The following is a 144179-nucleotide window of genomic DNA, read 5'->3' on the forward strand; positions in this document are numbered from 1 at the left end:
CATGAGCAGATGTCTAACAATTGGCAGCGTGCTGGGCATAATTGTTCTTGGGTCAAGGTTTGGAGTGACCTGGGGTTGGCAGGAGCTCAGCTCTTCTTGCTCACACCTGCTGTCACATTTCTCTGGAATGTGTGTGGCGCTACTCTGTTCAGCATGGCAGCTGCAGGTAGCTAGTCAACGCTTACAACGTGCCTCACACTGCATGTCAAGAAGATGATTTTTTTGGATATACTAGGTTAAACAAAATATCTAATAACATAAAAAATATGCAATAAGATACAGTGTTACAAATATTTGTTTCTTTTATCAATTAAAAATGTGGCTACCAGGAAATTTTAAATCAAATACTTGGTTTGCATTATTTTCCACTGTCTAGCACTGGTTCGGAGCTCCCTTCTGGTCCTGATTCCTTGATTGGGAAGAGGGTAGGGTCAGTGGAAATGCCCTCCTTGGGGCCTATGCCAGTCTGTGTTCCCAGTAGCTGGAAAAGCTAGGAGAGCAGCGTGGAACAAAACTGAGCATGGGTTTGAGTAAGTAAGGACATCAACCACTGCACCATCAGACAGTCATACAGATGCCGTGCACAAGTTAGCTATTTCTGCATAACACATGACCCCAAAACTTAGTCACCTAAAACAACACCCATTTGATATTATTTGTATACCTGGAGGGCAGCAGGACCAGCCTGCTATCTGGACCTTACTGTGATGATTTTGGCTAGGCCTCTTCATAAGCCTCTGATTTAATTGGCCTGTGAGCGGGCATATAAATTAGTAATTTTTAAGACGTTTCTAGGTAATTATAAGGCAGCCAGGATGAAGGACCATTGGTTCAGACCCTAAAACAGAAGTTCTCAAACTTGGATGTGCATCAGATCTCCCGGGGCATGGGCTTATTAAAACACAGATTGCTAGAGCCGGGGATTTAGCTCAGTGGTTCCGCTGCCTGCCTCATAAGTGAAAGGTCCCGAGTTCGATCCCTGATACCAAAAACAAAACAAAGCAAAACAAACCATAGATTGCTAGATTCCACCCTTAGAGTTTCTGATTTAGAAGGTTTGGATTGAATCCCAAGAATTTGCATTCTTTTAGAAGTTTCCAGGTAATGCTAAATACTGGGTTGGGGACCAGACTTTGAGAACCATTGCACTAGGCAATGAAGAAAGAAGCTTCCTGCAAGACATAATGGGAAGTAAAACATCCATCCAGGCTGAAAGGAAAGGAAGTGAGAGATTAGATTCACGAGGCCACACTCTCTACTTCCCGGAGGAAGTAGCAAGGGCAAGTGAGCTGCAGAAATCCCCAGAGAAGATTTGGGTGACCTGAGAGAACTGGAGGTGGAGTCTAGCCTCCCATGACTGGGGAGACTGCTGGTCTCTGAGAGACGCCTGCTTGGCATGGACCCACATTCAAGGTGGAATCAAAGTGGACAATTAACAAACACTGGGAAGGACCTGGAGAGGAGGTGACCCTGAATCATGCAAGAAAAGTCTCAGTGGCTTACAATACTCCTCTTTCAGGGCAGAACGCTTCCTGTGAAACTTTAGGCTCCGGGCTGGGAATGGTGGTGGGACCACTACCATTGCAAACATATTTCAGCAGAAAAATCCACGAATCAAGCCTGGGGAGATCATTGTAGATCTGCAGCTTCTCAGTGGAAAGAAATCAGCAAAAGCAGCAGCAGACAGCACAGCAAGCCAGAGTCAGGAGAAAGCCGAGCAAGTGAGGCACCTCAAACCCAGAATTTAGGGGTGATGTAAGAGCGAGGTCAGCCCTCATGCCTGTCAGTCTTGGCACATAGACAGGCGGGATGCGCGGCCCCACTGAGATCCCACAGACTCAGTAGTCTGCCCACAACACTGCTGGGATTCTCACCCGTTCCCTGCAACCTTCTCAGGAAAGGACATCCTTTGAGCTGAGAGAAAGTGTTCTGTTAACTTTATTTCCTGGGAAAGGATGGGTTTAAACTAGAGATGACTAAATAATCTTGCATCAGCAACTTTCCTACACCAGGAAGGGAATTTCAGACCCAGATGACAAGAATCATGAAACAAACAACCTTGTTCGTCTTGCATCAGAGGATCATCCTACAACCAGGCCCTCCTATCTTTGAGTTCCATCTCCACAGATTCAGCTAACCTCTGATCAAAGGTATTTGGGAAAAATTCTTTCTGAACTGAATTTGCACAGACCACCTGTTTTATGATTCTCTAAATAATACCATCTAGCAACTATACACATAGCATTTACATTAGGCATTATAAGTGATCTAGAGATGACCTAAAGTATATGGGAGGGTGTGCACAGGTTCCGTGTAAATATATGGCATTTTCCGATGAAGGACTTGAGTATTTTTGGATTTTAGTATCAATGGGGTCCTGGAACCAATCCCCCAGCTGTACTGAGGGACAAGCATGTATATTTCAGGTGGTATGTATAAGTGCTCCTGGGTATTTCACGGTTGTCATAAGTTATATCAAAAGGTTTGACAGATGGAAATGAGACCAGAAAGGCTTTGAGCCTTCTAAGGCTCCAGTGGGAGGGGGGCTTGGCGGGAGGGTTGGCGGTTTGGGCTTAAGACTGGTTAGGGAGGCAGCTGTGGTTCTGTTCATGCAGCTGGCTGAACCAGCAGTGTGCAAGCAGACCTGGATCCATGCAGGCCAGCTGCACTCAGTAACTGCATGGCTACTTGGTGCAGCATTTTCTTTGGAGAAGGAGGGGTCTTGGGACAGGGACAGTTTCTCTGGATCATGCCATACTCAGGGGAAGGCCTAGAGTCATTGGCTGAACTCACCCTATCTTAGTTACTTTTCTGTTGCCAGAACAAAATACTCAACACTCACAACTTCAAGGCAGAGAGGTTTACTTTGGCTCACAGTTTTAGTGCATGATCAGCTGATGCCAAAGCAGAAACAGGATGGCAGAGGGGCCTGGTGGAGGGACAGGTGCTCAACTCATGGGAGCCAGGAAGCAGAGAGAGGAAGGCCCGGGGTGGGGTGGGGGAGAACACACCCTTCCAGGCCACCTTCCAGTGACCCACCTCAAAGAGGCTCCACCTCCTCTCAGCACATTCAGCTATGATTCATCTACTGATGAGTCCAGCATCCCCCTGATCCAATCACTTCCCACACAGGTGAGAGGCCAAGAGGTACATGCTTGGATGTTGGATGTCATCCTTGTTGAGACTTTGGTGGGCAGGGCAGGGGGTGCTGGTCCTCTTGTCAGAAAAGTCTGGTGGTCAGGGGGGCAAAATGTGGTTCCCCAGTTAATTCAGGGTGTGACAGTCAAGAGACACTTTCCTTTTCCCAAAATCTTATATAATTCTCTTAATTCAGCTCTCCCCATATGATCCCTCCCTTTCTCTAAATTTCCACGCATTGAACGCGTTTCCTCTACAAGAGAGGTGACATTGGACCAGCCAAGTCCTTGAATGCTGGCAAAGGGTTGGTGTTTATCCTGCAGGCATTGGGAATCATGGAAGCTTCTGCACTGAGCACTGCCATGTCCCTGTACCCCAATACCCGGGATGGTGATGGGTCACATAAATTTATGCTCAATGCGCTTTGCAATAAATTATCCAAGCAATGCTTGAGGTATAGCTGGGACAGTTTTCATTATATCAGTGCACTGTCAATCTCCAACCTAACAGGTTTAGCACTGCTGAAAAATCCAAGTCCAAATTTTCCTTGGAGATGTAAGGCAAACTCTTAGCTACAAACCCTGTAAAAATAAAGAGAAAGTTAAACGCTTCCAATGTACAATGGCACAGGAAAAACATTTCCATTCCAAAAGGTAGAAATAGGGCAACAGAAAGGAACAGGACCAAAACAAAACTGAAAGCCAGCAGAGTGAACATTAGGTCCTGTAGTTCCACGTCCAGCACCTGGAGCAATCTGTGGCAAGAGGTGAACTTCAAAGGGCTTGGGCAGCCCTGCCCCTGCACATTGCCAATGGTAGGTGTAGGCCTCATGCCTCTCTCTTGGGCTGGCTCTGCTTGCTCCTTGTAGCTTTCCTCAGACTGTCCGTGTTCCTGGTTTTCCCAGCATCCTGGGGTCTCCACCACACTTCTGGCTTCACTCTCACAGCTTCACACACTGCCCTCTCAGGGGCACACTGCCTGGCATCCCAGGCCTTCTTCTGAAATCTGAGCAGAAGCCTCCCTGACCTCACAACTCTTGCATTCTGCATTGGAGTAAAACCAGCACCATGTCGATGACACCAAGGTCTGTCGCCAACTAGAGCAGTAGCTAAGCCCTTTGCATCTTAGAATGGTTTGCGTTTACTCATTTCTACTGCATTTTGCTCATCGATTTATTCAGTAAGATTAGTTGCTTTTGAGCTTAACTCTGAACCCTGAGATATGTAGAATAAGCAGTCAAGCAGGGTTTAATATTGACCCCTACCAAACGCACATCTGTTGGCTTGCCTTTGGTTATTTTTCCACAACAATCTTCAAGGTTGATTAATTTTAACAGAATTTGAAGATTGCAAAAGACATAAAAATGAAGCTTAAGATAATAATGTTTCCACGTAGGGGTAGGCAAAGACTTTCTGAACAGAACCCCAGTGGCACAAGAAATAATACCAAGAATCGACAAATGGGATCCTATCAAATTAAAAAGCTCTGCACAGCAATGGAAACAACCAACAGAGTGAAAAGACAACCCATAGAATGGGGAAAAAATTTTGTCAGCTATTCCACAGACAGAGGTCGAACATCAGGAATATATAAAGAACTAAAAAAAGAAAAAAAGACTCCCCAAAATAAAAGACCCAATCAAAAAATGGGCAACTGAAAAGAATGGATAGTTATCAGTAGAAGTTTAAATGGCCAATAAATACATGAAAAAATGCTTATCATCACCGGGCATCAGGGAAATGCAAATTAAAACTACACTGAGATACGATCTTATCCCAGAAAGAATAGATATCATCAAAAGATCTAATAATAACGCATTCTGCCAAGGATGTGGGGAAAAAGAAACTTCTACATTGTTTGTGGGAACCACTGTGGAAATGAGTGTGGAGATTTCTCAAAAACCTAAAAATAGAAATTCCATTTGACCCAGCTATCTGCCTTCTAGATATCTTTCCAAAAGAGTTGAGCATCATATTACAGTGATACGTGCATATTCATGTTTATAGCAGCTCAATGTACAATAGCTAGATCTTGGAAACTGTATATCTCCATCAGCAGATGAATGGATAAGAAAAATATGGTATTTATACACAATGGAATACTATGCTGCCATAAAGATGAACTTGAGGCATCTGTAAGTAAATGAGGCAGTTGAGAACATAATGTTAAGTGAAGTAAATCAGATGCACAAGCTCAAATGTTGCATGGTTTCTCTTACATGAAAATAAAAAATATACGCAACTAAAGAGCAAAATAGAAGAGTGATAAATAGGAAATAGGGAGAAGTTAAAATAATTCTCCAACTTATGTATTCTGTTGTTTTAAAAATATTTTATGTAGAGCCAGGCATTTAGCTCAGTGGTTCTGCTGCCTGCTGCAAGCTCAAGGTCTTGAGTTCAATCCCCGGTACCGAAAAAAAATATTTTGTGTATATGGTAGTTTTACTTATACTACTAGTTTATCTTGGTTGAAAAGAGAATTTTGTGTTATTATCTGTTTCTTTTTTTATAAGAATCTTTTTGGTCTTATACTCTGAGTACTTTGAAGATAACGATACCTTGTGTATTGACTGTTGTTATTCTCTTTATTATTTGGTTATAAAATTTTGTTCCATTTTTTCATAAAATAAAAAAGTTTTTAAAAAGATAATAGTGTCTTCCTTCACCCTGTGTCTGGTCTCTGAGACTCTGTGGGGTTAGAAATGGAATGATCAAATATTTTCTCCTAAAGCAGAAAGGGGGAACTTTGCCCTGTGTCCGATCTGGATTCAGATCCTAGTTCTACTACTTATTCAGTGTCTGATCGTCATTATTGACGAAACATCTTTTCACTCCCATTTTTTTCTTGAAAAATGAGGAGAGTAATTCTCTGCCCGTGTCTGGCTTACAGAGGTGTTGTGAGGATGGAAAGACATTGATGTATATAAAATGTTGAGGGCTGTGCTTTGTCAAATAGTGACGGCTCAGTAAATGGAGACAGTTACTGAATGCCATCAAGCAGTGACAGCTCTGGTGACTAGGGCTCCACTCTGGAAGCACTCTGTTCAGATTTTCAACCCAAATACCACAAAGATCACGGGCCCTATGTCTGGTAAGGCTGGGGGTAAACACCCTTTAAGTGTGAGGCCACTTTAAGGATAAAACTCCTGAAAGAGTGAATCACTTTTTTCTTGGGAGCTCTCTAGCTACAGAGATATTTAGAATCGAGCTTACAGAAGGAGGTTTTGTTTGTTTTGTATTTTCAATACTGACAGAGAGTAAGGAAAGTGCAGAATTGGAAGCAAAGGACAAGAGGGTCCCTCCCTCAGAAAGACCCTGTGCTTAGTTTAGTGTGCTGCTATCACTGTCCTAAAATTCTTAGTATCAAGTAAAGGGCCTCATATATTTTATTTTGCCTTGAATCCTGCAAATTTCAAGTAGCCAGTCTTGCCTAAGCATAAGAGTGGGAAATGGAAGGGACACGGTGCTGGGCTGACTGTCAAGGAGGGTCACCTTAGACCCGTAAGCCATTCTTACTCCTCAGCCCTTAAAAGTCCTCTTGAGCAGAGGCAGGACTTACGTGTGTATGGGACTGACTTTAAGGAGGGACCCTAATAGAACTATAGATGCTTCCCCATGAGCACCTGTTACACTGTTGTTTATGACATCTGTTGCCCTTAACCACAGGACATCTGGACTCGTTATGATTTTTCTGTGTATGAGAATAATATAAATCACCTGGTTTTTCTATCTTATCATCTGATTGCATCTGTAGGAACTACCTTTCTCTTGTCCTGTATGTTTCTAGCGGGATGCCAATCATGGCACAACCGTCCCTAAAGGCATGAGCACGTGACCCACACAGGGCCAGTCACAGTGCTACATTTTCCTCCACGCCTGCACCTGCACTGGATCTAGAGCGGCACTTTAGGAGCTAACAAAATAGATGCTACCTCCATCCTCCTTTGATTGCATTGAAATGGAAATTTCAGGTCCCCAAGAGACAGACTAATCAGACTATTCCACACTTCCTCAAGCCCCTGTAGTTACAGTGCAAGACTTTACTGGCTGCTCCTGTTCCCTCTGTGAATGTGGCATTTGTCAGTTGCTGTGATGACCTGGTGCTGGTGACCCTGCAGCTGGTGTAGTTTACTTGGTGACAAGGTCAGACAACAAAGGTTCTGTGGACATGACCAGAAAACTACCTCAAAAGGTCAGAACTTTATGGCCCCTTTTATTGCCTCACTGGGGGCAAATTAATTTATTTAGTATAAACTTCATGTACATGATCTGGGACAGTGATGGTTGGTTGTCACTGATGTTTCACAGAAATGTCTAAAAGGAGGGGAGATGTAACTCGCAGACAGAATTTGATAGAAGATCCTTTAGATATGGAACCAAAAACCAATTTAGCAGGGCTTTTCCTTTCCTTTTCTTTTCTTTCCTTTTCTTTTCTTTCTTTTTCTATTTAAGACAGCCTTGTTGACATATAGTTTATATACCATGAAACTAACTTATATATAATTCAATGATGTACAGTAAGTCACAGATTCATGAAACCATCGCTACAATACAATTTAGGACATTTCCATCTCCGCAGAAAAATCTTCTGTGTGTACCTGCATCTGTTCTCCATTCCCACCCCCACCCGTGGCCCAGGAAAGCAGTAATCTGCTTTCTGACTCTATAGCTTTTTCCTTTTGAGGACTCTTTACATAAGTGGGGTTATATGACATGTGATCTTTTTGTTTAGCTTCTTTCACTTAGTATAATGTGAGGTCATCTATGTGTAACATGTATCAGTAGTCAGTCCCTTTCTATTGCAAAAAAAGTGCACCATTGTTTGGCTAGACCACATTTTGTTTATCCATTCATCCATTGATGGGCATTTGGCTTGTATCCGCCTTTTGGCAATTACGAGTAATGCTTCTGTGAATATTTGCAAATAAGTCTTCTTGTGGCTCTTAGACAATGGATGCTGTGGAATTCTTCCTCATCACAGAGAAGCAAGCTCTTTTCTGAAATAGTACAGAGGCTTTGGTGAACCTTACTTGAGAACAATGGACAGTGTTAAACGTCATGTGTTTCCCTTGAGGAGGTAAAATGTTTTATGGGGGGTGTCGGGTACAGACTTCCTGCCTTTTCCTTTTGTGGGCGAGTTGGTCCCTCCTGGATTTATTTATGTGAATGTTAGGAAAAATCTCTTTTCTCACTGGGATTACTGCGGTGAGAAAATGAAGCTACCTGTGTACTTATGTGGAGGGAGACTGACATCAGAAATCATTCATTCATTCAACAACATTATTGAGTGTCTTCCTCATTCTGGGCACTGTTCTAGGTATTAGAGTTACAGCTATGAAAGAATGGACAAAGCATTCCCATGCTCACAGTGCTTACTCCAGGTTGGGGGAGATAGGACATGAACAATGAGAAAAACACAAGGTGTGAGGGAAGGGCAGTGGGAGTTTCTGGGAGAGGACAGAGTTTGTCATTTTAAGGAGAAAGGTCAGAGGAAGTCAGGTTGAGAAGGTGACAGGTGAACGACCCTGTAGTCCAGGTCTTGTGTCTCTTATCTGAAAGGCTTGGAACCAAAAGCGCTTTTTGGATTTTGGAATATCCATGTGTTCATAATGAGATCTCTTGGGAATGGAATCCCTGCCTAAACATGGAATTCACTTTTGTCTTCTATGTGTCTCATGTTTGTAGCCCAAAGGTGATTTTATACATTTTTACTGCGCTTGTGCTCTGACTGTAAAAAGTCACACGAGGTTCATGTGGAATTTTCCACTTGAGAGGTCATTTCAGGCTCAAAAAGTTTTGGATTTTGGAGCATTTCAGATTCTGCATTTTGGATTAAGGATGCTCAGCCTGTATCATCCAATACTGCCCAGCAAATTAACATACTTGTCTACCTAAAAGAGCATATGTTTATCATCTCACAGTTTGTGTGGTTAGGATTCTGGGCATGGCCTACCTGGCTCTTCTGCTTTGGGGTCTCCCATGTCTGTAATCAAGGTGTTGGTTGGGGTGTGGGTGGCAGTCTCAGCTCAAGGATCCATGGGGCAAGGATCGCTTCCACACTCATGTGGCTGTTGGCAGAATTTTTGGCCCTCTGGGTCTGTTGGATTGAGGGCTTCAGTTCCTGGCGAGGCACCCTCATCTCTTTGCCATGTGCATCTCTCCAACATATAATTTGCTTCCCCAAAGCTAGCAAGGGAGAGAGTCAGCTATCAGGGCAGAAATCACTGCTTGTGTAACCTAATCACAGAGGTGATGTCCTTTTCCCTCTAACACTTAATGGGGGATTACATGCGGGTGCCAGGACCAGCAGGGCAGGAGGTCCCAGTATTGAGGTGTGCATTCCTGGTGGTCTGTGGTGGTTCTGGTGTAAACAATAGTGTTTCCACTCATACAAAAGTGTATCTTAGGACCGGGGATTTAGCTCGGTGGTTCCGCTGCTGATCTCAAAAGTGCAAGGTCCCAAGTTTGATCCCTGGTACCAAAAAAAAAAGTGTATTTTATACACTTAGGACTGTGCCTAATACTTGCTGATGAAAATAAACAGCTGAATTATTGATTTATGTGTTGACCATATTATAATTTTTATTGCTACAGTGTACTTATTCTATTTATTTAAAAACCTTACTATAAAACAGGTTCCCTATGCAACCTCATACATCTCATGCTTATTCTCTCTCTGTCTCTCTCTCTTTTTCAGTACTGGGGATTGAACTGGGGAGCTTTGCATTGAGCTACATCTCCACCCCCCTTTTTTTTTTTTATTTTGAGACAGGATCTTACTAAGCCACTAAATCGGCCAGGCTAGGCTTGAATTTGTGATCCTCCTGTCTCAGGCTCCTAGAGATTATTACCACATCTCTGGATTGGATCAAGAGGCCACACCCAGTGATTCTAGACTGTCTAGATTAGAGTTCTCACAATGACAAAATCAGCTGATAAAGCATTTCACAGAATGTGTCCCCATGATGAAGGGGCAAATATCTCTGTGCGTATGTCAAGGATGACTCCAAGGGTTCTGATGTCAGCAATTTGAACCAGGAAGATAATGGGAGAGGTAGTTTAGGAGGGTAGGATGTAGGTCAAGAAGTTAGTTTTGGATACGTGTGTGAGGCTTGTTGTGTATGGATAGTGATGGCTAATGGATATAGGGTTTCTTTTAGGGGATGGCAATATTGTTCTAAATGAAAATTGGAGTGCTAGTTACTCAACTCTGAACACACTAAAACCCACTCAACTTATACACTTTGAAAGAGTGATTTTTATGGTATATAAATTATATCTCAATAAAACTACTTAAAAATGTGAAAAAAAAAAAAGAAGTTAGTTTTGGAATTCATATCTGTCATGACAGAAGTCAGACATTCTTTCTGCAAAGAGCCAGGCAGTAAGTGTTCTAGGTTGTGCAAGAGATAAGGTTCTATCACCACCACTCTGCCACTGTGGCATGAAAGCTGCCAGAAGAAACAGGTGTTCCAAGAAAGCTGTATTTACACAGGCAGATGGGAGGCTGTGTTCAGCCACAGTTGCCAACCTCCATCCTGAAATCTTCAGGTAAGAAACGGAGCTGTGGATTAAATGAGGGGGTCTGAGCATTCAGAGAAGGCATCTGTGTTGGGAGTGCATTGTAAGGATTTCTGTGGGTGGACTGAAGAAGAAATGAGAGGTGCAGAGGCATAACGTGGTCTGAACACCTGAATCCAGTTTCAGCTGAAGCTCAGGTACAGAATCAATGGTGCAGATCCTGGCGGGGTGGCCACATGCTCAGCCGCAGCTCCATTTCCACAGGAGGAAGGATGTGGCAGTGTGGTGGGCATCTGTGCTTTCTGCTCCATATGAGGCTCTAGGCAGCTGGCCAGAGCAGAAGGAAGGAAAGAGACCCACTTTCCGTGCGAATTTGGTGGGTGTTCCAGTCAGAAGTGGACCCCGCACCATCACCTGGGGACTGGTCATTGAGGGGAGGCCAGTGGCACATGGCAGGTGTGCACCTCCTCCCCAACTTTATACAAGGAGATCCTGTTCCTTCATCTCCTCTGCTCCCCAAACTCGAAAGTACATGCCATGTACTGATGAAGAAATGAAGGCTCAGGGCGCTGGTCAGTGACAGGCGGGTTCTCTATTCAAACTCAGGTCTCTGAGACTCTACAGTCTTTCTGCTGTGTCCCACCTTGGACAGGGTTTGACTGCCTGGTCCTTCTCATACTTCCTATGGTAGTGGGCTGAGCCCTTGGTGTGTGCAGGGGAAATGTATCCGTTCTAGAAGCTCAGTGCTCAAACTGGAGTCAGCAGACCAGCAACACTAATATCTGTGTTAGTCAGCTTTCAGTCACTGTAACAAAATACCTAAGGTAACTAACTTATAAAGAGAAAAGGCCCATCAACAGATGATAGATAAAGAAAATGTGAAATATATACACAACAGAGCATTATTCAGCCATAGAGAAAATTGTATAACTTGCAGAAAAATGGATGGATCTGGAGATTATCATGTTAAGAGAAATAAGTCAGACTCAGAAAGACAAATACAGCTCTAAGATGTGGAATCTAAAAAAGATGACAAGAAAGCAGAAAGGATAGTATTATTAGAGAAGAAGAAGGGAATAAGGGGAAAGGGGAGTGGGGTGTAAGCACAGATAATGGGGGGGATGGATATGAGCAAAATATATGCTTTGAAACCCCCCAAGATTTGAAACTGGGGGGAGGGTGGAGCCAGGGGTATTGTGAGTATGTGAAAATGAGCAAAGTATGTTATGTGTGTGTACACATCTGCCAAAGTGAAGCCAACTAACTGTATAACCAATAAAAAAGAGTGGAAAAAGGGAAAGACACTAAATAATTATGAAGGTTAAAAAAAGAAGTTAATTCATATGGGTCCAGAAGGCAGGTTGTACTGCATATTCTCTTTCTAAAGTCCATGTAATCTGAAACACAAGCAAAGCATTAGACAACAAAAAGAAACACTAAATAGATTACTTGGAATAGAAGATTCCTTTCTGTAAATTCTGTAGAACTTTATGCTAGCAGCCCTCTGCCTGTAAATTTCTTGGATGGAAGAGAGTTGGTGAAATGATCTATAGATGCCTCTTTTATATATATTTTTTATTGAATTTTTTTCAATACTCGCTTTGTTCTGACAAACACTAAACAAATGCCTATAAATTTACAATAGCTTTAAAACTAAAGCAAAATAATTTATAAAGGCAGAAGAAAAAAGTGAATATATATGTATATATATATTCAGACATATGTACTAGATATACTTTTAAGTAAATAAAAGATTATTAAATGCACACAACCACAACAACAGAGGAAAGGGTTATCTTGGCTTATAGTTTCAGAGGGTTTAGTGCCTAATTGGTTGGCCTCAGTGCTTTGGGCCTGTAGAGAGGCAGCACACAAAGGCAGGAATGTGTGTAGAGCAAAACCACTACCTCATGGCCAGGGAGCAAAAAAAAAAGGAAGGAGGAGGAGCTGGGGTCCCACAATCCCTTAAGGGAAGACACTCAATGGCCTAAGGACCTCCCACCAGACCCCACCCATTCTAGGTGCCACCCCCTACCCACGGCACTGTCCTAGGGAATGAAGTCTTTAATACACAGGTCTCTGGGAGACATTCAGCACGCAGCTCTAGTGGCATCACTTAGAGCTCATCAGGACACTCCAGCCCTGCCCCAGGACTTCCCCGCCAGAAACTTCCCTTGGACAGCGTCCCCCGTGAGGGCGCACAGTGGCCCTCACCTTTCAGCCAGCCTCAGAATCATCGGCAGGATTTGTTGAGATGCAGCTTGCCAGTCCCCACCTGAGTTCCTGATCTAGTCAGTGTGGATGGGGCCCGAGACTCTGCATTTCTAGCAAGGTCCCAGGTGATGATGTTCCAGCCACTGGCCCAGGAACAGTGCTTTGAGAACTGCTGGATCACAGTGCACAGGAGTCAGGGCTAGGTAAGATGAAATCCCTGTCTTGAACTTGCTCACAGCCTCAGCTCGTCCTCCCTGCCTCTGGGAGAGACTTCCCATCACACCTGAAACTTTTCTCGTCGCGAGTTCTAGTTCAGCAGAATTTATATGCTCCCCCTTGAGACCCCCACCGGGAATCTCATGTTTATGCCTGCCCTGGTGCGCTCTTCTGAGTCTGCAGTTAAAACCCCACTTAACTGCAGCAGACAGAGGGAACAGGTGGTCACCAGCTTCCTGCTAATAACCCTTCACATGTTTGCAGCCCGTTATTAAATCGCCCTCAGATTTTCCTTCTTGAAAACTAAATCATCAGCTACCCTTTTTCTGAAGCATGGGGTGGAGAAGGTTAGGCTGACTGTAGCTGCCAGCGTCAGTCAGGGGCATGCGGAGTGGAAATTCGTGAGCCAGTGTGGGGGCTGGAGGGAGCATGGGGTGGGGGGTTTAGGAGTTTCAAAGGTTAGACCGCCAGACTCCTTCCTCTAGGCAAGACCGCGAGCAGAGATGCCAGCAGACAGTGTGCACGATGAAGAGAGGCCTCGCAGGAGGCGGGGACCCACGAGCGGCCAGGCCGTGCCAGGTGAGTCCAACATCTCCTGGGCTCACTCTGGGCCCACCCCCACCCCGGAGCCACCTCCTACCCCGGCCCCTCGTAGCCAATAGAATTTCACTCACGGGGTAGCCCGGCTGGTGGGGAGCAACCTTCTAGGGTTTGAACACCACAGAGATGATGTCCCGGCTTAGTAAGGTCAAGGACATTCTCCGGACCACCTGCTCTGGCATCTCCTGGGAAGCTTGTTAGGAACTGCAGATCCGCAGACTCCACCCCTACACCTACTGCATCAGAATCCCTGGACGGAGAGTCTGAAAAATAGGGAATTCAACGGGATAGTCACCCCCCTCCTGTGCACAGTACATTTTGAGAATGATTGTGTTTGGATCTGTTGTGGTTCTCTTTTCTCAATCTTGACCATGAACGAGGAGGGTTCCAGGTAAAGAAAGCACGAGTGCAGCTACTAGTAATAATAGTGACTTGTCTGTGTGGTGTGTTTATATTTGGAAAATAAAAATGTAATAGCTAGTATTTATTGAGTACCTCCATGGTGGTGTCACAGTGCTCCAGGGTAAATATAGATTGATTATGTACATCGATCAGGTTGACTCCTAAATTCCATGAAGCAGTGGCTGATATGTCCCATCCACTGAGGAGGAAGGGAGGCTGAGGATCATGAAGAAATATGTCCAAGGTCCCACAGTAGGGCGCGGTATGCAACTCACACCCAGGCTGGCTGAGCCCAGGAGTTCAACCGCCCTGTTACTCCTTCTTAACAAGCTCTTCCCTTCCAAATATAAAGCAAAATAAAACAAGGCACTATGGCCACCTTTAAATGTATGCATTAGGGTAAAGAAAGAGATCCATTCCTGGTGAGTGTTTCAAATGCATTCTTCTCTGTGCTGTATCTTACACCAGCCCTGGCAGGCCACATGGTAGAGCCATTCAGCAGATGAGGAAAACTGAGGCCTGCAGAGATGACTGCTTGGTTGAGGTCCCATAGCTCTTAGGCAGGCGAGGCAGGCCAGATCTCCCACTACAAAACCACACTGGCCCTGGTGAGGATGGAGTCGGAAGGGTTTGGTCTCTGGAAACTCCTATTTGACAGGTGGCCGCCCTCCCTAATTCAAACTAGCTATTTAGCCTAGAGGTTTATCTTACTTCCCTAACATCAGAAATACTGCCCAGGGTCACAGGAACAGCTAAAACAGGAATGGAATGACATGTTTGGGAATCTTATAATTAAAACTGACTTAGGAGACAAATGCCATCAGTCAGCATGGCAGAAATAGAAAGTCACCTAAACAGAATTGTGGTGTCCATGTGGGTGCCAGGGACTACTTTACCATCCAGGGACTTTTAAATTATACTAGGTATTCTGAGGTCTATGGTTTGCATTCCCACCTTTTAACTCTCTCTAGAGTCCCAAAGAGACTCGTGTGTGTGTGTGTGTGTGTGTGTGTGTGTTTCTGGTGAGGTGAGGTGAGGCAGCTACATCCTTTCAGAGGCTAGAGATGGGCTTGACCCTACAAGTGCCCAGAGGAGGGGACTGAAACTACTTTCCCTGATCGTCAGCTCTTAGTGCCATTCTGCTCTGGGAGGCGCCCAATTCCAGAACCATCTCTTCTACCCACTGGACATCTCTGCTGGATGTTCCTCTGCATGATGTCTTTGCCTCTTGGCATCTTTGTCTTAGGGAACAATGCCCCACCCCAGCCTGGAGGGCTCGTGGCTCCCGGTGTCTAGACATGTCTGGTGCCTCCAAGCTCCCTCAAGCCAGCTGCTGAGTCCTCTGGACACAACAGGCATGCAACCAGAAGTTCTCCATAAAGTTTGATATAAAGTCTCTCTTCCTTTGATGTACAGACTAAAAGAATATAAACTTAAGACCATTTTTTTCTGCCACGGGTAGCAAATCTACTCTCGGCAAAAACCAATCTAATGTTTAGGGAAGCTGTGAAGTGGTGAGATATGGAGAGAGGGCTTTATGACTCCAACTAATTCCAGCCACGTCTTTAGGATTCACTCTTGGACCTAGCAGTTAATGAGCCCATACATTCTCTTTTGCTTAAGCTGGATTAAATTGGGTTTCTTTAAGGGACCTTAGGAAATACATATCTGAGACTCAACATATTCAAACACAAAACTGCGCCTCCTGTCATTGCACAGGGTCAGAGGAGACAAAGCAGACACGGGCACCTGGGCTCACACCACCCACAGGGCAGATTGCAGGTTTGCTGAGTTCTGCCACAGGAAAATTATTTTTAGGACATGTCAGTAAGAGGCATAAGGAGGTTTATTAGGCAGAATTTTGAAAGTACACACTCAGAAATAGATCGCTGGCCCTTATGAGAGGGAGGGCCCTATGGTCAGGGATTGGGGTTTTCATATGGGCTTAGGGGTATCCCTAAAATGATGCCTTAGCCACTTTCTCATTGATGGGACAAAAATACTCAACACCCACAACTTAAAGGAGGAAAGGTTTATTTTGGCTCACAGTTTTCAGAGGTTTCAGTCCATGTTTCTCCCAGGGAGAAGGGCAGGGTGCAGGGGTCTGGCATGGAGGAAAGCTGCTCATCCGGGGGCAGCCAGGAAGCAGGGGTGGGGGACAGGAAGACACCTTCCAGGTTACACTCCCGGCGATGACCCACCTCCAACCGGGCTGGGGCTCCTCACAGCACGTTCAGCCACTGAACTCACTCATGAGTGGGTGAAGCCCCTGAAGAGGCAGCAACCCACAATCCAGTCACCTTCCAGAAATGGGGCATTCTAGGTCTACCCTCTAACAGGGAGCTAAGATGTGTACTCCAGTGCCTGTCGGGTTTACCCACTCCGTGGGCTGTGTTCAACAGTAGAGCACTTAACAGTGTGCTTCCCGAGGACTGGGCTTAGTAGGAGGAAGTATTTACAGGTGAAAGGCCCAGGCCTCCAGTCCAGTGCAGAGGCATATTATATTTAAAGCCTGTAGGATTTTTTTTCTGGAAGGTAAAAAAAGCTTGAGTAACTTCTTGTTGTCCTGAAGCTGAAGGACAAAATGTACGATTTTACTATTACAATCGTCTTTGTCTTCTTTGTACCTCTCTTTATTCCTTCTATCTTCCCTCCTCCCCGCCCCACCAAACCTGCCCTCTTACACCTCCTCTGCCTTCTGTAGCCTCACCTCTGCTCACTCCTTAGTGCACTTACCTGCACTACCCACCTTAGTGTCCAGACCTGCATCATTTCTTACCTGGATGGGTGCAACAGTCCCTCACTGGCCTCCCTGCCTCCGGTTTGTGTACTCCATGCAAAAAAGACAGCCAGAGTGACAGAGGTGCACCTGCCCTGCTCTTTGTGGGGGGAGGGGGCAGGAGGCTGCCTGATGCCTGGCACTTCCTATCTGTTGAACTTGCCTGCCTGAGAATTAGTCCCGCTCTCCCCTCAAGCTAAGAGAACTGCTTCCTTCAGAGGTCTTAATCCTTCCTGAGCCAGGAGGCCCTGAGTGGTCTGTTGAAGCCTATAGATCCCAGAATAATGTTTTTAAAATCACAGACTAGAACATACAGGATGATAATGAAATGAGGGTTGCTTGGATATACAGGTATCAAAACATTTCAGCAAAAATTTAAATCTCATAATATATGTACTTCTTTATTAATGCAGTAAATAAAAGAGCTAGCAGTGGGCCTAGTAACTATTCTAATTTTCAAGCAGTAAGACTATAAATGAAATTTCAACTTATTTGCAACAACTGTAATGTGATGTGGACCTACATGTTTTCTATTGGTGACAAAGGCGGGGTTGGGGGATACTAATATTGCTTCAATTTGTTGCCTGTATTTGTAATGGAAGGAAATACCACATTTTGGGAGGAGGCTAGTGGCGATGGAGATGTAACTTTTTTCCTGAGTTCATGGATACCACAGTTCATAGATCTATCCATGGGCTCCCCCAAATTAACCACCACTGGCCTCTAGAAGAATCTCCCCATCTTGGCTTCTTTGGTACCTACTCAGCTGAATGACAGGTCCCCCAGAAGCCTTTTCTGGCCCTTATTACACTAGGTGGGGCTCTGCTTCTGCAGCCCTCGGGCACCCTGGGTCTCCCTTTGTCACACAGGTCACATGAGATTCCATGTATTCGTCTGTCTCCTGGAGTGGGTGCTCCTCCACCCAGGTCTGCAGAGGCGCCAGCTGCCTTGTCCAAACTGGCCTTGCCAGTGTCTAGGTGATACCTTAAAGCCAGACTGCATGGCCCTGTGAAGAGCAGGGAGACAATGGAAGAGCAATGGGACCCTGGAACCGGTCTGAGTGACCTCTGACACTGCCCTGATGACGGTCTGGAGCTAATTCTCCGGGCACTTTCTCACCTAGGATGCTACAGCCAGGAAGAGCTGGGCCTTGATTGCTAAGCAGACTTGTCTTTGTATCCTGTGCTTCAAGCAACTCATTTTGCCTCCCACCTTCCAACTTCAGCTCCCTCACCTGCAGAGAATCCCAGTTTAGCTCCTAGATCATAATAGCCACTTGTCTTGAGAGTTGGAACTATCCCATTATTACCAGTCCACTCAGCAAGCATTATTTAAACACCTATCGTTCTAGGCCCATTTGATAACACTGGAGGAGGTAGGTGCTAGTGTCCCTGAGGTTAAAGAACCTCTTCCCTCAGGAGAAGGTGCTTAGATCCTCAGACATTTTCAGGTCTTAAGAGATTAAGGTACCAAACTGACCCTAAGGGGTTCATGGCCCTTCCCCTAAATCTGGCATTAGGGGGCAGCTCCACGCAGTGGCCAGAAGGAAGTTTCAGGCTGAGGTTCCCTGGTTTGAATCCCAGCATCTGTAAGCTGTGTGCAGCCTGGGCAAATTACTTCACCTCTATATGCCTCTGTTCTCATCTGAAATGGGTTGGTACCTCATGATTATCAGAGAATGGAAAGAATGACTTTCTGTAAAGGGCTGAAAACAGCACATCTTATAAAAGGTTAACTATTATGGTTCATGGAAACACCTAGCAAACTCCTCCACCTCCCTGGGGTCCCCACAACCACCATCCACTCCGGTGAATCCACTTCCCACCAAGCGCCCCTTCCCAGCAATGCTAGAGAAACACTGAGGATAAACATGGTGAGGTGGTTAGGGTTGAAAGGCCAGGGTCTGCCACCAGCAGTCCTGCCTTGGCAGAAGGGCTTTCCCTTTCTGCACCTCACGCTCTGCTCTGCAATTTGGGGATAACCTGCACCCCCCCATGGAGTGAACAGTCAATAGCAGCAACAAAAGCTTTTGCTGAGGGGTAGTCTGCTCAGGCTCTGTCTAGAGATACTGGAGTGACCAAGGCACAGGAGAATGGCGTGATAATGCCAGTGAGCTGCTGGGCTCATGCCTGTCCCATTGTAAGTGCTTAACATGTTACATGCTGTGCTGCAAATTAAATATACCATACTCAAAAATGTATACATGTGCTAGATTTTCACCCAGAAGAAAGGTACATATATACAATACATGCTTTATCACCTCCGCATTCATTTTCTCTTTTGTTTCCTACAGGGCAGACACTCTGTCCCATTTTTACTGATGAAAATACAAGAGGTGGTGGGAGGTTAAAATTACACCTGATAAAGCTGGTGACTAGCAACCGGAGACAGCGGGGCATTTGAAAAGGCAATGTTCCCATTCCTCCGTGGAGAGCCGCACCAGGCTCGCTGGCCTTGGGCTGGCAGGCCCTGGGCTGGGAGATTTGGAGATTTGGTGGAGGCCTTGGGGTTCAGGGCGTCCCAGCCAAGCAGCACGGGGAGGTGGACACGCCCCAGGGTGCACGCTGCAGGCCAGGCGCGAGCCCGGTTGCCCGCAGGCAGAGGCGCGCACGAGTCCGGGTACGCCGCTGGGTGGCGCTGCGGGGCCGCCCCGCGCTAGACCTGTTGCGTCCGGGGCGCAACTGGAGCAGGTTTAGGGTCAAGGGGCGCTCGGCTCTCTCCACGCCCTTTGCTGCACCGGGCTGCAGCGACTCTCTCCGGCGCCCCAGGCCCCCCTTAACTCGGGTTTCCCATTCGCTTAGCTCCGTCGACTTCACCGCAACCTTTCTAGGCGCGTCGGGTGGGGCAGGAATAAAGTTTTTCCAAGCGGACTGGGGAGAGGGCCGCAGGCGGAGGACCCTCCCGGCTCAGACCCGATGCTGGGCTGCGCTGTGCCCCTCGGCTGCACGGCCGGCCCAGGGCCCGGCTCTCGGGAGGCGCCGCGCGGGTGCCCGCGGCCCGGCTGACCCGTGCACCTACCCCGCCCGCCCGCCCGCCCGCGCCCGGGGCCCCGGCCCCTCCCCCGCCCCCGCGCCCGCCCGGCGTGTCCGGCCTCGCCTGCGCCCGGGGTCGCTGCAGCTCCCGCGGCTGCCCCGGGCTTCCCTGCCCAGGCGCCCCAGCCTCATTCCGGCCCGGGCAGCGCCTCAGGGCCGGGGGCGCGGGACAGCGAGGGAGGCCGAGGCAGGGGCCCCGGGCGCGAGAGCTCTGCCAAGCGGGGAGGCGGCCCCGGCGCCTGGAGCCCGGACGCGGGCGAAGGCAAGGACGGGGCGGCCGGCGGAGGGGCGGGCGCGGCGCATCAGCCACGCCAGTCACGTCTGGGGCCACCCGGCCGCCTCTTTTCTCCTTTCCCCGGCTCTCCCCTCCCGTTGGCGAGGGCAGAGTGGCGGCGGCGGCGCCATGCCCGGGCCGGAGTGAGCGCGGGCGAAAATGGCGTACATCCAGGTAGGGCCGCGGCGGGCGCGGGCCGGGCTCCCACAAACTTGCCCGGAGAAAAAGGGTGCGGAGCGGCAACCTGTGCCGCGGCGGCGCTGCGCCCCAGGAGGAGAGGCAGGGACCCTGGGGCCCCGGGAAGGACGGCCGTGTGGGCTCTGCACGCGCCCCCGCCTCTCCGCAGGGAAGGGGCGAGGCGGACTTTTCTGGCCCCTGCCCGCCCCTCCCTCTTTCTCTCCCCGGCCTTCCCCGGCACCCCACCCCAGGGGAGGGGCCCAGCCGGGGCGCGCCAGCCGCGGCCCACCAGCTGCCGTTGCCGTGGTGACAGCTCGGGCTAACGGGCCAGCGGAGCGAGCTGGAGGCAGCTGTTCCGGCCAGGAGGGACAAGGACGACGGCGTCCCTCCCGGGCCCTGAGTGTCGAGGGTGGGGGACGCGCAGAGGCCGGAGCGCACTGGTGAGGGTAGGAGCGGGTTACTTTAGCCCGTTGCATTGGGGTCTGGGAGTTGTGGACTCCTTCTTCGCCTTGAAGAAGCTCCCCCTAGAATCCTTGGGCTGAAATTATTTCCGAGACCTGTTTTTTTGAGGGGCTTGTTTGTTCATGGGCTGGGCTGCTTGGCTAAAAGACCTTTTTGGCTGCTAGGAGGGAAGCGGCGACAGGTCAGCGTCAAGGTCACACATCCAGACCCGCAGTCACATCCACTGAGCTGCTTGTTCCTGGGGCTGGCACCTCTGAGCCCGAAGCCAACAGGCTCCTGCGGACAGGGGCTCACAGCCTGTGCCCCCAGTCTCAGCGGGGGGACTGCTGACCCCCTAGTTCTCGGGCTCGCACATCCCTTCATGTTGTCCTCAGACTCAGCCCTCCAGGACTCTATGGTCTGTCACCTGGTGGAGGCTCCCCCACACCTCTCGTGGCTTACTGGATTGGCTCCCTTTTCCTGGAATCCCTAAGTCCTCATTTCAGGTTCGGTGAAGGTCACATGTACTGTGCACCTGGCTGTGACCCGGATGTTACTGGGGCACCATTCAGCAGTCATCAGACAAATAACCACCAACTGTGCATCTGGACTAGGTGTACAGTGGCACAGTCTCTGCCCCTCTGCATGAATGCGCCATCTAGTGAGACACGGACCTTGCACCCTGTTTCTGTGATCCTTAGTGACGGCTTGCAGCACGGAGAAATTAAGTGACTTGCCCAAGTCCAGAGTCTCTTAAGGGTCAGGTGGGATCTAAACTGCAGCATGGTGAAGGGGGCTCTGGGGCATGTGTTCAGCATCTCTGTAAGGCTGGCCAGTGATATTGCTGAACTTTCTCTGTAAAGTGCCAGATAATAAATACTTTTCTCTGAGACTCACAGAGGCTCTGCCTGTCACAATTCAACTTTGAGTGTACTGCTGAAGCAGCCATGGATGATAGTAAATGAATGGGCGTGGCTGTGTTCTAATAAAACTTTATTCCTAGGGCCTGGGGTACAGCTCAGTGACAGAGCATTTGCGGAGCATGGATCCTCAGTACTGAAATTTGAATTTTATATACTTTGCACAAGTCGAGAAATAATAGTCATTTTATTGTTCCCAACCGTTTAAAAACCTACCTACATTCTTAGCTCAAGGGCTGTGTAGAAACAGGCTTGGAGCTGGATTTGGGCTGAGCATGCAGCTACTGTTAGGGTATCTGGGCTCTCCGTTCTCCCGCTTCCTGGCCTCCATCAGTTCTCCTGTGAGGGGCGAAGTTAGGAGGGCCTCAGCAGACCTGGGGACCTTGGGGCATCTGCCTGGACCCCTTCCTTGCTCTCTCTTTGCTCCCAGACACTCATCTTGTGCCTGGGCCCTGACAAAGTCGCACATCTTCCGGGGCCCCTGTGGTGGGCCTGTCTCTGCCTGTTGTGGTTTTATAGGTGGTTCTCTTTGGATTGTCCTGTACCTCCAAAACACTCCCCTACATTGAGAGCACGGGAACGGGTTGTTGTAGACAAGTGCCACTTTATTCCGAACTTGAAGCCCTGTCTCAGGCGAGCGCCACGAAGGCGTAGCTCTTTGCTGACTGCACTGCAGTATCTGCCGGGACAGTGCCTGGTGCCTGCTAGCGTCCAGTGGGCCTCGACAGCCACCTTGTTCTCCTGCGCCACAGAAGGGCTGTGTTTACTTTGCAGCTGTACGGCGGCCAAGCGTTTCCTGGTCGGACTCCACTCTCATCCCAGCAGCCTCCCTTTATGGAGAGGCACGCTCCCCTACCAAAGAGAAGACGAAACAGGCTCAGAGAGGCGCCTGACTCGTCAGCGCATATGATGGGTGGGTGAGGTGAGACCAGGACTAGGACTTCTCTGCTTGGCTCTGTGTGTCCTTCAGCACCTGCAGACCTTGTGCAGTGTATGGGTTGAGTTTGGTTTGGAGGAGTTTGGGATTAGCGTCTTTGTCTCCCAAGCTGCAGTTACTCCTTTACCACCTCAAGGGTTGTGAATTTTTCACCAGCCACATATCACTTGCAATATTTTTACTATAAATGGACTTTTTAAAAACTTGAAATCACATGAAAAGAGTAAACTTTATGGCAGTAACAGGAAACCAGATCACATGTTGTATGCAGAAGGCAATTGGGAAAATAAACACAAGGGGAACAGAGCCATGTTATTAACCTTGGGCTGGGTAGCGTTGTGTCCAAGCTGGGGTCTGCTTGTTTTGTTTCAAAGGAAGTGTGGGGTCAAGGGTGAGGGATGAGACCAAACTGACACTTTCTCTTTCTTGCAAGAGAAATAACTGAGAAAGACAATGAACATGGTCCCCTTGATTTCAAAGTTCTGAGTTTGGGTCCCAACTGGGTTCATCTCTGGGATGAACACAGAACTCTTAACCTACCTGACTCTCTTGCCCAAGGGGAAAGCCATCTATCTGGAAGAAGAACATGGGGATGAGGGGGTGGGGCCAAAAGAGGGGGGGACTCCCCCTCCCCCTGAGGACCAGCTCATGGCTTCCTGGCTGATTCCCCCCGTTAGTAGGTGGTCATATGCAACTCCCCACCGTCACCATTGGAGCGGAATTGGAAGGTAGGGCTTCCGGGAGGGCGGGGGAGCCCAGTGACAGCCACGCTGTGCTTGTTAGCTAATCAGGTCCTGTTGGGTTGGCTTCATGGCTATTTCTGTATAGGAAGGTTTACGATTCCCCTGAAGTGTGGCTGCATTGGATAGCATGACTATCTATCCACCCGCTCTGATTCATAACAGCATACGGTGCAAATCAGATCGAAATGCTAAAGTTGCCCATTCATTCGGTGTTGGTTAACCAGAAGGCTACCAGCAGCCCTGAGAATAGCAATACCTTGTTAGCAAGTCAGCTCCCTCCTCAGGATGGTAAGTGGAAGGATGCAGGGTGCTTCTGTTTGTTTGTTTTCCTTTTCAAGTTGCTGGAATATTGCTAAACTGGTCTTGTCTCTCTCTCTCTGTAACCCCTTCACCCCTTTCTGCCCCCTGGCTTCATCGTGGATCTCTAAAAGGGCAGTTGGAACCACTAAACGAGGTGGGTTAATTTAATGATGTGTGTGCTCTGGTTTCTAATCAAGAAATGTTTGCCTTTCATGTTGGAGGCTTATGTGGGGCTGTGGGGATATTGAGTCTAAATCGATCACCAGATGATAAGGGCACAGTTTTATCTCTCTTTGTAGAAAGGAGATCCCAGTGAAAGGACACGAATTGGTGAGACAGGTGGCCCCCTAGTCATTCCGTTAACTCTCTCCGTACACTTTCCCTGAGATGACTATTTTTAAATATTTTTTCTTTGCTTGCAAGAAGAGAGTAATATTCATTGTGTTTCAAGAACATATTGTCTGGCCCTGATGTATAAAACACCCAAATGTCAAGAAAGACGTTTGCATAAACTACAAAAGAAAATACCTGCAAATGTTTTGCTTGCTCTGAATGGCTGCGAGTTGATGTTTGCCAATCTGTGCCTGCGGTTGGTAAATAGGAACGGAAACATTTTGTTCTGAATGCTAGCGGTGGAGACAGAATTCCCGAACGTCTTTGTTTCTCTCAGGACTGGGCTGCTTGTAATTTGGGGTGTCGTTTCTCCTCTTCCTCCTCTTCCTCCTCTCCACCCTCCCTGCCTCCCTCCCTCCACCCGCTCCCCTGACCCCCTCCCCGCATGGCCTCAGGGTTTTCTTTCTAGAATCTCTGACCTGCTGCTGTGCAGATGGACCTGCCGGCATTGCTGTCAGAAGTGCTACGAGTCCAGCTGTTGCCAGTCCAGCGAGGATGAAGTTGAAATTCTGGGACCTTTCCCGGCCCAGACTCCTCCCTGGCTGTGAGTAAAACTGCTTTGAAGTCAACATCACAAGCCTCTCTCTGTCTGTCTGTCTGTCTGTCTGTCTGTCTCTGTCTCAGGTTTTAGGGGTGTGAGAGGGAAGGCTGAGTTCCCATGGACATCTTGGCTGGAGATGGGGGTGTTTCTGACCCCTTGTTTTATTTGCCAAGCTGGCGAGACCAGCTGGCAGGGCGGGGGCTGGAGGTGTCTTTAGTTCGGCTGGTTTTAGTGGGGCCTCAGTCACATTGAGTGTCATTCCAAGTGGGAAAAGGGATTAGTGCATGTTGCATTCTTCAAAGGATGACCACATTCTTCTGCGTTTCCATTCCAGTCTGTGTGCCAAGTTGTCTTAACACCTGGCCCAGGGCTGGCACCTAGTAGATGCTCAGTAAATATGAGTTGCAGGCACGGGTGGCTAGATTGAACAAGCAAGGGCCCTTTTGCTAGTTTGATGGAGAACTTGAAACAGGGGGAAGAAGGAAAGCCCCTCCAAGCCCCAGCCTGTACTCCAGCACTGTTTATGTTCTCTCTGGTATCTTTCATTTTATTTCTAATCCTCTCTCCTCCCTCGCCTGCATACAGCATCTCCATCTGCCAGTTGCTTGGATATTTTGGGAACACAGTTTTGAAGCTGCTTGGCTTCTGGTCCATCTCTCCATGGCTGGAGAGGCAGGGAGGCCAGGGCTGGGAAAGGCCTGTCAGGTACAGCCCCTCAGGGTACAGCTGTGGGGGGGCAGAAAGAGCAGAGCCTGGGCACCCAGTCGGAGCCCCTGGACGGCCACCCGGTACTGTCTCAGCTAAGCCCTTGGGCTGAGATCCCTAAAGCATTCAGGTTCTATTTCTTCTATGGTTTTCTAGTTCTCTGACCTTGGGCAGGTTGTTTGGTCGCTCTGTGCTTTGATTCCCCATCTGTAAAATGGGACCCTAAAAGAATACTGTTTATCTCATAGGGTTGTGTGTGGGGGGGTGAGTTTGCCTATGGGAAGCTACCTAGGAATGTTTGACACCTTGTTGTTGATCATAAATGTAAGGGTCCTTTCACCTTGTTTTGGTCTCAGTTTTCTCATCTGGGAAGTGGCAATAGTAAAAGAGTTTCTAGGGCCGTAATTAAGAGTAGAAGAGATCTGGACATAAGGATCGTAGCACTCTAGTGAGAGCCCTGGGAGTGCTCATTGCTGTCATTTATGGGTGTTACCAGTGTCCCTAAGCCAGAGGTGGTGAACTTTTTAGAGCTTTCCATGATACAAACAGCCTGCTGTGATGCACGTACCATAGGTTTGCCACCACTGCCCTCAGCTGATGGAAGGCAATGCTAAGGAACCCTTCCGTGACCACAGGTTGTAGCCTGAATTGCACAGGTGTGCATAGACCTGGGATTTGGGTGAAAGCAACTCAGTAGCTGAGATCATTCCCACTTTCCTTTGGCCTGTGTGGCAGCGTGTGGCTCAGTCTACCTGGTGTCACAAGAATGCCAAGTCTGCAGGCAAGCAGCTTTGTCTTATTCCTTAAAAAGCAGAAGTAGCACACACCCATAATCCTAGCACTTGGGAGGGTGAGGCCGGATAATCATGAGTTTGAGGCTAGCCTGGATGGACGACATAGCAAGTTCGAAGCCAGCCTGGACTACATAGTAAGACCGTACAAACTAGACTAAGCTAGGTGTGGTAATGCATATCTGTAATACCAGGCACTCAGGAGGCAGAGGCAGGCAGATCTCATGTGCAAGGACAGCCTGAGCAGGTAGTGAGACCCTGTCTCAAACTAAAAATAAAAAGGCCTGGGGATGTGACTCAGTACTTGCTAGTTTCCATACTCATTACTGAAAACAAAACAGAACTACAAAACCAACTAACCTCTGGGCTGAAATTGATCCCGTAAGGGCTGCTCATCCAGCTATCAAGTCACTCTCAGTTTCTTGGGTAGTTATTTCCTGAGTGCACACTGTGTGGTAGGCACCTTGGTTTATACAACGCTGCATAGGGTCCCATTACCATGTTCAGGGGCTTTAAGTTCTGTGTAGGAGGAGTTTAGGCCAGTGTGGAAACCCCTTTGTCCCAGAGTTGTCGTTCACACCCTGCACGCTGCGTATGACGACCCAGCACAAGGCCTTGTTTGTTAGGGGAAAGTCCAGGGACAATGGCTTTCGGGCATGGCTGGCTCCAGGGGCTCGTGCGCTGTCGCCTCTTGTTTCTGTCCCTGTTTCTCCTGTGTCTTTTTTTTTTTTTTTTTTTTGGTACTGAGGATCAAACTCTGATCCTTGTGCTTGTGAGGCAGGTAGTGGATCCACTTGGCTCCTTGGCCCTTCTCCTGTGTCTTCTGAATGGGCCTCATTCTCAAGCTGCTGTCTCCGTATGTAGCACTGTATTAGACTCATGTTCTCTAATCTTCATAGCAAAAGGCCCCAGAGGCAACCAGGACTCCCACCAGCCTGCCTTGCCTCCCTCGTGTGCCAGTCTCTGTCACCTGGGGAATGGCCCTGGAGTTCTTCTGGGTTGCCCGGGGAAGGGGTGGTCCCCAGCTAGAGCCAAGGGCTGGGCCAAGGAGACCTGGGCCTGGCCGACTCATGCTGGCAGGGCTGGGCAGTAGGGCTTTCGCCTTGCTGGCCGTGTGCTGTAGCCGTGGGACACAGAGGTGAGGTTGATCTCTGTAGCACAGGACCCAGATGGTAAGCAGAGAGGTGGGGCAGAGCCGGCGGCAGGAAGAGTGGCTCACTGGGGTCACAGCCAGGTCCCACCGGCCCCAGATACCCAGTGTCGAGGGCTCCAAGTGCACAGCCTGATGCCACGCTGAGTTTGGAGGACAGCTGTGCTTGGCCTTGACCCTTTGTGGAAGCAGGGGAACAAGGGGTTGAGGCCTTTGGGCATACACTTATTTTGGTTTTGCCACAGCAGAGAAGAGATAGGAGCTTTCTTACCAGAGCCATCATACCAGACAGCTCCAAATGGCACCAATCACACGGTGGGCTTTGTGAATGGCACCATCTTGAGTTGTGCAGTCCACAGTGTGAACTGCTGTACATGACCTCCATACTCTTTAGGTCTGCCTCAAACCCGGAGCAGCACTTAATTCATTTTTGACATTCGGCATCACTCAGAATGGTAAGAGAAATCTGTAAAGGAGAGAAGGGTTAAATCATGGAGAGAGTGAATTTGGAGCTTGTGCTTTCTGCAGATTTATTGACTAAGTGGGCAGTTTCCTGTTATCAAACAGGCAGGGAGGAGAAATGTCAAGTGTATGGGCTTTGCAGTGCTGTGCCTACTGTGACGACTGAGCCGTGAACTAGGGGGCATGCGTCTGTGGAGTGGCATGTGGCCGGTGGGCTGGCCTGTGTGTGCCCTTTGCCGGCTGGCTGGGGCTGGGGCAGTGCGCATCAGGAGCACTGCGTGTCTCACTGGCAGTGTGGGGTGGACCCAGGACCGAGAGCATACTGGGCCAGCGCTGTCCCACTGCGCTACACCCTTCGCCATCTTATTTTTATTTTTGTGACAGGGGCTTGCTAAGGTGCTCAGGCTGGCCTTGAACTTGCAGTCCTCCGGGCTCAGGCTCCAGAGTAACTGGATCACAGGTGTGCCCCACCACGCCCAGTTAACTGGCTCCTTTTGGGTGAAGGCCGAAGGACCGGAAGGACCGTTGTTAAAGAGTGAGTGAGGGCCAGCTGTTTATTTGTAGGAGCGAGCCCGTATTGAGCCCTAGTGTGTGCACGCTTTTAGAGCCCATGGCGGGAGTTGCTGTCCCTGCTGCAGTGTCACTGCCACGGCACAGTGGTGCAGGTCAGCTGTCCCTGCCTCCCCAGCCCACCCCGGGTTGCCACTCCCTCTGCAAGGGCTCGCGAGAGCCGGCTCTGGGTCGATTGAAGGGTGAAATGAGATGATGTGTATGGGGCGTTTAGCACGGTGCCTGGCGACTTGCAGGTGCGCTGTGCCCGATGCCTTTGATCCTAACAAGTGTGCAAACCATCATCCAGAAGTGCATCCCGGGCCAGGCGTCAAGTCAAGTGGTGCACGCCTGTAATCCCAGCACTCTGGGAGGCTGAGGGAGGAAGATCACAAGTTCAAGCCCGGCCGGGGCTACTAGCAAGATCCCATTTCTAAGTTAAAAAAAAAAAAAGAGTGGGCACGTAGCTCAGGGCCGAGGCCTTCGGTTCAGTCCCCGGCCACAAAAGAAAGTGTGCGCCGTGTGTGAGGGATGACAAGACGAGCTCTCAGATAATTGTGGCAGCATGAATTGGCTCAGAACCACGAGGAGGGTGCATTCGTTCATTCGGTGAGAAGATGCAGGGCATCGTGCGCAAAGGCACCGCGCAGGCCGGGCAGGCCGTGGGAGCTGGGCAGATGACAGGGTGTGCAGGAGGGAGGGGAGGAAAGGGGGAGCTGACGGGGACAGGTCGGGACCCTCTGAGGCAGAGACCTGAGTGACGAGAAGGAACCAGACAGATGGAGGGGCCGGAAGGGCGCCTGGGCAGAGGGGACAGCATGGTGCAGGGTGGTGGAGGCAGGGCGGGGCGGCCCGGCACCTGACAGCGTCGGTGACATTTAAGCTCATCCTGGAAGGCTGGTGGGACTCTCGGCAGGGTTGGCTGCCACAGAGTCAGCCTGGTAGCTAGGAAGCGGGTCACATGGGACAGGTGCCCCAGAGGCCATGATGTTTGGGTTCTGCCTTCTTTGAGAGGTGCTGCTGCTCTTTGCTTTCTGTTTTCCCTCCCTTCTTCCCTTCATGTGCTCTCTCTCTCTCCTTCCCTCCTTCCCTCCTTCCCTCCTTCTCTCCCTCCCTCCCTCCCTCCCTCCCTACCTCCCTCCCTCCTTCCTTCCTTCCTTCCAAGACAAGGTCTTGCTAAGCTTTTAACAGGCTGGGCTTGAACTTGGAACCTTCTGGCTCAGCCTCCCAGAGTGCTGGGATTGCAGGTGTGCCCACCATGCTCGGTAGCTGCTCCTCCCTTTCAGGGAGAGAATGGTCAGTTGGGTCCCATGCCTGGCCCCCACTCCCCTGCACCTTCTCAGGCCAGGAGCAGATAGCAAGCAAACGTTCCATTCTCTCTTACGGTGGCTCCAGGCTTGTCCTGGCCATGACCTGCTGTCACTTTGAAAGCACAACAGACCAGTGTCATTTCATGCACAGGATGCATCTGAAGACCTCACAGAAGGCAAAACTTGCACTTTTCAAGCTGAGTTTCCCACAGGCTCAAATGTCAAGTTGAGGGGACACAGTCTGGCAACCGTAAATCTGCAGCCACTGCAGCTCCAGCGCGTTAGCGGCAGCATCTCATGCCTGCATCACCCCTTCCCTTCCCCAGCATCCCTGCCGGGCGCGATGAGAATTTGGAGGACCTGAAAGCCGCCCCTGTTGTATATCAGTGGCAACACCAAGCACTGTTCTAGCTATTTTTTTTTTCCAGTGGTACTGGGGCTTGAACCCAGGGCCTTCCCACTGAGCTGTACTCCCAGTCCTTCTTATTTTTAAAGACAGAGTCTCACTAAGTTGTCCAGGATGGGCTCAAACTTGCAGTCCTCCTGCCTCAGCCTCCCAGAACACTGGGATTACAGGCCTGCTTCACCTCGCCCAGCTTTGTTCTAGCATTTTATATTTGATAACTCATTTGGTATGGACAGAAGTACAGGTGGGGAAACGGAGGCAGAGAGAAGGGAAGGACTTGCCCGGGGTTCCCCAGTCGGAGTTCCAGCCCAAAGACTATGCTCTTAACTACTTCCGTGTGTCATCTCCTCCCTTGTCTGCTTCCCCTCCCCAGCCTCTCGGCATCTCTTGTCTTCTCTGGGGGTCCACTGAGTCCCAGCCACTGCTGCTGCTAATTCACAGCTGTTTCCCTACATCAAGTTTCTGTTCTTAAATCATTGATTCCCAGGGTCATTTTGTAGCTGTCTCCCTGGCACTCAAAGAGCCCTTGAGTGACATTATTTTTTTGTTGTTTTGTTTTTTTTGCGGAACCAGGGGTCGAACTTGGGACCTTGCACTTGCCAGGCAGGTGCGGCACCACTGAGCTACATCCCCTGCTCGAGTGACCTTATTATAGAACATTTTTAAAAGATGTGAAATTATGGACACGATCACTCCACGCAGAAGTTTGGATGCATATCAACAGCCAAGGTTCATTCCAGACTGGAGACTGACAGGCCTCCCCTTGGCTACCGTGGCACCCCCAAGTGCAACAGCCCAACTGTGCCCACACCTCCCTCCAGGAGGTCACGCAGGTCCTGGGCTGACCACTCGAAACCCGGAAATCTTCCTTTGTACCCCTGTATGTTTTGTGCAGAAGGCTGACATTTTTGAGTTTAAGGATGCGGCACTACTGCAAATTTACATTGTTCCAAGTTGCACCAGGGCCCTGAGAGCTTGGTGTCGCGGATCTTACAGCACGGGGTCCAGTCCCTGTGCACCGCCGCTGCATGTTCGCTCTGCTTGCCTTCAGCCCCTGGTCGCCAAGGTGTAGGGAGCCGATGGAGGGGCAGGGACCGTGGTAGGGACGCGGATATATCCCTTGGGATCCCTTGCCTGCCACTGAGACTGTCCCTCCCACCGCAGGATAGCCAGCCGGAGCGGTGACAAGGACGGCGACTCTGTCCACACGGCCAGCGACGTCCCGCTCACTCCGCGGACCAGCTCCCCGGATGGGAGGCGCTCATCCTCAGACACATCCAAGTCCACGTACAGCCTGACCCGGAGGATTTCCAGTGAGTGTGTGCTGGGACGGTCTGGGCCTGGTGGGCTCTCCCAGACTTCATCAGCGTCTCCCAGCAGGGATGTGAAGGGCAGGGTTGGTGGGCGCCGGAGATGAAGTGGGGGAACAGTCCAGGACACAGGTGACAAAGAGACAGTGGCCATGACAGAGGGTTGTGTCCAACCACGTGATTTCTGCTGAGGTCAGTCAAAAGTGATCCTTTTGATTGATTTATGCCTTTATGGATCACAAGTTTAATTGGCTAAATGGGCAGACACTGTCATGTGTGTTATTTCAGAGCCTGCTACCTTGTTATACACTAGAGCCCCTGGGCGTGTCCTTGCTGGGCACAGAGGGTTGGGTAGAGATAAGACACTACCCTCATGCAGGGACGGATGGCAGCTGATGTTCTGTGTGGAGAGGTACGAGGTGGCGCGGTGACTGTGCCAGCTGGAAAGTTTAAGTCCCATCCACAGGCACCAGGTGGCTGCCACTCCAGCCTAGCCATGGGTGGCTGTATGGGATTATGGGCCCAGTGTTGTCTGATCTTTCCAAAGAGAAACTGGCAATCTGGAATTGTAAATGAAAATTCCTTACCTTTCAACCTAAACAAAATATATATGTGAGTCCAATTTGGCCACCTACTTTGCTGAGTTGTGTGGCATATGTGTTTGACCAAATGGCAGGATTTGAGCGGGGAGGCGAGAGGATGCGGACCAGGGACTCCAGCCTCTGTCACACCACAGAAGTGTTTGCTGGCTCACTGAGCTGATGTCTGAGATTCACTTAGCGGGGGGGAAGTGCTTCAGATCCATGAGACTCATCCACTCAGGTGGAGATGCTCAGTATCTAAGTTTCCCTAAGCAGATGGGGAAGGAAGGAGGAAAATTCTGGGGCCTCAGGTAGGGGGACTGAGGGGATGTTGGTCTTCTTGAGGTCTTGTTCTTTCTGTGAAATGAGAGGTCCATCCTATACCTGCACCATCCCGTCACGCGCAGTCAGTCACACGCAGCTGTTGGCACTTAAGTGGTGTTGGGCCAGGTGGAGAGATGGTGTGTAGAGCACACACTGGACTTAGGAAAAAGAGAATTTAAAGTATCTCACTAAAATGTTTTTTTTTTATTGCCTATCAAGATGATAATACTTTGGATGTACAGATTGAGTATCCCTTACGCTTGAGACTAGAAACATTTTAGATTTTGGATTTTAGAATATTTGCATATGCACCCTAAAATATCTTGGGCACAAGACCCACATCTAAACATGAAAGTCATCTGTGTTTCGGACCTTCTGTGCACAGCCTGAAAGTATATAATATTTTGAATGCACCTGTATTTTGGCTGCCACCTGCCACACGAGGTTGGGGTGGCTTTTTCCCTGGGGCATCAGTATCAGCACTCAAAAAAGTCTTGGATTTGGGAGCATTTTGTATTTTTGGATTAAGGACATTCAACTTAGTAGGTCAAATAAAATCAACTATTTACATTAAATCGCACCTATTTTTTTTGCACATTTTACAAGTTGTGAGTTGGGGAACGTTTTAAGTTACCTATGTGGCTTGCATTGCTGGTGTGCGTTGTATTTCTGTGGGTGGTACTGCTCTAGATGATTTCCGTCTTGTTCCTGGCTCTGAACACAGGTGGTTTTTTCATCTCATGTTTATCAGTGCACCTCTTATATATCAGGCAAGTCTCATGACGTCAGCTGGCAAGACAGATGTTTGGGCAATGAACAATAATGCCTCGAGCTCATTGTCAGAATAGGGGAGGAGCAAAGACTAGAGTGATGGGTGCTGGCTGGTGAAGAGGGAGAGGCAGCCTTTGAGCCATGAGGTTCGAATAGGACCCTTAAGAGGTGCAGTTATTGCCATTTATTGAGTTCTTGCTCTGTGCACATTCTGTGCCAGGTCCTTTCCATGCGTTGGCTGGGTGAATCCTCACCACTGACTTTGAAGCAGGTGTCATTACTATTTTACAGAACGGGGAAACTGAGATCCAGAGAAGTCTACATCATGTGCTTGGAGTCACAGGGCTCATGAATAAGTAGCTGAGTTGGAATTTGACCCAGGCACATGGCCTTGAGGTCCAGCCCTTCGCAGTGGAGGCAGCACAAGGTGATGGTGACAGCCAGACAAGCCAGGCTTGACACATGCTACCTCTACTTCTAAGGGTGAGACCTTTGGAAGTGACTTGAAGTTTTTCTCTCCCTGTCTGCACAGTGGGGATAACAGGAATCACCTCATGATCAAAGGAGTTGTGAAATTGGACAGCTGAGGACATGAAGTCCATTTAGAACAGTGGATGATGGTGACAGCGATGGTAATGCAGACACACAAATCAGAGTGCAGTCAGCTCGCTGTATCCATGGTTCTGCATCCTCCAGTTCAACCAATAGTGATCAGAAATACTCCAGGGAAAAAATGCTTCTGCCCTGAAAATGTACAGATGTATTTCTTGTCACTATTCTCTACATGATAGAATAGAACAAGTAATTACAAAGCATTGGCATGGCATTAGAGATTACAAGTAATCTAGAGATGATTTAAAGTGTATGGGAGGATGTGTGCACATTATATGTAAATACTGTGCCATCGTATATAAAGCGCCTGGGCATCCTCCTATTTTTGGTGTCCATGGGGGTCCTGGAATCAACCCCATGGATTTAGGGGTGACTGGTTCCCAGTGGACAGGGAAGAAGAGGATTTTGCAGCAGAGGAACCATGAGTACCTGTCGGGGTTGCCGATGTCACCGTATGGCCTAGGGAGTGATGCTCACCACTGTTTCTGCCTCTGTTTAGGTCTTGAGTCTCGACGGCCCAGCTCCCCGCTCATCGATATCAAACCTATCGAGTTTGGCATCCTCAGTGCCAAGAAGGAGCCAATCCAGCCCTCGGTACTCCGGCGGACCTACACCCCGGATGACTACTTCAGGAAGTTCGAGCCCCAGCTCTACTCCCTCGACTCCAGCAGCGATGACGTGGACTCTCTGACTGATGAGGAGATCCTGTCCAAGTACCAACTGGGCATGCTCCACTTCAGCACGCAGTATGACCTGCTGCACAATCACCTCACTGTCAGGGTCATCGAGGCCCGGGACCTGCCGCCCCCCATCGCCCAAGACGGCTCACGCCAGGACATGGCGCACTCCAACCCCTACGTCAAGATCTGCCTGCTGCCCGACCAGAAGAACTCTAAGCAGACGGGGGTCAAGCGCAAGACCCAGAAGCCTGTGTTTGAGGAGCGCTACACCTTCGAGATCCCCTTCCTAGAAGCCCAGAGGAGGACCCTGCTCCTGACCGTGGTGGACTTTGATAAGTTCTCACGCCACTGTGTCATTGGCAAAGTGTCCGTGCCTTTGTGCGAAGTGGACCTGGTAAAGGGCGGGCACTGGTGGAAGGCGCTGATTCCCAGCTCACAGGTAAGGCTGGCTTTGAGGTGTCTCCTCCTGCAGGCTTTACTGCGGAATGGTCGTTTTTATTTCATTTTACTATTTAAAAAGTTTTTTTTGAATTATAAAACTTTTTTATACTAAAATGATTTTTGGCTCATAAGAAGTTGCAAAAATAGCAGAGTCCTCGTGTCTTCTTCATCCCCCAAGGATGACATCTTACACCCCAAAGTACATTAGCCACACCAGGAAGTAGACATTGGAAACTAGGCTGGGCCTGGTTCAGATTTCACTGGTTTTCATGTGCACTGCTGGCTGTGTGTGTGTGTGTGTGTGTGTGTGTGTGTACATGCACGTGTTTCTGTGAAATCATATCACATATATACATTCATGTAACCGCCACCACTCCGGGAGCTGTTCTGTCACAGACATTGAGTTATTTAATCAGGAGAATGATTGTACAGGGTATAAAGCTGTCAGTCATTTTGACTTTCAGCAGCTGATTTGGCAGAAAGTGAGGGCAGGAGGACCGGGGGATGCGTGGATGTTCCTCAGGCAGATTGTTAGATCGGCCCTCCTTCCCCTGTGAGCCCAGGGCAGTGCCAGCGGCTGCTGGGGAAGTCACCCTGGGCCTGGCTGTGTCCCCAGTGGGCTACCTGCTGTGGGCACTGGGGGGAAAGCTTCAGCCGTAAGAAGGCCCTCTGGCCTGGCACATGGTGAGCAGTCCCCTGTGACGCAGGCAGGTTATTTTACACGGGCACACTAGGTACAAGTCAAAGGTGTGTCTCTTGGTCCGGGATTTATGACCCAGTGCCACATGTAGGGGCACAATTTCTTGTTTGTTTTTTTTCTTAGAGCCAGAGATGGAACCAGGGCTTTATATTTGCTAAACACATGCTATACAACTGAGTGCCGGGTACAGGTTTTGTTCATTTATTTTTAATTTTTAAATTTTTTATTAGTACCTGTTTGCAGGTTTTAAACATGAGGCCCAAAAGGGACGGTTTCACTAGAAGACAGTGTGTGTGGTGTGCGTGTGTGTGTGTGTGTGTGTGTGTGTGTGTGTGTGTGAGAGAGAGAGAGAGACAGATCTTCAAAGATATCTATCCCTCTCTTGGATTGAATTCTCTGAAGACTCTGAGGCAAAGGACATCATTTATCAGCAAGGTGACACCAGTAGGATGCAGCAGGACGGAGCCGGAAAGTCACGCAAAGGCTGTGCAGTAGAGTTGGCTCTCACGGCGGTGGGCGGTGATGGTCCTTAAGCCTGAGAGCACGGGCCGGCGGCGGGTGAGGGAGCCAGGCTGTTTGTTTGCATAGACACCCTCTCCTCCCATCAGGGCATAAGGCTGCTAGGAGTCAGAGATGAAGTCCCTGCCCCTTCCGGCCCGCGTCCCTGGCAGATATGAAATGGTGCATGAGGTGCTGCTGGATGCCAGCCCGTGTGTGCTGAAGCAGGGTGGGAGAGGGGCGGGCGGCAGGTGTTGGCAGGATCCGCCATTGTCCCAGCCCCCACTGCCTTCCTTCCAGTCACTCCAGCCAGAGAGGTCGCCTGCTTTCTGTGCCTCTTCCGGGATATCTGACCCCACTGGCCCTTTAAGGAAGGACCTGTCTCAGCCTTCTAAAATCTTATGGCGTAAAGGACACAGTAACTTACAGCTTGCAAGGTTCTGTTCTTCCTTGCAGGAGATGCAAAGATTCTGATGTCCATACATCTGGCCTGCTTTACGTCTTCGCTTGGATGGTACCTTCTTAGCAAAGCCTTCCCGGCACACTGCTGCAATTAGGTTTCCTCTCTCCCTTACTTCTTCTCTTCCCACCTCCCTCCCCTCCTTCCCAGGCCTGGTGCAGACACAGGGGTGGGAGATGGAGAAACCTAGGGGAGGGGAACTTTACCTCCATGCAGCTGGTAAGAGACCCCTTCCCAGGGGAGCCGTGTGGTGACATTGCCACCAGCAGCCTCGGGCCCAGCCACCCCGCCACGTCCTGACTGTGCGCTGAGGCCCTCTGCTTCCTCCCAGGTGGAGTGGAGGTGTGACCCCACTGTCGGGGTGTGAAGCCAGGTGTTCACACCCTCACCTTGTCAGAGGGCCTGGTGGTTGGTAAGCCTGTGACATTGGCAGTTCTGGTTGTTAGGGGGGCACATGGTCTGTCCTGCGCCTCTTCAGAGCAAGGCTGCAGTCTGTCGTGTCCCTGAGTGCTACGTGGTAATAACACTTGGTGAATATCAAACTGGGAAGGCAAGGAGTAGAAAGGTTCCTGACTGCTCCTGACACTGTGCCTTTGTGAGTGTCCCCAGAGAGCCACCTTCTCATTCCTCTGTGCGACAGTGAGAGCCTTCACCATAGGCCAAATCTTCCAGTGCATCAACCTTGGACTCCTAAGCCTCTAGGATGTGAGAAATACATTTCTGTTATTTATCAGCCATCCAGTATATAGTATTTTTATGATGGGATCCCAAATGAGGAAGACAAGGGGGAAATGTACTGATATCTGCAGTACTTTGAAGCGCCTTTGAAAAAGACCTCTGGAGAGATGGATAGATAAGTATGCAATAATGCAAAAATAGCATATTTAAAAATAAGTAAAATTATGAGTAGCAATAACTGCACAATGTAGAATCTGGGTGATACAGCTAAGGGTGTTCACTAAGGTTCTTTCAGCTTTTCTGTATTTGAAAATGTTCATAAGAAACTGTTGGGAGCAAAAGACAAGGGGAGACAGGGCACCCATTAAGTGTAATTGCTACCTTTGGGCAAGAGGTGATGACAGTCTGTATCCAGTGTGGGGTAGCGGTGACAAGTGGCCAGCTTTGGAATGCATCGCTGGTCCCCGTTGAACCCCACTTTGGGGGGCTGCAAACAGAAGGGGAGTTTCCACTACTGCAGCCGTTCTCTGTAACAAGCGTCAGTATCCCCCTAAGAGTGGAGACCATAGGTTCCCAGACCTCAGCCTCACTGGCTTAGGTGTCCTGAGCCTCGGGTATACATGTGTCTGCACTTTAGCCGGGGTGTGGGGAGGAGCTCAGGTCAGGACTCTGGACTTCATGCCGAGAGCACTGGGGATGCTTGAGGGCAGAGGGGTTTGGCTGTTGAACAGGCGTGGGTCTGGAGCTTGGCCTTGGCACTCAAGGGTTGGACTGGTGGTGGCGGAATGAGGTGACACAGCTGGTGTGGGCCTGAGCTGGGCAAATGCCTGCCATACAGTGGACACCCAGTGACCGGCTGCCATTGGGATGGCATGGAACAGAGCCGTGTGGGAAGGAGCATACTCAAGTTAGCGTGCTCTTCAAAGTTCATGGCAACAATTCTGGGTCATGTCTGGGTATAGAAACTTTTTGTTGCTGTTGGTATGGGGATGGAACCCAGGGCCTGCACGCTGAGTTCCAAACCCAGCCCTTTTTAAATCTTTTATTTTGAGACAGGGCCCCCTGTGTTTGTAAAGTCCCCATTCTGGGCTGGAACTTGTGCTCTTCCTGCCTGAGCTTCCCAAAGTGCTGGGATTATAGACATACACCACAGTGCCCAGCTTGGGTATAGAGTCTTGTATGACAAAACCTGATTGACTGCTGAGGAGGAATGTTTGATTTGGTCCCCCAAAGAAGAAAATACGTTCAGTCAAAAGTGGTATTTGTGCACTGGAGGGCTGGATATTTATGTTTCTGAAGATTGCTTTCACCTGAAATTGCTCTGGCCGAAGGAAACCTTTAGATATTGGGTGTCCAGGACTCTGGGCCCCGTGGCTTAGGAAGTGGAGTCTGTATGTATTGTTTCTGACCCAGCCATCTTCTTGGGTGACCGGCGACCCATAGGACTGACATCTGTCATCCTAGCTTGGGCTTCCCTACAAACAAACCTCATGACAACAGTTTCAATGCACGTGTTTTCTCAGAGGGGACAGAATGGCGAAACAGAAGGGAAGGGGAAAAGGAAAGGAAAGGGTGTGTTATTTCAAAGGCGCCCTGTCCTGTCGGGGAGCCGCAGAAGTTCATCCTCCAGGGAGCCCGGGTCAGCGGGCTGGAGAGGGGAGGGAGCAGGGTATGTGTCCACTGGCTCCCACCACACATGGTTTCCAGGGTGCTCCCAGGAGCCTCAGTGCCCTGGGCACCTCCAGCTTGCTTGTGGATGGGAGTAGAGAGGACACTGGTGGCCTGGAGAAGCTGGGCGGACACCTGCAGCCTCACCACACTCACTGCACTGTGTGTATTCTGCACCCTCACTGGGGCTCAGGATGCAGATCCACCCTGATCCTCCTGCAGAGGTGCTCACACTGCGAGGCCTCTCCGGGCAGCCATCCCTCTCAGCTTGCAAGCTGAGGCCAAAGGGGAGGGAGGAAGGGCAGCAAAATCCATAGCTCTCTCCACTCAGCCAATGTCTCCCTCTCCCCTGAATCTTTTCCCTTTGGAGTCTGGGAACAGTGAACGTGTGGACACTGCAGAACCAGGTCTTGGCTTCCTATAGCTCCTGGGGAGGTATTGGGTCCCAGTTGTTGATGGCTTTTTACCTCTCCCTGATCCTCAGCTTTGGGCCCAGTGGCCAGACTATGATCAACAGGAAATGTCCTCACTCAGTACCCTGCCTGTGTTCAGGGACAGGCTTGCCAGAGTAACTACTCCATGTGCATCAACTGGTGCTGTCATTTTTCTCAAGATCTTTAAAATTGTGGAGGGATTCATAAGGTGCTGTGTTTAATAAATGTCATTTACCTAAATCATTAGTTGTTTTTGTTTTCGGTGCTGGGGATGGAACCAGGGCCTTCCATGCTAGGCAAGTGCTCTTCCACTAAGCTACATCCCCATCCCCTTTTTAAAATTTTATTTTGAGACAGGGTCTTGCCAAGTTGCCTACGATGACCTTGAACTTGCAATCTTCCCGCCTTAGCCTCCCAAGTAGCTAAGAGTACAGATGTGTACCACCATGCCTGGCTTAGCACATTCTCTTTTAGATTGGACTGACCTGGTTAAGTGTGAACTTGGATCCGGCGCTTCCCCCATTAACTAGGGATGAGGATCTTGCTGCATGGGGAGGTGAGGGGTGTACAGTGACAGTGCTAATGATGACTGGCTTTTACATAGCACTCTCTCTGTTTCAGGTGCTCTGCCAGGGGCTTTCTTTGTACAGACTGAGTATCCATTGTTTGAAATACATGTTTCATATACACCTTATAAGGCAGGATATGTGGCTCAGTGGTAGAGTGGTTGCTTAGCATGTGTCTTAGTTACTTTTTCTCCAGCTGACACAAAATACCTGACACCTAAAGTTAAAGGACAAAAGGTTTATTTTGGCTCACAGTTTGTAGAGGTTTCAGTCCATAATCAGCTGGCTCCAAGGCAGGATGGCATGGCAGAGGGGCATCACAGAGGAGAAACAATTCATGGTGGGCAGAAGATAACAAAGCAGTAAAGTAGCAAAAGAGCAGTGATGACAGCAGCCCTCTTTCTGTCCCTTATATTCTATGCAGGCTGCATGCCCTTAGGGCTGGCCTTCCCATTATCCATGCCCAGAACTATGTCAAACCCATCGGTGGACTGATTTAGTAATCACACACCTTTGATCCAAGCATCAGACACTGTATATCCAGGCATTTCTGAAAAGCCCTGTGACCCCATGAAGTTTTGGGGGTACATCTAGACACAAGCCATCACAACATGTAAGTGCCCCTGGGTTCCATTTTCAGTAGCACAAAGAAGAAAAAAAAAACACACCAAAAAGCCTTCTGTGATATACCTTATACATAACCTGAAGATAATTATTTGTAATATTTTTAGTGTACTTGCCATTTGATTGCTACTAATAATTTGAGTAAAAGTGTTTTAGATTTGGGGACATTTTGAATTTTTAGATATATCAACTCTTATTGTCATCCTATTTTATAGATGAGGAAACTGAGGCCTGCATGAAGTAAGTGGCCATGGCCACAGTGTTGGAATTTGAACCCAGGGCATCCCCCTGCAGAGGCTGTGCCCCCCCTTCCCCTGTAACACCTTGTGATAGACCAGGTCAGGCAGGCAGAACCCTGGCAAACAGTGTACCTGAGGACATGGTGACTGGGGGCCCAAGTACCCAGCGGCTGCAGGGAAGGAGCTGGGGATGGAGGACCCCAAGAAGAGGAGAGGAGCTTGGGGAGCAAATGAAGTTCAGATTGGGAGGAACTGGCCTTGGAACGGATTTGGGTCTTAGCATATGCAGTGTGATAAAAATACAGTGAGTGTTTAAGTTTGTTTTTTAAATTTAGTATAGTAAACACATTGTCTTTAATCCCCCTCAAAATATCTTCCCTTGCTTCAAACACACTCATCCCACTATTCTTGCCACTTTCTGAAGCAGCTCTGGAAGTCCTCTTTCATGAGTTCTTTAGTTGCGTTGTCATGGCTGCCTCAATGTTCTGAACAGATTAAAAATGTTTTCCTTTCATGGTCATTTTGACTTTGCAGAAGAGTCAGAACATGTACAATGCTAGATCTGGTGAATAAGATCGATGAAGACACATTGAAATGTTTTTTTTGTTTTTTTTTAATTAAATTCTTTTATTGGTACATTGTAGGTATACAACACAATTACATTTCTCGTTGGGAATTGTACCTTTACATAATGCACCTTGGTTCTTATTTTTTCCCCATTCCTAGCCCTCCCTTCACACCCTCCACCCTTCCCTATTTACAAAGACTTTATTTCCATTTTTTCCATTTCTCATCATTTTTCCTTTCCCTTCTTTCCTTTCCCCTGCCCCTCCCACTACCCCTACCCCTTTGGACCTTTTCTTCCTATTTTACATGATTGATTATTCATTCTAATCATTGGTACATTTTAGGTGTACAATATAATGACATTCATCATTGGAAATTTGTACCTTTACATGGTCTCTCTTGGTTCTTATTTTTCACCCTTGCCCAGTCCTCCCTTCAACCTCTCCATTCCTCCCTATTTACAAAGATTTTGTTCCTATTTTTCCATTTTCTCATATTAATCCCATTCCCTTCTATCCTTTCCCCTAGCCCTCCCACTTCCTTCCCCTTTGCCCCTTTTCTTCCTATTTCACATTACCTATTATACATTTAGTCCTTATTTACACTTTTAGTTTCTCACACCAGAGAAACTATTTGGTATTTATTCATGTGTGTCCTATTTATTTCACTTAAGAGTATCACCTCAATGTGCATCCACTTAGCTATAAATGTCTCTAATTTCTCATTTTTTATGGCTGAGTAGTACTCCATTTTATAAAAAAACCACATTTTCTTTATCCAGGCTCCAGTTGATGGGCATTTGGGCTGTTTCCAAGTTTTAGCTATTACAAACTGTGCTGCTATGAACATGGGCACACATATATCACTGTGGTATGATTCTTTTAATTCTTTGGGGAAGATCCCCAGCAGTGGAATAGCAGGGTCAAATGGGACTTCCAGTCCTAGTTCTTTGAGGTATCTCCATACTGATTTCCACAGTGCTTGCACCAGTCTACACTCCCACCAGCAGTGGAGCAGGGTTCCTCTTTCCCCACAGCCCCGCCAGCATTTGTTATTGGTTGATTTCATGATAGCAGCCATTCTTTCTGGAGTGAAGTGGAATCTCAGCGTTGTTTTCATTTGCATCTCTCGAATGACCAGTGATGTTGAACATTTTTTCATGTATTTATTTGCTATTTCTACTTCTTTGTCTGAGAAATGTCTGTTCATTTCAGATGCCCATTTTTGGATTGGGTCTTTAAATTTGGGAGGTCTGATCTTTTTAAGTTCTTTATAGATTTGAGATAGTAGACCTTTGTCTGAGGACGAGCAGGTGAAGATTTTTCCCCACATTGTGGGTTGTCTCTTCACACTGCTGGTGGTTTATCTTGCTGTGCAGAAGCCTTTTAATAAGAAGAGATCCCACTTGTTGATTGTTTGTGCTAGTTCACGGGCAACTGAGGTTTTGTTCATAAAATCTTTTCCTACACCGATGTCTTCAAGTGTTCTACCAAACCTCTGTTCCAACTGGTTCAGGGTTTCTATTTTAATATTTAAATCTTTAATCCATTTTGATTTGAGTTTAGTGCATGGTGAGAGATACAGGTCTAGTTTTAATCTTTGGCAAGTTGAAGCCCAATTTTTCCAGCACCATTTATTAAAGAGGCTATCTTTCCTCCAGTGAGGGTGTTTGGCTCCTTTATCGAAGATGAGATGGTTGAGTGTGTCTGGAGATGTTTCTGCATCTTCTAATCTGTTCCACTGGTCCTCAAGTCTGTTTCTTTGCCAGTACCATGCAGTTTTTATCGCAGTAGCTTTGTAGTATAGTTTCAAGTTGGGGATTGTGATACCCCCTGCCATGTCCCTGTTACCTAGAATTGCTTTTGCTATTCTGGGTCTCTTCTTGTTCCAAATGAATTTTTGGATTGTTTTCTCAAGGTCCATGAAGTATGCTGCTGGGATCTCAATTGGAATTGCATTAAATTTATATAGCAGTTTTGGAAGTATGGCCATTTTCGCTATATTAATCCTTCCTACCCAGGAGCAGGGGTTGTCTTTCCATTTTCTGATATCATCTTCAATCTCTCTTTTCAGAGTGCCATAGTTTTCAGAGAAGAGGTCTTTGATTTCTTTCGTTAGGTTGATTCCTAGGTATTTCAGTTTTTTGGATGCTATTGTGAAAGGAATTATTTGCCCTATTTCTCTCTCAGTGAGTCTGTCATTTGTGTAGAGGAAAGCTATTGATTTTTGTGTGTTGATCTTGTAACCAGCTACTTGATTGAATTTGGTTATTAAGTCTAGAAGACTTTTGGTGTAGTTCTTGGAGTCTTGTATATAGAGTATCATGTCATCTGCAAATAATGACAGTTTGACTTCTTCATTACCTATCTTTATTCCTTTTATTTCTTTCTCTTGTCTAATTGTCGTGGCTAATGTTTCCAGAACTATATTGAACAAGAGTGATGATAGTGGACATCCTTGTCTTGTTCCTGATTGTAGTGTGAAGGATTTCAGTTTTTGACCATTTAGTATGATATTGGCTGTTGGTTTTTCATAGATGGCTTCTATCAGTTTGAGGCAGAGAGCATCTATTCCAATTTTTTGTAGGGTTTTTATCATAAATGCAAGTTGGATTTTGTCAAATGCTTTTTCTGCGTCTATGGAGATAATCATATGGTTTTTGTCCTTGGCTCTATTGATATAGTGTATTACATTGATTGATTTTCGTATATTGAACCATCCCTGCCTCCCTGGGATGAATCCCACTTGATCAAGGTGTATGATCTTCTTGATGATCTTCTGCATTCTGTTTGCCAGTATCTCATTAAGGATTTTTGCATCTATGTTCATCAGTGAGATTGGCCTGTAGTTCTCTTTTTCAGTTGGGTCTTTCTCTGCTTTGGGGATCAAGGTGATGCTTGCTTCCAGGAATGAATTTGGGAGTATTGCTTCCCTTTCAATTTCATTGAAGAGTTTAAACAGTAGTGGCAGCAGTTCCTCTCTAAATGTCTTGTAGAATTCAGCAATGAAGCCATCAGGGCCCGGGCCTTTCTTAGTTGATAAGTTTTTAATTACATTTTCAATTTCATTGGTTGATATTGGGTTGTTCAGAATTTTTAGATCTTCTTCGTTCAACTTTGGTAATTCATATATATCTAGGAATCTGTCCATTTCTTCTGTGTTTTCCATCTTATTGGTATATAGGTTCTGGAAGTAGGTATTGATGATCCTCTGGATTTCTGCTGGGTCTGTTGTAATTTCACCCTTTTCATTCCTAAATGCATGGATTTGGGCCTTTTCTTTCCTTTTTCTGACAAGGTTGGCCAAAGGTTTGTCAATTTTGTTGATTCTTTCAAAGAACCAACTCTTGGCTTCATTGATTTTTTTTCATCGTTCTCTTAGTCTCCATTGCATTGATTTCTCCTCTGATCTTTATAATTTCCTCCCTTGTATGAGCTTTGGGGTTGTCTTGCTCTTCTTTTTCTAGAAGCTTGAGGTTCAGCATCAGGTTGTTTAATTGGGCTCGTTCTGTTTTCCTAATGTGGGCACTCATTGCTATGAATTTCCCTCGTAAGACTGCTTTCATTGTGTCCCATAGATTCCGATATATTGTATTGTCATTGTCATTTAATTGAAGGAACTGTCTGATTTCTTCTTGAATTTCCTCTGTGACCCATTGGTTATTCAGAAGTGTGTTGTTCAATTTCCACGTGTTTATGAAGTTTTTTGAGTTTCTTTTGCTCTGGATCTCCAATTTCATCACACTATGGTCTGATAATATACAGGGGATAACTTCAATTCCTTTGCACTTACTTAAACATGTTCTATGTGTGAGTATGTGGTCTATTTTGGAGAATGACCCATGTGCAGCTGAGAAGAATATGTATTCTGATTTTGTGGGATGGAAGATTCTGTAAACATCTGTTAAGTTCATTTGTTCAAGAGTTCGATTGAGTTCTAGTATTTCATTACTTATTTTTAGTGTAATTGATCTATCTATTTGTGACAGTGGGGTATTGAGGTCCCCACTACAATTGTATTAGTGCATATGTGACTTTTCATGTCCGTTAGTATTTGTTTTATATAGTTGGGTGCACTAGTGTTCTGTGCATAGATATTTATGATTGTCATCTCTTCCTCTTGGATTCTTCCCTTTACAAGGATGTAGTGTCCTTCTTCGTCTCTCTTAATCAGTGTTGGTTTGAAATCTACTTGATCTGCAAAGAGGATAGCTACTCCTGCTTTTGTTCGGGTTCCTATCACATGGAGTATTGTTTTCCACCCTTTAACTTTCAGTCTATGAGTTTCCTTTCGAATTAAGTGTGTTTCTTGTATGCAGCATATTGTTGGATTTTGCTTCTTGACCCATTCTGCCAGTCTATTTCTTTTGATTGGTGAATTGAGACCATTAACGTTGATGGTTATAACTGAAACGTATTGACTTGTCATTGCCATGACTTTTTCTTTTTGTTGGGTTCTCCCCCTTTACATTTAATTTCTTGTCATGCCAGATGGGTTCATTCTGCTTTGCTTCCTGGGGTTGTGATCCTCAATGTCTGTTCCTAGGCTATTGTGTAAAATTCTTTGGAGTGCTGGTTTGGTATTCACGAAGTTCCTAAGGTGCTCTTTGTCATGAAAGTATCTTATTTCTCCATCCATTTTGAAAGATAGTTTTGCAGGGTACATCAATCTGGGTTGGAGGCTGTTTTCTTTTAGGGCTTGGAATATGTCACTCCAAGCTCTTCTTGCCTTGATGGTTTGTGTTGAGAAGTCTGCTGTGATTCTGATGGGCTTTCCTTTGTATGTGATTTGTTTCTTTTCTCTGACTGCTTGGAGAACTTTGTTCTTCTGTTGAGTTTCTGGAATCTTAACAATTATATGCCTATGTGTAGATTTTTTTTGATCAAGGCTATTTGGATTCCTATATGCCTCACTTACCTGTATGTCAAGCTCTTTTCCCCTGCTTGGGAAGTTTTCTGCCATTATTTCTGTGAAGAGATTTTTTTATGTCATCTGCACTCTCTCTTGTTTCTTCATTGAGCCCAATCAGTCTTATGTTATTCTTCTTTGCATCATCTAGCAGCTGCTGGATTGATTTCTCGTGTTCCCTTATAATTTTGAAGCAATTTTTCTTTTCCTGGTCACTAATTGCAATCTTATCTTCTATATCTGAAATTCTGTCCTCACGTTGGCTCATTCTGCTGTGTAGCCTTTCAATGGAGTTTTTCATGTCCTGGAAATCTATTTGCATCTGTTTTATGGATTCCATTTGTTTCTTATGTTGGGATTCCATCATGTTGCTGAGCTCTTCTCTAGATTTATTAATCATGTCTTGCACTAGGGGCACAATTTCTCCTGTTATCTGAGAAATTATTTCTGATTTCATTTTTTCCAGATCCCCTTTTGTTGCCAGTTCAGTGGTCCAGGTGGTTGAGTATCAGCGTGTTCCATCTCATTTCCCTTTGGGGTTGCTGTAGGTGAGATCTGGAAGTCTGGTTTTGAGATTTATTTACGTGTTTTCTCATTTCGACTGTGGCAGAGGCCTGTTAGCACCTGCATGGATTACCTCCTCTGAGCTGGGAGAGGTGGGACGGGCCGGGAGCAGTGGTAGTGATGGTGACCCAAAAGTCCTTTCCTGTGGGTTGGGAGCAGCCGGAGGGATGGTGGCCGGGAAGCCCCTTCTGGACCAGGAACAGTGGGATGGCAGCTCAGAAGCCCCTCCCTCTGGGCCGGGAGCGGTGGGAGGGATGGTGGCCCGGAAGCCCCTTCCTCGGGGCCGGGAGTGGCGAGACAGAAGGTTGCCCAAAAGCCCTTTCCTCTGGGCTGGGAGCAGCAGGAGGGATGGTGACTGGGAAGCCCCTTCCTCTGGACCAGGAGCAGCGGGACTCAGTACCTTGGTCTGGTGATCTGGTGTCCTCTGCGTCTTTGTAGTGTGGAACCAGGTGGCTGCCTGTCTGCACTGGGGTGATTCGGCGTGTTCTGCATGACTCGGGACCTTGGTAGGGCGTGGGCAGACCTGCCTGTCTGCAGCGGGGTGATTCCGCATCTTCCACGTGACTTGGGACCTTGGTAGGGCGTGCACAGACCTGCCTGTCTGCAGCAGGCTCCATTGTAATGTTTTTACTTGACAGAAGTTGCTATCGGTGGGCTGGGGATTTAGCTCAGTGGTTTCACTGCCTGCTGCGCAAGTGCAAGGACCCGAGTTCGATCTCCAGTACCAAAAAAAACAAAAACAAAAACATTATGGTCTCAAAGAAATTGCTATCAGTGCTTTGAATCAGTTCAGGGCATGAGACAGCCATGAAAAGATACTAGCAAAAAAGGACTTCCAGAACTGCTTCAGAAAGTGGCAAGAATGATAGGATAAGTGTGTTTGAACAAAGATTTTCAAACAAGGATTATTATTTTTTTTTTTTGGCGGTACCAGGGATTGAACTTAGGACTTGGTGCTTGCCCAGGAAGGCATGGCACCACTGAGCTGATGTAACCCCTCAAACAAGGATTATTGTGAGGGGGGTTAATAACAATATGTCTTTCACTGTGATAATTTTGCTTAAATTCTTTTATTGGTACATTTTAGGTATGCAATACATTTACATTTATTATTGGGTGCTTCTACCTGTACATGATTTATCTTGATTCTTATTTTTTCCCCATTACCTGTGCACCCTTCAACCCTCCACCCCTCCACCTTTCCCTATTTACGTACTTCGTTTCCATTTTTTTTTTCTTTTCTCATAATTTTTCCTTTCCATTCCTTCCTTTCCCCATCTCCTCCCACCACCCCTACCCCTTTGGACCTTTTCCTGTTTCAAAGTATCAATTATTAGTTATTAATCCTTTTAATCCTTATTTACATTCTCAGTTTCTCACACTAGAGAAACTATTTGGTATTTACACATGTGTGTCCTATTTATTTCACTTAAGAGTATTGCCTCAATGTGCATCCACTTAGCTATAAATGTCTCTAATTTCTCATTTTTTATGGCTGAGTAGTACTCCATTTTATTAAAAACCCACATTTTCTTTATGCAGTCTCCAGTTGATGGGCACTTGGGCTGTTTCCAAGTTTTAGCTATTACAAACTGTGCTGCTATGAACACAGGTGCACATATATCACTGTGGTATGATTCTTTTAATTCTTTGGGGAAGATCCCCAGCAGTGGAATAGCTGGGTCAAATGGGACTTCCAGTCCTAGTTCTTTGAGGAATCTCCATACTGATTTCCACAGTGGTTGCACCACTCTGCACTCCCACCAGCAGTGGAGCAGGGTTCCTTTCTCCCCACAACCCCGCCAGCATTTGTTATTGGTTGATTTCTTGGTAGCAGCCATTCTTTCTGGGGTGAGGTGGAATCTCAGTGTTGTTTTCATCTGCATCTCTCAAATGACCAGTGATGTTGAACATTTTTTCATACGTTTATTTGCTTCTTTTACTTCTTTGACTGAGAAATGTCTGTTCATTTCAGATGCCCATTTTGGAATTGGGTCTTTGAATTTGGGAGGGGGTCTGATTTTTTTTTTAGTTCCTTATATATTCTAGATAGTAGCCCTTTGTCTGAGTTACAGCTGCTAACAATTTTTTTGCCACATTGTAGGTTGTCTGTTAGCTCTGTTGGTGGTTTCTCTTGCAGTGCAGAAGCTTTGTAATAAGATGAGATCCCAGTTGTTGATTCTTTGTGCTAGTTCCCGTGCTACTGAGGTTTTGTTCATAAAGTCTTTTCCTATGCCAATATCTTCAAGAGTTCTACCTAACTTATCTTCCAGCAAGTTTAGTGTTTCTGTCTTAATAGTTAGATCTTTAATCCACTTTTATCTTAGTTTAGTGCATGGTGATAGATATGGGTCTAGTTTTAATCTCTGACAGGTTGAAATACAGTTTTTCCAACACCATTTATTAAATAGGCTATCTTTCCTCCAATGAGGGTTGTTGGCTCCTTTGTCAAAGATGAGGTGGATGAGTATGTCTGGAGTTGTTTTTGCATCTTCTAATCTATTCCACTGATCCTCTGGTCTGTTTCTTTGCCAGTACCATGCTGTTTTTATCACAGTAGCTTTGTAGTATAGCTTCAAGTTGGGGATTGTGATACCCCCAGCCATGTCTCTGTTGCCCAGAATTGCTTTTGCTATGCTGTGATAATTTTTAAATTTTTATTTAAACTTTAGTGTATTTTTTGGTCATACCACCATCGTACTTTGAGATTAACCATGTACTACTTTGAGCCAGATAATAGAGAGAAGGGATTTTGGAATTATTTTTAAAGACTATTTATTTTTTAGGGCAGTTTTAGTCACAGAAATAGTGGGAGAAGGCCCTGGGATTTAGCTCAGTGGTTCCTTCGCTTGCTTTGCAAGCACAAGGACCTGAGTTCGATCCCTGGTACAAAAAAAAAAAAAAAGAAAAGAAAAGAAATATTGGGAGGTATGTTCAGAGGTCACCCTGTGGCCCCACATAGGTACAGCTTCCCCGTGTACCTGCATCCCTCACCAGAATGGTACATTTTGGGCAGTTGCTGAACCTGTATTGACATCATCATTGTCCCAAATGGGTAGTTTACACTCTTGGCATCAGATGTTGTGTGGTTTTTGGCAAATTATGATGACATCTATCCACCTTGATAATTCTATACAGAGTAGTTTCACTGAAACTTTTTTTAAAAACAAAGATAATTTGAGATGCTTAGAGTTATGTGCTGCTGGCACCTGGTCCCTGGAGACTGCTCAAAGTGACAGGTGCCCCCAGCCCACCTTGTCAGCTGCAGAAACCAGCCTGGTAAACACAGACACCTAACCGCACTTTGGATTTTGAGGTCACTCCCCATTTGAAACTGTCACAGGCAAGATCCTGGAGAAGGCAGATGTCAGTGTTTTAAAGAAGGTCCCTTATTAACTAGCTCTGAGCTGCCATTTCTCAGAATCCTGGCCTTTGTGTATGAGTTAAAATTACTTTCTGCCCAGGTTCTTGAGGGTGCAGTAATTTACCCCAGGTTAGAACCTTACAAAGCAGCCATGAATTAGAAGTTTCTTTTTAAGTAGTCCTTGCTGTTTTCCTCATTCTTAAGTAGAAACTGATTTTCTAGTTTAGACTTCAACATGAGCTTTTGATTCCTGGTTAGAACATAAAGTAAAAGGGGAATCAGAGGTGACTTGGACCAGTCAACTTCCCTATTTTATAGATGAGAAAACTGTATAGCGAGGTTGAGAGACTTACCACACAGCTTTCCATGCCCTAGAGTTAGTTTACCTGACTTCCAGGCAGGCGGTCTTACCATGTGCCCACTGCCTTGCCCAACAAGGATGTGCTCTAGTGCCTAAGAGCACAGGGCTGGATCCATCCAGACTGGGTTTGAGTCCTGGCTCTACTGCCCGTTAGAGGTGTGGGCTCAGGTGGATCGCTTTTCATCTCTAAGCCTCAGTTTCCTTATCTGTCAAAGGTGTATGTTAAATTTTTGGGAATTTTGTAAACCTGGTGTGGTCACATCGGTAGCTTGAAATCAGTGTATAAATAAATAAGTGCCACAAGTCCCTTTTCCCTGGAGAGTTCAGCATTTCCCATCATGGCACTTATCCTAGCAGGACTTACCTGGAGGGTTGTTGTGGGCAGTTGGAGATCTAGCCGTGTAATGTGTTGAGAACAGAGTCTGGCCCATGAACACAGTGCCACCAAACTGTGACCAAAAACACAGCCTAGCAGTCCCATAATACTCAGGTCAGAGCCAGCCCAACCGCTTCTAGCAGTGTGACATTGAGTGGTCCCTCAGCGTCATCAGTAAGTGCTGGCTCACCCTGAATGCTTTCTAGGGACCTGGCTCTGTCCTGAGGACTTTCTACTTAAGTTTGAAAACCACTCAGGGACTGCCATTATCCTATTATTATTTTAGAGTTAAGAAACTGAGGTACAGAAAATTTGAGTCACTTGCCCAAGACCATGAAGTTGGTGAATGCATTCAGTCTGGTATCATCTCTTCAACCTTCACCCATCCACCAAGGCTCAGCTTAACTTTTTGGGAAAATGGCAGGAATAACAACCCCAACTTGTAGTCAGGGTGTCAGCTGATGATTCAGGTGGTCCCAGGGAGCAAGGCCTCAATTAACATGGACTTAGTACTGGTAACAGTTAAGTAAATGTCCCTGGCAGTCATTAGTGTGATGATTGCACTCAAATCTTCCCGGCCATGAGATTGACACTTAGTTGGACCAAGAAGAAAACCTAACACTTGACAGACAAGCCTTTCATCAGCTCCGGCGGGTTGGGAAGATGGGGTCCTGAGTTCGCAGTGTTCGGCAAGTTGGGTGGCTCAGGTGTCTGTTGTTGAGCTCCGGAGGGATCACAGGGGACTCTGGTTAGACAGAGAGAAGCTGAGGTTTACCTTGGGCTGTCAGCATTGGTTGAGCAGATATGTATGACAGGTCTGAGGCTACAAACATGAGAGGGCCTAGTCCCTGCCCTTGACTGTCATGATGTAATGAATAGCAAGTGTTTGTCAAGTGCTTCCTGTTCCTGATACTGTGGACCACCTTATTTTTTTATACATGGTCCCATGGAATACTCACAAAAGCCTGTGAGATAGGTGATCTCCATTTTGCAGGGGAGGAAACTGAGGTCCTGGTCAGTGTGTGACTTGTGTGGATTATTCAGAGAACAAATGGCAGGTCCAGGACTTAAACTTAGCATGATTCCTGAGCTCAGTACTTCCTTGTTAGCTGTAGTAGCCTTTGAGAAACATTCATGGCCACCCACATCTATGACACAGAGAGAAAATTGATGGGAGCTGGGAGAGAAAAGGTCTTTTCATTTGAAACAGTAGCACAACTGTCTCTGCTCAACTTAAGGAAAATGGTGAATAAAGTGGTAATAAATCCAGTTCTTCAGTGCTGATCTCTAGTCATTTATATATATTCACCCATTTAATGCTCACAGCTGCCTAAGAGGTACTCTTGTTGTCTCTATTGTGCAGATAAGAAGACTGAGGTCAGGAAGTTAGGAAATGTGCCCACAGGCAGCCGGTTGGGAAAGGACAGAGCCAGGGTTTATGTTGGGCTCTCTGGAAGGAAAAGAAGGACTGAATCATCAAGGTTCCTACAAATGCTCTTGAGCAGATCTTTGTGGATCTTCATGTATTTCTCTCTAGTAGCAACATGTATCGGTTAGCTTTCCTGTTGCCAGGACAAATACTCAACACCCACAACTTAAAGGAGGAGAGGTTTCATTTGGCTCATGGTTTCAGAGGGTCTAGTCCGTGGTTGGCTGGCCCCAAGCAGAACATCATGGCAGATGGGTGTGGGGAAGCAAAGATGCTAGTTCATGGTGGCTGGAAAGCAGATTAGGGAAACAATGCCAGAGAGGAAGGCATTGGGGACCAGATAAAGTACCCGAGATCACAAATCTTTAACTCACCCAGTTATACCCAGAAATGTCCTTTACTATTCTCAGCAGCTCTCAGGCCAATCAGATTGGCCACCTTAACTGTCACACCACATTTAAAAAGCTAGAAAGAAACAGGTGAAATTAATTTGAACACTATTTTATTGAATCAGTACATCTAAAATGTTGTCATTCTTACATGTCATCAATATTTGAAAAGTGTAAGCATGAAATGGGCCACCTTTTATTGTACTGAACTGTCAAACCCATCACCTGTTCTGCACCTCCAGCACACTCAAGGTTCCCAGCTGTACTCCTGGAGCACAACCACAGGAGGCTGGTGGATCCTGTATAGGTGACGCAGCTCTAGAAGGATAAGAGTAATCCAATTGGCTCTGTGGACTCTAAGTCTCCCTCCCTCCCTCCCTCCTTCCCTCCCTCCCTCCCTCCCACCAAGTCTCACCCCCAGGAGATGGGAATCCAGTGGGTTCTCACTTGGGCTGGGTGTCCAAAGCTGGTGTTACCAGATGTTTCTAGAAGATGTGGCCTTGGCTGATTTGGACTTGTACTCCAGCCTTTACTGGCTTCAAGATGGGTGGAAAGCCAGTGTAGGGAGGAAGAAGCAGAGGGAGAAGTGAGGTGGAAGGGCTAGTTCCAGAAGTTTCTGGCCAGCCGGTGGCTGTGTTGGCATCCTTGGCTCTGTGGTCTCTTTGAACTGGTTTTGGAAAGGAGTCAGGGCCAGTGGGAATCAGTGTGGAAATGAAGGTCAGGTCAGCTCCACGTCACTGGAGGCAGGGCTTTACGCTCCTGTGAGGCAATAGCCAGGGGACAGCTCTGAGCTCCCTCAATGGCACCTTGATGTCCTTGAGAGCCTACAGCACAAGTCCCCTTCACTGCCAAGCCCACCGAGGCTCTAATTACCCTGGATAGTCCAGGTGTTCGTGTGGCCTGCACTTACACCCTGTGAGACAGGAGGCTGGTTTCTGGGTGGTGACAGAGGTCACAGAGACGTGCTGCACGTCTGTGTCTGTGTGAGGCACACAGAGGCCAGCTGCCTTGCAGTCCCTTGCAGGGTAGGTCCTGCCTCCTTTGTGTGAAATATCAGGACTTTCGGTCACCAGGGACACAACCCCAGGTGAGGCTCCCTTTATAGCAGTTAGTGGGAGAACTGTCCCTTCAGGTCACAGCCCCAGGAGCTTCAGGGTGGATCCAGAGGCCCAAACTCTGTCATCAGGAATATGGATACTCTACATGGTAGACATTAGGATACATGGTCTGCAGCCAGCAATCAGCCCAACACCCTGAATCAGTGTGCTGTGGCTGCACAGTAAAGTCACCACAGACGTGAAAGCGCCCCCATGTATGGTCTCATGCTTTCCAGAGTAACTTAGCCAGGTCCTCTGCTCAGTGTCACCAGGTCAAATCGAGGTGTCATCTGGGGCATGAGGCTTCTTCCAGGATAGCTGGTTGTTGGCATGATTCAGTCTTGCATAGCTGTTGGAGTGAGTCCTCAGCTTCTGGAGGCTCCTGCTAGTCCCTACCCCATGGACCTCTTGATACATGACAGTTAGCTGCTTCGAGACTGATCTGAACCTAACCTGGAGAGATCTGCTGCCGCTCACCAGATCAAGTCTGCCCCACCCAGGATGACATCCCTTTCCGTGAACTCCATTAACTGGTGAGGGACCTTAATTATAAATGAAAACCTTTTCCCTTTACTGTATAATGTCATCCAGTCATGAGAATTCCGACACTCACTGCCCTGAGTTAGTGCAGATCCCAAAGGGTAAAGCTCAGTTCCACAGAGTGCCCCTGCTTCAGAGGCCAGTCGAGTCCCAGGTTGTTGACCAGACTATACATGGAAGGTTCCTGTGGCCCATCCTCGGATTCAGTAACTTGTTAGAAAGGGTCACTGAGTTCAGGAAGGCACTTCACTTGTGGTTATCGCTTCATTATAAACAGTCCAACTCAGGCTGGATGTGGTGGGCTACACTGTAACTTCAGCATTTGGCAGGCTGAGGCAGGAAGATTGCATTTGAGGCCAGCCTGGATTACACAGTGAGGCTGTGTGTGTGTGTGTATGTGTGTATAAAGACACACTGAGGAACCATCAAATGGTGTGGGGCAGGGAGGTGTGGTGGAGTTCCCATCCCTCTCTAAGCATACCACCCTCCACTACCTTGATGTAATCACCAAACCAGAAGCTTTCAAACTCTGTTACTTAGGGGGTTATGGAGATTCCATTATGTCAGCACGGTTGGTTAAATTGTTGGCCATTGGCCACTGAACTCAATCTCCAGCCCCCTTCCCCTCCCTGGAAGCTAGAGAGTGGGACTGAAGGTTCCAACATGGCCTTCCTGGTGACCAGCCCCATCTTTAAGCCATCTAGGGGTCCCCAGCCACCGGTCACCTCTTTGGCATACAAAAGACACCTCTATCACCCCAAAGATCTCAAGGATCTCGAACTATGTGCCAGGAACCTGGTGCAGACACCAGTGTCTTATCCACATCCCGGCTCTGCCACCTGCCTGCTGTGCGATGTCAGACATGTCTCAGGTTACTCAGGGACAGTGAGGGTAACAACAGTGCCTCCTTGCAGAGTTGTTGTGAGGATTAAAAGGAAAGCATGTGGTGTATCCCAAGTAGTGCTGGCTGTCATCAGTACACCATTGTCACCAAGGGCGTCGTGACGAGATGAGATAATGCATGCAGCATGCTCAGCTGCTGTTTTCTGCTAAAGTTAGGGTTCGTTTACATGTCGAGCATGTTTCCCATATACTGGCTTCAGCTTGTCTCCCGGGGATAAAGTGTGAAGTGAAGGGCTTGCCGTCCACGCTGATGGGCACAGTTAGAAACTAGAATCATAAACTGTGCCCCACTCTGCTAGTCATGTTTTTGTTATTGTGACAAAATATCTGAGAAGGTCAACTTAGAGAAGGAAAGGTTTATTTTGACTTATAATTTCAGAGGTTTCAGTCCACAGTTAGCTGCTTTCCATCGCTTTAGGCCTATGGCAAGGCAAAAACATCATGGTGGAAGGGTAGGGTAGAGGGAAGCTGCTTACCTCACGGCAGCCAGGAAGTGGAGAGAGAGCAAGGGGGAGGGACCAGAGGGAGTGCTCAGAGTCACGCCCCTAGTGACCCGCTGCCTCCAGTTGGGTCCGCCTCCCACAGCCTGTTGACGGCACGCTCCCGATCCAGTCACCATTTGTGGGCCCCACCTCTGAACGTTGCTACACTGGGGATCAAGATCTCAGTGCATGAGTCTTTGGGGAGACTTCTTATTTAAATTATAGCATGCTGGCACCTCCTTGGGGTGGGTTTCCTGGGGCCTGTTCGTGGCGCTGTGCCCAGTGCCTCACCAGGGCCTGGCCCAGGGTGGAGGTTCTGTTCATGAAATGAATGGCCAAACAGTACTCACTGTAAGGAGTAAGGAGCACATGACAAGGGCACCTTGCATGTGGGCTGGGAATGGGAGGGAGGTTGGGTGGTCTAGAATATTCCATTTGCTTGGTACATAATGTGCTCCTGTGGGGAATCATCAGTAGGAGATCGAGGGCAGCAGATGCTGGGGAACGAAGATCCTCATAGACCAGGTGGTAGATCATAGGCATTATCTTGAGGGACCTGGGAGCCATTAAAAGAGAAAAGGTAAAGGAGACACTTGGTCAGATTCGAGTTTTCAGTTGTTCCTGGAGTGCTGCACGGGCTGGATTTCGAGCAAGGTTCGACGTCCCTTCTGACGTCATGCGTGGGAGCATTCCGTGCCGTGGGGCTGTCCTTGCCCTCTAAGCCGTTAAGGGTCATCCTTGACCTCTCACTATGAGGAGCGGCCCCTCCCCTAATTGTCACAACCCAGAGCACATGTCCCCTGGGGCACAGGCACACCTGTGAGGACAGAGACAAAGTGAAACCTAACGGGGCGGGTGACACACCCGGGTGCGCCGTAGAGCAGGTGAGGTGGGCTTAGAGTGGAGCAGTTGTGGGAACTGGAAGTGACGTGAGAGAGGAAGGCGGGGTGAAGTCTCTAAGATCCCTCTCGGTTTTCCCGGTTGAGAGGCTCGCTGGTCGGAGGTGCCAGACAGCAAAGCGGGAGAAGCGAGCGAAGGTGGGTGGGCGTGGTGATAATTTGTTCAGTCTGGAGCGCAGAGTGTGGCGGCTGACAGTGGAGCATCCCCATGGAGCCCCACCGGACTAAAGTCAGGATGCCTGAGCGATCACGAGTGGCGCGTGGCTTGAAAGACCCATTGCCTTGCGGCTGTCGCAGCACATCGTGGTGGGAACGTATGACCGAGCAGATCTGCTCACCCAGGGGTCAGGGAGCAAAAGACAGAACGAGAAAGAGGCCAGGGTTCGACATTGCCCTTCAAGCGCATGCTCTCAGTGACCCAGACACCTGCCTCGGGGCCCCACCTCCCAAAGTGTCCACCACTTCCCTATAGTGCAAACTGGGGGCCAAGCCTTAAACACGTGGGCCTTGGGGAACATTCCAGATCCAAACTCTACCTGCCTTAAAACCCCTGGTCTTCCTTTATAGCTCAGCGTCACATTTGCTCAGGAGGCTTGGGAAGGTCAGTTTCTGTAGCACCTCTGTTCTTCACAGTACATAACACCATGCTAATTAAGTGATTGCACAATTGGCACCGGAGTTACTCATGAATTATTTACTATCAGGAATTCCATTACAGGGACCTTGACTGTCCTGGTCACTGCTGCATCCTTTGTCCTGACCTGGTCACTCAGTAAATGGATAATTATTGAGCACCTAGTATGTGCTGCCTGTGTGCATGACATGGGGTAGCTTCTCTGTAAACACCTGTTGGCGGTAGCAGGGCTGCATTTGAGCTGGGACAGGAGTTAGTGAGGGGCACAGCAGAGGAGCTTTCTGTGCAGAAATTGAAAGGGGGGATGGCAGCAAAGTTTAGGGGTGGTTGCTCCTGGCTTGAAGACCCTCCCTTTGCTTCTCCTGCTTCCCTGTAAGTCCTCATCCCTCCCAGCTGGCGCTGGTTCAGCTCCAACCAGGGTGTTCCCACTATGTGTTCTTTACTGTGGGCACTGGGTTGCTGGAGACCAGGCTAAACATCTGGCATGGTTTTGGGTTTGGGCTGAGTGGTGCATCTTCTAGAGCCATCATCTCTGCTGAACTGGACTCTGCAACGAGACACTCGGGGGAAGCTGAGTTTGGGTAAAATCAGTCTCACTCTTTCGAGATGCTGGAGTGGACCTGAAGAAGGTTAATCACATCTGGATGGCCACTGAGTCTGGGACATAAACTCTCAGACATCAAAAGACTGAGTGGCTCTCCAGGCTTTCCTGGAAGGCTTAGCTTCACACGCAAGAGATAAGTAAGCAGTTCATTGCACCAGCATCTGCTAAGGGCCTGTTACAGACCAGGTACACTGGAAGGTGGAGAGAAGTGATGTAAGACCACTGCCCTCAAAGAGCTCACAGCCTTTTGAGCCAGTAAGACAGGAAGAAAGGTGACCACTACCTCAGAATGAAGACAGGCTTCCCTCCCCCCCAAACTAAGCCAACGCAGTCAAGAACTTACATTTGGAAAGCCAGATTTTAGTTTTAGAAGGAAATAAAGGAGAATATCTTTATGGCCTTGGCATCCTATGCATCTCTTCCAGTGGTCATAAAATGAAGTAAGAACCATAGAGGGGAAAGATAGATGCATTTACCATGTTTAAGTGATGAGCTGTTTCCCAGAAAACATGGTAAAGAAAGCAAAAAGACAACCTGAGAATGTATTTGCTCTGCATCTGTATCAGTTTGCTCGGGCTATAGTACTATATACAGGTGGTCTAGGAAACAGAAATTCACTGCCCCACGGTGCCGGAGGGGTCTGCAGGCTGTGCGTCCCTGGAAGTCACTAGGGAAGGGTCGGTTCCGTGCCTCTCTTCTCCCTTCTGGTGGCCTGCTGGCGATCCTTGGTGACCCTTGGCTTGTAGACCTCCTGTCTCCTTCACATGCTGTTCACTCTTTGCATGTCTGTGGCCAAATGTCCCCTATTTATAGGGACTTTGATCATTTTGGTGTAGGACTTACCCTATTCCAGTGTGACTTTGTCCTAATTCTCTCTATAGGACCCCATTTCTAAATCACATTCCGAGATACTGAGAGTTCAAACTTTGTAACTGAATATGGATATTTGGGGAGACACAATTCAACCAACACATAACGATATATAACTGCTGAATAATTAACATCCACAGTATATAAGACCCTTTTGTAAATGAATAAGAGAATGATAAATACCCAATAGAAAAATAAGCAAAAAGAAATGAACAGGATTTTCATAGAAGAGAAAGCATGAGTAACTGATAACCATGAAAAGGTACTCACCCTCTTTAGCAATCGGGAAAATACAAACTAGGTCCACAGTAAGATATCCACTGGACCGGAATAATTTAAAAACCTGACAATAATAGACAAATATAATCTAAGGTGAAATCTATATTGTCAGGAACATTGTAGGCATATAGAAAGCATTAAACCTACACAGAAAGTTAGAAAATTAGTGTTTCTGAACAAAAAAGGAAATGCAATCGTTCCCCCTTATCCACCGTTTATCTTTCCATGGTTTTAGTGGACTAAAATATTCAAGGGAAAATTCCAGAAATAATTCATGAGTTTTAAATAACTTCTATTCTAGTGTTTTATTATCATTGTTTCACTAGTAATACTGTTGAACTCTTATGGTGCCTAAATTATAAATTAAACTTTACCATAAATATGCATGTATAGGAAAAATATAGCATGCACAGGATTCAATACTGTTCGTGATTTCAGGCATCCACTGAGGGTCTTGGGATGTGTCCCCCACTTAGGAAGAGCAGGAAACCCCTGTCAATTAAAGCATGAGTGTCTAACCGTTTGGCTTGGCTGACCTGCGTTGCATAAAGAGGAATTACCTTGGGCACGTGTAAAATATGTAATATAGTTAATGCATATAAGTAAAACTTCCTTTTTTATCTTTTATTATAATATAAGTCAACATAAACATGAAGCTAGTGTGATATTTGAGCTTGTTTTTGTGAAACTGATGCATCAATGTCTGGTTCAGTGGAAATGGTTACAGTTCCTAGTTCTCAAGGTGTTGATCACATTTTTTATCTAATTTTACTCTCCATGTGCTTCATCTCTGAAAGTAGTTGTTCACGACTGTAATACTGCACCATGGACTCCGCTGTGCAGCATCCCATTGCAGTTTGGACTCAACTGCACAATTGAGCCATGACAAATATCGCTAAAAATCAGTAATAAGTGTTGAAAGGTTACAACCCACAGGCTGTGGGTTGAGTATGTTTGAATTAAATTGTTACATGATTAGATATTCAGTCAGAGAAATGCAAATAAGATTTATGTTACTACTTTACACCTTTATATTGGGAGTTATACCCATCTCGTGTTGATTTGTTAAGATGGTATCACCCAGTGCCAGTCATGTCATGGGAGACTTTCGTGTCCCGTCTGTTGGTGGCCATGAAGGTTGGACAGCCCCATTAGCAATCAGTCTGACAATTCGTATCGAGTGGCCCAAAAAAGATCTTGCTATTCCTTGAGCCAGCAATCCTACCTCTGGGTGTTAGGAGAAACATATTGTAATCTAAAAGAAGAAAAGAAACCCAAGCCCACTTGAGGTCGATAAAAATAACCTCAGTATCTGGCAGTAGGAAAATGGTTATAATCCATTACAGTCTTTCAGCCTCAAGGAATATTACATGTCGACATTAAAGGTGATTCTTAGGATGTCTAAGTCAAAACAGAAAATGGGAGTGTTCAAGTTTATAAGAAGCAGAAGTAAAAAGGATCATGATGCCATATGTATATGTGCCAGTTCCACATATTGAATGTGTTTATTATGTATTGCAAACATATGCTAATAAAACATTTTTTAAGAAAAAAGGGGATCTTAGAATTCGCCTGTTATCAATTCAGCTAAGCAAATATGCTGGCGTGTTGACAGAGGTGGTCAGGGGAGCGTTTGATGAGATGTGTAAAATGCTGAGATTGTGGTTGGATTTTGCTTTTTCAAAAACCCAGTCCTATTGTAAGGTTGTTTGTGCAGTAAATTAAGAGACAAAAAGCTTCGCCCAGCCTGTGAGAAAAAACAAAAGCAGAGAGGAGCCTGAGCAGCTGTGTTTGGGCATCATCAGAAGTTGTGTGCACACATCTGAAGCCCTCTGCTAGGTGAGAGTGAGCAAAAGTGCCATTCAGAGCACTTCAACGGGAGCCTGCCAGTAGGAGAGTCAGCCTCTTGTTTTCTCCAGAAAATGTCTTTTGTCCCAGATGGTTTTCTTTGATTTCCTTTTTATTGATTCGAACTTAACTGTATTCAGAGGCTGCCGGGAGAGGATTTTTGCCTGGGTGGAACTGAGCAGGATTTGCACAAGCCAGCTGCTGGGGGCTTGCAGGGCGGCATCTTGATTTGTTTGAGTAATTTACAGACGATCTATTTTCGTTCTCCCTGGCCCACCCCACGTGGTTCCACCAAATTAAGCTCATCAAGCTCCTGTAAAAAAGGAAACGCGCCTTGTTTATTTGTGACATTGCCTCAGAAGAGGAGAAGGGAGCAGAGACTCTGGTCACCTGGCTCCTTCTCTCCTCTCAGCTTCAAGGCTGGCTAGGGCAGGTGACAGAATGTCACACTGACACCCGCCCTGGGACCACGGTGTGGCAGCTGCTCAGCCACATGCCGGGAGGGCCAACTTGTGGATGAGGCCTCTCCATTCATTTCGATCCTTCCTGACCCCTGTAGACAGGCAGCTTTGAACTGGGTGAGTCTGCCTTCGGGGTCGTTTTGGGGCATCGCAGTTGTGGGGTGTCACCCCCCACAGGACAACCCTCCACAACAAAGAATAAGATTCCAGATGGCAGCAGTGAGGACACGAGCAAATCCTGTGGCAAGACTGAAGATTTTATTCTAAAAGTAATGGAGGGTTTTAAACAAGGAAATGAGAAGATGGCTTGGTTCTGTTTTCTCTTACAAGCCTAGAGTAAGCAGGCCCACATTATTTCAGCTCTGACAGTCCAACCTTTTCAGATTAAATTTGAGTAAGATAGAGGAGACTTCATAGAACTGGTGATTCTCTCCCCACCCCATCACACAAGCATCCAGGATCCCTGGGACTGCTAAGCTTACCTCCTGGGAGGACTGGAAAGGCCTAAGGAAGCAGAGGAAAGAAAGAAACCTTCCTGGGCCGTGGCTTGCACCTGCTGCTTTGACCTCTTTGGGGCTGCAGGTGACATAAGACCAGCTCAGTCGTGGCAGTGAATGGACTTTCCTGATATCTATTGGAGAAGAGTTTGAAGTCTGGTTCTTATTAACAATTTGTTCAGCCAGAATCATGTCCAGGAGAAGACTCTAAATCAGCTCAAGACTCAGGCTTGTTTAGTGTTCCCTAACCAAGGTACTGTTGATATTTTGGGGAAGATCATCTTGGCTTCGTGGGAAGAAGGGCTAGGCCTGTGGTTGGCAGGAGATTTAACAGAGTCCCTGGCCTCCACCCACTAGGTGCCAGCCGTACCCTCTCCCTTTCTCAGTTGTGAGTATCTGAACTGCCTCCAGACATGGCCAGATATCTCTGAGGGTCGTGGGGGGAAGGTCAGCATTGGCCCAGGTTGGCGCAGGTTTAACTGCCAGTACTTAACGGGTATGTGCGAAGATCACTGTTTCTTCCGTATCTTTCTTGGGGCCCGAAGATTGGGGAGCTCCTCGTTGAGACGGCCTTCCTGTCTGCTCTCACATTCAAAGGTCCTTCTCCATTGGTTGCTGGTCAGCTTTTAGATGTAGCATTGGGTATTTTTAAAGAAAGGAATTAAGAGGACACTGGCTCCAGGAATCTTCCAGGGACGTTTTTGCCCCGAGATTGTTAGAGATGCAGGATTGTGGGTTTCTTTTGTTTTTATTTTTTAGTGTTAGGGCTAGAACTGTGGCCCCACTGATTCAAGCCTTCAACTCAGAGCTGCAGTTTCTTTTTCTTTCTTTTTTTTTTTTTGGTCCTGGGGATCGAACTCGGGTCCTTGAGCTTGCTTAGCAGGTGGCGAAACCACTGAGATAAATCCCCGGCTAGAGCTGCAATTTCTGATGTCTGAGTGGCTGCTGCAGTTCCTTCATTCTGCACGTCTTGGGGCAGAGGGCCAGCATTGAGTGGGGGACTCATTTTCTCCAGTGCTTGGTTAGGATAACGACCTTGAGCTCCCCCATCCTGAAAATTACGGAGTTTCCTTCCCAGTGTCCTTCAAGATACCACCAGTTCTCAGCTGTAAATCTCAGCAACATTCTGATTTCTCAATGATTCCTTCAGGGTTATTTCTGAAATAACCAAATTCTTGCTCCAGAAGACATTTTGCCTTTTAGTTGAAGTGGAGAAGGAGAACCTCACCTGCTTCTAGAGCCCCAGGGCACACACTCGTTCTGCCTAAGGCAGAGCTGTGATTATCTCCCACTCATCAACACAGCAACAACCTGGGAGTGCTGAGGAGTAAGGTGGGGCGGTTGGGAGGATCCTCATATACAGTGGACCCTCAAGTTACAACCGCCCTGACATATGAACAACTTGGGTTCATTAGGTTAATGGAAGATTCATCTGCCTCTTGTTATCTATATCGTGTACCCAGGTAAACATCCAGATCTCAGCTGCATTGACTCACAGCCAACTGGAGTTACAACCAGCCCTTAGGAACCAATCAAGTTCATAAGTCAAGGGTCCACTGTGTTTTAAAAATCTACAAGGGGTGATTGAAAAGTATGGTAACTATTTAAATTTTGTTAAATGTATTACAGTAAAAGCCACATTGCCACTAAGCCCTCTCAAAACACTCCCCCTCCCTTCAAGCACACTGTTCCCATTGTTCTTGCCACTTTCTGAAGCAGTTCTGGACGTCCTCTTTCATGAGTGTCTTTACCAAGTGACTTCTAGCTTTTCAAAATGAACCCAAAAAGTAAACATTTTGAAGCGGCCATGATAGTGCAACTGAAGACCCTCATGAAAGAGGACGTCCAGAGCTGCTTCAGAAAGTGGCAAGAACGATGGGATAAGTGTGTTCAAAGGGAGGGGGAGTGTTTTGAGAAGGAGTCGTAGCAATGTGTCTTTTACTGTAATAATTTCTTAAAACTTACACACTATTTCTTAATCACGCGTCATCCTAAGATATTAACTGTCTTTGGTTATGTTGTTACTAATAACACGTTATGCACTCAGAGCCTGAGGTAAGAGAATCGCTGCGAGTTTGAGGCCAGCCTGGACTACATAGTGAGTTCAAGGCCAGCCCGAACTACATAGCAAGACCCTGTCTCAACAAACAAACCAACAAACAGCAGCAAGTTTCTTGATACTTTCTGTTATGAAACTGAGAAATTCAGGGCCAGAGCATCAGAGAGGGGTTGGGGTTGCAGACAGTGCCCCCTGGTTCTGTTCCATCCACATGGCTGCCCTTCCCTGCAGTATTGCCCTGCACTGGGACAAACTGAAATCCCACTGATCTTTCCAGGCTTAGCTCAAATGCCTCTTTCTCCACGAAGACTTTCCTGATTACACCCCTGCCAAGAATGGGTTGTGTTTGGTTAGTCCTGGGTCTGTTTATATGGCCTGTTACCACTAGACCCTATAATTTTTTAAGAGGTGAAATTCACATAAATCCAATCTTTTTAGTATATGTGCTGCAAAGCAAACGCAAGTCTTTTTATAATTGAGTGGTATGAGTGCACTCTCCACAGTGTGTAAATGTCACCATTTCTGTCACCCGCAGGAGAGCCCTGTACCCAGTAAACAGTCACTCTGCATCCCCCTCCTCCCAGATCCTGACCACACTAACCTCCTCTTTCGTCTGTGGACTTACTATTCTGGATATCTCATATATGGAATCATGCTGTACGTGCTCCGCTATGTCTGGCTTCCCTCATTTAGTGAGTTTGTGAGGTTCGTGTACATGCAGCATGTACCAGTGCTCATTCCTTTCCATTGTGCAGACTCACTGTGTTTTGTGTTTCCATTTGGTGATGGACATTGGGCTGTTTCCACTTTTGGACTGTTGTGAATTGTGCTGCTGTGAACAGTTGTGTACAAGTTCATGTGTAGCACATGTTTTCTGTTCTCTTGGGTCTGTGCCTAGGAATGGCACTGCTGGTTAGGCTTTTGAGGACCTGCCACAGTGGCAGTACAGTTTTCCATTTCCACTAGCAATGTACAGAGTTCCGATTTCTATACATTCTCACCAACAATCTGCTTTCTGATTTTGTGGATTCATTTGTTTGTTTTTCATCATAGCCATCCTGGTGGATGTGCAACCCCTGGAATTTTGATTTGCTTTATATCTTCCCTGCTCTAGCTCAATAGACTGACCTGCTTGAAGTTTATGACTGCGCCTTAATCACTGGCAATATGGTGTCAAATTTAATGTACAGGCTGAACGTGAGTCTGGTCTTTTTTATTTTTGATATGATCTTGAGCATGTCATACAGCTTCTCTGAGCCTGATTCCTTCATTTGTAAAATGGGAGCCTGTAGATTGTCAAAGGGAGAAAGTGAGAATCAACCAGGAAGCCTGGGACCACGCTTGATGGTGGTAATTTTTCAGTAATGGTTTGCTGTAGTGATCATGACCATGACATCTCTAATGCTGAGGATCCAGCACTAGATTGTTGTTGATTGAGCGTTTTTTAAATGAATCAACAAGCTTTTTGATATTGCTCAATTAGCCCTGTTTTTATTTTTCACCAACTGTTCCCCTGACTCCAGACAGCAGCCTTACAAATTGATCACTCCCGTCATCAGGGAGAGAGAAAGATCAATGCGAATGCTTGCCTAGCAGAATACACCATGAAAGCTGTCATGCGCGTCTGGGATGGAGATAGGATGAGCAGAGAGAGCACCAAGCTTGCATTCTACAAAGGGAGGAAGGAATGAAAGAGCTTTGGTTTATTTGAGATGAGAAACACAAACACTTAGAAAGCAGATGAGTCCACGAAGCTCTCTCCTCCACTGGAGTATATATTCTTTGAGGGCAGAAACTGTGTCTCTTGCACAGATGTATCTACCCCTGGCACATAGTAGGTCGGCAGTCAGTTTAACAGACAAAGCTATTGTATTTGCCATGTGGTGTACACATCTTTTTTTTTTTTTTTTTTTTTTTGGTACCGGGGATTGAACTTGGGACCTTGTACTTGCGAGGCAGGCGACGGCACCACTGAGCTAAATTCCCGGCCCTGCACATCTTGATATAAGTGTGTGGGGATGTCTCCAAATACAGCTAGTGGGTCAAAGGACAACTGACTTCTTGTTATAAAAAAGACATCTAGAGCTGGACATGGTGGTGCATGCCTGTACTGCCAGCGCTCTGTGCAAGTTTGAACCTAGTCTGAGCAACTTAGCAAGACCTTGTGTCAGAAATAAAAAGGGCTGAGGGCTGGGGATTTAGCTCAGTGGTTCCACTGCCTGCCTCGCAAGCGCAAGGACCCAAGTTCAATCCCCGGTACCAAAAAAAAAAAAGGAAATACAAAGGGCTGGTGGTGTAGTTTAGTGTGAAGGCCCAGGGTCCCATCCTTAGTACCACACGCATGCATGCACACACACACAACCAACAACAGCCACAAAAACCACCTCTAACCCCCTTTCCTTTCTCATGCCCTGTAACTATCTGCTGTCCTTCAGTCTTAGTCTCTTGTCCTTTTTTTTTTTTTTTTTTTTTTTTGTACCAGGGATCAAACTCAGGACCTTGTGCTTTTGAGGCAGGCAGCAGAACCACTGAGCTAAATCCCCAGCCCAGTACTCTTGTCTTTTTGAGCTGGGTGATTGTTGTAGGGCTGTCCTGTGCCTGGTAGGAGGTGGAGCAGCATCCCTGGCCTCTATGCACTAATCGATGCCTGTAGCAACCCCACCCAGTTGTTGTGACTCACAGTGTCTTCAGACTTTGCCCAGGGTCCTCTGGGAGCAAAATCCCTCCCAGTTGACCCAGAAGCACCTTGTGAGCTGGTCTATATATGTGAGCTATATGCTGGTCCATATAGGTAAGCTAATTCCTTGCCAAGCTGTTTCTCAGGTGGCCAATCACTAAATAAAATACCCTCAGTGACATTAGATTTCTAGGATGCGTGTTTGTATCCTGTGTATGCAGCTCAACTGACTGCATTACAGTCTACCCCCATCCCCACCCTGCAAAGCTGCATCATGAGAAGCTGGTATACTTTCAAAGAAGGGAAGTGTCACTCTGATTTGCAACCTGGGAGGAGCAAAGTCCAGGAGAAACCAGATGGCTCCTCCACGGCCTGAGCTCCTGCAGAATTCCCACCTTGCTTGCCTAAGGATAAATGTGCCTTCAGGGGCAGACCTAAGGAAGCTGCCTCTTCTAGGTCCCTGAGAACCAGCAGGTAATCTCTAGCAACTGTGTAAGGGGATCTAAACTTGTTTTATTTGCTCAGACACTGAGTTGACCGTCCCTGTCTTGAAAATCATATGCTCAGGGCCGGGTGGCAGGAACCCAAAGGGGCAGAGGTAGGCAGATGGAGCATAGTGATACAAAGAGGCAGGTCTCATCTAATGGGTACTACCTGATGATAAAGGAAAAATACTCCGTGATACCTGTTAAAGCACAGTGAGTCAGACTTTATTCAGGACCATGACGATAGACAGAGGGCCACGGTGACGGGATTTTATGCAGGGGGAGTGACATTGGGTTCAACCCCAGCGAGATCAGATATCATCTGACTTCACATATGAAGGGTGACTGGGTATGAAGGGTGGGAAGTCCTTGTTAAATGAACTTAGAAGTGTTCTTTACTAAAGCTTGGTTTTGCAAAGCAATGCAGAGATGGACTGAGGAGAAATTTCCGGAGCCTGAGTAAAGTTTGACCAACCAAAGTACCCTTGTCACTTTGCAGTGAGAACATGAGCCCAGTATTACCGAACCTTCCTGGTTTCATGCAAGGCAAGAAATACAGATTAAAAAAAAAAAAAAAACGGCAAAATATCTTGTTCCTTGACTTACATAATAATTAGCAAGTAATTATCTGTTTAAACGTGATACGGCCCAAACAACACACCCATAGGCAGCCAAGTTTCCAACCTTGAGTTAACGTGCAAGGTTGTTTCTTGTTTGCTTGGGCCCTAACTTGCTCTGTACAGGAATCTTCTGGTTTCATGTTCATCCTGTCAATAAATGTTTATTGAGTATATGTGATGTGTCAAGCACTGTTCGAGAGCTGCCACTTGGCATTAATTAGCTGCTGTGGATGACACCAAAAGGCATAGAGGGGACCAAGTGATGATGGATGGGATGGATGGATGGATGGATGGATGAACGGATGGATGGCTGAGTGGGTAGATGGATAGGTGGGGATGGATGGATGGGGGTGGATGTGTAGGTAGGAGGATGGGGGATGGGTGGGTAGCTGGGTGAGTGAAGGGATGGTTGGATGATAGGTCTTACCTTTAAGATACTGAAATGCTAGATGAAATAATGTGATGTCTAGAAATTATGGCAGAATAATATGTGAAGTTGAACGAAGGAATAGGTGAATTGAGAATGATAATAAGATAATTTTTGAAGCTGAGTGATGGGAGGTGTATGGAGGTTCCTTATACTTTTCTATCTTCTAAGATGACTGGAAGTTTTCCAAGCTAGGAATGTTTGTTTTAATGTCCTTATAACCTACAGATATATTCTGATATATTCTGATCTATAGGCAAAAGGACTTCATGTCTGTGACTTAAATAATGTTTAGCAAAAATGTTTTACAAGTAGTAGAATAGTTAAAACATTTGGAAGAATTTTTTGCTCATTATTACAACTTGATGATGAGGATATGGATATCGGTTATGTTAGCCTATTAATTTGAAATGGTTGAAATTTTCTGCAATTTTTTAAAGGAAGAAGTCAAAGCTCCTGTTTTGTAGCCACTTTGATGGTATGGAGTCAAACCCTTACGTGCTTATGTGGATCTTCCACACGTGTGATGGCGCTGACATTGAGAGTATGGGTACTGTTCAGCAAGGGAGGTCACATGATGAACGTTGCCATGGTGAAACAAGAAGCGTAGCCCCTGCTGTGGGCTACAGGTTGAGAACAGCTTCTCACCCAGTAGCTTCTCTGCAGGGTGTCCTGCCTCCCAGGACCTGTCTTCAGGTATCCTCCTGGGAGGCCAAATAATACAGATGTTAGGGTATCTGGATTTAGCTTCCCTGGATCCAAAGGCCAACTCTACCGCTTTCTAGTCATGTGGCTTTGGACATGTTATTTAAGCCCTCTGAACCTCAGTTTCCTCATTATTAAATGAGATTAATATGAATACTGTACCTCATGGACTATGAAGATTAAATTACTTATTGCATATAAAGTGCTTAGCATAGTACATGGCATTTTACATTTTTAAATTGTCAATGCTTTTGCAGCTATTGTTGTTGCTGCTGCTTCTGCTAAGCTTTTTGAGAGCAGAAAAAACTTTCTGAGCTAGACTGAAGAAAATAATTTGAGGCAGAAGCTAAAAGAGGTCAAAGAAAGAAGCACCCTGTCAACTGATCCACCTACAGCAACTCATTGTGAGCTACTGGAGTCAATTTCCTGCATGGTGGGTGCAAAGGAATAAAAGAAGAAAACAAATTTCTGACCATTTGCTTTCTCTACAGAATGAAGTGGAGCTAGGAGAACTGCTTCTGTCCCTGAATTATCTCCCAAGCGCTGGGAGGCTGAATGTTGACATCATTCGAGCCAAGCAACTTCTGCAAACAGATGTGAGCCAAGGCTCAGGTACCGTGCAAACTCCTCCTTCCCCCAGTTCTTTAAGGGGACATCAGTGTTTTGGGGGACCCGACTTTTCTGCACCCAGGATGCTACTGATAAGGCTCCATGAGGAGGAGAGCATCCAGAGTTCAAGGAGGAAAATAAATGATCATATATCTCTTGGGATGCAGCAGGTAAACGATGTCATCTCAAGAACCCATTTGGATCAGGGAGTTGACTGTGACCAGGTACAGTCACTACTGAACTCTAGATCTCCTTTGAACTCTTGAAGCCTCAAAGAAGTGACTTGTCTTTCCAAACACTATGCCTGCAGTAGAGACACCATGCTGCAGGTGGTGGTGGTGTGCCACAACTGCTCATTCTAATCAGCAAGCAGGTGAACATAGCCTGAGGGTTTTTCCCAGTTCATTGCACAAGTACCATAAATCTTTATAACTCCTAGCACTGAAAAGACTGTTGTGTTTCCCATCTATTTTATAGCAAACCACTTCAAATATTACTTGTAATGAAATGGAGCAGATTCCATACTATCTGTATGTAGCTTCTCCCATGACAGCAAAAGATCTTATTGTGAAAACCACTGCGGTCACTGGGATTCTTCAGCTCAGTGATGGAAACACTGTCTTCTCTAAGGACAATAGCCAAAATAAATTACATTTGCAATAAGGTGACTGCTGAATCTAGAAGAGGCCTTGCACGCTCAAAAGCCACATTATAAAACACATTTCAAGGGTTCCAATGGAAAGAATGGTATAAAGGCTGGAGAGGTTCAGACTCATCACAGTAAGAGTCAGTAAGATAAAGTGAATAAGGCTTCTGGAGCCAAATTGCCTGCAATCACACCTCAGTTTGGTTCAGTTCAGTTTACTATTCGCAAAGGATGTGGCCTTGGGAAGTTCCTATATGCCTCAATTTCCACATCTCAAAAAGTGACATAAAATCTGTATATATCTCACTGCATTGCTTAAACAAATATTAAGTCAGTAATGCACAAAACTATAAAGTGATACAAAGATGATAATTATAATTCAGCCATCTCTGCTTTCCTATATATGGGTCCTAGGTTCACTTTGATGATAATGGGCTCCCACAGACCAGAAAGTCAGGTCAGGGTCGGAGCCTGGTTCTGCCTCCACCAGCCAGATCTTAAGCAAATCATTTTTCATCCTCAGTTTTCTCATCTACAAAATTATCTTGATACCCGAAACATGGGAGGAATTCAATAAATAATAGATAACTTGGGGTAGGGAGAAAGAAGAGATGAGCACATAAGGAGATGGATAGGAAAATGATGCATACATAATAAAACAGATGGGTAAACAAGAGAATAAATAAATGAGACAGAAGGAAGACACTTGGACTGATGAATGGGGGAGTGAATGGATAAATAGATTAAGGGCTCAATGGATTGATGGTAAAATAGATGAAAGGATAGATGGGTGGTTGGGTTGTCACGTAGAAGGGAACGTGGGTGGGTGGATGGCAGACTGAACAGATAAAAGGATGCTGAAATGATGAGAAAGGTGACCTGACAAATGGATGGGAAGGTGGATAAAAGAGATGGATGAACTGAGAGATGGATGAAAAGTTGGAATGATGACTGGATGATGGAATAATGTATGAGGAAAAAGATGGATGGATGGATTAGGTTGACATGTCATGATCTCCAATATTCTGTGATGCTGTGTCCTATTCTCAGACCCATTTGTGAAAATCCAGCTGGTGCATGGTCTCAAGCTTGTGAAAACCAAGAAGACATCCTTCTTAAGAGGTACAATCGACCCTTTCTACAATGAATCCTTCAGCTTCAAAGTCCCTCAAGAAGAACTGGAAAATGCCAGCCTAGTGTTCACAGGTATGGAGCATCCTAGACCCTGGTGAACCCCAAGTAAGGCCTTTCAACTGACTGCCCTAGTGACAGAAGGCATCTAGAAAGAGTTATGTTTAAGAACTTGATATCTGATGTTCAGGTTTGAATTCACTTACTGTCTATGAATTTTGGCAAGACTTATAGATCCATAGAATAATCCTGTTCTGGTACTAGATTTCCTGGACTTGCCACATGGTAACTGATATCTGTGGAAAGTTACTTAATGCCTCTGAGCCTAAGTTTCCTCATTCATAAAATGCACACAATAGAAGTTTGCTGTGAAGAGTTAAATGACTTACAGATATGTAACCACCTGGTACATAAGAGCTACTCATTGTATATTAGCTTAGATGATGGTGGTGGTGATGATGAGGAGGAGAATGATTCAAGATGCTTAAGTAGAGGTATCTTGTACTATTGTCTGGTAGAATTTAGTCTCTTTTTCCGGAGTGTAATTTAATCTCTTGTTTCCAGGATGTATTAGTTATCTGTTGTGGCATAGTAAATCACTGTAAATGTAGCTTCAATCAGCAAGCATTTATTATCTCACAGTCCCTGTAGCTCAGAGATGCAGGCCTACCTTACCTGGTTCTGGCTGAGTTTCTCAGGCAGGGCTGCACTCATATCTGAAGGCCCAGCCAGGGAAGATTTGTTTTCAAATTCTCCACCAGCTGTTTAAGATTAGATCCCTGCCGACCATGGGACTGGAGGCCCAGTTCCTTCCTGGTTGTTGCCCAGTGGCCTCCATGCCCACGTGGACTTTCCCGTAGGGCAACTCGTAGCACGGCAGATGGCACCCATCACAGTGGTCAAGAAAGGGAGCAAGAGAGGGCAAGAAAGAATCGTTTTTGCCCTGCTTGATTCATTGGAGCAGCTCACTAGGTTCCACCCACACTCAGAGGGAAGGGATTTCTTTAGGGTGTGAATAGTGGTGGTGGGAATCAGTGGGAGCCACCTTAGGAACTGTGCACAGAGTGGGGTTACACTTAGTAGAAGTAATGGTTATTGTTTCCCATGTCCTGATCACGGTAGGCACTTCCCCAGCTCGTGGCTAAGATTCACCACAACCCACCCTGTCAGGTCAGTGTCATTGTCCTCCAGTTACAGGCCTAGGGACTGAGGCTTGAATCCCAGCAGCCTACCAAGGTCTCAGGCTAGGAGAGTCAAGTTCTGTCTTGCCAGTTCCAAGGTCAGGGGTCTGCATTTCCTCAAGCATCAGGGAGTGCTGGCATTGGGGATTCATCATTACCCTTGGGGAGTTCAACTGGAGTCCCCAGGTTCCCCCGAGATGAAAAACCCTTGCATGTGAGGCTTCTCTGCATGAGCTCCTCGTTTCTTAGCACCACAATTGCACAGGGCCCTCCTTGGAGACCCTCCAAGGCAGGTTGGTCCTGGACTGTCTCGGGGCTGTCACCTGGAGAGCCTGCGTCCCATCAAGAACACCTGTCTTGTGCAGATGTAAAGGTCACACTGGTGCAGTCCGCGACAGCTGCTGTCCAGATGGAGTCACAGGCAGACAGGGCTGCGCTTGCCAAAGTTTTAGGCCCAGACAGAAGACAGGGACTTCTGGGAACCCTTAAATGGCAGGTAGTGAGAATATTACCAAACCAAAACAGATCAAGCACAAAATACTTATGCCTAAGTGCCCCCTGGGAAGAAAGGACTTCCTGTTGTATGCTTAGATGAGGAGGGGACCTCGGAGGGCACTGCGAGCCCAGATAGGAACTCCTGACACTTTCATACTTTACCTACTTTCCCCAGAATTCTTTTTTTAATTAAATTTATTAGTGCAATTTAGATACACGTAGGGATCCCATCATGGGGAATTTGTAGCTGTACATGATGTATCTTGATTCATCTTTTTTCCCCGTTCCTCTCTCCTCCCTTCAACCCCTCTTTCCCTCCTTATTTACAAAATCTTTATTTCCATTTTATCCTTCTTTTTTCATTTTTTTCTTTTCTCTTCCTTCCATTACCCCTCCTCTCTCCCTCGTTCCCCTTCCTATTTGAACATATTCTTCCTATTTCACAATCTCTACTATACATTTTGGTCCTTATTTACACTTTCAGTTTCTTGGTATATTCCCAGAAAAATTAAAAGCATCCTACCACCGCAACATATGCACACCCATGTTTATAGCAGCACAGTGTGTAACAGCTAAATCTTGGAAACAGCCCAGATGCCCATCGATTGATGAATAGATAAAAAAGATGTGATTTTTTTATACAGTAGAGTACTACTCAGCCATAATGAAGGATAAACTTGAGACATTTCCAGCTAAATGGATGCACCTTGAGACCACACTCTTAAGTGAAATAAGTTGGACACACATGTAAATATCACATTTACTCAAAATTCTATGGCAAAAGCAGCACACAGTCGTTATAATGAGAGACACAGCAGAAAAGTGGACAAGAACAGAAGATCTGAAAAGCAGAGGGGTGAGGTGCATGGGCTGGCTTTGCCACCTGCCCACCTTGGTAGCCTTGGGCAAGATCTGTGTTAGGTTTTCTCGGTGGTGACATGAGAATAACAGAATGATTGCAGGTTCCATGAGGTCTCCACACATATGGTGCTGCACACTGGGCCTGGCCCAGAGGAAGCAATCTCATAGCTGTTACTGAATAGAAATTTTGCTCCTTTCCTCACCCTGCTTCCAGTTTCTTCTCCTTGAAGGCACCACCTTTAACGTGCTGGTGTATCATTCCTGGAGTGCGAACATTATCTTTCAAAAAGTCATTCATGAATTGAGCAAGTGCATCTTAAACAGCTTCTCTGGGCCAGATGTGGTTTCCAAGTGCTAGGAACACACAGAGAACCAGACAGATCATTTCCCTGACCCAATGGGTGCTGGGACCATTCCAGGGATGTCATGCTGACTCTCGCTGTTGTCTAATTAACAGTGATAGTGTCCCATCCATCCCTCTGGGCCAAGACAGAAGTAAGACAAGTGCATTTCACTCTTTGTTTTTAATAACTCTTCAATACTGTGGCCTGGTGTACTGTGATAAAAACAGATGATCCCTTGTGTGTGTGGGGGTTGTAAGTTGCTATCTCTACTTGGTGAATTAAAAGTTGCCATGACAAAAATAGAGCAATAAATCCGGATCAAATCGCTGAAACAAAAAGGGAAATATCACTGACTCTTCTTAGTGTTATTTCCCTTTACCCACATATCCCAGAAGAGACTGTAAACTCCCAAATATGTATCCTGGAATAAATGTGTTAGAGCAGTATTTGATCACAGAGATCAAAAGTTTCAGAGATTTCAATCATTCTTTACCCTTAATACAAATACTAGGAATTTAGCCATATGGAAACAATTAAGGGTATGGACAAAGATTTAGGTACAAAGATGAATAAAGTAGGGTTGTTTTGTAATATGGAAAACTGAAATCTATTCATTCACATACTCAGCAGCAGGAGACCGGTTGAGTAAAACCCTAGTGCATCTATTCAGTATATTAATCATTGGTAAGTGATTAAGTGGAGAAAAATGTTTGTAATACATCATTTAATAAAAATATAATACGTCATATTAAAAATATTAAATGAAAAATTGCAGAAGTAAACAAAGCACATTCTTATAACTTTTACATAGTACTTTGTTATAACTGTTTTATTTTATTATTGATTATTGTTGTTAACCTCTTATTATGCTTAACTTGTAAGTGAAGCTTTATCATATGTATGTAGATAGGAAAAAGCATACATAGGGTTGGTATTATTCCCAGTTTCAAGCATACACTGGGGTCTTTGGCTGTATCCCTGCAGATAAGGGGGGGGCCACTGTATATATACCCTTATACGGACCTCTGCAGTGCTCCGATAGTTCCAGTGCTCAGTTGGGGTTCAGAAGCACAGCTGTGAGTGGGAATCCCAGCTGGTTGGCATTTAACTTAAAGGATGCTGGCTGGAATAATAAAGGAAATGAGGCTGGGCTGGTACAGATCTAGGCAAAGCTGAGAGTCCCCTGAATGCAAACCCATAAGGTTCTCCTTGCTTTACTTGTCAGCAGCGGGAAAGAGCTGTCACCTCCAGGCTGAGGATCCAAAACCCAGCCCATTCTTCTGTTTCCAAACACTGCCTAACAAAAGTCAGGTTGATGTGCAATTTAAGCATTTGCAAGAATCCCTGGGAAAAGCCTGTAATTAGCTGCTGGGCCCAGCTTTCTGAGCGGTTCCCTTTCTGTGTGGGAGGAGGACTCTTCTGCAGTTTCCAATCAGGTGAAGCCAAAGTCTAAGAAAGAAAGGAAAGGAAAATTGTTTTTTAGTCCCTGAGATAGCCACATGCAGTCCAGAGGCCTTCTGGGAGATTCAGAAAGGTTTCCTGAAAGCAAAGTGGGGTTGGCCACTGGGGTGCTTGGCCATTATTGGAAGTCAGAAAAAAGAAAGGGAAGGAAGGACGGAAGGAGAGAAGGAGGGAGGGACGGACGGAGGGAGGGAGGAAGGGAGGGCAGGCAACTCAATGGCAGTTCTTCAAAAGATTAGAAGTAGAATTGCTATATAATCAAGCAACTCCATTTCTAGGTATATGCCAAAAGATAATGAAAAGCAGAGACTTGTTTTTATTCCCTAGTATTCACAGTAGCATTGTTCACAATAGCTAAAATATAGAAACAAACCAAATGTCCAAAGATGGATGAATAGAAACAAATAAAGCTGGTGTGTCCACGTACAAAGAAATAATAATCAGCCTGCATAAGGAAGGAAAGTCTGACACCTTCTACAACTTGGAAAAGTACGAAGTGAGATGAGCCAGTCAGAAAGGACAAACGTTGAATGATTCCGTGCGTAGGAGGGGCCCGCTTACGTGAGGTGGCTAGCGTAGTTAGAATCATAGGGAGCAGGATGGAGGCCCTCGGGCTGAGAGTCGGTGTGTAGGGACTTGACTGTTTTATGGGCACAGAGTTTCAGTTTGGGAAGATAGAGAAGGTTCTGAAGGTAGATGGTGGTGAACGGTTGCATAATAGCGTGAACTAAATTGTGCACCTAAAAGTTGTTAAAGTGGTGCATTTTGTGTCTACTTTACTACAAGGAAAGAAAAAAGGAAAAGGAAGGGAATGCAATTTGAGCTGCTCAGAACTGAAGAAAGTCAAAGAAGTGCTAGATGCTGACACAGGACGCTGGCGGCTCTTCTCGCTGAGAAAGGATGCTGCTCCTTCACTGCTGCTGCCAGCGAGCGGAGCACAGTGTACAGGGGCTGAGCCTGGGCTAGTTCACACTTGCTGCTCCTTGCTCTGTGATCTTGGCACTTTGCTTGGCCTCTCTTTGCCTCAGCTTCCTCATCTGTGAACTTGGTGTATGATACGTATAAAAGTCCAGATGAGTTAATGTGGGTTAAGGCTTAGAATAGCTTTGGGCTGCAAGTAAGTGCTTTAAGCAGTAGCTGTTATTGTTACTTGGAGGACAAATACTGTAATTACTTGTGCAGCCAGATGCCAGCCTGAGGCTTGCCTGAAAGAAGCCCAGTCGCCTTCCTGTCCCTGTCCTTCCCCTGTCCTTCCCAGGGTTAGCAGAGATGCTGTCTTGGTTGGAGATGAAATTCGGGGGGAAATCCCTGTGCTATTTGGGAACAAATGTCATGTCATTTGCTTTCAGCCTCTGCCTCTCTCGGTTTCCCCTAAGTGCCTGGTTTCCCCTGGCTGCCTGTCCTGTGAAAGGCGCTCGAAACTCTCGCTCCTCTGGTGAACTTAGTCAAAAGGCACTTGGTTCAGGAACATCCCTGGGACCTGGGGGAGAAGGCAAGGGCGTCGCTGCCTGCAGGATCCTGTTGTGGGCCGAAGGGGCTGGGATTCATCTCCCTGGCCAGGAGTGGAGCGGGTGTCAGTCCCTAGGAATAATTGTTGTTGGAGCTCCTACTATGTACCTGACTAGATGCTATGTATTCAAAAGAGAGCCAGGCTGGACATGATGCTGGCTGCCTGCAGTCCCAGCACTCAGAGGCTGAGGGAGGAAGGTGACAAATTGGAACCCAGCTGGAGCAATTTAACAATTTAGTGAGACCTTGTCTCAAAATAAAAATTTTAAAAATGAACTGGGGATGTAGTTCAGGGTGAAGGTCCTAGGTTCAAGTCCCCATATTGCAGAAAAAGAGAAAAAGAACAGATATTCATGATCCATGTTCTCATTGTGCTTAGTATGGTAAGGAGACAGATGGACACAGATCAATTGCTACACTAGTTAACCTTCCATCCTCAAGTTGATCTCAGAGCCATGGAGAAGAGACACATTACGTGCAGTGTCTGACCTGGGCTGGGGGTGAGGGGAGGTAACACATGAATTGGGAACCAAAGGATGAGGAGGCATTAATCAGCAGAGGGGTCCTGGGGGTAAGAGGTCAGGCAGGACTCCTGCTCCAGAAAAGAAATCCAGAGGAGGCCGATTTCACCCTTCAAGAGTGGGAATGGCAGGCTCCTGGTCTTGGCAGGGAAGACCTACACCCTGCCGCCCCTCTGCCTTGCTCATCTCTCAGGGCAGCTGCTGCCAGATGACCTGGGCATGGGCTTCAGCGGGGATCCACTAGGAGTGACCAGCGTGGGCAGACTCGGAGTGCTGGAGAAGGGAAACCAGGCAAAGTCCGACACTCCTCCCTCTGCCAAGCCTTGGTGTCAAATGTGGTGTCTCAAACTCTCCCATGCATAGACAGCTCCAGGGACTGGGTAGAGTGCAGATTCTGACCCAGGAGGTCAGAGCAGGGGCACATTTTCAACAGTTCCCAGGGGATGTGCATGCTGTAGGTCTGCAGACCACATCTGGAAGACTCAGGAAGTGCATCATGGTGAGTGATGATCTTCCCATGCGTTGTTAAAAAGAGTCAAACTCACCAGCACAAGTCCCTGCCCCTGCCTAACATCCAAGTCCCTAAAGCTGTCTGCATATTAGCATTGCTTAGGCACTGCTATAGTTCAAATGAAGCCCCTTAATGCAAACGTAATCCCTAAGTTCATACATTAATGGTTAGAGGTGGGACCTTTGGGAGGCAATTGGAATTAGATGAAGCCATAAAGCTGGGGCCCCCATGATGCCATTGGGGGCTTTATAAGAAAAGGACCAGAGACGCAAGCTAGTACTGTGTACGCGCTCTGTGGAACCATGGGTACCCTCTGCTGTGCTATGTTGCAGCAAGAAGGCCCTCACCAGATGCAGGCAGTGTCCTCTTAGACTTTCCACCCTCCGGTACCCTGAGCAAAACAAACCTGTATTCCTAAATTCCTCAGCCTCACGTATTCTGTCACAACAACAACAGCAAAAATGGCTAAGGCAAGGACTTTAAAAAAACAAAAAACTGGTCCGGGGATTTAGCTCAGTGGTTTCTCCACCTGCTGTGCAAACGCAAGGACCCGAGTTTGATACCCGGTACCAAAAAAAACAAAAAACAAAACACAAAAAACTGTCTTGATTTCTGGGTCCCATCCCACGGTAGTTAAAACAACCGGGGCATCTGCTTTTCCATTTTGCTTTTGGGGCATCTGTATTTTTCAAAGCTCTCAGGAGGCTCCCTTGCACAGGCTGGGTTGGCCAGCCTTGGCCCAGACTGTTCTGCCTCGCTCTCCACCTTCTGTCTGTCTGGAAGCCTCCCAGGCCCCACTGTGAGTGAGTGCCAAGGCACCTGCTCTATTTTCCATAATTGCTTGGGTTTCTGCAGCTGCAGCAGCAAATTGGTTAATTGAATCTGCTGGGGCGATGAGATGGAGGGAAGGCGAGACGGAAGCGGACGGGAGATCTGGAGGGTGGGGCTGCCGCCCTCTTGTCTCGAAAGACCCTGGGCCCAAGAGCAGCAGTGGACATGCTTGAGAAGGGCTGGGGTTTGGGAAGCAGGATGGTGGGAAGCTGAGGGCATCTGGCCAGGGTGAGGGGACGAAGCCAGGGTGAGAGGAGCACAGCGCTTCTGTGGTAGAGAGATGCTCTAGGCTCGTTCTGGGGCACAGATATCTCGCCAAAGCCCTGGCCTTGCTCAGCCCACCTGCCACCCCTCCTGTCTGCAGCCTCTGCCTTCTGCCCTTCTTGCTCATCTCAGTGGGCACCAACCCTAGCTGCCTCCCAGAGAAAGGGTTCGACATTATGCAGAATGTGGATTGGAATGGGCTACAGTTTGACTCACATGTCACCTCTGCCGCCTAGCAGGCATGTGATATAGGACAGTGGTACCCTTTTCTGAACCTTAGGCCCCTCCTCTGATAAGAGCATCCAATCTCAATGGTTTATATCATAAGCTTTAGATTACACCATGTACGTAGAGTTCAGTAAATACCAGATACCTGCTGCTGCTGCTGCTGCTGCTGTGGATAGACCCTGCCAAAGAGGAGCAGATCCTGGAAGTACTCAGTCTTAGGTTCGAATCTTGGCCTCACCACCAATTCGCTATGTGACCTTAAGCAAGAGACTCCACCTCTCTGAGACCCAGCTTTCTCTTGTGGACAATGTAGCAAATCATTTCCGTTATGGGAATTAAGGGCAAATCAGCTTGTGGATCCATCCAGCCCAGAAGTGGCCACTTGAAAAATGCGGTCTGTTGTTTTAATCATCACAGTGTGTGAGTTGAAATGCTGGCACTTTGGAGGTAACAGTTCAGCCCAGCTGCCTGTGATTGTCTCTCCAGCGTCTCCAGCACCTAATCACCATCACCCCAAAGCTGCCAGCTGGTACAGTGTCCAAGAGCCAAGGACTGACACTGTATTTGTGCCAAGCCAAGTGCAGAGCCAGACCAATTTTCACTCCCTGCAGTGCCCCAGGATTGGCAGCGTGGGAGATGGGTCAGAGCTAGGTCTGATGTAGGCAGCAAGGGCTGGCTCCACACGCGGATCTGGTCATAGGAAGCGAGTGGCAGCGTGGGGAGGCCGAAGCCCCCACTGCCTAGCCAGAAGACCATGCGAGTGTGCTCCTGGAACCAGAGTGTGAGGACAGTTACAGAGAGGAGGAGCTTGAGAAGGGACCCCATAAACCTATGTGTGGACTCCTGAGTTTTTCTCCAGGGTGCACACAAGTGGATGTCACCCCAAATGCTGTAACAAAGGTTTTGACAGCCAATTTGTAGGATAGATCCTCACCCCATGTCCTGAGCTGGTCCCTTGGGGTCCCATTAGGGGGCAGACTGAAAAGCACTGCCTAGGCATTGAAAATTGAGCTGGCATTGGTATAACAGCACACAGAAGGCAGGGTAGTCTGTGATCCGGACCCCTCACCTCATCAATTGCTTAAAAAAAAATCAACATTCAATAGGACTTTAGATCCTGAGTCTCATAATGTTCAAAATGGCCAAGGATCAATCCAAAATGACTTAATCTATGAGGAACCAGAAAAATCTGACAGATTCTTAGAGAAAATATGATGTACAGATGCCAACTAAAAGAGAGCCCCGATGATGGAATTATCAAAGACTTTAAAGTAGCAATGATAACCATGCTCCAGGAAATAAAGGTGAACCCTCTTGTGAAAAATGGTAAGGTAGAAAATGTCAGCAGATCAACAAGAAGGCGGAATTTTTTTAATGGAAACTTTAGAATGGGAGAAGTCCAATCAATAATTAAAATAAAATATTCACTGGATGTCCTCAGTAGCAAAATGGAGATGACAGGAAGGAGTGAGCCCAAAGACAGATCAAGAGAAATCATGTTGTGTGAACCACAGTAAAAGATCTGGGGAGAAGAGGAACCAAGCGGGGAAAGATCTATGAAGAAATATCAAGAAGTCTCACCTTCGAGTCATGTGAATATCGGAAGAGAAGAGGTAGGGGGGGCATTGATATAGGGGCTGGCAGCTTATGCTAGAAGACCCCTAAGCTTCTTACCAAGTTTCTGGGTCCCAGCTCAGGTACCTACCATTGCCCTTCCCTTTCCACAGAGCACGAGCAGCTCATGAGGGACTATGTGGGACTGTGACCAGGGCCATCCAGACCTGGCTTCTGTGCATTGAAGAGCAAGTTGCTTTACCTCTCTGAGCAGTGGAGATGGTTAACATGCCATGAACCTTCCTATGCATTCATTATCTCATTAAATCCTTCAACAAATATGTAAGGGATGATTTATTCTTCTGGCCTTTTTTCATTTGGAGAAACTGAGGCTCATGAAGGAGAAAGGCAGTGAGTTTAACCAACTTCACAGTGTGGGAAAACAGTGCCCACAAGCTGCTCCTACTGCAGATGCCAGTTGCAAGATTAAATTCAGGGGAGATCCTCAGGACCCCTCCCTTCACCACTTGGCTACAAGTTCAAAGTTCCCATGACCACCCTTAGGTCAATTATTTGCTAGAAGGTCTCCCAGAACCCAGGAAAGCACTGTTGTGACTACAGTTTTATTATGGCAATAGGATACAAATTCTCTCAGCCCAGAGGTACATAGAACAGAAACCAGGAGGGTTCTAATCCTTGGACTTCCAGTCATCCTCTCCCCATGGAGTCATGGACAGTGCTACCTCCCCCGGTCACCGTTTGTGACAGCAGACACAGAGTACGTTCATTGGTGTGCAGAGTTTTCTTGGCGCCTGATCCTATCCTACATAGTTGTCTGACCTCCCATCTCTAGCTCCTCCCAGAGGTCTAGTTAATACCTCTTCTTCAGCTTCTCCAGAGGACAGAACTCATGCTGTGTGGCCCTGCAGGTCCTACATCACAAGTCACACTGCCAGGCTGTCCCACAGCCAAAGCCCCGAGGCAGGCTTTCTTCTTAGGACCTGCCAGGGGCTGAGAGAGCCCAGGGCAAAGGCCAGAATTCTCTCTGGGTAAGACTAATTCTCCACTCTGCAGCAAGTAACTGTAACTTGTACAGAGTCATCCACCTGGTGAGTGGTTGAGCTGCAATTCCAACGAAAGCTGGTTGGTTCCAAAGCCCTCCTCACTGTGCTGTGCATAACACATCTACAGACACGGGATTTCATTATATTGTAGGTTCTGATTTGGTGAGTCTGGGGTGGCATCTGGGCTTCTGGATTTCTACTGAGTTTCTAATGTGCTCTGAGGCTCAGTGCGAATAGCAACATGACCCTTCCTCTGTTCTCCCACATGACCCCAGTAAAGCCAGAGCAGGCAGGCACGTGAATTTGGAGAACCAGCAGGGGCAGATCACTAGGACCTGTAGAGAAAGAAGTTTATTTTTCTCTCAGTTCATTGAGAAGTGTTTGGAGGTTTTGACTGGCAAGGTGATACGACCCAGATAATGTTTGAAAAATGTCATTCCAGCTGTTGACTGGGGGTTGCAGGGAAGCTGGTGGGAGGAGAATCATCTGCAAGGTCACCATGTTGGTCCTAGAGAGAGGCAGTGGTGGCTTGGCCCAGGGAGGTGGCAGAGGGATTCAGAGAAGCAACTATGTGGAGCATAATATTGGAGGTAGAGTCAGTGGAACTTGTAAGGGGGTAGATGTCAATCACCATTCCTTGTCTTCGCTGAATTACTGAACTCCACTGAGTTGGAATTTCCTCTCTAGCTCCTGCTTCCCACCTCACGGGCTGTTGTGGGGATCGAAGGGAACGATGTATGAGCATTCTTGGCACAGGCATGGTGCATCGCGAAGGCTCAGTGGTTGGGAAGTTGAACTTGGAGCTGGGTAGAGTCCAGAACTCCCACCAGGTGGTCAGCAATGGAAGCACAGATCTGTTACCTTCGGGCTGTCCCGGCAGGGCCCAGAACCCACAGTGGCACCTCCACCTCAACTTCTCTTCTCCAGCTCCTCAAGGCCACCAGAGTCCACCCAGGTGGGAAAGCTTGGCTGGATACTAAATATCCTTTTGGGTTCCAAAGGAAGCCTTTGAACACCAGACAGCTGTCAAGGCCCCGGGGATTTTCTTTCCCTCTGGATGGCTGCTTTATGATTTGGGTCTCCTTGGATGAAGGCTCATTCCAGGTTCTCTCCCACAGTGGGGAACACCACCAGGGAGCTGAGGATTTGTCCAGCCACATGTGGCCCTGCAGATGCTGGTTGTGAGCTTGCTTTATGCCTCGGTGCTGGCAGAAGCCAGCTCAGGCTCAGCAGCCACAGCCAGCACCTGGGGGAGGTTTGCACATGGAATAAGGTCAGAAACCAGGAGTGCCCTGTCCAGACATCCCTCCCTCCATCTGTCTCCTTGTCTTGATGTCACCAGCGCAGAGCTGCCAGGTGGCGGCAGAAAGCTTCACTTTTTGGATAGCACAGCCAGGCGGAGGAGTGTGGCTCAGTGGAAGGGTGCTTGCCTAGCATGCACAAGACCTTGATGTTAAACAGGGAAAAATAAAATGAAAATACCAGGGCCTGCTGGGCTCAGGCTGTAGTGTCACCTGTCTGCCAGCATTTCCAGGAAGCCTTTGGCTATAGCACAATGAGCTTCGGCTTAGCAATCAGAGGCCAGGCCCCCCGAGCTTAGCTGCTGTGTCATTTTGAGCAGAACCCTTGCTTCCCTTCAGCCCTCTATTTTTCATCTATCAGATGCAAGTAGAGTCTATCTCAGGGGATGTTCATCCAGTATTGACCATAATAATAGCAAACACATATATAGAGCTTCCTACGTGCCAGGCACTGCTCCAAGGGTTTCATATGAATTAGCTCATTTCATCGTCTTAGCAACACTGACAGAAGAATCATTATTATTACCATTTTGTGGATGAGGAAACTGGGCAATGACAGGGAAAGTGTCCACACTTGTCCAAGGTCTTGGAGCCAGAATTCAAACCCAGGTCACCTGGACCCCAGTGCAGGCACTCAGTCACCAGGTTCTACTGCCTCAAGCACGTTTCTGGTCCCCGCTCTGTTGAGCCAGTGCATTAGTTGCTGAAAAAAGGGCAGTGCCTTTCACAGCACTGGCATTGAAGTCAGGTGTACCCGAATGAACCACAGTCAGCGTTCCTTAGGGTCACCTGCACACCCCTGTTTGCTGTGGCACAGTGTACAAGAGCCAAGACCTGGTCCCAGCATAGGGGCCCATCAGCAGGTGAATGGGTAAGGGAAGCATGGCGTGTGTACATGATGGAGATGGTTCAGCCATAAAGGAAATCGGCATTTTTGTCATCTGCAGAAAGAAGGATGGATCTGGAGATCATCATCCTAAACAAACTAAGCCAGACGGAGAAGGACAAATATCACTCATTTTTCCTAATATGTAGAATCTAAAAAAGATGACAGGAGGGGCCAGGATTTAGCTCAGTGGCACCGAGCCTGCCTCTCCCAAGTGCAAGGTCCTGAGTTTGGTCCCTGTACCAAAAAAAAAAAAAAAGGATGACAAGAAAGTAGAAGGGAGAATATTATTAGACAAGAAGAAAGGAATAAAGGAGTAGAAGAGGAGGTGTAAGGGTAGGGAATAGGGAATTTGAGTATGGTAAAAAATACTCACATTAAAATCCCCAAAAATATGTGAAGGGGGGGCGGTAGGACAAGGGGGCTGATGGGGGAAGTGATTAAAGTATGCTATGTGCATGTACAAATCTGCCAAAATGAAACCTATTAATCTGTATCACTAATGTATGCAATATTTAAAATGTAGGAAAAATTAAAATACAGAAATTGAAGATTTTTTAAAAATGAAAAATTTTAAATGATGAACACCTAAAAAATGATAGAGTGAAACATCAGAGAGTGCCTGGAAAATGTCTTTAAATTGAGTAATAGATGCTAAAAAAGAGCCACTTGTGCAAAAGAGAAAAACAAGAGGAAGGAAGAGGAACATTCTAGGAAGAGGAAATGGCAGCGCAAAGGCCCTGGGGCAGGAATGAGCTTATTTTGCTAACAGAAGGCCAGAGTGCCTGGGATACAGTGAATGAAGGGAGTGAACTGCGAAGTGAGGTCGGAGCAGTGAGTCAGGTGGGGACTGCAGTGAGAGGGTGAGTATTTGTCAGACGCCTACTGTGTGCCCACGGCTGGTAGGCACCGGAGAGCAGCTGTGACTCCAGGCTCCACGAGGGGATGGATGAAATGACACGCACGCGAGGACTGAGCCGTGGCAGATGCCGCGTGGGTGTGATTTTCTCTCTTTTCCAGTTTGTAAGTCGACGTGAAAATGACTCCTCTGGGTTTCTGCCTCCCCCAGCCCCTGCATTTCAGCAACACAAAATGCAGTTGCTTCCGAAGGCAGTCACTGTCGAGACGGCTTTAGGTGAGGGCATTGTCTACCGGGCACGACAAAGCAGATGGCGGTGAGGGATAGTGTGGCTGGTGAGCCAGAGTCTGGCTCTCCTGTCTTCAGAGCAGGTGACCCACGCTGGCCGGGCGGGCTTTGAGGCCTCACTGCTGGTCACCCCTGTAATACAGAACAGGCTCAGGGAGCAGGGCAGTACCCGAGGAGCTGGCTGCCGGAGTTCTCATTAGGTGGGACTCCATTCGCTGAAGTTACTGGGGCTGTGGATGGTTGGTGGGTGAGGTCTTCTTCCATCCTTGTCCAAGGCCACCTTTGGCCTCTTGGTGGTCTCTTTGGGAAGGAGAGGCCAGGACACTTAACCTGTGACTGCACAACCTTGTGAGAGCGCTTGGCCTCATTGTAGGAAGCCTTCCTAAAATACAGTGGGCCCCTAAGTCATCAGGTGATTTAGTGTGGCTTGGACGAGAAGGCAGAAGAGGGGTCTGGGGAGGGGCGCCTAACTCCAGGGCAAGAACTCAGTGGGTTTGTCCCCTCAGTAGTGATAGCCAACGGTTATTAAAAGCTTAATATCCTCCAGGCTCTGTCCCGAGCACCATGCACGCCTTATCTCAGTTGATCTTCACAACCACCAGATAATGCAGGCTCTGGTATTATCCCATTTTACATGGAAGGAAATAAGCTCAGAGAACTCAACTTGCTACAAAGTTAAAAGTCATCGCATTAGTCGGGTAAGGCTAGCTACAGTAACAGATCAGATTCCAGGATATTGACTCAATGGGAAGCTTTATTCCCTGCTTGCAAAATGTCCTTTGTAGGTTCGATCCTGAGTGACCAGCTAAGCCATGGTTAAGCTATCCTGGATCCTCCATCTTGTCAGGTTTCAGAGAGTTTTGCCTCCAGCTCGTGGATGGGTCGGGGAGAGAGAAGTAGACAGAGAGGGAGAGCTCTGAGAGTAGCATGGAAGACTTCATGGAAGAGGCTTGGAATTAAGGTGGGAGCTGGGAGAGGGAGCCCAGCGATGTGTTCATGGAGAACGGTGAACAGGCTTTGGGGACCACACTGCCATCTCTGCCAAGCAAGCAAAGAGCAGAGCCAGCCTGTGCCCCAAACAAGCTTCTTCTGCTGCCTCCCTGTGCACCTTTTGTCTCCAAGTTCATGATCAGGTTCAACAGCGGGAAAATCTCATCCCACCAAATTCCAGGTTGGCAGTAGCTGGAATATCTCTTGGCTGGCAAGTCCTGGGCACCTGCTGATTGATGAAAGCTGTTCTCAACTTCCGATGATTTAGCCGCCCAGGGAATATTCGGCAATGTCTGGAGGCATTTTTATTTGTCCAGAGTGAGGGGACACTACTGGCATCTGGTGGGGAGAAGCCAGGTGCTGCTAACACTCCACAACGCACAGCAGCCCTCAACACAGAATGACCCGGCTGCACAGGCCGAGTGCTGTGCTGGGCGACCCTGGGCTCAGAACCGTGGGATTGTGTGGTTTCCTGGAGTTGTGAGACGGTCCGCTCACTACTGTCCCTGCCTGCTGGAGGCTCGTTTGCTCTCCGGCCGCATTTCCACCTCTCCCCAGGCCCAGTGGTTTCTCTTTAGTGACCTGAGTGGGGAGAATTTGGGCAGAGCATGCTGAGTGCTCCTCTGTGCAGACTTTCAGCCAGCTTCCCCTGCTCCACCGCTCCACCGTGGAGACTCAAGCCCTGCCCCTGCCGGCTGCTGCGGTGGCCCAGGCAAGCGTGGTGTGGCCCTGTGAGGAGGGGTGGCTGCTTAGCAAGGCGAGGGGGGCTTTTTAAATCAGCCTGTGCTCCTCCCCAGCTTACGGTTTCTGGGTGTGTCGCAGGCAGGCGGTGACGTGAAGGGGTCGACAGGGGAGGGAGACGGACTGGCGGCTTTTCAATACTGCTATTTTAAAAGATGTGTATGTGCATACTACGTTTGTGTATCTACATATGCATAGGCATACATGTATACCTATTTAGATTTTAATATAGTGCATATTTATAAATATATTAGTAACCAACATATTGATAAATATTAATGGATTGACATTAATGAATATTTATATGAATGGTATTCACATAAAATTAAGGATCATTTATATATTTTAAAAGCTGTGTACACATGTATAGCACAAGCACAAAAGGAGAGTAGAAAAAAAAATAGAAGTCTCTAATTTTCTCTACATAAAGGCAACCATTGATAACAATTTATTATAGCCTCCTTCCAGAATCGATGCTCTCATATGTATGTGTCTGTGTGTTTGTATGTATTCTGTTAGCATCATATATGTATGTATTATATATATGTTATATACACACAGTTTCCTATAAATTACTCTTTTCTCTTACTATACCCTGCACATTCTTCTGTATTATCATGTACTTGTTCAATTAGAAGTACTCTGATGAACCAGGTCCTATGGATAGAACAGTGAACACACTGGACAAAACTTATAGTTCCTTCATGTCAGTGCTTGAGTGAATGTGGAAATTCAGGCAATAAACAGGGCAGGTCACTGACTTTGCTGCTTACGGATGATGTTGAATGCAGAAGAGAAAACAGAAGAGGGGAAGTGACCCTGAGGGATGGGAGGAGGGTGACAGTTTTTTAAAGGGGGGCCAGTGAAGGCCTAATGGAGGAGTTGATTCTGGTGTGTGTGTGTGTGTGTGTGAAAGAACACCCTTGCACACATCTTTGCTGACATGTCCAAATGTTCTGTGAACCGAATTCCTGGCAGCCCGACATCTCTGTTAAGGCATATGTGTTTATCGATTTTGATAGCCATGGTCAAGATTTGCTATCTAAAAAATTTTGTTTTACCCCTTTGTGTCTCCTTGACGCAGGTAACCAGTGCCCAGATGAACAGTCAGGCCATTCTCAGAAATTCCTTCCTTCCCTACTGCTACCCCTTCCCCAAGAGAACCACTACTGGGACTTGTTTCGCCATACATTCATTTTGCCTCTTTCTGACCTTTCTGCAAATGGAGTCATACCACTTCTTTTTTTTCTTTTGTTCAACAGTATTTTTGTGAATTTTTTCATATCACTGTATGTAGTTGTAGATTTTTCCATTCACATTTTTGAGATAATATGTTAGTGTATAACTCTACCACAGTGTATATGTCCAATTTTAAAAGCAGAGTGATTTTACCTGGACATGGTGGTGCACGCCTGTAATCCTAGCACTCAGGCAGCTGAGGCAGGAGGATTGCCGTGAGTTCGAGGTCAGCCTGGGCTATATATAGCAAGACCCTGTCTCAAAAAACCAAACCAAAACAAAAGTAGAGTAATTTGTAAATTCCTTCAAAGCATATTTAGGGATTCTGGCTGTGACAAAAGGCAAGGTCAAGAGTTAGGACTTTGGGGAGGCCATCAGACCCGAACTCCAGCCCCAGCATTACCACTGTACCTCAGGCTGGGGCCCATCTGAGCATCCATTTTTTGCTAGGCTTTGATGCCTTGTCTTCCACTAGGGTTCAAGACAAATGCCGCAGCGACCCACATTATAGGTTAGAGGATCGGGTCCACCTGGATCCAGGAACAATTAAGCAGGACAAGCACTGGCCGAAAGGTGGAGGCTCGAATTCCTTCCTCCAGCTCTCATTCTCTTGGAAGATGCGGCCTGGCCAACCCCTGCAAGCCTGCAGTGTATGCACCTGAGGTCTGGGGTCAGCACTCCGTGCCTGTCCTGCTGCCACTTTATAGGCTGAGTGTGAGCAGGGCAGCCTTGTGGGTCCCACCTGAGGGCCCGCAGCCACTTTTGGACAGTTCTACTCTTTGCATTTACATCCCCAGCCTCAGTCTCATTATCTGGAAAACAGAAGAATAGCTCATCTCTCCTAGGTTTTGTCAGAATGGAATGAGCTCTTGCAGGCTCAGGGCTGCAGGGGCTCAGAGCATTGGTTTCTGTCCTTTGAATCATGTTGCTGTCACTCCGAACAAGTCTGAGAATGCTCTTTTGCCACTACCTCCAGCCTGCAGTACATTAAAAGAAAACAAATAACTACGGCAGAACTCCTCATCACTGAAGTGAGACATATTTTGTAACAGCTTGGGTCATGGGAAGTGAAACAATTGTATAGATCAAGCTCAGCAGTGCCTTTTTAAAAAAATCAGAAATGAGGCTGATTTCTTTGCGTGATTTGAGTACCCAAGTTAATGTTTACGTGAGGACACTTAGCCTAGGTCAGTGGGTCTGAAATCTGGCTATACATCAGGCCACCTGGGGAAACTTTTTAAAAGTATAGGTGCCTGGGAGCCAGAGATCTTGGCAGTTGACCATGTCTGTCTCTTCTCCCACAATAATAGTTTTAAAAGCTCCCCAGTGAGTATAATGTGCAGCTGAACTGAGAGTCAGTGCCAGAGGTTTCCTAAGCAGCTTGCAAGGTTCTCTCCCCAGAGCATCTGAGCAGGGCTGGGTGGGCATGGGAATTTGCATTTTGAACAGATTTCCAGTGCTGCTGGTGCTGCAGGTCTGGGAACCACATTTTAAGAACCGCCACTGTAGCAAACTACAGCCCATAGGCCAAAGCTGGTCCACTCCTTGTTTTGTAAATAAAGTTTTATTAGAACACAGCCATGGACATTTGTGGCTGCTTTATGCTACAATGGCAAAGTTGAGTAATTACAACAGAGACCTGAGGTGCCTCTCAAAGCCTGGTCATTTCTGAAAAGATGTGCCCATCTTTTGGCTTACAGTAACACCTCTGGGTCCTTTTAATCCTTTAAGCACTCCTTCCAGGGGAGAAATGACTGTGTGATTTGAACACTGAGTGTACATGGAGAGGCCCGGGCCTCCTTCTAGCTAGGGTGAAGCTGTTGAAGGATCCCTACCCTCCTCTTCTCTCTGGGACAATTCTGTCCATTGCAGGTGGCACTCTTGTGACTCCTTCAATGAGCCATTGGTCAAGTTCCAGCCTGCAGCAACAAGGCCTGCACAGCTTCTGTCAGAGAGCCTTAATCTAGTGAGACCAAATAGGGTCAGGCCCCTGTCCACAGTTCAGTGGGACCACCAGCCAACTGAGATTTTGATTCTGCACCAACCCAGACTATACATTTAACCTCCACAAAAGTCCTCCACCCTGCACCAATGGACAGAATCTTTCAGGGGTAGAGCTGGGTACTAAAGATATGGTTCAATATCCCCATAGGGTTCCTCAGCTGCTCCGCATCCAGCTTGGAAGGCAATTTGCAGTGAGCATCTCCCCCAAAGCCACACCAAGATCTCTGAAACGAATGTGCAAAGACGATCCTCGCTCAGATATATACAGTTTGGTGGTTCATGTAACAACAAGCACATTGCTTTATAGTCACAACTTTAAATGCTTCCTCTGAGATGGTGTACTTCACACCTAGATCTGAAAGTGATTCTTCAACCCATATGTTGTCTTAAACTCAGGCTCCAGGTGGCCCAGTCCCCACACGAGAGTGAAGAAGTGACCCAGAGGCCCCAAAAGAGTTTTTTTGTTTGTTGGGGGGTGTTTTGGGTACCAGGGATCGAACTCAAGACCTCGGATTTGTGAGGCCGGCGATGTGCCACTGAGCTAGATCCCCAGACCCCCAAAAGAATTTTAAAAGAAATTTTAATCCTGACTTCCATCTCTTAAGGAAGGAGAAAGAGATCTAATTCATAAGTCACATCTACTTCACAGTGACTTCTGAGCCACTTCTCAGTGAAAGCCCCTTACTCCACTCCCTAGTTTTCTCTCCCCTGATCTGTTCTGGATTTCTTCAGTGGTGGGTTCCCAAATGCTCTCTAGCTCAGTTGAAGTGACTTTCTCCCGCTCCCTCCCCAGATCGCCCAGCTGGCTCCTTTCCACTGAGATCTGCATAGCAGCCCCTCCCCAGCTCAGCGGCCTTCCCTTGGTGGGTGACAGGAGGGAGATTCGGTACTAACACAAAGAAATCATGCTTTTCCTATACTGTAGGGTTTTTCCACGTTGTCACGGTAGGATACTGCGCTACATCCATCCCTGTACCCCTAGAGGGCAGTAGCACCCCCCATAAAAAAGTAATAATAAAAACTATCTGCAGACATGGCTAGATTTAGGGGGCAAAATTGGCCCCGATTGAGAACCATTATATTAAAGAGTTTAATGATACGGCATAATCCACATATCTGGGCAAAGAGGCCCTTGACTTCGGCCCTCATGCATGAGATGTGTGTGTTCCGTGGAGCGAGGAGTCTGAGCGTCACGGAGTCTCCCTCTCCTTTCTAGGTCACCTCCACCTGCTGAACTCCCAGGATGTCCTGCCCAGAGAGCCCAAGCTGTCTCCCAGCCTTGCCCAGGGCTCTCCAGTTCTGTCCTCAGGAAGGTGGGCTGTGATGCCAGGGTGTGCCCTCTCGGCCCGAGATGAGAGTGGAAGGGACATAGTGATGGTGCTGAACTTGTCGGGTGTTGTGTGAATTGAATGGTGTATTGAGTAGGGGCCGGTGAGCAACTGTGTCCTGGATCAGAGCTATTACTGTATTTTCATATCCGTAGTTCCTGTATCTACTGCCACCCATTCAGAGGCCCGGGTGCTGGTCCCTGGAGAGATGGAGTGAAGATCTCCAACAGGGTGCCTCTGTGAGGGATTTCATCAACTGGCCGCGCTGAGGACCTAACTCCTTTTCCAACCCCACCCGCCGTGATCTCTGACTTCCAGTAGTTCGACAGTGCTCAGTGCTACAAAATCAAACTCATACAACCATTCTGTTTTTCACTTTCAATAAAGTACAAGAGATATTCAGTACCTCATTATGAAATAGGCATTGCGTTGGAGGATTTTGCCCACCTGTATGCTAATGTGAGTGTCCTGAGCACACTGAGATAAGCTAGGCTGAGCTGCACTGTTTGGAAGCTGGGGTATATAAAATGCCTTTTTGATGGGTGGTATTTTCAATTTACGGTGGGTGTATTGAGACATAAACTCATTGTCAGTTGAGGAGCATCTGTCTGTCTCTTCTCCTAATCTTCTCCTTGTCACATGAGAGGATCAAGGGGGTGAAGGGTGATACTTCTCTTTTTGAGATAAGAAAAGGAAAAATGATGCCCACCTTTGAATTTCAGCTCCTACTGGGCCACAAGAGGACTAGGTGACCTTGGACACTCAACTTTTTAACCCCTCTGAGCCTCAAATTTCACATCTGCAAAATGGGATTATAGAGATGTGGTGTGGATTAAGTCCCACAAAGTACATAAAGTGTTTTTCTCAGTGCAGAGTAGATTTTTAATTATTTTAATGCATTTGTCTAAATTGTCATTATCACTGTTGGAAGGAAAAACATGGAGAAAAAATTTCTGTCCAAGCAGCTGGTATGAATCACAAAATGAGCTAAGAAAGCTTAAAAAACATCACCCTTAAGTCGTGGATGGAACTTTTTAGAATCCAAGAAATGTCATAGCTGAAAGGGGCCTCAAAAACCATATGTGCCCACCCATTGTATAAATGGGGAAACTGAGGCCCAGGAAAGGGCCAAGATCTACCTTGTCGTAAAGAAAATTTAAAACCACAGTTTCTAGGTTCCAGAAAGGAGGGGAAAACCAAACGCAAAAAGGAATTGGGTAGCTGGAGGGAGTGCTGCACAAGTTGCAGAGAGCAGGGACTGCCCGTGCTGGGGCGCTGCCGAGCTGGCCTGTGGAGAGGAGAGGAGGGGAGGCAGCCGAGAAGTGTCGGCCTGCGGGGTCCCCGCCAGCAGTTAAGTTGTGAATGTCTGAAGAAGTATGGGGGCCCCTCTACAGTGAGGAGTTAGGAGGGAAAATGAAACAGCCAGGATGGACTTGCTAACTTAGTGCACTTTTTTTTTTCCAGAAATGAGTGAACAGCTTGACCCAGCACCTCAGAGTTGGCTCTCTGGGTACAGTGTTGAGGTGCTGTGGTTCCACCCGTGATCTAGGGGTGTCCCCGCACTGTGGTGCCGGGCTCACAGCTGCATGGGGGTTTCAGCGAGAGCCTGGAGCCCAGAAGTGACTCCATCCTTTCCTTGAACCAAGCTTGCAAAATGAGGAGCTGTCGAGTCTGCTCCTGTTAGTAAAGTGAAAAATTTTTTCTTTTAATTTGCAGTGTTTATCACACCCACACTCAGAGTCATCCAGCTTCCCTTCCAGAACTGTCTGCCTTGGCAAATGAAATTAGTAACCCAAAGAGTTTAGCTCTTCCAGGGAAGAACAAATCCATTTTTACAGCAAATATCAACACGGGAAAGCCTTGGCTTGCCCCTGATTTTGGGGGCTCCTTTGTTTGTCCGAAAGCAGTGAGTCAACCCCCTTCACCTCTCTGGACCTTGATCTTCCCAGCTATACAGTGGGCCAGTGAGAGCAGCCACCTTGAAGCAGTGGGTTTTCAACCAGTTGACAATGTTGGGAGATACTTTGGGCTGTCATCGTGTGTGTGTGTGTATGTGACTGGCATTTAGTGGTCAGAGGCCAGAAGTGCTGCTGCTAAATACCCTAAATGTTTATGACAGTGCCTCATGTCACAGAACGAACTGGCCCACATTGTCTGTAGTACTCGGTGAGAAAATCTGCTCTGGAGGCTCGTATGGAAATGCAGTGTACTGATGATCCCTGAGACACAGAACACACACTCGTAGGAGGCACTTAATAAACCAGTGGTCCTCCCCCTACACCTTCAAAGCCTGATCCTGCTACCTGATAGGTGCCTCTTATGCTTTTGCCTTAGCCAGTAGTATTTCCCTAACCCGAGTTGCCATGGTGACTGGCACCACAAAACTATGTAAGATTCACTGGTAGCCCGTTAGAGAAAAGTTGGATCTAAAATTCCAGCAAGTGAAATAGGCAGGGTGTGTCTGTGCACTGTCTAAGGAAGGGAACTGGATTTCTGTGTCCTCATCTCTCTGTGAAGGGTGATTCTCTGAGCCTGCAGCCTTGTAATCTCTCTTGAGAACCAGTGAGATCAGGGCGAGAACGCAGTGTGACCAGGCAGTAGAGCAAGTTCCTGTGGAAGCTGATTATTTTATAATCAGTGGAAGAGGGGCACTAACAGGGCTTTGTGTAAATTTTTCTCTTACTGCTTTCCCCCTTAAACTTTTAAAAACGCTTAAACATCTTAACTGTGTTGATACCAAACTTCTCATATTTCCTTTGGCCCATTCAGTGGAACATTGAGCTTTCTTATGGATTCAAAGTCATAATTATAAAAATAAATTATTGCACAGTGAATGTCCTTCAGCTCTACAAAGGAATTGTTTGCTTCTTCCCCAAATGGCACCATTCTACTGTATTTTTTTGAGTTTTTGCATCTATCTGATAGTCACCATCTACTACGTTAAGTTATTCCTGGTGGGAAACCAGATGACCACGTATTCTAGTCCATTTTCCATTGTTATAATAAAAAACAGAAGGTTTGATACTTTGTAAAGAAAAAAGATTTATTAAGCCGATAGTTTTGGGAGTCTGGAAGTCCAAGGTTGGGTGGCCCATTTGTTTGACGTCTAGTGAAGTCTGCATGGTGGATGGCATCATGGCTGGAATGCATGCAGGAGGGATCACATGGTGAGACAAAGAGAGATTCAGAGTCAGGCTCCTCTTTATAACAACTCACTCTCGCAGGAACTAACTAGAGTCCCATGAGGACTACCTTAATCCCTTCTGAGGACAGCACCTCCAATGACCTAAATGCCTCCCATTAGGCTCTGCCTTTTAAAGGTTCTACCATCTTCACACGACCACACTGAGGACCAAGCTTTCAACACATGAGCATTTGAGGGGCAAACCACATCAAAATCCTAGCACTGAGTCTGTTTGAATTCTGTCTAAATCCATGAAAAGTAAATAGGTTCTCAGAGAAACCCTGAGATCCTGAGAATTCCTCTTCATGGATTTTGTGCATCAACTTTGTGATATTTATTATGACTGTTTAGATGAGCTTTTTTTTTTCAACCATTTTCTGAGGTTATACAGATGGTTGGGAAGTTGATTCTGGAAGACTAGGGTACAGTTAGAGTATATAAATCATCTAGTAATAGATTAATGTCTACTTTCAAATAGCAATCAGTAGGGATTTGGGGAATGACTTAGAATAAAATTTTCAGTTATGAATGTTTCTAAAGAGAAGGACTTTGGGGATCTAGTTACAAGGAATTGGCTTTCTTCCCAGGTTAATTTGCTTTAAGTACTGTGAGTTTTATCACCCACTAGCCATATGACTTGGTTTCCTTAGCCGTAAAGGGAGCAGAGGGAGGAATCTGGCCCCTGTCTCTCAGCCCCTTTCTGGAGTCTATATCTTTAATCTTTTTTTTTTTTTTTGGTACCGGGGACCAAACTCGGGTCCTTGTGCTTGCAAGGCAGGCAGCAGAACCACTGAGCTAAATCCCCAGCCCTATATGTTTAATCTTTATTCTCTATTTTCTCCAACAATGTACTTCTTAGAATTTACAGGGATGGCAAATCTTGATATTCTCCTAGGCAACTTTTATTATAGAATTCATTACTTTTAGTCAGCTTTAGCTTACAATTTGCATTTTAAATTTTTGGCTTTTTCAAAAACTGTTAGAAGAGTGCCATAACTTTATCAAGTTATTTGTAAGTGCTGAGGCCTGCCAATTAACTCAGATGGTCATAGCAGTGGCGGCTTCGCTTCTCATCAGAAAGGCTGAATCACTCATGAGCTCCTGCCTCTCAAGGGCCAGATGATTCAGAGCCAAGTTACTTTGCAAACTGGGATAAGGAGCGTAGGATATTAGACTTCCTTTTCACTGTCTTTCCTTCTGGTGATATAGATGTGGATTCTCTAATAGCACCTTTTTTGTTGTTTGTTTTCTTTCCAAAATAATTTGTACTTGTTTTAAGAAGTTCAAACTGTACATACTTATGTAACACAGAAAGTGGAAATTTCTCTCTAGAGAAAGTCACTTTTGACAGTTTGGTGACTTGATGTTCCTCCAGATAATTTTTCTTTATATATGTTAACATTTCATTTATGGAAAGGATTGTGTTTATATGTACTCTCTTGCAACTTGCTTTTGTTTCCTGGCAATACATTTTGAAGATTTTTCCATTTAATATATGTAGGTCCATCTCATGTTAACATATGGCATGGATTTCCTTGGTGTTATGACAGCAGAAACTACCTAATTAGTCCTCTCTACACTGAGTGAGTATAGTTGCCTCCTAAAGCAGATCCTAAGATGACAACTTGAATCCAAACGAGCTATTAGGGAGAAGACTGTAGGAAGCAGCAATAAGGGAAAGGAGAAGTGAGGTAAGGATGGGAGGCAAACCATTGAAGGACATTTGATGAGTGGGGTCTGCAGTCCTAGGGGGCCCCCAAATCACCCTCCAGTTCAGTGCTTCACTGGAGGGACCCACAGAACTCCACAAAGCTTTTACACTTACAGTCACTGCTTATTATGACAAGAGGATCCAGGCTGTAAGCAGCCAAGTGAGAAGTTGCTGCTATGGTCTGAATGTTAATTCCTCCCCAAAATTCATATGCCAAACCCTAACCCCCCGTGTGATGGCATTAACACTGGGGGCTGTCGGGTAATGATGGGTCACACGGGCTCCACTCTCATGACTGGGATCAGTCGCCCTTACAAAAGTAGCCACGCACTGCTGCATTCTCCCTTCCACAATGTGAGGCCACGGCAAAAACAGGCCATCTGTGAAGCAGAGAGCAGGCCCTGACCAGACACTAGATATGCTGGCACCTTGAGCTTAGACTTCTCAGCCTCTAGGAGTGGCTCAGCAATCCATTTCTGTGGTTTCTAAACCACCAAGTTTATAGTAAATTGGTGTAGCAGCCCGAACAGACTAAGGCATCAGGGCTGAATGCAGGAGAGAACAGGCATGAACTTCTGCTTGTCTTCTCCCACAAGACTTAAGTGACCTATGCTCAATTCCCCCAGCATCGACAGGTGGCAGTCCACTCAGAACAGTACCAACCAGGGAAGCTCACCAGTGCCATGCTGACGGGGATCTGTGATGGGGTCATTCACATAGCCATGGCTGAGCACCTAAGTGGTTGACCACAGTCTGTAGCCTCTTTAGAGTCAAGCTGATATTGAGTGGCCTAAGGCACTACCCCAAGTCAGACCGCTGACAGACAGTTGGGCATGGTGCAGGCAGAGTACCCTGGGCGACCAAGGAAGGACATGCTCAGCAGAAGCTGCCAGTAGCCTGCAGCATGGGCCGAGGGGATAGGTGGAGCATGAACAGCTTCAGCTATACTTCCTCGTGGAGATTTTGTCATTTCCAGTTTTTCTTTCTTACGAATAATGCAGCAGAACAGAGGTCAACAAAATTTTCTGTAAAGAACCAGATAGTAAATATTTAAGGGCTCAAGGGCCACATGATCTCTCTTGAAATGACTCTGTGGTCTAAATGTTTGTGGAAGTCCTTGCTCCCAAAGTAAAGATATGCCCTCAGGATTGGGACTAGTGCCCTTATAAAAGGAGTCCCCAGAGATGACACATTGAGAAGACATCATGTGTGAGGAAGAAGGATCTCACCAGAAACCAAATTTGCCAGTGACCTGAACTTGGATCTCATAACCTCTAGAACTACAAGAAATAAATCTCTCTTGTGTGTAAACCACCCAGTTTATGGCATTTTGTTACAGCAGCCTAAACAGACCAAGACATTAACCTTGCCTGAAAGCACAAGAGCAGCATTATGTAAGCAAATGGGTTTGGTTGTGTTCTAATAAAACTTTATTTACAAAACAAGGGGCAGATGAGATTTGGCTTGGAGGTTCTACTGTGCCATCTCCTGTTATCTAAAATATCTGTGTGTCCATTTGTCCATTAGTGCAGATAGATCTATGGGCATGTCCCTAGAAGTGGATGCTCTGGATCGCAAGGTAGGACATTTTTATTTTGAAAAGATAACCCAAAAGTGGAATGCCCTTGGTCTTCCACCAGCCACACATGAGAGTGTTTGAGATTTCCTTTCTTAAAACCCCTTTCCCAAGAGTACAAAACCTATGTGAGGAACACTGTTATTTATTGTCATTCTTGAGCTTTGGATAGAACATTTTGCCCCAGAGAAGAAAACCAATTGGAACCCGGAAAGGTCTCATAATAGTGTATCTTGTTTTAGATTTGAGCCCCACAGGGAAGGGGACTCTGGTAACTTGTTCTCATTTGGTAAGAGCAAACCTTACCCACTAGGCATGGTTCCAAAAGACCCTGAGTATTACCTATTTTTTTAAAAGTGTTTTTTTCCCCAAATGTATAAGAGAATACTTTAGCAATGTCCTTTATTAAACTAAGATTCCATTCCTAATGCCTTCCTTCTGTTGTAAGGGATTTTCATGTAAATGAGATCCACTTGTGCATTCTGAGTGTATTATTGAATGTACAAAAAACATACATGCTCCAGTTTTTCTCCACTAGGCTGACAAATACTGGACACCTTTGATAGAGATGAAACAGTGTTTTACTTGCCCTAGTTTACTAGGTCTTTTTGATTTTAGACGTTGGATGGGTTCTTATTTTTGTTTTTCCACTTTTCTTTTTTTCCCCTGTTTTCATCATTTGGAATTCTTGGTGTGAATCCCACAGAGGAGAACAGAGGCTTGTTAGTGTTCAAGTTCTGTTTTAGGCTGCATATTTTAGCTGTTTTATTTGATAATCAGCATCCCTCCTGGGATCCAGCCTGTCTTTGCTCTGCTCATGCTGAGTGAATCTTTGATATTTCCCATTCTCTAGCCCTTCATTTATAACACAGGCACAGCCTTCTTTCCCATTAGTGAAATGGCATGCCTGGACTATCCACGTGCAGATAAAGAATTGGGCAGAACTTGGCTAGGAAGATAAATCAAGCTAACCATCTCATTAGGCTGGAAAGACACAAATTGAGCTCGTGTTGGAATTTAACAAAGAAGACTTTCAAGAAGACATGTAACAACATGGGGTGAGAGAAATTGCCCTAACCATTTCTCCCAGCAAATGGAGACAGAGGAAATGTGTGTAACACAGGAAACATGACGTCTCTTTTATGAAAGGTCAACTGACAAAAATTCAGAATCAAAATGGCAGCATAATACTTACTGAGCACTTACCACTCGCTAGGTACGGTGTGCTGAGAGCTCCACATACATTGTTTCATCACTTCTCACAAGAAGTACTTGTGAGATAAAGTACTTCTAAGAATCCTCTTCAACCAGTGAGGAAACTGAGGTTCAGAAAGATTACCTGGCTTGCTCAGAGTCTTAGAGCCCAGCCAAATGACAGGGCCAAAATTCATCTCAGAATGTTTGGCCCTGTAGCTTAATCCTATCGGTCCTCACCTGGGATGAGCTGCCCGCCGGGAGACATTTGGCCACGTCTGGAGACATTCTGAGCTGTCACAGCTGGAGGTGGGACCTGCTACTGGTGTCTAGCAGTAGAGCTCAGTGATGGTGCTAAACATCCTGTAGCTCACAGGAGAGGCTTCTACAGCAAAGGATTACTCGGCCCAGAATGTCATCTGTGCTGCCACTGAGAAACTCTGCTTACCCACCAACAGCTCGAGGTTCCACTAGAGTTGTCCATCCAGGGCTCTGTAGTCAGAGTGCTAGGCACCGGGGCATAAGTTTATACTGTGTATTGAAGATGGCACAGCTTCTTGGCAAGAGGAACAGCTGAAGCAAAGGCTGGGAGTTAGAGACGCAGCTGACATGGTAAGGGCCAGCAATAGACCTGTGCGGTTGTGACAGACTCACAAGAGGATGAGATGAGGGAATCAGGGAATTCTCATGAAAAGAAAGAGAATTCCCAAAGCAGTGGTCCCATCTTTGCCGTAGAGGAAAATGTAGACTAATGGCCTCTGTCTTGTCCCTGTTCCATTTCCCTCTTTCCTGTCCCCTCTTCCTCTCTGGCTCCCTAGTGTTTGGCCACAACATGAAGAGCAGCAACGACTTCATTGGCAGAATCGTCATTGGTCAGTACTCCTCCGGGCCCTCGGAGTCCAACCACTGGCGACGGATGCTCAATACCCACCGCACAGCTGTGGAGCAGTGGCACAGCCTGAGGTCCCGAGCCGAGTGTGACCGTGTGTCTCCTGCTTCCCTGGAGGTGACCTGAGGGCCTCGAGAAAGGCAGCTTTCATGTGTGAAAGACAGAAAAAAATGTGTCACATACCTATTATATCCATACCTGCATACACACTCTACACACACACACACACTCACACACACACTCACACACCCTAAATCCTCTCAGAACTGAGAGGATGCTGACTTTTCATCACAGAATAGCCACTCTGGTCAAGGGAGGCCTGAGAACTTTCCAGAAGCCCTATCCCTATATATCACGAGGCAAGTGGGCTCTGCCGTGGGACTTACTAGCAATGCCTGCTCTTGTTCATACCCCATTCCAAAATGCACTCTCTACCCCCAGGCCAGAGAAAGGGCCTGCCAAAGGGAGCCAGCCGCCATCAAGACTAAATTTACTACAAGAGTGGCTAGTGTTTGGGTGGCCCACCTCCCAAAACATGTACCCACTGGGCAACTTCTGAACTGGCAACTTCTCCCTGGGGTTCTTCTAACCTGATACCTTTCTCCAAAGGTGTAAGTATCTTTGTCTTCTCCTTAGTACATGTAAGAAATAGGTTATACTATTTGGAGAAACCAAATGGGAACAACAAAGAAATAATCCAGTGTAAGAAAGGTCTCCTGACTTAACCAATTTGTCCTTGTGTTAGCTTATTCCAGGGGATGCCCTGTGGGTATGTATGTATACGTTCTTGTCTGTGTGTGGGGTGTGTGTGTGTGTGTGTGTGTGCGCGCGCGTGCGTCCTCACAGGTGAACACATGTGTGCCTACATGTCCTCTTGGAGAGAAAGTGGTGGCTGGCACCTCCACCCTGATTACTCCTGTCTTCTGCCTCTCCCATCACAGTGTCCTGCTGTCTGTCAATGCCCCCACTTGGGGTAACGGTACTGTGTCTGTGTCGAGTAAGTAGGATATGATAGAGCAAAGGCAGCATTTTTTGAACTGAATCATGGTTATTGTGACTCACCAAGAACTTGATACCTGGATCACAATGGCCACCACACCCCATCTGTGATGACCTCCTTCTTTATCATGCTCTGAGGGTCCTTCTGTGTTTGTGCGTGAACCAAAGTCATATCTCATGTGCTAAGAAATTATTTTGTATTTAGAATAGATCTCTCTCCTTCCTTGTTGGATGCTTCTGTGTCTTTTCCACAGCATATTGTCTGGTGTCATGGGGAGCTATTTATTGAAATTAAAGATTATTTATTTGTGCCATGCATTTGAGTCATCTTTTTTGCTTGTGAACGTGGGACATAGAGTAAAGGAGGGTGTTCTGGTTACTATGGCTCCATAACTAGCCCCGAAGCTCAAAGCAGTGATGTTTATTATGCTCATAGATTTTGTGGGTCAAGAATTTAGACCAGAACCCAACTGGGATGGCTTCTCTCTGCTCCCAGTACCTAATAGCGTAATACCAACACCCTCAACTGGAACACTGCAGGGCTGGGACATGGAAACCTCAGGAAGTCCATTCCCTCCTGGGTCTGGTCATGCTGGTGAACATCAGCTCCCCAATGCAGGCCTCCTCACATGGTCTCTCTGTGGAAGAGCTCCGCCTTCCTCACAGTGCTGCTGCGGGGTTTCAAGGACAGACACCCCGAAAGCAAGAGAGCCAGGTGAAGCTGTCTCCTGTTTTATCCTCAGAAGTCACACAGAACTACTCGTGTCATATTCCTTTAGCCAGAGAAGTCACAAGCCCCTGCTCAGTTTAAAGGGAGGGGACACAGGGAGTATAAGCAGAGGAGAGATAGCTACATCTTACGAAGAGCTCATGGGCAGCACGGTATGTGGTGCAGCCATCTTTGGAAAGATGCCACAGTAGAGCATTAGACAGCTTGTTCTGGACATTATTGGTAACAGTAGGGTGTGGTCCTGGGAGGAAGAGCAGTTGAAATGCTTCAGTATATTCATGTGAAGGCTGAAAGGAGAACCCATACAAAGAGTGGATAAGAGGTCAGTGTGGTGCTGCACGCCTGTAACCTCAGCACCGGAGGGGCTGAGGGAGGAGGATCATGAGTTCAAGGCCAACTTGAGCTGCATAGCAAGTTCAAAGCCAGTCTGGACTACGTGAGACCCTATCCTAGAGAGAGGAGACAAGGACTTATATTAGATCTTTTCAGTTGCAAGCAATAGAAAATTAATGCAAACTAGTTTAAGCAATAGAAGATGTTCTAGCTTCAGCATAGCTGGATCTGGGGGCTCCAATAAAGCCATCGAGGCTTGTTTCCCATTCTTCATCTTGGGCAGAATCTCCCCATTTAATGAACGTCACGGTTACCCGCAGGCCAATAGTCCTGGATCACATTCCCAAGGTCTGTCTTAAACTGCCACTTCCTGATTTCCCAAGACTAGAATAACAGCTCCTTCCTGGCCTCCTCACAGCAAGAAGCGGATATTCCTATGTAACTCTTACTCTGACAACACACATCCCACTGTGTCCGGGCACCATCGGATTTCATCCTCACAGCCTGTTGATACTGGAGCTGCTGCTGTCCCCACCCTCCAGGTGATCATACAAAAGCTCCCCAACATTAAGTAGCAAGGTGCATGTGGCACTGAAGCTGGCAAATAAGACTGCCAAGGATTTGCCACGTGTCTGCCTGACTCCGCCAGCTATTCCAGTTTGTTCTTCTCCATAAAACTGCCCGCTCATTCTGCACAAGACCCGTGAGTTATTCAGCTTTTTACTTGCAATGCACTGCTCAGGACTTGACCCAGGTAAATCCCACATGGGCTCAGATGACATCATCCTCCTGGCCACATGGAGGGAGCATTGCAAAGAGGAACCTCGGGGTGCCTGCTACTCTGGAGGGGGAGTCAGCAGCAAAATCAGGGTTAGTTAAGTTCTTGGAAGAGAAAAGAGGAGAAAGTATTTCTCTATAGAGTGACTTTTACTGAGGTGGAACAAAACATAAAAGCACAAGAGAACAAACACAATGAGAGAGGACACTTATATCACAGGCATTTGGCACTAGAGATGGGGTCATTGTTGATTCGGCTCAAGGGCTGCAGAGCCAAAGAAGCCTCAGTGCAATCCTGTGCCTGCCACTCTTGTTTGACTGACATAAGCCACATAACTCCTCTAGGCCTCGGTTTCTTCATTGTCTTAATTAGAGCCCTGCAAAGCCAGTCCCCAGAGGACTTGGGTTCAGACAATTTGTTGGGGAGATGACCCCACGAAGCATAAGTAGAATCAAAAATGAGGGAAAAGAGAAAAGCAGTTGAAGTCCATATTTGTTGACACTAGGCAGCTGGGCCTTAGTCATGCTGGGCCCATGGTGAAAATACTTGAGAATTATCAATATGGCGAAGCTGGAGGATTTAACTGCTCACCCTTGCCCCTCGTGCCCTGTGTGTTGCTCCTGGAGGTTGTGAATGTTTAGCACTTCAGGACTGTGCAGTGTGGGCTGAGCCAGGCGCGCATGGGCTTGAGCTGAGCTGTGTATATGCATGGCCCAGCCCATTGCAGCTATGGGGGAGCCCAGAGGGACCAAGAGGTGAGAAGTGGGCCTGCCCAGCGTCTGTGGCCCTCTTTAGGAATAAGAAGGGGGCTGCCTGAACACCCTGTGAAGTGCTGAACCTCTGCAACCTGCAGGGGAGACATCGCTGTTCTATTTTTACAAATAGGAAAGCTAGGGTTTGCTGAGATTAAGTGAGGAGAAGGCAGCAGAGCTAGAATGCCAGCCAAGGCTTGCTGGAGGAATGCCTGGTATGGGCTGAATGGTGTCCCCCTCCCTCCAAAAAAGATTTGCTGGGGTCCTTTCTAGTCCTGTATCTCAGAATGTGACCTTAGTCAGAGAGAGAATCAAGTTGAAGTGAAGTCATTAGGGTGGGCTTTCATTCAGTATGGCTAATGTCCTTATCTAAGGGGAAATTTGGACACAGAGACAGGCACATATAGAAGGAAGAAGATGTGAAGAGAGGGGGAAAATGCCACCTGCAAGCCAAGGAGAGAATTGTGGAACTGGCTGTCACAGCCCAGAAGGAACCTGCCCTCACTCAGCCTCCAGCTCCACAGCTGGGAGACAATGGGTCTCTGTTGTTTAAGCTGCCCAGTCTTTGTTAAAGCAGCCCTAGCAAACTACAGTCAGCCTCCGTGCCCACAGATTCAACCAACTGTGGATTGACAGTATTTTTTAATTGCATATATACTAAACCGATTTTTGTCATTCCCTAAACAATGCAGTGTAACAGCTGTTTACATTGTACTGGGTACTATAAGTCTAGAAAAGATTTAAACTGTACAAGGGAGTGTGCAGTAGGTTACATGGAGACCCTACAGCATTTTATCTATGGGACTTGAGAAAGCATGGATTTGGGCGTCTGGGGGGAGCGGCCCTGGAACTTTGGATACCTGTAATTCAGAGCAGGTGTGGCCAGTGGCTCTGAAAACAAGTGACAGCTCTGTAGGATGGATGTGAGGATGTGCTGGGGTGGTGCTGCCGAGTCTGTGGACACGGTGGCTGTGATCACCGGGCACCCGTCAGGCGGCGTTTGCCGGGTGCGCAGCGGGAACAGTGGTAGAAGATCAGAGGCATCTCTGTCTCCGGGAATAGTCTCTCAGGAGCCGAGAGGATGTGTTGAAAGGTGAAGCGAGGGCTGAGTTTCTATAGAAACCAGACCCAAGTTGCTCCATCGTGGGCCACCCACTCATCTCCATTAGCATCTTCTCCTCCTCAGGTAGAAGGTGGGAAAAGAGATACATAGGCCGCTTAAAACACCCCCTTTCGTGGGTGGAGACCCAACTTCAAAGAAAAATGGTGGTTGGAAGCAGTGCTGGAGAGGGTTTTTTCTTTTCTTTTCTTTTCTTTTTTTGGTACCAGGGATCCAATTGGGGAGCTTGCTCTTGTGAGGCAGGCAGTGGAACCACTGAGCTAAATCCCCAGCCCCAGTGCTAGAGAGTTTTAAAAGCCACTTTCATTTCCCAGGACTGCCTGAGCCCTTTCAGGGTGTGGATGAGAAGGCATGCCCTGAGAGGCTAAGGCGGGGGGTGTTAGTATGAGCACAGCCTGGGCAACTTAAGGAGAACTCGGGTCAAAATTTAGAAGAATAAAAAAGGGCTGGGGATGTAGCTCAGAGTTGAGACCCTGGATTCAATCCCCAATACCCCCCCCAAAAAATCCCAACAAACTTGCCTCTTTCTCCTCCACAGCATCTCTGAGCTCAGGTCTATGCCACAGCACCTCAGGAGCTCAGCCCACACCCCAGGACTTGATAGAGCCTACTGCCCTCTGTCCAGCCCCAAGGATGGTGATTGGAAGGAGGGGTACCAGGAAGCCAGGGGCAACTATTTTGGACACTGGTATTCCCAGCGAGCTGGGAATCGCTTCAGGAAAGAAGGATTCCTTTCCTTTCTATGTGGCATGTCTTCCTCTGCTCATGGAATATCTACCATGTTTTGTTCAAAAATGCCACTTAGAAAGAACTCTGGAATGATTAGTAGAGAGATACTAAAAACTTAGACCTCAAAAAAACACTGGAAGGCAGTGTTCAAGTTGGCAGCAGTTAACCGTTGGGTAGGGTGTTTGTCAGCTTTCCATCATTATAATGAAATACCTGAGGCAGGCTACTTATGAAGAAAAGAGGTTTATTTAGCTCACAGGTTTGAGGATCAACATTGAAAGCCAGCTGGCCTCACCTGCTGAGGTAGCAGATGGCATCCCATTCATGGCGGGAGCATGTATGGGAGCAACCAGTCACATTGTAAACCAGGAAACAGGGTAGAGCTTCAGGCTTGCTCCTCTCATGACCCCCCAGAGGGTCCCAGGTGAACCACGTTAATCCCTTGAGGGCAGTGTCTCCAGTGAGCCAGGGTCTCCCCACTAGGATCCACCCCTTAAGGGTCTATCACCTCTGACCCCCTGAGGACCAAGTTTTCAATGTATGGACCTTTTAGGGACTCTCAGGCTACATCCAAACCATAAAGGCTCGTTATTTTACTTGTTATTTTTGTACCTTCCTATCCAGCATTTTTGAAGGTCCAGATTGAGCTGATGGTCACTAACATATCATGTACCAAACATTTTTCTAAGCACATGTACAAGGGAGGTATTTGATTTGTTCCCATTTTTCAGATAAAAAACCCTGAGGCTTAAAGAGATTAAATAATCAGTGTGATAACATAGCAGCAAGTCTGGAATCTGAACATGAATATATCTAACTTGAAAGACACGAGATAAATTAGTGTCTATCACATCTTTTCTGATGGTGATGACAGAGTGGGGGCTGTGCTTAATTGGTAAATTAATACGATTTTTTAAAAGCTAAGAAATTAAGAGAATAGGTAGATGGATATAGAGCTAGGTGACAAATGATTAGAGATACATAGATAGACGATAGATAGATAGATAGATAGATAGATAGATAGATAGATAGATGATAGATAGATAGATAGATCTTCATTGAATTCCTAGTCTGCCATGAACACTGTGTGTGGGGATAGGGGATAATTGTATCAAATGCAACTTTATTGAGAAGGCAGAAAATATATATTGTGTTAGAAAGAGAACATTACAGCCTCCAAATGACAGCTATACCTGTTAAATGAAGAAATTGTCCACACTCTGGCCCATAAGCTTGAAGTTGAGGTCAGGAGTTGGCAAACTATGCCCCATGAACCAAATCCTGCCCACTGCCTGTTTTTGTAAATAAAGTTTTATTGAAACACTGCCAGGCCCATTCCGTGTCTCTGGCAGAGTTGAATAGTTGTATTAGACTCCATCACCTGCAAAGCCTAAAATATTTATCGTTTGGCTCTTTTTTTGTTTTTGGTCTGGCTCTTTAGAGAACAAGGTTCCCTACCCCTGTCTAGAGAAATAGTTCATAAGCTTTTATGTATACACAGCCCACTGAGGATTAAGCAAAATGCAGATTCTGATTCAACAGGTCTAGGGTGGGGCCTGGGATTTTGCATTTCTAATAAGCTCTGAGTACCACACTCGGAGCAAGTTATACATATTTTATGTTTCCTTCCAGAGAGGGGACATGAACTGACACAAACACCTTTAGACGTCACTGCCAAATCAAAGAATTCTCTACTTCTCAGAAGGTTTTTCAGTGGCCTGCTTTGGACTACCCTCCTTCTTCCACCTAGGATGTCCATACTTGGAGGACATTGCTATAGTTTGAATGTTTGTCCCTTCCAAAACTGTTGAAATTTAATTGTCACTGTGATGGTGCCGGGCGTTGGGACCATTAAGAGGTGTGTAGGTCCTTCATCAGGAACGGCTTGTGCTGCCGTCTCTGTAGTGAGCGCCTCTCTTCCTCCCTCTGCTCTGCTCTTCCTCTCTCTCCCACCCTCTCCCCACCTGCCCTGTGATGCTGCAGCAGGAAGATGCAGGCACCTTGATGGTGACCTTTCCAGCCTCCAGATTCTGCTCGCTATAAATTAGCCCGTCTCCGGGATGCTGTTTGGGGAGCACAAAATGGACTGAGACAGATGCGTTTGATTTCCAGGCAGCTCCCAGCCACAGGGCAGCAGGGGCCTCTGAAGTTCAGCTCACAGGATGATTGAGAGGCAGTGAGGAGAAAATAGCCCAACTTTCTTCCATGCAGTGTGTTTATTTTGAATCAACTTTTAACAATAACAGTTTTGGGGGAAGATTTATAGCAAACATTATGCCTGCACATGACTTACGCATGCTATTTATGAATAAATAAACCTACAAATATTTCAAGGCAACATATATCCAAGGTGCTACAGGCTGGAGCCAGGCCTGGGCTGGGCACACACCCTGAGTCAGCCCTTGGTCCAGTACCAACTCCAGTATTCAGCTCCAGTGCCAGCAGGGCAAAGCAGGCTAAGTGGCCGCCAGGTAAATTGTTCCTCAGGAGCACAACATCCGGTGTTCCAGAGAGCAAAAGAGCGACTTGGAAACTAAACTGACACATTCCAGTCCTCCCTGTGAATGTCAGCGACACAGGCATCAGAGCACCTGGCTGAGCATTTTTGAAGAGCAAAAGGAAATGCAGGGTGGGGAGAATGCAGGTAATGCCAGGGAAAGTCTTACACTAGATCCACGACAATAGCACAACATGCCGTCATTTCCTGAGCACTACTGCTTGCCAACACCTATGGTCATGGTATGAACAAATGACTTCATGTGATCTCTGTGAGGCAGGTAGTTTTTACCCCCCTCCCCGTTTTATAGAGGAAGAAACTGAGGCACAGAGAAGCAAAGTGACTTGTCTCTGGCATACAAAATGGAAGAAGGATTCTGATTTTTAGAAATATTAATTCTCGAGAAATCCAGTACGATCCCAACAGAAATACCAGTGGATTTTAAAGGATGTAAGTAGGAGCTAACGACACACAGCGGAGTGGAACAACGAGGCCCTTCAGGGGGATCTTGATGGGTCCTGGAGGTGGCCCTGCTGGGAGCCGAGACAGAGGGCCAGCTGGGCACAAGTGGTGGCAGTTGCCATTCTGTGCGGGCCACTCAGTGTTGACCCTTCTCCAGATGCAGCCTTAACCCTAGGGGACCTCGAGAAACCCCTACACCTACACGGCGAGGCCAGTGGAGGACACCTCAGTGAACGCCAGCTTGCAGACTTCGCTTTTCTCAGCTCTGCGTAATTGTTCTGCTGTAAAAATGAAGTCTTACCTGATCTTCAGATTTTGTGTAGCAAGCAGAAATCTGGACTTGTACCTAAAATCTCCTGATAAAATCATCAAAAAATGTTACCTGACAACATTTTTTTAAAATTCTTTTATTGGAACCTGACAACATTTTAAAAAATTTTACAACACTGCATGAACTTTACAAATCACACACATGACCAGGAAACCCCTTCACAAAATGCTAATATTTCTACTTTTTGAAGAAACCAAGAAGCTTTATGTCCTGGAGGGGGCTGGAACTTGAACCTTCTTTTTTTGGTACTGGGGATCAAACCCAGGGCCTTCACCCTGAACTACATTCCCGGAACTTTTTTTATTTTTTCTTTTGAGACAGGGTCTTGCTAAGAGTCTAAGTAGCCCCAGCTGGTCTTGGACTTGCAGTTCTTCTGCCTCAGCCTCCCAGAGTGCTGGGATTACAGCTACCACACCCAGCTCGAACCTCTTTATTATCTTACAGAGGAAGAAACTGGGTCTCAGAGAAGACGGACATGGTGGCCCAAGGCCGGGTGGCTCTGGGTTCTTGAGGGCAGGCCCAGGCCTCTTTGCTCTCAGCTGTCACTCTGAGCTGTCTCCAGTGGAGCAGAGAGGAAGGAGGAAAAGAAGGAGGGAGGAGGAGGGGAACAGGGCTCACCCTCTGTCTCAGCTCCCAGCAGGGCCACCTCCAGGACCCATCAAGATTCCCCTGGAGGCCTTGTTGTTCCACTCCAGCTGGGAAGCGGCTTTCTGGGCGCACCCTGAGCTCCCAGTGGGGGCTGTGGGCCTCAGTAGCCTCACTGATGCTCCTCTACCCAGGCCTTTCCACAGATGTCATCAGTAAGCGCGGGCCAGAGCTGGGAGGAGTCTGGGGGGCCCCAGGCACTCGAGGGCCCGCCGATAAGGCCTGGCTGAAAGCCTGCCTGCCCAGAGCAGAGTCGGGGGCCAAGCTGAGCCTCTGTTTTTGCAGTACTCAGGATTGGGCCCAGGGCCTTTGCACTGAGCTACATCCCCAACCCTTTTTGTATTTTTTATTTTGAGACAGGGTTTCAGTAATTCATGGGGTTGCCCGGGCTAGGCTTGAATTTATAATCCTCCTGCCTCAGCTTCCCAGAGTGCTGGGATTACAGGACTACGCCTTCCCACCTGGCTATGTGCTGAGCCTCTCGCTAGCTTCCCCCACCACACTCCTACGTCCAGACGCCTCAAGTCCTGACCTTAAACCCCAGTTGTGCAGTTTACAAGGTGTGTGACCTGGGCATGTTTCCTACTCTCTTCTCCAGGCCGTCATTTCTTCTAGAAAGTGGGATCCTCAGGCCCCTCTTGAGACTACTGTGCTAGGGAGATGAGATAACGATGAAAATGCTTGGCACAGTGCTTGGCACCACTGGAAGGTCTGGAAATGGTATTTTGTTAGGGATTTTGGCATCTGGGTCCCCACTCCCATCTTGGTTGTGACAGCTGTTCCCAGGGAACTCTCAGACCTGCTGCTGTGCCACCCAAGGCAGGGTGTGCAGGGAGGGACACAGTTGTCTCTCTAGCGCCCTCCTTGGTGGCCTTGCCCTGTGGATTTTGTGGGATGTCCCCAGGGTTGTGCTGACTCTGAGGAACCTCCATCTGGATGGGAAGAGTCCCAAACCCTGCAGTTTCCCTACAGCGGAGGCTTTTGCCTGAGCCTCTCCCAGGCTCCTTGTAGACATTGTTTAAAAGCTACAACAATATCCACAGCAGCAATTAAGTCTTACACAGCCCTTTCTGTGTGCCAGGCAGAGTTCCATGCACTTTAAACATATACGTTTGTTTAATCCTCACAATCCCCCTATGGCAGAGACCTCACTTATTTTTCTCCATTAAAGTGAAATTAACTTTGAAGCCCCTAGATAGAAGGTCTCATAGAGCCAGTTGTTGGCCTGGTGGAGCATGATTGCAAGATAAAACATTAGTAAATACATGCCGACATGTCCTTCTGTAGTATAAATATGTTCCAAATACTGCATGGGACATCCTTATACTAAAAATTATTTGTTTGGCTGGGGATTTAGCTCAGTGGTTCATTTGCCTGCCTCGCAAGTTCAAGGTCCTGAGTTTGATCCCCAGTACCAAAAAGAAAATTATTTGTTGTTTATCTGAAATTCAAGTTTAACTGAGCATCCTTTCTTGTTGCGGTTTGTTTTGTTTTGCTTTGCTTTTGTGTTGAGTCTGGCAGGGCTTCTCATAGGGATGAAGGGAGGCTTGGTTCCTTAAGGAAGCATCAGGGTCTTCCGTTCTGTCCAAACTCTGAGTGTATTAGTCAGCTCAGCTACCACAGCGAGATACCATAGACTGGGGGCTGAGCCGACAGACACTTATTTTGCACAGACTGGAAGCTAAGTCCAAGATCAAGGTGCTGCAGATTTGGTTCCTGGGGAGTCCTCTTCCTGGGTTGCATACGGCCTCACTTGGCAGGCAGCACAAGTTGGTCTCCCTTCCTCTTCTTCCAGGGGCATTCGTCCTATCGTGAGGGCCCATGCTGGTAACCTCATCCAAGCCTGGGCGTGTCCAGGGCCCAGGAGGGGAACTGGCCCCAGAGCTCCCACCTCCTCTGCTGGCTGGGTCCCAGAGCCGATCTGAGGAGGTGGCAGAGAGTGGCTCATTTGTGGGTGGCTGGATGCGGGCCAGGGGAGCGAGCAGCCAGATTGAGTAGGAAGGTGACAGTTTATTCTTTTAAAAGAGAAAGAAAGTGGAGAGGAAGAGCCCTGGATTCCACTGGAGTGTTTTCTCCCCATAACAAGCTCAAAGCTCCCAAAGGCTTTAACTCCCACCAGCTTGGAGACCCCTGGGCCTTGCTGCTGCTGATTGATGTGAAAGACTGTGTAGCTTGGCCTCTTGGTGTCCAGAGCAATGAGCCTCTCTGTGCAGCTCTTCGCGGGTTCCTTCTGCCCTTCAGTCTCCCTGCTCCCCTACTCCCCCTCAGCCTGCTCCAGTCTTATCTCTAACTCTTCTAATTCCCAGCAATGCTGAGCCATTTCCAATTCTCCACATACCCCCAGACCTTTGCACATACTGTGCCCTCCACCTGCAATGCTTCCTCTGACTCTTATCACCCTCTGGCCTTGGTTGAGACACCACCGCCTCTAGGAAGCCTCCCAGACCTCCCCCTCTGGCTTCTGTGCCTCCTTGTGGTGTCCTGTCCTAACTATATGTGGCCTTCTGGACACCAGGGACAGGGAAGCCACCAGTTTTGTCTGGAAAAGGGGCAAACAACCAGTTTCCAAAATAAGTTAGTGTCTTCTCCCACATGTTTTTGCCTGGAGTCACGTATCTGCACATCCCATATTTAAGACATCTTCATTTCTGTGCCTTTCTTGATCCTGGCTTGTAAGATCTATGAGGTCAAAAGCCACATCTGTGTAGTTCACCACCGTCTCTCCAGCATGCAGCCAGCTGCCTGGGTCCAAACAGGTGCTTAAATAGTACTTGTTGAATAAATAAAGGCATGAAGGAAGGGCCATACCATGAAGACTGAAATGGAAAGAAATGGGCTGAAATGCAGCAGACATCCTGGCTTCAAAAAAATCCCAGCTCTGCCAGTTAGTAGCTGGGTGACCTTGACCAAGTTAGTCGACCTCTCTGGGCTTTGGTTTTTTTTAAAGCAGGAGTGACAGCACTGCTTCCCTGGTAGGATGTGTGAAGACCAGATCCATCAATACATAGAAGGCCCTGAACAGAGTGTCTGGCACAAATGCTCAGTAAGGGCTGGTTCTGGTTCTGGTGTTACCATCGTTTCCTGCAGGTCAAGCACTAGAGCGGTGGCTGAGATAGACTGGCAAAGGCTGCTTTGGGGCCAGGCTGATGAAAAGCCCTCTGTGCCTAGTTTCAGAAATGCCCCCGGGGAAAGGGGGCTTGGGGCAGGTGGGAGTTAATTGTCACCCCCGCCCAGCCAGCGCTCCTTCTTGCTTCCCAATTCAAGGCCTCTGTCTGCCCACACGGAAAGAGGAAGGATTGCTTGGTGACCATCACAGCCCCATGTTCTGGTGTGTTTCGCTCCAAGCATCCAGAGTCACCATTTGCCCTCGGAGAAAACCGCAGGGACCCGAAGTGGGGAGGAGAGGATAGTAGTTCAGGGCCTTGTTCTCCACATTGGGGGTGGGATCCCTCCAGAAGTGCCTAACCAGGCTTTAGCACGAGGACCTGTCCTCCTGCTCTCTGGCCCCAGCCCCCTCATTTCATTAGTGATTAATTTCCCTCTGCCAAGCCCTTTTCAGGGAGCAGGTGAAGGAATGAGCAGATCGGTGGGGGATTCTATAGGCTCCATGTCCTGTCTGGTGTGCCATGGACCAGAGTTCCCAGAGTGTCACACGCATGTGAATGGCCTAGGAAATCTTGTGAAGACGTAGCTTCTGCATCCCTGGCCTGGGAGGCGCTGGAGCCCTGCCTTACCAGGGGGAAGCTAATGTTGCCTTTGGTCATGCAGCTGAACAATCTGGAAAAGCAAGACCCGACAACCTGCCTTTGCTGCTGTTTGATTCCTTACAAGCATACATTCATGCAAAATATGTATTGTGCACCTACTATGTGCCTGGGCCCTGGGTGAAGAGGAGTGACCACAACAGAAATGGGCCAAGTTGGGGACACCAACGCGGAACAAGAATTTGTGGGGCTATGGGGAAGCGGGGTACAGGGGGGCTCTGGGAGTACCAGAGCACTGACCAGTAACTTCTACCTTGTCATCCCCAAAGACATCACAGTGCAGCTAAGACTTGAAGGAGAAATGGGAGTTGGCTGAGTCCGGCCCAGTGGTGTCTGGGAAAGGTTGACACGTGTTTGAGAAATGGCCAGAGTGGGAGCGAATCTGGAGCAGAGACCAAGAAAGAGCCGGTGATGGGGTGCACGGGAGGCAGCAGGGCCATCCCACAGGCAACAGGGGGAGGTTGTCCCCAGGAGGAAGAAGGCCCCAGACCTGGGAGGTGACACAGGCAGGAAGAACCACTAGGAGACAGCCAAGGAGGTCTTTGTGAGAGAGGCAGGACAGGAAGGATGTGGAAGGGAGAGAAAGGAAAGAACCAATTAGAAATGTGTTGAGGCAGAACAGACAAGACTCGAAAACTGCCCAGACACAAGGAGAGTGAGGAAGAGAAGTGGTAAAGATGACCTGGAGTTTAAATATCCAACAATGCTAGAAAATTCTGACCCAGATAGCAGACTCCCCTGGCCTCTTATGACCCAGTGGTGCCTGGGGCTTCTCCTGAGCTCCATAATAGGCCACCTAATTGGGACGGCACCTGATGGTGTCCTGGCCCATGTCACTCTGAGAAGTGTGACCTCTGACCCCTGGTGTGATCTTGGGGCCAACCCCTGGGGCCATGGAACTGGGCAGCTGCTTCGAGACCTAGGAGGACTTCAAGGAGTGAGTCAGGGCCTACAAAAAGGAGAGCAGGTGCTCCTTCATTCCCAGGGACTGCGTCTCCGTCCGCATTCATGACCTCAACTTCCATCCTGAGGACGTCCTGCACCTCTTTGAAACAAGATCTAGAAGCCACAGCCCAGCCTCCACCCTTGACTTCCGTGTAGCTGGGGAGACTCAAAGCCTGGACAATAGTCCTGCAGAGAAAGTATTTTGACCTGGCCATTTAGACATCTCCTATGTCCTGCATGGCCCAAACGATGCTGAATGGGCATCTGATTAAAGACTCAGGCCCACCTGTGCTGCTGCACCAGGTTAGCAAGACTCCCCAACTAGATACCTTCAGCTACCAGAACTGCTTTCTAACAGATCTCTTTGCCCATTTCCCTGAGATCTTATTTATCCACTGCACCTTTAACCCAAGGGGCAAGGTGCTATATACCTTCCTGGTGCATGGACCTGGAGTACAGCTAGAGGGTCCTCTTGCCCGGGCAGTCTACTTTGCTGTTCCTGCCAAAGAAGATGCTGAAGGCCTGGCCCAGATGTTCCAGGTATTCAAGAAGTCTAACCCAGCAGGGGAGAGAGTCTGTACCATCCTGGTGGATCCCCACTTCCGCCCACTGCCCACTTTAGCCATGGAGTTCCCCACAGCTGAGGTCCTGCTCTCAGCCTCCACATTTGTAAATTCTTGCAGGACAAGTTCTGTCAAGTGTCCCTTGAAAGGCCTGTGGAGACGGCACTTTTGACCTCCCTACAGAGCAGCATGTGCTCAGCCACAGTAGGCGACCTGAGGAAGATTTTTACCCTCCTGAGCAGCTGCATCCCCCCTGCCCGACTGTCTGAGCTGCACTCACACTGGCTGCTCAGGGACCGCATCTGGCTGGCCCACCGCTGGAGAAGCCCAGTGGAGAGCAGCCACTAGTGCCAGAGCCTTGAGGTTACCACCCGAATTCTCAGTCAGTTTTTTGGTACCCACCCATCTGAGAAACCAGGCATGGCCTCCCTATTCCGATACATGCAGCAGAACCCTGGAGACAAGGCAAGCTTCAACCTGGACCTGAGTCCCCAGAACCATCACACCACCTCAGATGCCAGCCCTGAAACCCCCAAAGTAGAGCAGTTGGTAGAAGCCGGCATCCATAACTCCCTCAATACCCTCTGCACAGGGCCAGCAGCCCAGCTCGGCCTGGTGAGCTTGCTGTGGTCCAGAAATCCATGCACCTCACTGGTTCTGGCTCAGAAAAGATAAACATCCAGATCCTGGAGGACACCTGTAAGATGCAGCCCCAGCCTCCTACCAGCTGCAGCTGCTACTTTAACCAGGCCTTCCACCTGCCCTGCTGCCACATCTTGCCCATGCTTAGTGCACGCTGCCAAGTGCTCCAGCTGGACACACTGCCAGCTTGGTGGACGGTAGGCTGCACCACGCGTCTAGACAGCATCCTGGGCAGCAAGCAGAATGACAGTAAGTACCTGGCAGTGCCTCTCCTCGCCAGGAAGTGGGTCGGCTCTTATAGCACTGTAGCAAAGAATTGGAGCAGCAGTGCAGCACCTGCGGGAACTCAACAACAGCTGGGTCGGCCCTGATGAGCAGGTGCAGCTCTGATTCTTCTTGACGCGCAGATGCTTATGCATATGTGTGCCTCATACCCTCCCCCACACACACATGCGCGCGCGTGCGCGCGCACGCACACACACACACACACACACACGGAGTTGTGTGTACATGGTACTTCCTTCCCAAATAAGAACAAGAGTCTTCTACTCTACCATAGCCCACTACCTAGCGTATGTCTAGCTCTGTAAGATAGGAATCAGCAAATGTTTTCTGTAAAGGGCCCAATAGTAAATCTTTTAGATTTGATGGCCACATACTGCCTCTTGTATATTCTTGGTTTGGTTTCTGGGTAATTGTCTTTTCCTTCTTTTTTTAAAGTTTATTGGTACATTTTAGTTATAAAATACAGTTACATTCATCATTGGGATCTTGTACCTTTACATGACGTATCTTGGTTCTTATTTTTTCCCCTTCCCCTGCCCTCCCTTCACCCCCTCCACCCTTCCCTATTTACAGAGACTTTGTTTCCATTTGTTCCTTTTCTCATATTTTTTCTTGTCCCTTCTTTCCTTTCCCCTACCCCTCCCACTTCCCCTACTCCTTTAGACCTTTTCTTCCTATTACACAATATCAATTATACATTATTTTAATTAAAATATCAAAATTTAGAGGATATTACCACAGATTTTACAGAATTTAAAAGGATATAGACAGCATATTACAAAAATCTTTTTTGAAATAAATTCGACAACTTCTAAGAAGTACCTTGGAAGACAAATTAATGAAACTGACTCTGGAGGAAATATAAAATTTGAATAGCACCTATTAAAGAAAGTATATTCCTAGCTTGAAAACATACCTTTATGACAACAACAGGCTCAGATACATTTTAACTGATGAATTATATCAAACATTTAAAGCAGGAAAAAAAGGAACACTTCTCCCCTGATTTTTGAAAATCAACATTGTGCAAATACTAAAACTGGATAAAGATAATAGAAGAGAAAATTATGAACATAGATATAAATTCATTTAACAAAACAAACTATTAGAAGTCAGATCTGGCTATAAGTAGAAAATGGTTTTATTATAGGGATGGCAGTGTTGGTTCAGCATTGGAAGATTCGCCCTCATAAGTCATCATTTTAACAGAGGAAAGGAAAAAGCCATATGATCCTATCAGTAGTTGCAGAAAAAGTATTGGACTAAATTCTACAGCTGTTCGTGGTAAAAGCTATCAGGAGACTAGAAGTAGAACAGAACCTTCTCAACAGATAAAAGATATGTACTCCATGCTTCCAGCAAAAACGCCTTATATGAATGGAAAAGATACAGTGCTTTCTTCCTAAGGTAGGGAACAAGGGCAGATATGCTTACTCTTCATCTGTCCATTAAACTTTGAAACATAGGCCCAAACCAAAATAGTCTGGGAATAAAAAGAAACAAATAGCATAGCATTGGCAAGGTAGAAGTAAAACCTTTATATGTAGATGAAATGATCATCTACAGAGAAAATACTATGAAATCTCTAGGAGTCCCTAGAACTTGTATTTTCATTTAGCAGGATTAGAAAACACAAGGTATGTATAAAAATTCAGGTCTATGTATACTTGTAATAAATGAAGAATTGGATATTGAAATTTAGAAGTTATGTAGGAGTAAAAAGGACCTGGAAAAGTAAAAAGAAAAACAAATAACTGTTGGAAGACATTTATTACCTAATTTTAAGACTTCCTCTAAAGCTACAGTAATCAAGGCAGTGTTGGCATAAGGAAAGACATATAGATCAATGGGATAAAACAGAGAATCTAGAAATAGAACCACACATATATGGTCCACTGAGTTTTGAAAGATTATTTAACATTAACATTTTATAGAACATAAACTCGAGAGCAGAGTAAAAGATAATGTTTTCAACAAATGGTACTAGAACATCTGGTATCCGTATGTAAAAAATGAACCTCAACCCTTTATTTCCATACATAAAAATAACTTGAAAGGATCTAGGAACCTAAATATGAAAGGCTAAAACTATAAAACTTTAAGAAGAAATTATAAGGGAAAGTGTTCATGAATTTAGGGTAGGCAAGAATTTCCTAGGTTACAAAAAACATGATGTATAAAAGAAAAACATTGATAAATGAGATTCCACCAAAATTTAGAACTTTAAAAGACATTGTTAAGAAAATGAAAAGTAGTCCTTAACCAGAACATATTTATAATACATATAACCTATGACAAGAATATATAAAGAACATTTACAGCTCACTAATAGACAACCCAATTAAAAAGTAGACAAAAGATGATAAATAGCTAGTACAGCACAAGGAAAGTGTGCAACACTAGAATCAGAAAAATACTAATCAGTACAATAACAAGATCGTATTATACACTCATTAGGGAGATGAAGTTAAAAGTTTTAAAAGAACAAATGTCAGCTTTGGTGTGAACCAGTTAGAACTTTCTAATACTGCTAATGTGAATGTAAAATGATAAAACCATTTTGGAAAACAATTTATAAATTTCTTGTATTACTGTTAAGAACCAATAGTTCTGTTCTTAAGTTTTTACTTAAGAGAAATGAAAGCACATGTTCACAATAGATTTGTACATACAGGTTGACTGTCCCTTATCTAAAATTCTTGGGATGAGAAGTGTTTCAGATTTTGGTTTGAAATCCACTTGATCTGCAAAGAGGATAGCTACTCCTGCTTTTTTTCGGGTTCCTGTCACATGGAGTATTGTTTTCCACCCTTTAACTTTCAGTCTATGAGTTTCTTTTTGAATTAAGTGTTTCTTGTATGCAGCGTATTGTTGGATCTTGCTTCTTGACTCATTCTCTGCCAGTCTATTTCTTTTGATTGGTGAATTGAGACCATTAACATTGATTGTTATAACTGATACATATTGACTTATCATTGTCATGACTTTTTCTTTTTGTTGGATTCTCCCCCTTTGCATTAAATTTCTTGTAGTGCCCAATGGATTCATTCTGCTGGGCTTCCTGAAGTTATGATCCTCATTGTGTTTTCCTAGGATTGTCTAAAATTTTTTGGAGTGCTGGTTTGGTATTCATGAAGTCCCTAAGGTGCTCTTTGTCATGAAAATATCTTATTTCTCCATCCATTTTGAAAGATAGTTTTGCACGGTACCTCAATTTGGGTTGGAGGCTGTTTTCCTTTAGGGCTTGAAATACGTCACTCCAAGATCTTCTTGCCTTGAGGGTTTTCATTGAGAAGTCTGCTGTGATTCTGATGGGCTTTCCTTTGTATGAGATTTGTTTCTTTTTTCTAACTGCTTGCAGAATTTTGTTCTTCTGTTGGGTTTCTGGAATCTTAACTATTATATTCTTATGTGTAGATTTTTTTTATCAAAGCTCGTTGGAGTCCTATATGGCTCCCTTATCTGTATGTCAAGTTCTTTTCCCCTCCTTGGGAAGTTTTCTGCCATCACTTCTGTGAAGTTTTTTTAATGTCGTCTGCACCCTCTCCTGTTTCTTCATTGACTCCAATCAGTCTTATGTTATTCTTCTTTGCATCATCTACCAGCTGCTGGATTGATTTCTCATGGTCCCTTATAATTTTAAAGCAATTTTTCTTTTCCTGGACACTAATTGCAATCTTATCTTCTATATCTGAAATTCTGTCTTCACATTGGTTCATTCTGCTGTGTAAACTTTCAGTGGAGTTTTTAATCTCCTGGAAATCTGTTTGCATCTGTTTTATGGATTCCATTTGTTTCCTATGTTGCCATTCCAGCATGTTCCTCATCGCCTCTATTTTTTTTATCTGTGTCCATTCTAGATTTATTAATCATGTCTTGCACTATGGGCACAATCTCTGCTGCTATCTGAGAAATTATTTCTGATTTCATTTTTTCCAGATCCTCTTTTGTTGCCAGTTCAGGGAGTCCAGGTGGTTGAGTATCAGAGTGTTCCATCTTGTTTCCCTTTAGGGTTGCCTTAGGTGATCTGGAAGTCTGGTTTTGAGACTTGTTTATGTGTCTTCTCATTTCAGCAGATGCAGCCTGCTGTGCCTTTGTTGAGGCAACTTTTTGCTCACCCAGTGGTCTTCAATTCTCAGCAAGCCTCCGAGGTGTCTTTTCTCTGCTGCTCATCAGTACACTAATTCCTGGGTTCTGAAAGGTGACCTTCTGAGTCCCTGAGCTGACCTGTTGCTTGAGTGGGCTTCTGGCTGGGGCCTATGCACACTTGGGATGGTATCTAGGTGTGCCACTGGCTAGGGCCCCCATGCAGCTGTTGTGTGGGAGGGCCTTTGGCTGGGGGCTGTGCACCCCAGTTCTCATTGTGTGAGCAAGCTTCTGGCTAGGGTCTTGCCCACCTACTGATGGTATTGGAGCAAACCTCTGGCTGTTGCTTGTGTGCCTGTGCAGCTCTTTTCCAGGCAGACCCTTGGCTTGGGCCGGTGTGCTCCAGCCTCTGAGGTCGGGGTGGAACCCTGGCTCGGATCTGCTTGCAGCTGCACTGCTCTGGTCTCCACCACTGCTCCCCCAACTAAGGTGATCTGGTGTGCCTTTATTGCAGAGATTTTCTTCACTTTTCCAGTCGGCTTTAATTTTCATCAACTGGCCTCAGAGAGGCCCTCTTTCTGTTGTTCACTTCTACTCTATCTTCTCAAGCTCAGAACAATGTCCTTTATGACCCCTGCAACTCTGTGGTGTGGATCCAGGTAATGGCTCGGCACAGCCAGGGGGAAGTGTGTGCTGGTGCCACACGGCTCACCTCCTTGGTGCTCTAGGGTGGTGGTAAGGCGGTCTGAGATGCTTAGTATTTTTCTTTTCTTTCTTTCTTTTTTTTTTTTCTTCTTTTCTTTCTTTTTTTAATGGAGTGTGCTGGATGTCTCTAGAACGTTGTTCAAATGACTGCAGAACCTAGAAAAGCTGTCACTGCTATTGATCCATAATATACTGCTATTCTTGGTCTTTTAAAATAAATATATATATGTAATTTGAATTTTTGGGAACTAGCTGTACTGTCAACTTTGGAAAAAGTTATTCTAGTTTACCATTGAATTGGCATTGTACAGAAATTAACAGCCATATTGGTCTAGAAACACTAAATTTAATTTTTTTGCACTGTATTAAATATGTGAGGTCTTATCTACTTGGATTTGATTACAGAAACTAATAAAATATTCTCTACATAAAACAACAAAAAAAGGAAATTCTGACCCATTCCAGCCAATTCTTGCCAATCTTTTCTCTTCCCATCTAATCCCAGCTACAGTATTTGATGTCAAATAAAATATGAAGGTAGAGTAAATATAATGGTGTATCATGGCTTGGATCTTGGGAAGGAAAAAAAGAACAAAACAGTGAAATCTGAATAAACTCTGTGATTTAGTTAATAATATTGTACCCACATTAATTTTAGTCCTGAAAAATACTCCATGAGTTATGTTAATATGTAAACCCTAGGTAATCACAGCAAGGAGGCTGAGGCAGGAGGACCAAAAGCTCCAGTTCTGCTGAGACAGTGAGACCTTGTCTCAAAATAAAAAATTAAAAAGGCTGGGGATGTAGCTAAGTAGTAGAGCATCCCTGGATTCCATCCCCAGTACTACGCCGAAAAGAAAAAGGAAAAAAGGTGTGGACATCGGGGACACTGGGTGGAAAGGTACATGGGAACTCTCCACACTATCTCTGCAACTTTTCTGTATATCTAAGTTTATTCCAAAATTAAAAGTTTATTTTTTAAAAATGAAGGAAAAGAGAATGCAGAAAAAGGGCAGAGACTTCCAGAACAGACAATGTCGTGAGTTAGCAAATATTAAAGCTTTCTGCTATAGCCATGCAGAAACGCCATATGAACTCTTACAAACATCATTTGAAAGTGAAGCTGGGGCCAGGGTGTAGCTCAGTGGTAGAGCACTTGCCTGGCATGCATGAGGCCTGGGTTCTTCCCCAGCACTACAAACAAACAAATAACGTTAAGCTGGACAGCCAAGAAACTGAGGGGCTACAGAGGGGCAGAGCCAAAGAAAGAGGTGAAGTCAAAGCAGCGCCGCCTCCAGTTCAGAGCCCTGAGTAGCCTCACTCTTGGTAAAATAGGGGCCTGAGTTTTAACATCCAGACAAGGGAGGAGCTGTCAAAATCTAAATAACCAGCAGAGAGAGATTCTCCAAAGATTAATAAGTTTATTTGAGATTGGTATTGTAATGGGAACACATGTGCCAAAGTAAAAAATAGGTGCATATTCAAAGAGTTTGAAGCAAGGGGACATTTTAAAAGGCAAAATGAGGGAGCTTATATGAGTCAGTTTAAAACAATAATCCTTGGGTAAAGAGATCAATAGCCAGGGTGAAGTCTGGCCAAGATGAAACAGGCAGCTGTTGCACAGATGTCTTGCTGAGGTATTTCTTGTGTGTAAGATTGTCGTGACCTTTGTGCAGAGTTGTGGCTCTGGAACAATCTTTTATGACTGTTCTTTTTATCAGGCCTATATGCCAAGAGCCCCTCCTTCATAGCTTCTCAGTTTTATTTGTTGTTGTTTTTGTTAGGGCTTGACACAAATGACCCCATTTTGATTCTGACAACTTTCACAGAGGTGAGGTCAAAGCCTTTTGGAGAAGGGAATTAAGACCGAAACTAGATCCACCTTCCAAAACAGTCCAGGAAAAAAATGTTCTTTTCCTACTGTCAGAGAGAGATGATAAAGAAGTGTGTCTGCTTCATCCTAAACTCAGAAGGAAATGCTAGAATCCTCTTCCAAAGTCCTCGTCTGAGGTCTGTGCATTACATTTAAACACAATCTTACTGCTTCTTTCTAAGCCATAGTGCTATTATAGTAATCCATTTTAACTCTGAAATTATGGAGTCCAAACTCTACTTCTAATCGGTTGTGTGAACTATGGCTTAATTTTGTTATAGAAAATATAGGCAGGCTAAGGAATATTTGCTGGGATGTTTGTGCTATCTTATAGGTTTGGACTACTGCCTTTCATCTCGGTCAGGGATGCTCATCCTTGGTGCTACTGACATTTTGGGTCAAACCATAATCATACCTTGTCGTGGGGAGTTATTCATTGTAGGGTGCGTCACAGCATCCCTGGCATCTATGCACCAGATGCCAGTAGCACCCCAACTCCAGCTATGGAACCAGCGGTGTCTCCGGGCATCGTTCGATAACCACTGGGGTCGAAATTGCCCCTGGTTAAGCACCACGACTTGACAGTGACCAACCCTCCAGTTTTCTGGGACATGAGGGGTATCCAGGATGTGTGGCTTTTGATTTTAAAATTGGGAACAGTCCTGGGCATACCAGAATGGACTGGCTACTCTATTTCCAAGTCTAATATGGGTATGCAGGATGCTAAGTAATTTTACGATGGGTGGGAGTGTGGGATTCCTGGAGAGTCGTGCCAGCCACTCCTAGACCAACTTGGCCAAGCTCTCACCAATGGGTGTCCCTGGGGACAAGTGAGGGAAGAAAGATGGAGTGGTTTGCTGCTTTTCATCCATGCTAAGAAGGGGAAACTGCTCCAAAATCAGACCCCGGGAATGGTTCCATTGAGTCTCCTGTGTAGTAGGCAGTGCTGTAAAGTCTCCATGGAGAGCTTGGTCACATCCAGCATCACAAAGGGTCCCTCTACCCTCTCAGCCATGGCACTCGTGCCCGTGTGGGCTGTTCATTATCACTGAAGTTCTCAAAGGTTCACCATCACTGTCCTAGACCAGTGCTCTCCATCAAGAGAGAAGACTGAACCCTCGAGATGGGTAGGGGCAGACGGGAGGTGCTTAATTCCACAGAGCTCTTTCCCTTTGCCAGACGGAACAGGGTTAAGACAGCAAATTCCAAATCATCGCACTCCAGTTTGGATCATGGCACACACCGTTGGCTGAGGCTGACAAGAGGTTGGGATTTGCCGGGACTGATCAGCACAGCTGCATGGGGTGGGGGAGAGGCTGGTTCTGGTCACATGGGGAAGCCCAGTGGCTCTGATGAATCTGGGGAAATGTGGCTTGGGACCTGCTGACTTAGCATAGGTCTCTTCATTAAAGTGGCTGTCCCTTTCTGGTCCCAGGAAAATGCACAGAGGCAAGCCTGCACGCTGACACATGAACTTTTTTGGTTTTGCATTGGATTTCTGGGAATTTATGGAGCCTCTACATTAACCCTGGTTGTGAAACCCCAAGCTAATCATTAACAGTTATTATGGAGCAATCCATACATGCCAAATGCTGGGTGAATTTATTTGGTCCACCAAATTGGCCCAGAACCCCTATGATGTAGGTGCTATAAAGACCGTTATCCAACCTCAGCCCTATTGATCTCCGGTGATGGAGTATTATAAACCTGGGCTCAAATCTCTACTCTGCCATTTATTTTCAGGGTGACCTTAAACTGTTGAATCTCCAGTTTCCTCATATGTGCTTGGCATATCATAAGTGCTCCATGAATACCGACCAAGATTCCATGAGCTGGGCCAGTCACTATAGTGGCCTGAAGGCAAAGATGCTGTAACACTGGGTTGTCACCAAAGGGGACCCGAGGAGTCAGCTAGTTTGACAGCCAGGAAGGAAAGCAATGTGCCTATGTCCCACAGCAGCTGGGGCCAGGACTAGGTCTTCCCAAACACAGTCTAACAAGTTTCACCGGCACCTGCTGCACAGCCTCATGGATGAGTCCCCAACCCAGCGTGAGAGGGTCCTCACCGGCCTGCCTCTCCCAGCCAGTCATTTTGAGTCATGATTTCCAAGAAAAACATCTCCCACAGAGCTTCCTGAGGTGCTGAGGCTTGAAAGAACTTTATTGTCTCGTGTGTATGTTTAAAATGTGTTGCTTTTCAGAATTAACAACAAATCCAGTGGTGCAAAGGGCCAAAGGACATAAATAGCCTTGGCTCCAGCTTGTCGATGAACACGTGGGAAAATAGGCATCCTGGCCACATAGCCCAGAATTGCAAACTGAAACAAGATAGCATGTTTGCTTATAAAATTTCCAGAGATCACCCTGAAAGTGATGGCACCCTGCGCTGGCACGGGTGGGGTGAGAGGTTATTTACGCTCAGACAGGTCTGTGGGAGTTGAAATTGCATTCAGGACACAATTTACCAAATTGTATCAGAGCCCTCAAAATCTCTCCTCAGAAATTCAAAAAAGCTTTATGCACAAAGCTGTTCATCTCGGCATTATTTGTAATAGTTTAAAAAAATAAGGAAACCAATCTATCCAAAAATAAGGAAATGATTAAATAAACTCTCGGATGGCCACACAGGAGAGTATTCAAGAGCTATTTAAAACAGTGTTTACAAAAAATATCATGATGGCATAAATGCTTATTCTCTTTGACTTTAGAATCAGAATACTGTCTTATATATAGTACAATGTAATCAGAACTTCATTAAAAACAATCACCATACAAATGTAACACGAGGGAAAATGTGCCAAAGCAGTAACAATTCCAGAGTGTGATGAGCATGTGTTACTTTTATAATTTTGAATAATTTTAGGTATGCATGTGTTTTTGGACCTTAGCCTTACAATTGCCAATTCATTGTAACAGGGCATGTTTTACTTTCATTCCTGAAAATACGCAATAGCCCATGGAAACAACTTCAACACCTCAGTCATTCCTCCTAGTCTGTTTTCTCTCTGCCCCAGCCCTGCCAGAGCTGCCCCAGGCATCCCTGTGTCCCCTGTTCTGGAGAGAGTTCAAAGGCCACTACTGTAGACTCCTCCTCATTAAGACCTGGGTGGAGGCAGCCTGCACTGCTCTGACTCTCCATCGGCAGAAGTCTGCCAAAGGGCCTTCATCCACAGGTCTGTCCTCCATGGCCCGACCAAGAGCCGCTTTTGGGAGAGGGTGTGGAGAATGATGTCTCCCCTGTCTTTCTCTTGGGCCATTGAAACCAGTTTTTCTCTAACCTGATTTCTCATTGAAATTATCCTTGGCAGTAGAGGGCAAAGCATTTAGCAGCAGTAGCAAATAGCATACTGGAAAATCCATCTTTCTAAGTGGCAATCTTGTGCTGTGTTCTGCTGTGTATCAAGGAGCCTGACCCGGTCACACAACTGACATATTGTACATATAAAAATATGATTTAAGGAATAATAGTTGGCATTTATTTGATATGTATTTTATGTACATCATTGCATTACAGCTCTCTCAAGCCTTGTCGGGTAGGTGTCCTCCTTCTAGAGACAAAGAACCTGAGGCTCCAAAAAAGTAAATATCTTACTCAAATTTACACAGATATTAAGCGGGGAGGAACCGGGCTTTTTTAGGGTGCTGGGGCTCAAATCCAGAGCCTTGTACATGCTAAGCCCAGCTCTACCACTGAGCTACATCATGAGCCCCAGGAGCTGGGTTTTGAACCTGAGAGTTCATTCCATACCCGTAGCTCCTAAGCTCCAGCCACACTGAGCATCTCCACATTTTCCAGTCTGATCCAGCACTTTTACTCCTCCATACCTTTGCACATTCTGTTTCCTCCACTGGGATCCCTAAGGTAGAGACCTTCTCCTCCAGGTGAAAAGCCTCCTTGGCCTCCAAGGTAGTTCTGATGACATCTGGTCACTGAAGTTACCTCTGCCTCCCCGGCACCTGATGACACTCATGAGCCACCTCTCTCGGAGTCCTTCCTTCAGCACAGCCCAGTGACTGTTCACAGCTGACTTCCTGCCTCTGTGTGGGTTCTTCGGGACAGGTGTGTACATCCTGGTGACTCTCAAACTACAAATTCACAATCTTACCTCAGACGGTGTAAATTAGAAAGAGGGTCAATTCGTTATGTTTTAGAATCATTATGTTTTGTTTATAGTAAGTCTCCAAATAAGTCTTGAACCACTTTCTTAGTCCATATTGTGCTGCTATAACAGATTCCCTGTGACCAGGTACTTTATAATGAAGAGTTCTCACTTTTCTGGAGGCTGGGTAGTTCAAGCTGGAGCCTGACACCAGCATCTGGTAAGGCTCTTACACTGTGTCATCATCCCATGGCTAAAGCTGAAAGGGTAAGCGAGTACATGAGACAGAGGGAATTTAGCTGAACTCATTGGTTGTTGGGAGCCGCTCCCATTACTGTGGCACTGGTGCATTCATGGGGCAGGGCTCTTGTGACGTACCCGGCTCTTAAAGTCCCACCTCTTCACAATGTTACCATGGTGATTAATTTCAACCTGAATTTTGGAGGGAACATTCAAATCATAGCATCCACCAAACTGTTCATCCAACAGATTATCCTGAACACTCTCTGTACCCCCGGCGGAGAGGCACACATGAAGGAGTCAGGGCCCAACCAGGAAAACAAGAACCACGACAGGGACTTCAAGGAGGAACTGCATCCAAGGAGAATTTAATGTATGTGCACAACTGTCAGAAACTCGGAACGTAAAGCAGAGGTAGCAGGGCAAACTGGAGATGTACCATAGCAGAAAACCAACTCCAGCCCCAAGACGGAAGGTTGCTGAGTCCTGTGGGAGCCCGAGCCACTGAGGAAGGGTGGCCCCTGCCAGACTCCGGAGCAGAGAGGGAGAGGAACATCATGGCCCCACCCTCCTGCCCATCCTCCCACACCTTGCCAGAGTCTCATTAGCTGGAAGCCAGCTCACATGGAGGCCTGGGAAAGGCATTCTTCAGGAGTCAAATTCCCTCTGCTACAGCGCAAAGCACTTGAGAAGGCTATTAAACCATCTCCTCCCCACCCAAAAATAGGGCTTATAGCTCATAAAGCTAAGTAGTGTGATCAAATCCCTAATTTCATCTTGTGTTTCAGATGTGACCCGGTTCTATGTATTTTTCGTTGTTGCTGTTGTTGCTTTGAGACAGGCTCTTGCTGTCTAGTTCAGGCGCGCCTTGTACTCACTATGTAACCCAAACTGACTTCGAACTTTCGGCAATTCTCCTGCCTCAGCCTCCCAAGTGCTGGGATTAGAGGCATGTGCCACCACTCCTGGCTAAGTAGCTTTTTTCTTTCTTTTTTTGATGGATAATTTTCTTTTTGAGAAAACAGGCAAGAAGATGATTGCTCTGAACATTGTTAGTCCAATGCACCAAGTGACAATTTAATTTCTAAGGTAACCATGATAATATCTATGGAGCATTTTTTTTTCTTCATGCTTTTTCATTTTGTTCTTTTCCTTTGTAATGAAACACACACTCTGCTTATGGACGCAGAACATCTGTTTGATATTGAAGCCTCTCATACTTTCAGCTTACCTAATAATTCCCATCTTGGTTTCAAGTGACAGTTAATTAAGTTCACTTGATGTCTGCTTCTTATTACTTACAGCTGCACCTTGGGCCTTTCCATTTTCCCGTAATTTTGATCAGAGATGAGGAAATGCAATAAAACACCCTAGCAGTTGTCCTGACAGATGCTGTTGGACAGAGATGGCCATGGTGCTGAAATGATTACGTGGTTCTCAGGTGACTGTGCAACATGCATGTGGAGTAACTGGTGTAGTGGAGCCCAAATTGTACATGAGAGACACTTCTGTTGCTTACTCGGCTGGGTTGGGCCAAGGTCAAAGGCCATCTGACTGAAAAATCCCCTGTCTCTAGAAAGCTTGTTGCCCTCCTTTTGGACAGAGCACAGTCTTAGAGCGCCAGCCCGGAACAGTCTGACGACGGTGGGAGGAGATGTCACATAGAAATAAGGCATGGTGTCTGTCAGTGTGGTCCCTGTGTCCCATTTGGGGAGAACAGATCTTGAGAAATGAAGAAATAAGCAACTAGCCAGGCTCTGGGGTCAGGGGACAGGAATCTTGGGCTACAGGTGATCGAGGACTGGATCGTGGAGGTTCACAGGAGGTTTCCTGGAAGAAGTGGTCCTGGGGCAGGATCTTGCAGGATTGGAACACTTAGGAGGTAAAGGCAGTAGAGGATGCAAATGAAGAGGCCATCAGAGGCACTGTGGACACTGACTGAGGGCAGTGGAGTCAGGCAGACCCAGCACGATCCTTCTTTCTCTCTGTGTGATCTTGACCAGGTCATGTAAACTCTCCAAGCCAACCAGGCCTCAACTGGGAAATAGCAATAATCACCCTGACCTTTGAACATGGAGGGCTTTCGAGGGTACTGTGTCTAAGATTCTCACATTGTGCTTGTCCAACTCAATGCTCAGTAGTGGAATCTTATTTGGATTTGTCATAATCCTGGGGGCCTCAAAGAGATCTGGTTTTGCCTTAGCATTTCCCTGTCAGTCCATTGTTCTGAGAGTGAGAAAGCCTGCCTCTTTCCTCTTCATTTACAATTGTAGCTGTTAAGTAACTCTGTTATGAAACTGTTAAGTGACTCTGTTAACCACTGTGTTGGGAAGAATTCTGAGTGCTGGTAATCTGGAATGGATTAGCAATGACTTCCACAAACACCAAACCAAGGAGAGTAAGTATGTGTGCTCTGATTTGTGACCAATGCTCCAAGCAAAAGGAAATATTCTGATGATAGGCATTTGAGGCAAGGTAACAGCTTTTAACTTCTACAGATGACCTTTTCCAGGGCACCAACTGATCTCAGGGCGTTGGCAAGCGGGAATCCAGGTGAGGGGATTTGCTCTTGCTGTGGGATCTGCAGTGCACCAGCTCCAAGCTTCGTGTCCACACATGGCCACAGCCCAAGGAGGAAGGGCCAGGAGAAAGTGGGTCCTTCCCTCCATACCTCCTTCCTTTCAGCATGGAGGACAATGGTCCCAATCTACCTCCTACAAACTTTCCCCTCTACCCAAGTAGACAACCTGCAAAGAGGTTGGGAAACTGAAATCTGGTTTCTTAGGTTATAATGTAGACAATGGATAGAGGGATTGGAAATGGTTGTAGGATGAACAGCCAGTGATGTCTGCCCCAATTCCTATTTGATGTGAAGAAGAAATGTAACCACAGTACCTGATATGAATCAGTGTTCAGTCTTTAGGTACCTGCTTAACTATCCCTCTGCCCATCCATCCTTCTATCCATCTATCTCTCTATCTCTCTATCCTTCCATCCATTTATCCATCCATCTCTGATTCTTTGTTATTTTTGGTGTGGACTCTTGCCAGAATTCTCCATTGATTTCTTTTGTATGTGAATTATTTGATAAGTTCTTTGAAGTAGGGAATGAGAATTTCCCCCAAGAAGACATGGATGCCTTCTAAGGAAGGGGAGCTATTGACTGCAGAGCTTGGTTCTTCTAAGTGGGCTATGCAAATTCAAGGCCTAGGGCTGAATTTCTCAAGAAAACAAAAGACTCTGGAGATAGTGGAGAGGGGGACATATGCCTCTTCATAATATCTTCAATATGATCCACTTTGCTTGCTAGTGTTTTTGAGATGGGAGCGCCCACCAAGATTCTATTTTTGCGTAACAGACATTTCACACATGTGCCAGGTCACTGCTCTGGACCCAGCACATGGAGAGAATTCGGACCTCAAGATGCCACGGTTAGCATAAGATGAACACTGGGAACAGGCATATGATGGGGACATACAGCGTGCTCAGAGAAGGCATCTGTTTTGACTTGGGCTGGCCAAAAAGCAACATCAAAACATAATTAGATGTGCAAGAGATTATTTTTAGGGGAAATATATGAAATGTACAAAAAAGAAACATAAGGGTTTAAGGAGGGCTTCAGACAGTGATGTGGGTCTGAGACCTATGAAAGGGGAGAGGAGGAAGGGGCTCAGACCACAGCTGGGTTCCAGAAAAGCCTTGGCCAGGCCAGTGGGGACGCTTGAGACAAGGCCCATTCCGGGGTCCTGCACTGGACAGGGGTGGGCCAGGCCGGTGCCCCTGCCATGCCCATGCTGGTCACCAACTGGGAACAGCCACTCGCTCTCGCTGGGAATGTGATGATGGGACCCTCCACACAAGCAGAAGGGGCCGGACAGTGGGGCTGGCAGTCACCGTGCACACTGCAGCCGGTCCTTCTGAAGGTGACCTGGGCAGTGCACATCCCTGGCTGCCACGGCCCCTGGTTCAGAGACATTTATGTCTGAGCAATACGTGATGCAAACCAGAGGTAGATCAGTTCAAATAGAGGAAGCAGCATGGGCCAAGGCCCCGAGGTAGGAGAGATCATGGCACATTCAGGGATGTAAAAGAAGACCAGTGTAGCTGGAGAGCAGAGTGGGCCCGGAGTGGCAGAATGAAGAAGGAGGCTGACGAGGGTCAGAGCTCATGCCTGCCATCATCACAGCAAACTCCACTGGAGACTTTACCCCTAAACTTCCCCTGGGCAAACTGCATGCTGAGTCTCTGTTTTATGGGTATGCTCTTGCCCTGCCCCTGAGCACTGTAGGGAACAGAGTTCCAGACCCAGTTCCCATTCTACCACGTACTGGCTTGTGCCATCTTAAAAAATCTCTCTTGGCCTCTTTCTCTTTTAGTGAAATGGAGAAAATGATAATAGTGCCTTATTGTAAGAAATAAATGAGCTAACTGTGTAAAAGGCTTACTTGATATTTGGCACACTATGAGAGCTCATTAAGAGCCAAGCATGCTGGCACACACCTGTAATTCTAGTATTCTGGGAGGCTGAGGCAGGAGGATTGTGAGTTCAAGCCCAATCTGGGCAATTTAGTGATGTAGTGAGAATTTCTCTCAAAATTAAAAAAAAAATTTTTTTTTAAAAGGATGGGGATGTAGCTCAGTGCAAAGGCCCTGGGTTCAACCCCCAATACAACAAAAATAAACAAACGAAAAACAAAAACTACCTCATTCAGAATGGAATAAGTTACCATTAAAGAGGAGAAGTAAGTGTTGCCAGACTTAATATAAGTAGTTTTTTAAATGAGTTTATATGTTAAGAACTATATAAAAGGGTTAGGGATATAGCCCAGTGGTAGAACATTTGCTTAGCATACATAATGCCCTAGGTTTGAACCACAAAAAACAAACAAACACGCTATATAGAAGTGATAGGTGGGCAAGGGATATCTCAATGGTAGAATGTATTCCAGCATGTGCGAGGCCCTGAGTTCAATCTGTAGCACCAAAAAAAAATTAATTCAAAAAAACCTAAGAGTTTCATTTATAATGGTAACCCTAAAATTACATTAGAACTACATTACATCAGAATTTAAAGAACTTGTAGTACTAGACCTAATAAGATCTAATAATAATAATACAAACAATACCAATAAAGGGATTTTTATTTTGTTGTTCATGTGCCAGGCTCTGTGTCAAGTTCCTCACATGCTTGGATTCACTCAAATCTCACAACAACTCTCGGAAGAAGATTCTCACTCCATTATATAAATGTGTAAACTGAGACTCAGAAGGGCTGAATAACTTGTCTAGGTTGCAGATCAAGAAAGTGGGTGGAAGTCGAGTGTGGTGGCACACACCTGTGATCCCAGCACTCAGGAGGCTGAGGCAGGAGGATTGCCACGAGTGTGAGGCCACACTCAGCTACATAGCAAGTTCAAGGCCAGCCTGGACCACTTAGTGACACCTTGTCTCAAAAAATGAAAAATAAAAAATGAAAGGAAGTGGGTGGAGATGGACTCTTAAGCTCTAATCTCAAGCTATCTTTGTCTCTGTCTGTCTCACTGTCTCTCTATCCCTGCCTTCATCCTTGTCCCTCCTTCCCTCCCTCTCAGAAGTAGCATGTTATTCCCTTTACACAAAATAGGCTCCATAATCATCAGTGCTTTGAGGGATACTTTTCTAAAACACTGAAGAAATAGAGAAATGGCTCTTGTTACTGGATGTTGCAAACATGTAGTTCTTTCCGCAGTTAATTTACACATTTATTGCAACAGCAATCAAATTCCCAACAGGACTTCTTGCAATCAGACAGAGTAGTTTCCACACCAGGCAAGAAACCACAGACTATTTGGACAAAAAGAAAATAGATGAAGGGTGACTCCCACCCACTGGGTGAGTGCGGTAATTAGGGTCTTGGCTACTGGAGTCAGGTGCACCTGAGTTTGAATCCCAGCACTGAGGCTTCATTAGCTCTATGAATTTGGGTAGACCCACCCGAGTCTGTTTTCTTTTTTTTTGGTACTGGGGATCGAACTCAGGATCTTGTGCTTTTGAGGCAGGTGTGGCACTACTGAGCTAAATCCCCTGGGTCTCAGTTTTCTGAGGAAAGCATGCTTGTTTTGCAGGATGGTGGGGATAAAATGAGTAAAGTGCACCTGATAAGCCCTCAACAACGCATCAGGAATAACGGTATCATTAATAGTCATAATAACAGTGGTAGTAATTGCTGTAATATTAGATTAAAAGTGATACTGGGCAGGCGCGGTGGATATGGAGGTGCTAGAATGGGCTCAGAGGCCTGATCTTCCTCTTTGACTTACTTCCTGACCTCTTTTGGGTCTCAGGAAGGGCAGTGTGAGTGGACAAACAGCTCAACCCACGACTACAGTTACTGGGACGGGAGGCAGCCCGATACTGGCATCCACGTGAGCCTAGAAGAGGACTCTGTGCAAATGTGGTACCGGCCCACCAATGGTGGGCACCTGAGACAAGGGTTCTTACAGGGGGAGGAGCCAAGGAGATTAGGGCGACAGGTAACGTTTCAGCACCTTGGAGAGCGGTCAGGGTCGCTAAGGATGTTGGGGCCTGGTCATTCTCCACCGCTGAGGAATTTTAAACGATATCTATAGATAGATAGATAGATAGATAGAGATCTCTATCTAAGATAGATAGATATATCTATAGACAGATAGATAGATATAGATATTTCTTTCTTTCTTTTTCTTTTTTTGGTACTGGGGATCGAACTGGGGTCCTTGCACTTGCGCAGCAGGTGGTGAAACCACTGAGCTAAATCCCCGGCCCTTAAACGATATTTAATGGTTCATTGTTGACATGCAGGTTCTGATTTGGAGAAAAAGGCATTAGAGAAAGAAGCATGAAAAAACCAAACCAAACAAACAAAAAATAGACTTTCAGAGTAGTCAGAAGGCGGTGCTTCCAGGTCATCTCACCAGTGCACCAAAGTGCAAACTTCCCTCCCAGGGTGGGCCTCTGAACAGTAGAGCGAGACTCTGCCCGTCGAGGCCCAGAGATGTAGGTCATGAAAAAAGTGGAGACCTGGTTTTGAGTTCTGGTTTCTTCAATTTTGTTTCTCCTATAAAATAAGCTTGTAATCTTTCCTATCTGCAGGGCCATTAAGGGACTAAAGTAGATACCACTGAAGAGCCTTTGTCTGAGGTTGATGGCCTCTGAGCTCCAGCTCCAACCCTTGTTAATTGGCAGCTCAGGGTGAATGCCTTAACCTCTTGGTGCCTCAGATTCTTCATCTTCAAAATGGAACTGATGATGCTTAGCTCACTGGGCTGGTGTGAAGAAAGAAGGTAATATAGCTAACGTGGCCTTTGTAATGAGCATGCAGCGTTAATAATCACCACCTTCAACATCATCACTCTTCAGACCAATCTTAAGAAATAAAAAGTATCAACAGTGCTTTTGTCTCTCCTTTGTTCAGAGACAGCCCGGCAGATCTATTGCCCTAATAAAGGCTTGTTGTGGCCTGGAAAAAAAAAAAAGTATCAACATTCCTGTTTTGCAAATGAGGAAACTGAGGTCCAGAGAAGTTGAGTGACTTCCTCAAAGTCACACGGCAAACAAGCAGTGGTTTAGAATTTCTAAGCCAAATCTGCAAGATTCCAGGCCCAAGCATTTAACTGCTATTCCTTCTTTTCCTTTTCCTGATTAGAGGAACGAGGTATGGAATAGTGACTCAATATCCTGGGAGCCATCCTAGAGCCCAGTAACCATAATTGGTCCAAGACTGTGGGGGACATTAGTCCCTCCCATTCACAGGGGCAAGCCAAGCTCAGCCCTATGAGAGAACAAGATTAGACAGCAACCCTGTCAAATATCAGCAAGAAAGGACACCAGTGTAGATGCAAACCCTACTGGAAAGGGCTTTTACTCCAGTGGGGTGGCAGAGTTACTTTTGTTGCACTGGGTAAGTCTTTGCCCACATTCTCCACTTCTTCCCACTGCGGCTCTGAGGTCACGGAATGATAACACTGTGGCCGGAAGTTCCCCTTGTCTGTGAGGTCGGGCCTCTGAGTGCTCATTGACACCCTCCTGCCCTCCAGAGGGAATTCAGCTCCGGCCTCTTCTTGTATCTCAACCCAGGATGGAGCTGACGCTGAACAGATGCAAAATACGTGCAGAGGCAAATCTTCCAGGCAGGTTTTAAACAAGCAAATCTTAAGTCTTCAGGGTGGCCACTAAATGATAAAAACCCAACTCCAACTGGCTTAATAAATAAAAAGGCGGAGTGGATTTATTGGCCCACGTCACGGAAGTCCAGGGGCTGGTGTGGACTCAGAGTTGGATCTGGCTCAGGTCTCCAACCACCCCTGCAGTGACCCATGGCACAGGCTGAGGGCAGGACCTGCTGAGATGCCCACCGTGGTGGGGGGAAGCTGATCTCATCTGAGGGGCTCAGACTGGGGAGAATAAGGTGATGGAGGTCAAGGATGCAAACTTTGGGTCAGACGATGAGTAAGTCCTGGAGATCTAATGAATAGCACAGTGGCTATAGTTTTCTAAAACATTGTATATTTTAAATTTGTTAAGAGTAGAGCTTAAGTGTTCTCACTGAAAAAAGTGTGGGGGAGTCAATATATGATGTGAATGATGGTTTAATTAGCTTGATTGTGGCAATTATTTCTCAATGGCTATGTATATCAAAACATCACATTGTACATTTCAATTGGGGATTGGTTCCAAGACCCTTTGTAGATACCAAAAATCTGAGAATATTTAATTCCCTTATTTTGGATGGTATAGGATTTGCATATGACCTACACACATCCTTTTGTATACTTTATATCACCTCTGGATGACTTGCAATGCATAGTACAATGTAAGTGTGATGTAAATAGCTGCAATTTGTATTGCTTAAGGAATAATGATGAGAAAAATAAGTCTACATGTTAAGTACAGATGCATTTTTTATTCAATACATTCAATTCACAGTTGGTTGAATCCACAGATACAGATATAGCCCCTCAGTTATGAAGGGCTGGATGGATACATAATGTTTGCCAATTTTACCTCAAGAAAATAATTAACTGTATCTGTATATGGGCTGGGGATTTAGCTCAGTGGTGCAACCCCTGCCTTAAAAGCGCAAGGTCTTGAGTTCGATCCCTGCTACCGGAAAAAAACCCCACTATATCTGTATATGTGTATACCTAAATGTGTATGTGTGTATATGTGTATAAACATATACATGTGTACAGATAATAGATAATATATTCTGAACTACATGATCTCAAAGAGGAGGCTGGTTCTCTGAAAAAAAAGAAAACAAAAATATGAAACTCATACATTGCTGGTGAGAATTTAAAATGGTGAAGTCACTATGGGAACTAGTTTGGCACATCCTTAAAAAGTTAGACATAGAATTACCATAGGAACCAGCAATTCCACTCTCAGGTCTATATTCAAGATAATTGAAAATAAGTGTTGAAACACAAGGGGTCAAAGCAACCTTATTCATCAAAGCAAAAAAGAAAAACAGCCCAAATGTCCATCAACAGATGAATGAATAAACAAAATGTAGTAGAGCCATACGATGGAATATTACTCAGGCATAAAAATGAGTCAAGTGTTGTAATCTATACAACAACCTGAAACAACTTTGAACACATTGTGTTGCCAGTCACGAAAGACCACATGTTGTGATTCCATACATAGTCCTGTGCTGCAGGATGAAGTTTTGGACAAAATGGAAGGCATATGCAATGGGGTCCAATAAGACTAAATCACCTAGTGGCATGGTAGCTGTCATAGTTTGTGAACGGATCCTCTGTGATGTTCTCACAGTGATAAAATCACCTAGTGATAAAGTCTCAGAATGTGTCCCTACCATCCAGCACTGTGTGGCTGTCTATGAAATGTCTGGAATAAGCAAATCCATAGAGTCAGAAAGTAGATTTGTTTTGCTGCAGATGGGCAGAAGAAGGAATGAGAAATGTGTGCTCAATTTCTTTTTAAGGTGCTAAAAATCTCTTACAATTAGATAGTGGCAATGATTGCATAGCATTGTGAGTGCACCAGAAGAGGCTGAATTGTACATTCTTAAGTGGTTAAAATGATGAATTTTACATTATATGAATTTTACTCTTTCTTAATGTTACCAAAAGAAAGACTGCATGCCAGGCAGGAAACACAATCAATACTTATAAATAGGAAGACACTGGACAGGGAGGCGAGAAGCCTGGGTTCTATTTCTGATTTTCTGAATTATTCTTCTTCCTCTTCCTCTTTCTCTTCTTCTTTTTTTTTTTTTTTTTTTTTTTTTTTTTTTTGGTACCAGGGATTGAACTCAAGACCTTGTGCTTCCAAGGCAGGCAGCAGCACCACTGAGCTAAATCCCCAGCCCACCTGAACCTTACTTCTGTGTTGGTGTGGCTTAGGATGGGGAAATAAACTAAAATTCTGAGACCTTGGGTACCAGTGAAAAGGCACAGGGAGAAAAACATACACAAGCACATCAATTGATACTTGGTAAATTATAAATTATACTGTTTCTCGGATTTTTCAGGAATAACCTTCTGAAACGCATGTTTAAAAAGGGACTTTCCTATTGCTTTAGACTTAACCTGAAGGTCTACAGTTGAAAACAACAGCTTTCTATCACTACACTAAAATACCTGAGGCAATTAACTTATAAATAGAAAAGGCTTATTCTGGCTCATAGTCCTGGAGGTCACAGGCCAAGATGGAGTGGCCCCATTGGTGTTGGGACTCCAGGGAGGAGAGCACATCATGAGGAGTTCAGGATGGAGCAAACTGTTCATCTCATGAGTGAAGGAGCAAAAAGAGAAAGAGGACAGGGCAGGATCCCTCAATCCCTTTGGTGACATGCCTGCAGTGACCTACAGACCTCCCACTAGGCCTTGCATCTTAAAGGATCACCTGGGGACCAAGGCTTTACAGAGACCTTGGAGAACACCACCCAAAGTCAAGCCTTGTAAAATCGTAATTACCCTTCATACTAAAGAGAGCCATGAGTAATGAGCCGATCCCCTTCCCTTAGAGCTTCCATGATGGCTGGCAGAACTGGCTTTTCTGTAATCAAGCAGTGAGTGGGAGGAGCCGAACATTGGAGCCCTTGGCCTTATGGAGAATAGTATTCACAGTGAAAGGCATCAAAGACCCTGGCCGAGAGTCTCGATCTCTTGTGAGGCAATATGATGCTTGGTAAAAGAAAGACACAGAAACAAGTGTTGAATAGAAAGTGGGGAGCTGGGATGGGCCGCGGAGCATGTGGAGAGGACCCCAAGCAAGCAGGACCATTGGTATTTATTGATCACATGGGCATGGGTAAGAATAGGGTAGGGGATACTTGTGGCATCCAGTGATATCAGCTGACCCAGGCAAGGCTTGTAGAAAAGAGCATAAGGCACTCTTGCAAAAAGGAGCAGAATGGACTAAAGGTCGGTTGTGGTTACCTAGTAAGTTATTGACATAATAAGGGAGGGGTAGCTCTAGGAATGGAATGTGGTTTGGAGTCACACTGGTCCTCCGCTGCAATGTCACCTCACATAGGAGCCCTGCAACCTCACAGACTGAGACTCAGGTCTCTGTCACAGCCAATGGCAAGGGGGCCTTACGCTAGCCGGCGCACCATTTGACATGCTCCTGTGAGTCACATAGGCTTCTGTCCAGCTCCGAATGCAATGTGGCCAATTACAAGGAAAGAATGTCTCCTCCATACTACAGCCTGATCTGACTTTGGCCAGGGGGTCTGACACAGAAGGGGATTTTCACCTCCTTTTCTCATAGACCAGGGAGTGGGTGCCTCCTCTCTGCTTCCCATGTCAAGTGAACAGAGCTCTAAGAAATGGCTTCATGGAAGGGCAGTGGCCTCTCACTCCCCAGGAAGAAGCTAGCCATGCTGTTCCAAGTGCTGCCCCCTCTGGTCCTCCACTAAGAAAGAGCTGGGTCAGAGGCAACTGCATTTGTCCCTGGGAGTTTAGGGGTACAGGGGAAGAAAGCCCTTTCTGGTGTCCTCTGTGTCCTTTTCTGGGAACTGATGAACTGAAGGACAGAATAGAAGGAGGAAAGCTTTACGACTTCATTGATGTTTTCATGTGCACAGAGGCTTCACAGAAAAGAAGTGAAAACCCAAAAAGCTGTGCGACTTGGGGCTTCTATGCCATTTTAACAAAGGGTGACAAATTACGGAGAAGTAAGTAAATAAAGGAAAGGGGGGTTGGATTTCTAGGGCCAGTAAATTGTGGGAAGGTGACTAGGAAATGTAAGAGTTATTAGTAAGGTGGGTTGTGCTGACCCAAGTCATCTCTCGAGTCACTTTGTCCTGGTTCTGGAGAGGAATATACTTTTACAATTAGAAATTTATGTCACATTTACAAAAAAAAAATGAATGCTCTGCTTATAGTCAGGAGAAAAGCCAGAGCTCCTCTGTGAGAGGGGGTCTAGGTGAAACAAAACACTTCCTGAGAAAAACACATTCGCCACCTACGGGGAAACAGCTCCAGGGTCAGAGGTCACCACTGGATCCAGATGAAGTTGGCAGGAGTCCAGGAGCCTCTGCTTCACCCAGGAGATGAGCTCTGTGAGAAGACGTGAGCTTTCTCTCTCCCCCTTCTCACCATGCAGCCTGGAGCTGGACCCTGACAGAGGAACGCAGGCACGGGGCCCAGTGCCAGATAAGACCCCCTGTCTCACACCACTCGAAGTGGCTGGAGAGGAGAGGAAGAGCCAGAGAAACTCTTACTCCACCGACCATGAGCACTGTGAGCTGCAGTCCAGCCTGTACAGGAGAGAGAAGATGAAATACATAAATCAGCCTATGTCTGGAGCTTTGGCTAAGACTGGTCTGCCCTTTTACAAACTGAAAATTGCCAGAAAGCTGTAGAATTAGCCCGAGATATTATTGCAGGACAGAAATATGGGCTAGATGTGATTGAAAGCAATAAGTCTTTCAAGAGAGCCGCTGTTTATAACCCTGTGGGTCTCAGCTGAGAATCAGTGGAATTCTCAAAGGAGTCATGGAAGAGAGTTGAATAATAAAGGTGTTTTCAATGGGATGAGAAGGACTACGCATGAAGGTTAGCAAAGACTTGCAGAAAGGTTACCGTCCCTGGGCTTAAAGGGACAGGGGAGACATGGTGCTATGGGAACTTGGAGAGAGCTGTTGCTGAAGGACAAGGTCCTCTAGAACCATGCCATCAACATGCAGCCTAGAGCGGCTGGGGGAAGGTGTCCAACATCTCCCCCTTCCCGTTCCATGCCTTCTGTTCAGTGGACCCAACTGGAAGCCAGAGATAAGGGAGCCAGGAATGGAGACAGCCATCTCTGCAGCCTCATAAGCATCAGAAGGATCTGGGGACTCAACATCCAGATGCCCTCACCCCATGTGCCAGGGGCCTGACCTTGGCATAACCAATTGCCTTTGAGTGTGAGCTCCTCTGAGCCTTGGGCCAGGTCTTCCCTCTGGCACATGGATGGCAGCTTCTCCGCACAGCATGAGAGGCCCTGTGGCTTCTCCCCAGAAGAAATGCCTGATGCTTGCCTTTGGCCTCCTCTTGCTGTAAAACACCAGAGCTTTTGGGCAATAGCCAGCCAATCTAGCTATGCTGTGGCCGCTGTTTTCTCTGTCTGTCTCCAGTGACCCTCTGTGCCACCCCTGCCAGCTGAAGCGTTCCCTCTCCTGGCACACTCCCCACCCAGTTCATCCCCAGGACTGTTGTGACAGTTGAGCCACCACCGTGTGCCAGAGGCTCTGTGCTCCATCGTCACTAATTCTTTTGCCAGCCGGGCAGCCAGTGACGGTGCCAGTGCCCCACCCTCTCACCTCCTTCTCCAGACTGCTCCTGGGGCCTGTGGTGGCAGTGGCTTCTCTGGAAGTAGCTGCTGAGGCAGAGTTTGGAGTCCAGGATGTTTGCTTGGGACTAAGAGCTGGGAAATGAGGGCAGAGGAAGAGTGGACATGTGATGCTGCCTGGCGAGGCCTTAGCCAACCTGGCAGGGAGGCGGGGTTGAGCATTGGCCCTCGAGTAGACCACACGGTGCTGAAGAGTTTAGGCCTTTAGGCCTACACTTTACTCAGCCACCAAAGCAGGTAAGCAGCAATTCATAGCTGAGGCTGAACATGACCTTCTGTGCCTTCCTGGGGTGTGTTTATAGGTTGCCGTGCATGGATTCACATCACCAGATGTGGGTTCAAATGTCACCTCTGCCACTTACTGTGTGACCGACCTCACAGGAGTGGCATGACTTCTCCGTTCCAGTTTCCTCTGTAAAATGGAGACATGGACCCTTCGAGCTCTGAGTCTGATTTATCAGGCAGCTTTGGGGAATGATGAGTTCTGCAAAGGTGACTTTCCCAGAAAACTAAAATATATTCCTTGAATGTCAGAATGATCTGTTTTTCCACTTTGTATGGAGATACCTAAGCCATGTTACACATTTTCCTGCTTCTGTAAGTGGAGGTTTGCCAAAGGCTTTGCTTTTTCCCCCATTCTCCTTTTCTTTTCTGTTCTTTCTTTCTTTTATGATTCTAATACTGGCTGCTTCTACTTCAGGTACGTTTGTCTCCTGTCATATCTGGGTCCACTATGCTTCAACCTCTCCTTGGTTGTTACTACTGAGGTGCTATAGGCAGGAAGCCAGAGAACTACACCTGAAAATGATCCCTGACTCTGACACAAAGACAGATAGACAGGCAGGCAGGCAGGAAATAGATAAGTGACCAACCAATGGTAAGCAATCAATAAATGATGGATAGATATGATAGAAAAATATTATCAAAGAGAGGAGATAGATGATGGATAGACAGATAGATAGATACATAGATAGATAGATAGATAGATCAGAGATAGGTAGATGGTCAGGCTCTCCCCCTACCCTTGAAGAAGACAGATGGATAAGCTAATGCTCGAGACAATGAATATATATCACCCATAAAATCTTTGTAAACGAAGTACAAGATCCCATTGTGTAGATGCATCTAAATAACATGCATCTTGTGTTGTGTTTGGGTCACATGTAATTTTTCACTGTTAGAAATAGCACAGTGATAAGCGTCTCTGTGTACATGTTCAGTTATTTCCTTGGGGAAATATTCCTAGAAGTGGCATGACTGGTTCAAAAATGTATGAATATTTTAAAAACAGGATTACTTTTTCATTATAAAAATAGTGCGTGGGCTTTGGGAAATGATGGATATATTTATTATCTTGATTGAGGTAATAATATGATAGGTGCACGTATGTGTCCAAACTCATCAAATTCTGTACATTACACATGGCAAGGTTTATGCGATGATGTCTCACTAGAATCAAGTTTTTAAGAACACAAGTGGACTACAAAAATAAGTGTGTGTGTGTGTGTCTGTGTGTGTGTGTGTCAACACATCCCACAATCCTACCAGCCAGAGTTCACCGCTACTGGCCTTTTGATAGTAGCCCGTGTCCTGTGCGTGTGTATTGCGACAGTCAGGAGATCTCCCACCATGAGATCTGCCACAGGCCGAGCCTGAACATGGCCCTTGCTTAATCCCTACTCCCTTTCTCCTCCATAGACTAGGTAGTGTCGGCTTGACTAAGACTGTAGACCTTGGATGGCACAGCCCCGGGAGACAGTTACAATGTGTATCCTACCCTGTTCCCTTCCTGCACATGCCTCACCACAAAACAATCACACTACGTTCTGCCTAGGCCACGTAGGCCACATAGCACTATTTGCCCCACCTTCTCTTCCGGTTTGCCTTCCACTATAAATAAAGAGTGAGTGGGACTCCAGGAGACCATTAGCTCAACAGGATATGGTTCCACCTGGTCCCAGCTTTCAAGCATAATTTTGGTATGTACCCTTCTTTCTTGGTATTTTTCAATTTTCTTTATCTCCCTCCGCTCTCCCCAGCTTTGGACCCTACGCTGTGTGAATGACGGCAGAGATCCATGGCTGACTGCAGGGCCCCGCTTTGGTATTGAGATCCGCCACATGGATTGGGTTCCCTGAGAATGAGGGAGTGAGATGGGCACTGGGCAGAGTGGCTCTTGTTTATTGACTGTGGTTTAAGGGTGCACAACACCTTGCAGAGCTCACCCTGAACTGCAGGTCCAGGGAGGACACCTGCCCTCTTTCCTCACTGAAGGTCAGATTTGCTTCCTAGTCTGATGGTTCTACCCACCTTCCCTGTCTTCCTCCCTCTGTTCTTTCACAGAGAGATTCCCTCTAATACAGTTTGCACGTTTAATTTTGCCTGGCACCTGCTCCTTGTAAGGCCCAAATAAACACTCACACCTGCAGTGCAGTCAGACTGCCCTCCCCAAAGTCTGTATTAATTTCCATTTCTGGCTGCAGAGTAGGGGACTTTCACCCACACTTTTGCCAACACATGGGGCCCGCTCTCAAACTGACCCTCCCTCCCCGTGACGAGAAAGCAAACACACCTTGCTCTCCCTGGCAGCCTTCTGCAGGCAAATGCCTCACAGGCTGTTTTGATGGCTGGTGACAGACCCCAGACACATACCTCTGCTGAGACCTGGCACCCGGGCAGCCCGGGGTAGCCCTGGACAGCACCCTCTGACCAGATCTTTGTACAATGAACGAGGCCATGAACACTTTGACGACATGGGGTCTGCTTGGTCAATTTTTCTCCTCCTAGGGCCTCGGCCACCAGTGGAACCAATTCAACTCCCTACTTTGAGTTGGCACAAATGCCAGGGTGGTTGGGCTTAGAAGGGCACCCTCGTATTGACCACCTCCTGGGCCTGAAATAGCCACTCTCTTCTTTCTCAATTTGCATGCCCTAAAAGCAGAATTTCTTCACTTTTCCATTCCTAATATAACCAAGAGGTTCCAATTGAGCTTTAAAAATTAGGATTTTTTTTTTAAATAAGCTATTTCTCATCCTGAGTGGAAGCCATCACCTCCCCAGCCCTGTCGCCAAGGATTCAGCATTTCCTGGGTCCTTCTGGTGAGCCAAAGTCTGGCTAAATCTACATATTTCCTGGCTTTTGTTTACCCCTTCTATAAATGGAGTAAGGGGGCAGACTATCTGCCCTCCCAATTTGGTCAAATTGTGAATAAATGCAGTTTTCCATTTTTATAGGCTTTTCTCATACTCTTTTTTTGTTTTATTTTGTTACCAGGGATCAAACTCAGGACCTTGAGCTTGCGAGGCAGGCAGCAGCACCACTGAGCTAAATCCCTGGCCCAGGCTTTTCTCATACCCTTGATGGTGGGTAGGCAAACGAATCCAGATAGCTGGGGCCTGGATTCAGCCTTTAACTGAACTCCATAACCCCCAACAGCACTAAGGCTCATTCAATCCACTTCCAAAAGCCAGGATGAGCTGCTTGGAAGATTTATTTTCTTCCTATACAAAGGGAGCCTAGAGTTTAAAATCAGAATGACCAAACAGCTACTTGTAAGGAAGCACTCAATTGCATGATGAGGACAGTGAATTTCCTTTCTCTGCAACAGGACATGAATAAGGAAGCGTGTGAAGACCAGTTGTGAGCATGTTCCTAGATGTACAATTGCAATAATAATTAAACTGAAAGGCTGACAGTGATTTATCCATTAGTTTTAAAGACTGAGTTCAAGATTGACCCAATAAT

General features: G+C 46.5%; 1 protein-coding gene and 1 pseudogene across 11 annotated transcripts; both read left to right on the forward strand.

Moving 5' to 3' along the window:
* The first annotated feature begins 19960 nt into the window (after positions 1-19960).
* On the forward strand, positions 19961-101346 carry Syt17 (synaptotagmin 17). 11 transcript variants are annotated; one of them, XM_087209169.1, is made up of 9 exons: positions 20216-20349; positions 20979-23681; positions 23825-23847; positions 24482-24630; positions 31165-31313; positions 34098-34717; positions 69123-69243; positions 70937-71092; positions 87991-89151. In XM_087209169.1, the coding sequence occupies exons 2-9, from the start codon at positions 23579-23581 to the stop codon at positions 88242-88244; spliced, it is 1575 nt and encodes a 524-aa protein (XP_087065295.1). In that variant the 5' UTR covers positions 20216-20349; positions 20979-23578; the 3' UTR covers positions 88245-89151. The 11 variants fall into 11 exon arrangements, with proteins under 11 accessions (XP_004855855.1, XP_021093012.1, XP_087065295.1 ...); XM_087209168.1 differs by lacking the exon at positions 20216-20349 and adding an exon at positions 20672-20792; XM_087209172.1 differs by lacking the exons at positions 20216-20349; positions 87991-89151 and adding exons at positions 91366-91462; positions 91633-99954 and having other exon boundaries at positions 20799-23681.
* A 12087-nt stretch (positions 101347-113433) lies between these two features.
* LOC101698663 (zinc finger SWIM domain-containing protein 1-like) lies at positions 113434-115938 on the forward strand (annotated as a pseudogene).
* Positions 115939-144179: the final 28241 nt, after the last annotated feature.

Source organism: Heterocephalus glaber, unplaced genomic scaffold, assembly GCF_053883595.1.
Source record: "Heterocephalus glaber isolate CG9 unplaced genomic scaffold, H.glaber_assembly_v1.0 deba00000943, whole genome shotgun sequence".
Taxonomy (NCBI): domain Eukaryota; kingdom Metazoa; phylum Chordata; class Mammalia; order Rodentia; family Bathyergidae; genus Heterocephalus; species Heterocephalus glaber.

What these genes read in the sequence shown, in the direction of transcription:
- Syt17 (XM_087209169.1), top strand. Translation starts at nt 23,579, where the DNA reads ATGCTAAAGTTGCCCATTCATTCGGTGTTGGTTAACCAGAAGGCTACC. An exon ending in CCTGACCCGGAGGATTTCCA is followed by an intron (nt 31,314 to 34,097) that starts GTGAGTGTGTGC and finishes GCCTCTGTTTAG; the next exon opens with GTCTTGAGTCTCGACGGCCC. An exon ending in TGCCAGCCTAGTGTTCACAG is followed by an intron (nt 71,093 to 87,990) that starts GTATGGAGCATC and finishes TCCTTGACGCAG; the next exon opens with GTAACCAGTGCCCAGATGAA.